At 52.3% G+C, this 140,520-nt stretch overlaps 2 protein-coding genes, 1 long non-coding RNA gene and 1 pseudogene across 4 annotated transcripts in view; 2 read left to right on the forward strand and 2 right to left on the reverse strand.

The window, feature by feature from the left end:
* The window catches only part of PSD4 (pleckstrin and Sec7 domain containing 4), a 23,246-nt gene extending 5,492 nt beyond the window's left edge, over positions 1 to 17,754 (forward strand). Inside the window, exons 2-18 of one of the 2 annotated variants that reach the window (XM_054509727.2) lie at positions 1,749 to 2,777; positions 4,156 to 4,260; positions 4,574 to 4,652; positions 5,152 to 5,533; positions 8,279 to 8,455; positions 8,891 to 8,971; positions 9,116 to 9,228; positions 9,468 to 9,526; positions 9,696 to 9,785; positions 10,860 to 10,903; positions 11,298 to 11,458; positions 12,514 to 12,584; positions 12,703 to 12,869; positions 13,204 to 13,242; positions 13,394 to 13,538; positions 13,733 to 13,876; positions 15,455 to 17,754. In XM_054509727.2, the coding sequence (XP_054365702.1) occupies positions 1,869 to 2,777; positions 4,156 to 4,260; positions 4,574 to 4,652; positions 5,152 to 5,533; positions 8,279 to 8,455; positions 8,891 to 8,971; positions 9,116 to 9,228; positions 9,468 to 9,526; positions 9,696 to 9,785; positions 10,860 to 10,903; positions 11,298 to 11,458; positions 12,514 to 12,584; positions 12,703 to 12,869; positions 13,204 to 13,242; positions 13,394 to 13,538; positions 13,733 to 13,876; positions 15,455 to 15,712 (3,024 nt within the window). In that variant the 5' untranslated portion in view covers positions 1,749 to 1,868 and the 3' untranslated portion in view covers positions 15,713 to 17,754. Of the gene's footprint in view, positions 1 to 1,748; positions 2,778 to 4,155; positions 4,282 to 4,573; positions 4,653 to 5,151; positions 5,534 to 8,278; positions 8,456 to 8,890; positions 8,972 to 9,115; positions 9,229 to 9,467; positions 9,527 to 9,695; positions 9,786 to 10,859; positions 10,904 to 11,297; positions 11,459 to 12,513; positions 12,585 to 12,702; positions 12,870 to 13,203; positions 13,243 to 13,393; positions 13,539 to 13,732; positions 13,877 to 15,454 lie in introns of both variants that reach the window. The other variant, XM_045884571.3, reaches the window with a different exon arrangement.
* A 10,889-nt stretch (positions 17,755 to 28,643) lies between these two features.
* PAX8 (paired box 8) lies at positions 28,644 to 86,392 on the reverse strand. Its single transcript, XM_045884574.3, has 12 exons — positions 86,314 to 86,392; positions 85,862 to 85,969; positions 54,261 to 54,426; positions 51,924 to 52,121; positions 50,455 to 50,543; positions 50,059 to 50,184; positions 49,621 to 49,796; positions 45,415 to 45,538; positions 44,739 to 44,945; positions 37,765 to 37,866; positions 31,205 to 31,291; positions 28,644 to 29,869 (listed from the first exon to the last, which is right to left on the reverse strand). Exons 2-12 carry the CDS (start codon positions 85,884 to 85,886, stop codon positions 29,793 to 29,795), a joined length of 1,377 nt encoding a protein of 458 aa, XP_045740530.1. The 5' UTR covers positions 85,887 to 85,969; positions 86,314 to 86,392; the 3' UTR covers positions 28,644 to 29,792.
* LOC123851074 (uncharacterized) lies at positions 44,913 to 48,922 on the forward strand. Its single transcript, XR_006792477.3, has 4 exons — positions 44,913 to 44,979; positions 45,311 to 45,427; positions 47,518 to 47,671; positions 48,301 to 48,922. It is a non-coding gene; the product is annotated as an uncharacterized LOC123851074 (long non-coding RNA).
* Positions 86,393 to 99,480: 13,088 nt separating the features above from the next.
* Positions 99,481 to 99,586, reverse strand: LOC123852201 (small nucleolar RNA SNORA72; annotated as a pseudogene).
* Between the last annotated feature and the right edge of the window lie 40,934 nt (positions 99,587 to 140,520).

The following is a 140,520-nucleotide window of genomic DNA, read 5'->3' on the forward strand; positions in this document are numbered from 1 at the left end:
GCCCAAGTGGGTTGCGAGACTCACTCCCCCTTCCCCCTTGGAAATAGGACAATGGCAGCTCTCTTACGCAGAGAGGTCAGAAAGTAGAAAACGTTCCGCTGCTTTGGGGGAGGAAGGTATTCTGGGATTGCCCCTCGGGACAGCCGAGGACTTAGGGAGCAAAGCATATGCATCCTCAGCCTATAACTGGGGGCTGGGGTGTGGGGTGGAGACAGAGAACCGAGAAGGAGCAAAGGCCGAGCTAGGAGAACTATCTGAGAAGAGCCAAGGGCGAGACTAGGGCACACCGATTTGATTCAGAGCACCGAATACAAGATTAAAAATAAGGAACAGCCCCACCTTTGGGGAAAGTACGTTCTCCACCGTCACTGCAGGAACTTGGCGGCCCTGAAGGCTGGCCAGGGGCCTTCCCCAGGGACTGTGAGGCCCGAGTTCAGCAATGACAGATTCTTGCTCCAAGGGTGGACTGGGGGTGTTGGGACAGAGAGGGAAAAGTCCAGAAAGGGGTTCTGTTTCTGAGGGACTTTTAGGAAGAGGCCCTCAGGAGGAACAAGAAACTGAAATTCATGGTGGTCCTGTGTCATTTCTGCAGGCGCCCTCCTGAAAGAGGACACGGTGCCAAGCTATGTTTTCTAGGTGACCTTAAGCAATAGGTTTGGACAGTAGGCCCCCCACCTGACCCTGGTTTTGCAGCTCTGAGGGTTCCCATTTATCGAGAGTCTCATGGTAGGCCAATAAGTAGGCATCGGGGGGGGTCACAAGTTGGGAGCAGGTGTGTGTTGCTTTATACCTTTGTTCCCCCCAATAGTTGAATACAGCACACAAGCTCACACAAGACTTCAGGGTGGAAACACGTGAGTGAAGGAAGTGGGCCAAAGGCAAAACCAGAGAAGATGTGATGGAGTCAGGGGTGCATTCAGTGCTGGGGACCTCTGCTGGAAGGGGCCCATGCACTTAACCCTGAGCAGCCTGGGATCCACTACCCATCGGGGAACGGGTCGGGTCAGGAGTTGCATAGTGTCTGTGGGCTCAAAACAAGCCCTTGTTCTCAGGGCCACCCAGAGAGCCATGTGACTTGTCTGCATGCAGAGGATGGACACGTGCGCTCCTGGAAAATGCCCTTCAAGATTCCGCGGCTGCTTCCATGTGGTGCTGGTGCGGCCCACGAACTGGGCAGTGTGAGCAGGTGTGGTGCAGCCCCCATGGGCTCGGCCACTCCCTCTCCTCCCCGTGCTGCGGGGTAGGCCCAGGGGCAGGGGGTCCTGCCGTCGGGGGGCCCGGCTGAGTGTAGCTCAGCGAAGGATGAGGCCCCCCAGGGCTCCTCGCCTCCAGTCTGTATCTATCTGGCTCCCACGTACGTTGCTTGATGTGTGTTTTCGGCTCGCCACTGCTTTCGTGCCGTTCTGAGGAACGTCCACCTTCCGCTCCCGCCACCAGCCACTTCAGGGTCTCCTTTCTCCGTTCCAAATGCCCAAGAGAAAGATCCAGTGTGTCCCGTTTATCTTTTTCAGCGAGGCCACTCGGCCACCTTCAGCCAATAGATGGGTGTCTTTGGAGCGGGTGCTGCTGTGGTGTGAGTGGTTGGAGTTGTGGGGCGGACAGCTTCCATGGCGCCCCCCTCACCCCAGGCCGGGCTGTGGAGGGCCCGCGCCCCTCAGCCGGGGCGGAAGCCTGTCTGGTACGCAAGACGTGGGCCTCCAGGGGCTGGGCGCCCTTCGCTAACCCACATTTGCTTTGGGCACTTGCAGGGTAGGCGTGGATTCCCCGCTGCCCCCACCCTCCCCCGGGCCAGCGCTCCCCCGGTCCACACAATGGGACTGTGAAGGCAGACACTTCTGGGGGCGCCGGAGCAGCTTGCATCCTGGAGGATGGGTGACGACAGACTCTCTGAACACCCCAAGCCCGTGGAATTTCTCAACCTCCATTTGGGAGACAACCTGCAGCCGGGCCCAGGAGCACGCCTGAGGGAAACGTGCAGCCTTCCTGACCCTCCCGAACCTCGTGGGGAACAGACCTGGGCCTCTGAGCCTCCTGAGAGGCCAGATGCTCTCCCCTCTTCCCAGGGGGAGCCCAGGCCCAAAGCGGCGCCCCCCGGGTCACCCGGAAACAGCCATCCTCTGGGGAACCCGAGGCAGGGCCAGAGCACTTCCACCCAGGTGGTGTTCTGGGCAGGCATCCTGCAGGCCCAGATGTGTGTCCTGGACCTGGAGGAGGAGCTGGAGAAGACAGAGGGGCTCAGGGCTGAGCTGAGGTGCTGTCTCCCTGCGGCCCCCGTGGAGCTCCCCCCTTTCCCCTCGAGCCCCGCAGGCCCCCGGAGCTCAGGCCTCCACCCCAGCTCACCGGTGGAGGCGGCCCAGCGGGGAGACAGCAGTGGCCCTGAGGCGGAGAACCAGCGCTGTGTGTGGCCCAGGGAGGGAGGGACAGACTCCTCCCCGGAGTGGGGTGCTGAGGAGGAGAGTGTATTCTTCGACAATCCCCTCTTTTTGGAGAGCCCTCGCTCGGACACGAGTGCTTCTGGAGCTCGTTTTTCCTGGGGGCTCTCAGACTCCCATGAGCCCCAGTGTCCGCAGACCCTGGAGCCTCCACTCCCAGGAGGGGGAGAGCTGTGGGAACTGGCCAGCGAGCCGGGTTCAGGGGATGGCACAGCTGATCACAGCGGACGCACCACACCTTCATTCCCTGTGCCCACCTACAAACCTCACTCCTTCTCGTGGACTGTGGAGGATGGGGCCACCAAGGGGACCCCTGAAGCACCTCCTGACTCGGGGGAGAGTGAGGTAAGCCGAGCCCTGGGGACCAACCCACGGCGGTGCAGAGGGACATAGAAGGAAAGGCCTTTCTCTGTGGTCACCGGGCCCAGAACACTCTTTTTTTTTTTTTAAACATTTTATTTATTTATTTATTTATTTATTTATTTATTTATTTATTTATTTATCTTTTATTAAATATATTTATTTATTCATGAGAGACACACAGAGAGAGAGAGAGAAGCAGAGGGAGAGGCAGGCTCCCAAGGAGCAGGGAGCCTGATGCGGGACTCGATCCCAGGACCCTGGGATCATGACCTGAGCCGAAGGCAGACGCTTAACCGTCTGAGCCACCCAGGCGCCCCAGAACACTCTTTTTAGATGCTAGGGCCTTTTGGAATCCTGAAGTAGTGTGGCAGAAAAGCAGGCCCAGTGTGGCCTTCAGAATTACAGGACACTGTACAAATGCCATGATGTCAACAGAACGTGATGGCCAGTAAGTCCACAAATGTCTCCATTTCACCAGCTCCGGAGAGGCTGTGTCTGGACACATTTGGAGAACAAACAGCTCCTCCAATTGCAGTGTGTTCCAGGCCATTCTTCGACTCTACCCCTCCCACCTCCAGGACATTCCCAACCGTAACAGGGCAGCGTTCAGCCTGCAAGATGCCCTCTGCCCCAAGCAGGGAGATAGCTGTTTTAAGAGTCTGGTCTCTTGAGAGATTTCAGCATTTGGTTACTTTGAGTTCACCGTCTTTCATTCCCACCCAGGCACCTCCCTCCCCAGGGTCGATAGATCGGGTCGCGTGACAATGGCAGAGGTCCTTGATAGCAACTAGGACAAGCTCTGGGGATAAGTGGCAGGAGACCGTAGGGAGCACAGTTTTCCCAGGGAGCCCTCTGCTCAAGAGATAAGGAAACTCAAGATGGCAGAGCGGGGCTGTAACTTTCTAATCTCTCGGGTCCCAAAGAACAATGCAGAAGTGCCATTAACCAGACAGCTCTCCCACCTGACCCCAAGATCACAGGAGCTGCTAGGTACTGTTGGAGATCCCTGACCCGAAGGCTGGGGCGTCCAGTGCGGGGCGTTGTGGCTCTGTCCCGTGAGAGTGCATTCTCGCGACCTTGTTGCTCTAGGGCCCTTGGGGTCCTCAGAGGGAAGCCTGGGAGCCCCATCCTCAGCAGGTGGCATCTGCTCCCATCCCAGTGCCTGGGTGCTGTCACCCTCCCTATAATACAGCCTGTCCTTGGGCTGGTACTGCAGACCACAGAGGGAGGAGGACGGGGGCAGAGAAGACTAGAAGTCAGTGAGCATGGATGAGGGACTCTGGAGGCCTTGCAGGGTGCATTAAAGGCCCTAAGAACAGTTTCCCTCCGGTCAAACCTCTTGCCTCTCCTTCTCTCTCAGACTTCTCTGGCAGACAGTCTTGACCCTGCCCCACCTGCTGCATCCTGTGTGGACAAAGCATTGGCCTGGGAAACAGGACAAGTCGGATCTGATCCCAGCTCTGCCGTACGTCCTGTGCAACCTTGGGCAAGTTACTTACCCTCTCTCGGCCCCTCCTTCCCCGTCTGTATGGAGGAACGTGAGCCCTGGTGATTCTCGATTTTCGGAGCAGGCATCAGCACCCCTAGGATGCAGGTCTTCTCTCATCCAGGATTCCTCCTCTGAACTGAGGGCCCAGACTCGACTGGGGCCCTACTGTCTGGGTGGGAAGAGAGCAGGGAGGGAGGGACCCTGGATACTCAAAGTCATTCTCCCCCCCTCCCCCTCCCCCCTCTCGGTGCCTCCAGGGCTCATGGAAATCCTGTGCCTCTCTCAACAGGCCCTGCCCAGCCCAGAAGGCTGGCAGACAGAAGAGGGTCCTTCCTGGCCCCAGGTGCCTCTGATCTCCCAGGACCGAGGTGAGATCTGTTATGGGCTCTGGGAAGTTGGGTGTGGGAGGCTTTGGATCTGGGTGGGGACAAAGATCTCCTTGGATCCATAGATATCTTTAAGAAGTCCCATTGTATCGGGTTGAAACCAAAGCAGGGGTGAAATCCTGTTTCTCCTTCTGTGACTACATTCATACAATGGGTTTTAAAAATGCTCATTTCATAGAATTAATGAAGAAATGTGCCAAAGACCCAGCATTTCTGATGCCTGGGTCTTAGGGGTTTAGGAAGTCCTGAGCCCCAGGGTTGCCTGGAGACGGGAGTCCTGGGAGCCCTCTGCCTGCTGCCTCTGCATGTGGGAGGTCCCTGCCGCCGCCGCCTGCTGGAGGAGGGACAGAACGCGCTGCCCAGCTCCAGGGGGAGGAGCCCCAGGGAGGGAGCCTGTGGAGGTGGCAGCCCAGGCGGTTTTCCCCTTGGCCCTCAGGCTGCTGCTCGCCCCATGTCAGCTTCCCTCCATGCTCTTCCTCAGGTGACAGTGATGCTGAGTGTCCCCAGGAGTCTGCTCTGCGCATCTTGGCTCCTGGCCCCTGGGGGAGCCCAGCCTCATCGCCAGAACCTAGCAGCCCTGAGTCTGAGAACAGAGGCCCCGGCCCCAGGCCCAGCCCCGTGTCCTCCCGGGAAGGCAGCCCAAAGCCCCGGGGCCCCCACTGGGACAGCAGTCTTCCTGAGCGGACACTAGATGCTTCACGCCCTTCACTCTTGGAGACAGGTGGGGCAGAGCCACGTTTCCTGGAGAAAGAGGAGGCAGGAGAGGCCCCACAGCCAGGGGAGGAAGTAAGGAGTGAAGGCCCAGCCAGGACTCCAGAGGCTGGAGCCGTCCAGCCTGGTGCTCGCTTGACCTCTGCAGAAGGGTAAGTGTTCGACTAAGCAGCTCTCTGGCTTCTAATTGTGGATACATTTATGAATACCCTGGTCTGGATGGAGCATGAGAAATGCCCATTGGGATTTAACATACTAACATCTATTAAGCCAGGATTCTATGACTGGGTGTCAGCAGTTTTGAGCAATACTGGAGGGTTTGAAAGCACGCGAAACCCCAAAGCAGACAGACACATGGGGCAGGATTTGCGTGTGCTGAGGCAATGGACCAAGAGCCTGGACACCAGGAGAGGGGTGGGAGGTGTTCAGCGGACCTGACCAGGGCCATGTGCCCAGAACAACGGGAATCATGCTAGGCAGGGCGGGGAGTGGGAAGGTCAGAGCTTGTGATGTTGCTTGTCACATTGCTTTGACCTTGAGGAGGTGCCTGGGAGAAATCCATCAGTGAACCTTAGGCCAAGGGTATGGCTCAGATCTCAGGGGAAGCCAGAACCCCAAGGGGAAGTTTGACTGGAACCAAGGAAGTGGATCTTGGGGCCCATAGCAGGATCGATTAACCCCAGAACTGTGGTCAGAGGCAGGAATAGGACCACTGGGAAACCAACCTAGATGTCTGCCTGCCTCCGGAAACTGCAGGGGGCTGTCAGTGCCTGGGGCCTCCACCCAGGAAAGGGTTTTTTTTCTCTGGCTGGCCGAGGAGGGACATCCTGAAGAGGCTGGGAGGAACCAGTGATGGTTTGGGTTGCACTAACGTGAGGGTCGGCCCCCCCCCCCATGTCAGTGTCACTGGGTGATGGGGCCAGAACCTCAGGCAGTGTGTCTCTCTCATGCATCTGGAAAACTATACAACCTCTGGAGGTGTTGGGAGGCTTGGGAATCAGGGGAGTCTTTCAGGATCGGAGAAGAGAGGGCTCGTCATACCAAAACTAAAGTCAATTCAACCCAAAATAAAAGTAAGCAAATCCACCTGAAATGAGAACCATATGTTCATAGTAAGTAATGAAAAAAGGCTCGATTGGGGCTTTTCTTGCTATGATGCTAAATATTACATAAATAAATAAGTTTAATCTTATTTTCAGCACAATATTGGATTAATTTTCCTGGCCCTAGTTTGCTGGTCCAACGGGATGTTTCATTTGTGCTTGACTATCACAGTGAGGTCATGGAGGTTATTTTTATCATATTTTATTTTTTCATTTTATTTCATTTCATTGCAATTAATTAAGTTTTTATTTTTTATTTGTTTGAGGTGGGGGAGAGGCCGAGAGAGAGGGAGACAGAGAGAGAATCCCAAGCAGGCCCCACGGCTCAATTAATTTAAAAACAGCTTCATTGAGAAATAATTTGCATACCATACAGTTCACCCATTTAAAGTACACAGCCCCATGACAGTTTATATTTGCATTATTTTTTCCCCAGAAGTAACTCCCCATCTAGATATTATTTTAGTAACAACACTAGTCGACTAGGTCATTTCTGTAAAAGCATTTTAGAGCTTGCTCAGCTGATGATCAAATAGTTCTCTTCAGATGTGACGTGCGTGTCGTTATTTTTCTCCCTTCCAACTGTCCACCGGACCTAACTCCTTCGGTTCCTTGTTTGTCCCTGGCTTTTCTGCGATTCCTGGAATCTTCTGGCCTCACTGACACGGACTTCATGAAGCCCTGTGTTTTTGGGGGGTGAGATTTGTAGGTCACTTTTCAGTGGGGCTCCGTTAACGCTGGCCCCCCTGGGTGTGCAGGAGCCTCAGGGAGAAGTGAGCAGAGAAGACACGGCCCAGTCGGGGGCAGAGATGGGCGTCTGTGTTAGGAGAGGGGGGCTGTCGAGCGCAGCCTCATTTGATAAGTGGTCAGTCTATCCGTGAACATTTGCAGGTTCTGCTGATGTTGTTTACCTGTACATCTCCGTAACTGTGGTCACTGGGATCTGGAATATTCCGATAAGGAGGATCCCCCAGCCCCGGCTGTCGTGTTGCAGGGGAAATGGAAGAGTCCGGCAGAGACTGGGCTTGGTGACCTCCAAAGTTCCAAGCATCAGATGCTGAGTGTTCCCCGAGGGTGTCGGGGCGGCCTGGTCCCGTGTATGTTCATAATAAGAACAGGTCACCATGTGGGCCCCTGAGGTGCGGGCTTGCTTTCCCACAGGGCTGCCGGTGTGAGAGGGAAGAGGTCGGAAGCCATCTCTGACCACAACCCCAGCTGTCGCCATGCCTGAAGCCAGTCTGGCTTCTTGTTCTTCCCTCACCCTTGCACCTTCCTTGGCTCCAGCTCTAGGAGGGAAGCCTGGGGCCGGGGCTGGGAGGGGCAAGGGGGCAAGGAGGCATCAGGAGCAGGGCAGGACAGGTGAGGGAGACAAGTGGCTGGTGGGGGTCGGGGAGACGAATGCCATCCCTCCTGGGGTTGGATTCAATACCACTGGCATCTTCAAACGGCTGCACCTGCCACCTGAGGTGAACTGGGCCCAGAACGTCCTCGTGGTTTACCTGAGAAGGTGCTGGGTGCTAAGCTTGGCTCCAGCCCTTGCTGGCCTGTCAGGTACACCACCTCTCTGGATCCTCCCGGCGCCCAGGCCAGGCCAGGCCAGGTCAGGGACCAGTTTCCCCAGTGAGGCCCTGGTCCAGCTGCTCCCCCCCGCCCCCGGCACTCCAGCTCCCCTGCTGGGCTTTGGGTGTGGACTCTGAGCACCTCTTCCGTGACTGACCTGGAGGGACGCTTGACCCGGTACTCCCTCCTGTCCATCCCACGTGGTAGTCTGAGGACACTGTTGGACCTTTGCAGGCTTCCTGAGAGCCCCATGCCCCAAGCGCAGTCCCCGGAGGAAGGCCAAAGGCCACAGACTGGAGACAAGCTGGCTAATGGTGTCAGCACTGACAAGGTGGCCTGCAACTTGGCCTCTCGCCTCTATCACCTGGAGGGCTTCCGGAAGTCTGAAGTGGCTGCCTACCTGCAGAAGAAGTAAGGGGCTTTGAGCCTGAGCACGGCTGGAGGTTGCGTCAGCAGAGGGAGAGTGGTCAACGGACTCCATCCACTGGCCGCCCCACTGCTGACCTTCACCCCATCGTTCCCGTCCTGATCCGTCCCCCCCGTCCCCTTGCGGCGCCTTGCCTCTTCCTCTTAGTCCCACTTGTCACCCCTTCTCCACACTCTTGAGCCCTGCCTAGAGCCACCAGACCTGGCCACCTTGTCTCCCCCACCCAACTCCACGTGTCCTCCCCACTCAGCAGTAGACGGGTGCCCGTGGCAGACCAGACCTGGGCCGCCCCCTTACCCTCTCACCCTCTGGGGATGTGCGCAGGCCCTGGGGCCCCTAGGCATCCGCGGCCCCAGCCCAGACCCCTATCCCCCCACCCCCGCCCCCATGCGGGCTTCATTCCTATTTCCTTTCCGCAGCAATGACTTCAGTAGGGCCGTGGCTGAGGAGTATTTGTCTTTCTTCCAGTTTGGAGGCCAGAGCCTGGATAGAGCCCTCCGGTAAGGCCTCCAGGCCCTCTCTGGGGAGGAGGGATGGCTGGGAGGTGCTACCCCGGTGAGGCCAGACTCTGATCGGCCCCCAGCTCTGGAGCCTGCTGGCTGCCGCAGCCTGGGCTCTGGCCTGGACTCTGGCCCTCCTTCCAGGGACTTCCTCCAGGCCCTGGTGCTCAGCGGGGAGACTCAGGAGCGGGAGCGAATCCTCTACCAGTTCTCCAAACGCTTCCATTACTGCAATCCCGGGGCCTTCTCCTCCGCAGGTAGGGAGGCGTGGGTCCCGAGGGCAGGGCAGGGCATGCTGGGGTGCCTGGGAGAAGGATGGCATGGGAGTGTCCCCCGGGTCTGCTCAGGCGTCCACTGAGTAGCAGCCCGTGGGAGCGTGTTCGGGGGCTGTGGAGAACCAGAAGCACCTAGGGTCACCCTGCCCCGCGTGGGCAGTGGAAAGGCAGGAGTCGTGGTTGTAACGAGCTTCCTCTGTACTCCCCTCCCTCCGGGGCAGATTCCGTTCACACCTTGACCTGTGCCGTCATGCTCCTCAACACGGACCTGCACGGACAGGTGAGGGGCGGGGGAGCTCGAGGCCAGCGGCCTGGGATAGGGTCATGGAAGGGCTCCAGGGGAGGTAGGTCTGGAGGACTGGAGAAGGTTCCAGAGTGGCCGACAGGGGGGTTATTCTCTGCGGGTGGGGAGTGTGTGCCCGCTGCCCTACCTCTCACAATGGCCACAGAACATTGGGAAGAGCATGAGCTACCAGGAATTCATAACCAACCTGAACGGCCTGCGGGACGGCGGGAACTTCCCAAAGGAGCTGCTGAAGGTAAGGAACAGGGGGCTGCCCCCTGGGTTCGTGATGCCAGGGCTCCCTCTGTAGCTCCTTGTCCCCCGGGGGCGGGGGGGTGGGTGATGCTCAGCCTGGGCCTGGCTCTGCTGCCATGCCCTTGGGAGGCCACAGCCCGTTTATGGAAGGTACTAGAGTGTGCGTCCTCGCCAGCAGCAGCACCTTGGAACTTGTTGGCTTGTGTGAATTCGTAGGCCCCCTGCCTTGGACCTACTGAATTAGAATCTCTGGGGCTGGGACCCCCTAAAATGTTCTCTGAAGTTTCCAGGTGATTCTGAGGCATGGGGAATCTGAGATACACTGGGGTTTTGGGTTCTCGGAACGAACAAAGGGCAAGGTTTTAAGTGGCAGTAAGTCTGAGACTTAGGAGCTGGATATTCTAGGGTTTGAATTCTCGTCTTGGGCAGCTTGCTCGAGTTCGTCCTGGGGTAGCGCCCACTTTACAGTGTGGTGCCCACAATGAAATAAAGGTCGTCGGGGGCCTAGCACGGCGCAGGGCACACAGAGTTTCACATGCAATGATGCACTGGTTCTTTTGTCTGTGTGGTGAACATTTCTGGAACTGTCGCTGTGTGCCCGGCACCCTGCGAGGCATTGCCAGGACTACGAAGGCAAGCGAGATGCACAGCCATGAATACCCTTTGTTAGGTCACTTTCTCATTCCTTCACCATCCATTTGTTGCCCCTGTTTGTCAGCTGTCCCTGCTCTCAGATCCGTCTGGGCAGGATGGTACTGGATGATTCATTTCCTTTCCGGGAGAACTAGCTCAGGCCTCCCTAAACTCAGGTAGGGACTAGGATTGCTTTGCTCATCCTGTCTGCAGCGTCGGGCACGGTGCCTGGCATGTGGTGAGTGCTCCGTAAACGGTCGCATGCACGCACGCACGCACGGGCACATGGATGCACGCGTGAGCTGCTTCCTGCTCGAGGAGGAAGGACAGCTGTGCTGGGGGTGGAAGAGGCAGACCGCAGCTTGCCCCTGTCCTACCTCTGCCGGGCAGAGTCTGGGCCCCACGGGCCGAGGCTCCCTGCCCACTGTGTCTTCTGCTCTAGGCCCTCTACTGGTCTATCCGAAGTGAGAAGCTTGAATGGGCCGTGTAAGTGAGAGTCCCCCCCCTTCCCTCCACTCCCCGCTCCCCTCCCCTGTCTCTGGGCCTGTCCTCCCTCCACCCGCCCACCTGAGAGTTGGAGGAGCCCGGGGGAGGCGGGGGGGCCTGGACAGTGCTCCCCTCTGAGTGAGGTGCAGCCAGAGGCCGGGCCCTGGGTGAGTCTCCAAGAGGGTAGAGGGGTCCAGGTAACACCTGGAGAAGCCAGGGGCCATGGGGGATAGGGATGACAGGAATGATTGGGCTGGCTTTGAAGGACTCCTTTGGGGGGTCCTGGGGTACGGCTCCCCAGTGAGAGAGAGAGGGTGGGGGGTGCTGAGGCCGTGGGCACCTCCTGGTGGCCTTTGCCCAGTCAGTACCCCCAGCCTGATTCTCTGATGTCCAGGGATGAAGAAGACGCAGGCAGAGCAGAGAAGGCCCAGGTGTCTTCCCACACCGGCAAGATGAGCAGCCCCTTCCTCCAGCTGGCCCAGAACCCCACAGCGCCCACCTACAAGCAGGGCATCCTGGCTCGGAAGATGCATCACGATGCGGATGGCAAGAAGAGTGAGTGCCTGCTGCCCTGCTGTGTGGAGAGCTTGTGTCTGCCGCCGAACCCACATGTGTGTGCGTGCGGGCGTGCAGAGTGGCTTGGCACAGGGCCACGGGCTGACGTGTGGGCCGGCGTGCAGAAAGATGGCACGGGTCAAGGACAGGCAGCCTGTGTTCCTTCCTTGATGGTGACCATGTGCTGGGTGCCGGCTAGGACGCCAGGGGGCGGGGGTGCAGAGACAAGACAGACCTAGGTACTCCCTGCCCCCCAGCCCCCCGTGGTAAGGGGGAGGTTAGATGAGCACATCAGTGTCTGGGATAAAAGGTGGACATGGCTGAGGGGTGTAGGGAGGGTGAGATCAAGTATGGGGGTGTGGAGGAGGGCTAGGTTTTGGTTTGGTTTGTGGGGGTGAGATGTGGCGGACAGGGATGGGTGAGGCTTCTGGGAAATGATGGTATCTGAGCTGAACCTTGGAGGACAAGAGGCCAGAGGGCATTCCCCTCAGACAAAGGAGCAGGCAGAGTCTGCTGGGAACAGGGTGTGACAGAATGGCAGGAGGTGCGTTTGGCCTCACTCTGCAGACAGGTGGAGACTTTAGAGCAGGGCAGCGACAGGACCAGAGCAGTAATGGGATCTTGGATGGATAGGACAGGGTGCGGTGACTGGCCAGGGAACTAGCATTGGGCCGCAAGAAGCCACAGGGCTTGAGCAAGGGTGGGAGGTGACTCTAGGGAAGCCAGCCTTCTTCTGCAAGAGGACCTAAGCCCTGTGCCTCTCTGGATGGGACCAGAAAGACGTCTGATGAATTCATATCCTACTCTGGTCAGGGCCATGCCTCATCGATCCTCTGCCCTCACATCTGCTTTTGTTGTTGTTTGTGGGGTCCGAGCATGACTGCCTGGGTGTGAGGCGTGGCACCTGCTTGTTCCTGATTGTTTTGTGGTGTTGGTATGTCGCTGAGTGTTTACGTGCACCTGGGGAGGGACTGAGTTGGCGGGGAGAGGGGACCATGTGTGTCTGAGTCTGATTGGGGTACCAGCACCTCCTGTGTGTTCTGCTCCTGGGGCAGCGCCATGGGGCAAGCGCGGCTGGAAGATGTTCCACACCTTGCTTCGAGGGATGGTCCTCTACTTCCTGAAGGTAGGAAGGGGGTGCACAGCCCTGACAGGCAGGGTGGGGAACAGGGAAAGGCCCAGAATGGTTCGGACGGTGGGCCCCTGTGATCACCTCTTTTCTGAGACCCTGTGCCCCATGGCAGGGAGAGGACCACTGCCCCCCTGCAGGGGAGAGTTTGGTGGGACAGATGGTGGACGAGCCCGTGGGGGTGCACCACTCGCTGGCCACGCCGGCCACCCATTACACCAAGAAGCCGCACGTCTTCCAGCTGCGGACTGCCGACTGGCGCCTCTATCTCTTCCAGGCTCCGTAAGTCCCCAGGGGGACGGACCAGCAGCAAGGCCCTGGCTCTCTTGTCCCTGGTCCCTTGCTCACCACTCTCTGATGGCTGCTGGCCGGGGCCCTGGTGGGAGCAGGAGAATGCTGCGGCTGGCAGGGGTCCTAGGGGTCCTGCACCTGCTCCCCTGACCCCACCCACTTTGCCACTGCAGCGCCTCTTCCCTGGTCGAGCCTCCCGCCGCCCCCCCCCCATCAACCCTCCTACTTCCGAAGCTAGGATTCCAGGAAGCCTCTAGCAATTGATTTTTTTTTCTTTCTTTTTTTTTTTTTTTTGCCTTTGATCTAAAATCTGTTGCCTTCCTAGATTTTCCTCTTTGACGGATGATGATAACCACCGGCAGAGGTCAACCACCTCGACTGGTGGCCAGGCTTCTGGCTTTTTGAGGCGCTGGGTCCTGAGAGTCTGGAAGGCTGTGCAGACCACAGGGGGCTGGGGGGAGAGAGGCAGGGCCGACTCTGTCACCTTGGGGTCTGACGGCCTCCTCTGCCCTCAGCACTGCGAAGGAGATGAGTTCCTGGATCGCGCGCATCAACCTGGCGGCCGCCACGCACTCGGCACCGCCCTTCCCGGCCGCGGTGGGCTCCCAGCGCAGATTCGTCCGGCCCATCCTGCCTGTGGGCCCGGCCCAGAGCTCCCTGGTAAGGGGAAGGCGACTGCCCGGGCCCCGGGGACGAGGTGGGAGATGGCTGCGCACCTGGCCTAGGAACCGGGAGGGGGGTGCGGTGCTCACCTGGGCCTGGGAACCAAGGGAGGATGTGTGGGCTGCGCACCTGGGGCCGGGAACGGAGGGGGGTGCAGTGGGACAGCTTCCCCCTCCGCCTCCCGCTCCCAGGAGGAGCAGCATCGATCCCACGAGAACTGCCTGGACGCTGCCTCCGACGACCTGCTGGATCTGCAGAGGAACTTACCGGAGCGGCGGGGCCGGAGCCGCGAGCTGGAGGACTACCGCTTGAGGAAGGAGTACCTGGAGTATGAGGTCAGGCTCCTGAGTCTCCGCCCTCCCTGCTCTCTCCCGCCCCCTCGGCCGGGCCCTCTGCCGCCCTCTCGTGGCCGCACCCGGCCTTGCAGCCTTCGTTCCCGGGGCCGCTCAGGGCTGCGGGAGGCCCCGTGTGCGCTCTCGCGTGCAGGGGCTTGCACAAAGTGTGCGTGTCCGTGAGCACTCAGACCCCTTCACTTCTTGTCCTGGGGGTACCTAGAAGCTGCTTGTCTGGAAACACTCACAGGGGACGTTTTATCACTTTCACCTAAGAGTATACTGTATTTGGCTTTACCTAAATTGAAAGGAAAACGGTATTTTAGTTGAATTATTTCCCCTAATACCTACCTAGTACTAATAGGCAGTATTTATGGAGCTTGTCTTACTTGCCTGTATTATCTTGTTTAGTTGTCTAACAGCTCTGGGGTAGGGACCGTTATCCTCACTTTACAGATGAGCAAACAGGCAAGGAGAGATTAAAACAGCTTGTCCAAACCTGATGAATTCATATCCTACTCCGGTCAGGGCCGTGCCTCATTTATAATCCTAACTGAGGACCTTTTTAGCCCTCTGATCGATGCCGCACTGTTTTATCCCCTGACCCCCCAGCTGACCCCCTACCCCCTTTCACCTTACACCTCTGGTCAGTGCACGCGTTCTGGGACCCGAAGCAGGAGGGGTAGGTGAGGGGCAGTATGAGAACAGAGGGGGTCAGAGCCATCCAGAGGTGGAGACCAGAGAAGGGAACGTCCGTGTCATCCCCGGCTGTGTTTGCGGGGCCTCGTGCTGCCCCCTCCCTGCCTTTGTGGTCCATCCCTTGGCTTGTTAGGTGCATCCTCAGCCGTCGGTACACTGCTTCGCAGGGGCCCTGGGGTGACAGGACCCGCTCTGCCTGCAGAATTCTAGCCTCTCCCTGCCCATGAGCAGCTGCGACCTGTAGCAAGCCCCTGCCCCTCCCTAGACCTCATTCCCCTCCTTATAAAGTGGAGACAATGATTCCTGGGCCACCCAGCCACCCAGGGCTGGGATGAGGCTCTGGTGGAGTGGAGGATGAGCATGCACTTAATACACTGGGACCCGTATCCGAAGGCTGCTAGTTACGGAGGCTTTCGGAGCGTTAAACAGATGAAGGTAGTTAGCATCCCGCTCTCCAGATGCCGATTGTTAAAATGCGATTCAGACTCAATTAGGCTTCAGTACAGATGTGAGCTGTTTGTGTGCCGCGCCGCACAGATCAGGCCTAGTGGGTTATGGATATTTTAGTGTCTCGGGGATGTAACATGTTCTGGAGACGTTAGTTACAGCACTACAGGGTGGTGGCTGTTAGAACAGGGCTGGGCTGGTTATAATACTGTCCAGATAACTGCAGGGTTTGGGCACGGATGTGGCTCCTGTGTCCTGCAAAGTCTGCTTGCTCAGGCTCGGTGCGGACGTTGGCTGTTGGTCCAGCCCTCTTTCTGCAGAAATCTTTACCACCAGGGCTGTGTACATGTGGGAGCAGTCTGCCCCTCATGATTCCGGCCTCCTCCCGCCCTGGAGCTGAGGTGGCACTAAGGTGGTGGGGCCCATGTGTTGCAGAAAACCCGCTACGAGACCTACGTGCAGCTGCTGGTGGCCCGTCTGCACTGCCCCTCGGATGACCTGGACCTGTGGGAAGAGCAGCTGGGGAGGGAAGCCGGAGGCACTCAGGAGCCCAAGCCCAGCCTGAAGAAGTCCCACTCCAGCCCATCCCTGCACCAGGAAGAGGCCCCCACCACGGCCAAGGTGAAGCGCAACATCTCGGAGCGCAGAACTTACCGGAAGATCATACCCAAGAGGAACCGCAATCAGCTCTGAGGCTGGCACCACCACAAGGACTCTGGCCCCGTGTTCGGGGGGGACCTGAGAGACCCCATGGAGGAGCCTTGTTTCAGGGTCCGTGTTGGGGCATGAGGCCCTCCCCTTGCCCGCTGAAGGACAGGCCCTGTTTCTCTGCAGTCCTCACTGGAGCTCTCCTAATACTGCTGTGCCCACCCCCACGGCAGCCCCAGCTGCCCCAGTCCCTGCTCACTCCCAAGGGAGGACAGAGGTCAAGGGATTGGCTGCACTCCCATGTCACCCTCCCCCCTTCCACAGTCCAGAGTGGCCACATTCTTGGGCCTGGGGGCAGCTCAGCGCTTATTTGAGAATCAGAGCACCCGCGGGCCCTGAGCTTCCAGAAGGGAGGCTGGGGCAATGGAAGCCTCTGGGCAGTCAAGCCGGGGAGCCACAGCCCTGAGGATGGTCTTGCTCTGGGAGTCAGGTGACCTGCGGTGGGAGGTCCTGGGAGACCCCAGCCAGCCTCAGGTGACTGGGAGAGCAGGGTGGCTCGGCCCCGCCCCCTGACAGGTAGGCCTTCAGTGGGGCTTCGAGGACAAACTCGGTGAGGCTGACTCTGGGGCCCTGGGCCTTTGTGTCCTTTCTCCCTACAATCATCCACACACCCGGGGCAGATGAGAGAGGCCCCACCTCACACATCCAGTTGCTAATCATCAGAGCAGAGCCCTTGGTGGTCAGTGAGGGCCAGAAGGGGTTGGGGCCTCCAGAGCTCCATGCAGAGCCCTGGAAACAAGGGGCCTTTGTTTCCCCAGAGCAGGGAAGGAGGTCCTCCGGGTTCAGACCCCTGGGAGAGGCCGAGAGGCAAGAGGCCGTGATACATCCCCTGGGGTCTCTCTTGGAAGGAGCTGGTCTGAGAGCTGGGAGGGCCAGGTAGAAGGCTGACTCCCTCCCACACACCCCATCCCATAAAGTTGCATTCCCAAGGAGGGGCACCAGGCCACCTTCCAGACCCCTCTTTCTCCCCGCCAGCTCTCAGGGGGCTTTGCTGCCTTTCCTGGGCAGTCCCCTTGTGCTGCCCTCTGGCTGCCTCCCAGCTGGGCTCTGGGGGAGGTTCCGGACACTCAGGGACCTCAGGCTCTGCCTGTGGGAAGGAGGCTGGGTTGGCGAAGCAGCCACCATTGTCTCTGTTCAGCCAAGTGTGCGAGCAGGCTGCCCGCCAAGAGGGCCTCTGCTGCCTGTCTGCGGCCTGCTGGCTGGCGCACTGCTCTCCCGCCTTCCTGCCGGGGCCCCTCTCCTCCCATCTGTGCTGGAAACCAGCCCTGGGGTCTGGAACGCCACCAAGTGGGGCTGGCCCTTGGGGACCACAAGGGGTGTCTGGCCAGGGCTCAGGGCCGGGCCGGGTACCAAGTGGGTGCACAATACATGCAGGCCAGTGAAGAAGGAGGTGTGCACGAATGTGTCAGGAAGGGAGGGTCAGGCAGATGTGCACAGCTGGAGCCACCTGCAGGGGGCCAGGCTGGGTCTCCCTTCGCCCGGGCGCGTCTGTGCCTATGCGGGTCTGTGTGCCTGTATACGGGTGTGTGCGTGTGTGTGTGTGTGCACGTGTGTGGAGCACTGCGCTTGCAGGCTGTCAGAGCCTTGGGGGGCCTCAATCATTTGTTCATCCACTCATTTGTTCATTCATTCATTTCACAAATAATATTGACCACTTTTTATGGGCCAGGACGAGGGCATTCCAGAATGACTGAAACACGTCTCTGGCCCCCCGGTGGTAGCAGTCCTGGTCTCTGGTTCCTTGCTGTCACATAGAGGTGCACTTCATCTTGCGGGGGAGGCCTGCTGAAGACACATTCCCACCCTCTGCTCAAGGATTCGGATTCAGTAGATCTGGGTCAGGGGCACGGATATATATTTTTAAAGCAGCTTGGGTCACTGATGTGCAGTTAATAGGTGAGAACTAGCAACAAGTAGATGTGACTTGTCCCAGGACCGACACAAGCTTGGCCTTGAGTGGGTTATTTGACCTCACTGAACATGTACCCATATTCCTAAAACCAGAATAAAAGGTGAAGGTTTGTCTGCATTTGTGCACGTGCGTGGCACTTCGATGCTGCTTTGCTCGTGTGGAATGGCACCTGTCTTTCACCTGGGCACCTGAAGCCTCCCGAGAGATCCGGGCTTCAGGGCGCCACCACCTGGCACAGCTCGCAGACTGCGTGGTTAGGCTGCAGTTCTGACGTGTGACCGCTGGGGGGCGGGCTTGTATCTTTCAAGTTTGTGGGGCCCGGGTGTCCAGCTGCAGAGCTCCGCTCCCTGAAGAAGAGGAAGTTAAGTCTGTTTGTCCCCAACCATCAGCAGAACCAGGACCTTCCACTTCCCTAAACCCAGGTCAGGCCTCCCACCTTCTGGAGAAGTCAGCCTTGCAAACGGTTCTGACTCTTGACATCTTCCTGCAGATGGACAGGAAAAAGGTTTTCCGGAGCCATATGTGGGCAGCCTAGAGTTCCCCAAAGAATTGTCCCCACAAAAGTGAAAAGTGAGTGAGCTCCCAGTCCCAGTCCTGAGGTGTGGGGCAGATCTGACCCACAGGCCTCTGTCTGACCTTGTGTCCACCCTCGCTTCCTTTCCCATCTGGGAAGTGGGTTGGGGCATCTCTGCAGACATGGGACAGGCACTGTAAGGCTGGCTGAAGTTTGTCTTTGGTTCCTTCATTCCTTTCTAGGGGGGCTCAGCCTCCAGGGCCCTGGGCCCGCCATGACCCAGGTGATACCCCAAATGTAACCTCTTCCTGGTCTCCCGGCATCTCCGTTTTGTGTGGCTTTCTGCTGATAACATTCATTTGTTGGTTGTTTGCCAGGCGCCAGAAAAGAGTAAAAGGCCGCTGAGGCCCAGGGCTTGGGTCCTTTCCTTTTGGGGGTCAGAGTCCAATGGCGACAACAGGTGGGCTGTATTGGAAGGAGCTGGGCTGCAGGGCTGGGGTGGGGGTGGGCAAGGGAAACGCGGCAGTAAGGTGGAGGGGCAGGTCACACAGGACCTCGCCTGCCACCGAGTGGGCTGTACCAGCCGGAGAGGCACAGGCTCGTGGCTTGGGAGGCAGCCAGCCTGGGAGTCTTGCTTTAAGAAATGACTTGAGTGAATAAGGCCAATAGGTAGAGTCAGAATAAGGCCTGGAGACCCTCTGTACTACCTGTGCAACTGTTCTGTAAGTCTAAAATAAAAAAATGAAAACGGGGGGAAAAGCCAATGGCCTGGAAACTTAGGACAACCTGGCAATCCCCCTTCCGGCCCTTCTCCCTCCCTTACCGCCCCCCCACGCGCATGCCGGCACATATTCGCACATACTTATGGCTTTCCTGAATGCCACACTCCCCGCCGGGGCTCCTCCCCACTGCCCCTCTGCCAGCTTTCCTGGCTGTCTCTGTCCCCTTGCCGTCTAACCATGGCTCGCACTTTCACCTGTCCCTTCCTCCTCCCTTCACTAGAAGAAGAGGTGTTCACTGCATTCCTGGGACTGACCTCCTCCCCGAGACCACACACCACCCCTGCTTCTCCTGCCTACCATGACCGCTCTGCCTTGGCGGTCCCATCTGAGTCTTTGGGCCTATTTTCTACCCCCTTCCTTATCCCTTGCAAACAACTTCCAGTATATCACCCTCGCGAGGAAAAAGGAACAGAAAAACCTGCATTTGACTCTTCACATGTTGTGGCTGAGACCCACAGATGTGTGGTCTTTGCCAGCTGTTTCTCTCCCGTTCACACCTGGCTCCCGTTCACACCTTGCAAACTGGCTTCTGCTCTACCCTTCCCTGAAATGGGGACACACCAGAAGGGCCACTGATGACCCTTAATCCTCAAATCCAATGTCTTCTCAGCCTTCATGCCCCTCACCTCTCAGTGACCTTTGACCCAGAGACCTGCCTGGCCCTGCACAAGGCCCAGCGCGATCTGGTCTCAGCAGCCGGGACCGGGAGTCGGACTGCCTGGTATCGAGTCCCAGCAGTCCCTTTTCTAGCTGACTGCAGGCCAGTTACCTAGCCTCTTGTACTTCGGTTTGCTTCTTTATCAAATGGGGATAATAATGCTATTTACCTCACAGGGTCTTTGTGAAGAATAAGTAAAATTATGCACGTAAACATCTCAGAACAATGCCTGGCACCAAAGGAAAGCCTAGCAAGTTAGCTATTAGTTCACGGCCTTGCTGGCCTTACCACATGCACGCTACCCTCCTTGGGGCCCAGCTTAGGTTCTGCGAATGCAACCAAGGCCTTGGCTTTCCTTCTTCCTGGAAGGTGCAAGTAACAAATCTGAACTCAAAAAGGCTTTAGCAAAAAAAATGGGGGGGGGGGCCATTTCATCGCTCCCATAATGGGACAGTCTATATCCAGGTCAGGTAAGGCTTGAACTAGGGCTCTGCACTGTGCTTACCCCCTTCTGTTCTTCTGGGCTCCATCTCCCAGGCTAGGAGGCAGGAGCAGCCCTCATGGTCCCAAGATGGCCCCCGTAGCTACCAAATCGCCCTCTTCTGGGTGCCAGTCTAGCCCATAGAGACCATCTGCTTCTTTCCAGGAATAGAGTCTCTCTGAGCTGCCCACTTTGAGCCATGTGCCCCGCTTTGAGCCAACCACTAGGGTCAGGGGCTTAGGGTAGTCAGAGTCCACCTTCTGAGATGGGGGTGGTGGTGGGACAATATCACGCAAAAGATGGGGACTGGGACCAGCTGCGGAGAAATTCTGAGTCCTACTAGTACCAGGAAGGGGAGGAAACCAACTGTATCTGGATGCTGCCTCCTCCAGGAAGCCTTCCTTGAGCCCTGCTCCCCCAGTTAAGTCTGTAACTTTCTACATCCCTTGCTTCCCCTGCTCTCCCCTCATTCACTTCCCTCTTCTTTCTGTCTCTGCTCCCAGTAGAACGTACGCTTCCCAAGGGTAGGAGCTGGGCAAGTTGGTTTCCATCGCTCAGGGCCCCACACCTGCAGTCTAAAAGTGTAACTCTCAAAACCATATCCCCCCTGGGCTTCTGGCCTCCATGTTCTCCTGGTTCTTCCCCCTTCTTACATGTTCTCTTTCTGTCTTTCCTCTGCTTGCTCCTCCTACCCCTGAACTCAGCCTTCCCCCCAGGTGCGGCTCTTGGAGGCCTTCAGGATAGCTTCTGGGAAAGCCTCCTGATGTAAATAAACCTCCAGCTCTGGTCTCCGTGCTGGATTTCAGTCCCGGAGTTCTAACTGGGCAGGACGTGGCCCTCAATAATCTTCCTGGAGGGGGTAAGTTTCTGCACAGATGTTACTTACTACACGTAAGACTGGATTTAGTGTCGTCCCCCTAAACCTGTCCCCTTCTGACTCCCCTGTTTCTATGAATGATTCTCTGATGGTTCTGTGACAGTGGATTTGAGAGGCAACACACGAGGATTATGAGGATATTTGAGCCAAATGGGCCTTTGCCTCACCTTTGGTGTCAGGCGGAAGCTTCTGGTTTTCTGACGTCTTTGTCTCCGTTGGTGTGACACGGCCAGGGTCTGGAGGAGGTACATGGACAGAAAAGCGATGACTCTCTCCGTCCGGTAAGGCACCGTGAAGCCCTTCCACCTGGCCACCAGCCCGAGGCTCAAGGCCTATCTACAGCTCAACGGCGGCCACTCAGGACCACTCACTGTATTGTCTGTGATCCTCATGCTTCAGTTCTTATTTGTATTTTCCTAATTTATTGCATGCATTTCCTGTGAGCTGTCTCAAATCCTCTCTGGAACAAGGTGGGGAATACATTAATATTTAAAATAAAATAAACAAAATGTCAGTGTGTGTGTGTCTTAGGTTGGAAATTCCTTAAGGGCAGGGACCATGTCTGTTTATAAGCACCTGGCACAGTGTCACACTGAAGCTTAACAAATGAATTTTGATGAAGAGGGAGAAAGAAGCTGCCTGCAGGAAGATACAGAGACTTAGACTTCACCCTCCAGCTACCCCTCAGCCAAAGCCCCTTTGGCAAGGGGTGCCCTTCCTCACTCTGTTCCTGACCTTCCAGGTTCCCTCCTGTCATCCCTGCCCTGTGCGCGCTCCTCATAAGGAACCCTGTCCTCACCCAGACCCTGCTGTCTTACAGATGCTCCCCTTCCTCACACAAACGCAGCCCCAGACGCGCCTCACTCAGGGCCTCACCCCGAAACACCCAGCCCCCCTTCACCCTCTGCCCCAGCCCCACAGGCTCAGCCAAGGCTGGGCAGCCTCGCATGGTGCTAGGGACCGCCACCGGCTGAGCGGGTGGAGGTGCTGTCCCCACTCGTGCCTTGGCCCCGTGGGGGCCTCCAGCCAGGCGGGGACGTGGCGGAGGGAGGGAGAGGGTACGCTACTTCAAAACTCCAGATGCAGCAGTTAAGAAGAGGACAGAGGCAATGATCCTTCAAATTGCCACATCTGTATAATCTGCCTTTTATTTTCTGCTTCATGAAGTTTTATTTCCTATTATTTATTCACCTCCCCGCCCTCCCCTCCCCCGCCTCCGCTCCTCCTTAGCAGGCGACATGCTCAGATGGGCCCTGAGCCTTGGCCTGGGTCTCAGCCCACCCCCACCCAACCCCCACCCTGGGCCGGCTGCTGAGAGAAGGCACCTGCTCCCCCTTCTAGGACGCCCCCCCCATCACTGTGCTACAGCCCCTGTGGGCCCCTGCCTCCGCCCTCCAAGTGGGGCTTGGCTGCAATGTGCTTGGGGGGAAGGGATCGGGGAGGTGAGGCCTGTCCCCCAAGGCTGCTATCACTGTCACCACCACTTAGCAGGAGCTTATGGGAAAGAAGAACCCAAGGACCCAGAACTCACAGCTGGTGGAGTCTCTGTCCCCATGTACCCTCTCCCCGCTCTCCTGTGTCCATCTCCCACCCTCCACACCTCTCCCTCCTCCCTTGCCCTCTGCTCCTCCTGGGCCCCAGCCTGCTGAGCTGGGGAGGGGCAGGTATTGAGATGGGACGAAGGGGGACCAGCCAAGCCCGCCCAGGGAGGGGCACCTGCCCAGCTGGTTTAGGCCCTGAGCCCCCTCTTCCCCTTCCCTCCCTGGCCCCGTGGCAGGAACAAAGAAGCAGCTCAAAGAAAAATCCAGGGCTTCAGGTCCCAGGCTCCCGGCTAGGCTAGTGGCAGGCTGGAGTGGAGTGAGAGGGTGTTTGGGAAAGGTGGCTTACATTTGCCTTCCCCTCACGTAGCACCCTCCTTCTCCCTCCTGGGAACACAAGCACAGGAAAACAGCCCTTTTCTGGGGATTGAGGTCTGGCTTTTAGGCTTTTATGGGGGTTTAGGGTTTGCGGTTTGTGTTCCTGGTGGCTGCTTCGTGAAGACAGGGATGCCACAGAAAGGCCTGGGAGGGACAGGAAGGGTTTCGCAAATGTTATCTGAAACCTGAAAGCGCTTTACATCACCTCTCTCAAGGCCTTCATCACTTTCCCACCTTGTATTGTAGTGACTTTCATCAAAGTCTCATTTCTAAGTTCGGAGGGATCTGGGGGTGGGGGTGGTGGATGGTGGTGTTCTCTGCTCGGTGCCTGTCATGAGTCTGGCACGCATAGTAGGTGGTTCGTGAGAGACCCCCAGATGAACATGTCAGTGAGTGTGAGGGCTCAGGAGATTTTTCCTGCCCCCGCCTCTATTAACTGTGGCACCTTAGCCTCCCTCTGGTTTATGCCCCAGTCCTGGAACCCTTTGGAAGCCTGGCTTAGCTCCACCAGCAGACGCAGGGCCCTAGCGCCCTGTGTGAGTGGGGCACCAGAAGCCACTCCACCCCATCCCAACAGAGACCTGATTCCAAATATGGCAATATGGTGTTTCCTTTGGTGTTCGATGGAAAATTACCTGGGGAATTGGGGGAAAAGAGGCTTCATACCTGAACCAGTCAGATGAGGCTGGGAATGCCTTTCACTGACCCAGGCAACTACTGAATCACAATGTTAGGGCTGGACATCATGGCCCATGCCATGCATTTTACAGATGAGGAAACTGGAGTCCCCTGGGGTCTCCAGTGGGGAGGTGATGAGGCGGGGTCAGAGGCCCACACCCCAGCTCCGGGCTCCTTAACTACATCACTGGCCCCTCTCTCTAGGGGAGGCGTGGGAGAAACAAAGGTGATAACCCGGGGCCGGGTTCTGATTACAAGAACCAGCAGGTTCCGGTACTCCTCAAATTCAGTCCTCAGAGCCGCGGCGGGCAGAGCAGCCCCCTCTCCCTGCCACCAACAGCTAATTTCACCAGCCTCATCCCCCTCCTTCTTTCTTAAGCTTTTCTCTTTCTCTTCCCTTCTTCCTTTGGTGGGGAAATGAGTTTCCACTTAGTCCATTCAGACCAAGCTCACCCTTTCGTGGGAGATTTGTGGATTTGTATCCTGCTGCGGTGAAGTCCCCTGGGGGCCGGTAGAGAGATGGATCGGGCCCAAGGAACCTTCTGGCCACACTCCCTGGGCTGGGCCCCCCGGGGTGCTCTCATCTCCCCAGGGGGGTATATGTGGGGGAGCCCATGTGGCCGGGAAGTGGGGGGGCGCTTCTGGGAGACAGGGGCAGGCCTGGAGAGAAGGCGGGATGGTGGTGGGAAGATGAGAGGGCCTGAATGTGAGCTCCGGGGCCATGCTCGGGGCAAGGCCGCAGGGGCTGTATGCCTGGGGGCCGTGAGTTAAGCTTGCTACCAGTACCCCCTCCCCAAAGCAAACAAACACAACCCAGACAACCAAGATTTATTTGCGAGGGGACCGGGCTCCCGTCGGAGGCCCGCTCCTGGGGTGGGCGGCAGGCTGTGGGCGCGGTTGTGCGTGCGGTGGGCGCGGCTCCCCGGCCGGGGGGAGGGGGCCTGGGCTGCGGAGGGGAAGGAGGAGGAGGTAGTAGGGGGTCTCGGAGGGGGTGGGGACCCGAGGCGCGGTGGGGCGGGGGAGGGTGTTGGCTTCATGCTGGTACCGCTTTGATTTATCCCTAATGAGTTCTCGGCACATGGCTGCTCCCGGCTCACTCCAGGGGCCGGCGCGGCCTCCCGCGGGCCCCAGCCCGCCCCGACTCCGCACAGCCGCCGCTCGCTCAGAAAAGAGCCAATTTCCACGCTGCACAGTCCGCTTCACTCAAGGGGAAATCACATTTCCCTGGGAGAGCCGCAGGCTGCGCTCCGCTCCACAACCTGGCCAGCTGCCACGGGGCGCGGACCGAGGGGCTGCGCCCGGCCTCCCTCCCCCCTCGGCCAGAGCCCCGCTTCCCGCCGCCGCCCCGAGCCCCGAGTCCGGCCCCCCAATCCCCGGGCGGCCTCTGCGGCTTCGCAAGAGTAGGGAGACAGGGTGCCGTCCGGGGCGGGGCGGGGGGGGGGGGGATGCGGGCCAGCAGGGGGCCCACCTTGCCCGCGGCCTCCCGCGTCCCCGGGCCTGGGACGCTGCAGGTGGGGTTGAAGGTGGGGTGCGCCTGCGTGAGCGAGCAGACAGCAGCGGGCACGCGCACCTGCCCTCAGGAGATGGGGCCTCTGTGCCTGCGTCCCCGAGTCCCCCGAAGGCGAGAGGAACAGAGGAAGGTAATGAGAAGAACAAGGAGCCAAAAGATTAGGAGATGGAGAGAGGAGGAAAGCGTCCTGGCATTTGTGGAGCAGGACGCAGGACCTCTGAGGCCTTCCGGAGAATTCACCTGCTCTCTCCCACGTCCACACCCCTGCAGACGCCAACGGGGCGGGGGGCTGGGGGGTGGGGGTGGGTGTGGGGGGTTGGGCAAAGGGATAATTCAATCAGACCCCGCGGAGGAGGGACTGGAATAGAAACTAAGAGAGAAGTGTCAGGACAAAGAGGTGAGAGAGGTTGAAGGACGGGGTTTTTGCCACAAGAATCATGGCCATGGTCACTCAGCTGGCTCACTCCCTCTGGAGGGTGACCCATAAGCTGGGGCAGAGGAACAGTGAGATCCCCTACAGACAGAAATGCTTTGTGACCCTAAAGGTAGGAGAACGGCTGCCAAGGATGGCCTGAGGAGCAACTCAGGGCCAGGGGCAGAGGGGAACCGGGATCACCCCGGCCCTGCACTCCTTCTCCACCTGTAGCCTGACATCTGGGCCTTCCATCCTGGACTGTTGGCCCCATCATGGCAGTGCCCTAGGTGGTCACGGGACTTCTGTTCTTCCCCACAAAGTCACAGCTGCCTGAGGTCTCTGCAGAGGCCCGGCCCCGTCTGGGTATCCAGGCCTTGGATTAGGATGCAGAGATGGCCTTAGATGAGGGGTTGGGCTGTGGTCCCTGCTCCTCTGAATGACCTTGAAAAAGTCAAGTAATCTTTTGCTCTCAGTTTCTCCAGTGCAAAATGGAGCCAATGTTCAGAATCAGAGACAAAATCAATGCGGATGAGCTTTATAAACAGAAACTAAGCCTACGTGAACGGTTAGTACATCTTCTGAGGATGAGGAAGATGAAGGGGGGCATTTAAGTAGGGAGCGAAGGGGGCTGGGCAAGGAGCCCCAATCCCCAAATGCTTCCCTCTGCCCCCGAAGCTCAGTCCCACTGACGAGGGGCACTGAGGTCTCTAGGCCCCTCCTCCTGCACCCACCCCGAAGGACAAGGACATCAGGAATCGCCTAATGAGGACCTAGGTGGGTACACACTGGAAGAGTTGTGTGCATTTGGGGAAGGAAGCAGGAGGATGGGGAGGGCAGGCAGGAGAGGGGCAACCCTAGCGAGTGCCTCGACTTCACTGGTCCCCTATTTCCCATCTGTAGACTATGGCCATGAAGTCCTCTTGCCTGAGCTTGTTGCCAGGGTGGAGTGCATGCCCCATGGAAAATACACTCTCTTTAGTAACAACTCATGGCAAGAATATTGGAGAAGGGGTGGGGTGTGGAACCAGCCTGGGGCTGGCCTTAGAGGCAGGACTCCCAGCTGCCCCTGTCCCCACCCCTGCTGTCTAAGCGGTAGGGGCCCAAGGGTCACACCAGCTCTAGCCCACCTTAGAAAGATGGGCTCTATTCCACCTGGTGGCCCAGCTCCACCTGGTCTGAGCTGCTCTGTCTCCTAGCAGGAACCCTTTCGGCTGCCTGCAGGGGCTGCCTGGTCTGCTCAGACCTCTGTGAGCTCCTGGCACCCTGGACTGGCCTGGCCATGCTAGGAGGGGTGAGGGGCAGGTCACTGAAGGGGATGAGTGAAGATGAGGGAGCAGGGGCAGGGAGAGCTGCCTGGAAAGCCGAGGAGGCCTCCGCACACGGGCTCTGACCAGTTGCTAAGCAGGGTGGGCGAGGCTGGGCCCTCTATGCCTTGGGAATGCTCAGGCCCAGGCTTCATCCCCAGTTCTCCTCCCCACACACTCTACTCCCACAGGCCTTCACAGAAACCTTGCTACATGGTAAGCCAACCCCTATGTCCCCCCCCCATCCTCCTCATACTCCTTTACCAAGCCCTGCCTGTGCTGCCCCAACTTCTCTCAACAGCGTCCCCAATGCTGGGGCACCTCAAATCATTGCTTTCCCCCAATACATAGATGACTGTATTTTCCAAAGGGGGACCATGGTTTGACCATGGATTGAATGTCTGGATAGGTACCGGCCAGGACACACTGCCCTTGGCCCACACCACACACTCACCAACACCTTCTTTAGGCAGAGTGCCCTGCACTGCTCAGCTCACCTCAGAGAAAGGAAGGAGAGTTCTGAACCAGGGTCACCCCCGGCAAAAGCACAGCCCAAGTCCCTTTGCCATTTGGGATTTGGAGAAGGCCTGCCAGGGGCACCAAGTGTTCCAGAAAGGGTTTTGGCTGCAAATGCAAAATCGCTCTGCAGGTTCCTTGGGGCACCATGCATCTCAAAGTGATCTTGGATGAGGGGGTTCCTTGTTCCTCAGAACCAGGTGGGAGGCTCTTTTAGGGCACTCAGGGACCCAGAGGTTCGAGATGATGAGGAGCCTCAGATATGAAGGGATTCAGTCCTGCTGCCATGCTTGTAGCTAGAGGGAAGTGCTGTTACTGGAAAATGAGCCTCGACTCGGTCCCCTCAGAAGAGATGAGACCGGTTTTCTCTGTGGGACGATCCCATGGCTCTATTCTCACGCCATCCTTGGTGAGCATCCCTGGCCTCTCTTTAGGGAGAACCAGGGGGGTAAGAGCCCTACGTCTCCTCCTTAGACCTCCTAGTCTTGGAGTCCCTGGTAGGTGAGGAAGTCTCTTCCTCCGACTCAAACTCAGTTGTCTGCCCTGCTGTCAGCATTCACCTGGGCACCTTGCCCCCCCTTGTTCCAGCTGCACCCCATACGGAGAGGGCACCCACAGGCCAACCACCCTGGTGGGGGCAGAGCCCTTGCGGCCACCATTTTATGTTGACCCTTGTTCTCCAACTTTTCTTAGACAGGGATCGTCTGAAGTCCCCACAGCCTCCCTCAGCCTTTCCTGGCCCTGCACACCCAGGGCCTCCCCACTGCTCAGTCTTTCCAAGAGGATTTGATTGAACCCACCACTTCCCACCTTGGGCAAGTTATTTCATTTTGTCTGAGCCTCAGTTTCCTCAAACTGTCAAATGGGGCTAATCCCAACTTATTTACGTGAGGCCCTTCGCATGGAGCCTGGCACACAGCATTGCCGGGAGAACATCTTCTCCCCCCATCCCCTCCCGCTACAGGGAGCACGGGAGCCGTTATGCGGGCTCCAGTATATCGTGTTCCCAGAACCTTCACCAATCCTCCCTGCTGAGTCTCTGGCTTCCTGTGAATAACAAGAGCAACTACTTGGGAGTCTACGATTGGCCCGGCACCGGGCCATGTGCTCATTTTATCCTGCGTTCACTCACAGTGGAAATCAAAGCTGAGGATAAGTGGCTGCCCGGCGTGAAACATCTAGCAACAGAGAGAGAGGGAGAACGCGCAGTCAGGACTCCCGGGCATCAGACGGTCCTTCAACTCCCACCCCCCGCCCCCAGAATGAGCTCATGGTCCACAGGGCTCTGAGGTTCTCTGGAGAAAGCCCAGACCCAGGCTGCTTCCTTCCCCAGCCAACCCCAAAGCCTGAGACGAAGAGTAATAGTTTATTGAGTTATGTGGTAATGGTGGCTTGTCTTTAAAAAAAAAAAAAGAAAAGCATCAAGGAGAGAAGCCCAACATGGCAGGGAGACAATTCACTGAGAGGCCAAAGTCTGGGGGTGGAAAGAGGGAAGCTTGACCCAAAGAGAGCTCCATTTACAGTATTTACAGTCAGGCTTTGGGGGGTAAGGGCTGCGGGGGGCCGGAGAGGGCACCTCCATGCTGGCTCCAGGGGGTCACCACGGGGCCTCTTGAGTTGCTGTGGGCCGGGGCTGCAGGCGGCGTACCTGGCATGGCAGGGGCTGTCGGGGGAGGGAAGCGGGTCCCCAGCAATTCTGCCTTGCTCTGCCCCGGGCAGGGCTGCAGCTCACTCCCCAGGAGCCGCGGGATCGGGGTGGGGGGGGGGTGTGGAGGGGCCCTTGGGAATGTCTGTCTCCAGCTGGAATGGGCTGGTCTGGCTGCGAGGGAATGATCCACTGGAGGAGAACCTGGGGTGTGCTCACACATTCTCAGCAGCAGGCAACAGGAAGGCCCCGGGGACCATCAGGTGGAGCTTCCGGCTCCGACTCGACCCAGCCCTCAGCCCTGGCCAAGAGGGAGGTGCAGAAATGCCAAGCACACTGAGTGGAGAAGGTGGACAGCCGGAGCCTGCTGGGGGGCAGGCAGGAGGTGACTCTCAGCGGGGCGGCGAGGGAGCGCCTGGGCGCCCGGCTGCGGTGTGGGGGCCGGACAGAAGTGCGCACAGCCCGCGCCTGCGAGAGCATGTTGATGGTGGAGCCACGGGGGCCTCTGTGTGGCCCGAAGCCCATCGTGGGCCCATGCGCCATCCCTCTCGAGCTCCTCGGCTGCTCCCTCTTCTCTCCGTATTTCTCCTCCAATTGTGTCTCTTTTGGAACGGGACAGTTCTCTCTCCCTGGGACTCCTGCCCCTCATTAAGGAGTCTTAGAGGACAGTTTGGCCTTCTCCAAAGTCATCCTGTCTTTCATGGTTCATTAAATCAACCACACAGGGAGTGCGCCGCAATGCTGGACTTGTGGTTATTTTTCATGTAATAAATAAAGATTCCTTTGTGTGACTCTCTGGGGCCTGTCCCAGGCCGAGTCCTTCTGGTGCTCAGTTGCTCCCACTGTCCCCATAGCAACTACAGATGGTCAAAGGCCGTGGCGGTGGTGGGTGGCGCACTTGGCCTTGATGTGGAACTGTAATAATATGGGGAACCTGGACATGTTAAAAGAAAAAAAATAACAAAAACACTGCTGGTCAAAAAGGGGAAATTGCACCATAGCCTCTCCTGCATCTGCTAACCTTGAAGACAACACAAGTTAATCATCTACCCCTCCGGCCTATCTGATCATCAAAGATTAACTCCTCTCTGGCCCTATTTCCTCCTTCTCTGGCCTCACCTTTGGGTTTCTGGCCAGAATGAGAACTATGGCTCCTTGCCCCTGCTCCCATGATTGCTTTGACCTTCAACACCCTCGTTTCAGGGAGAGGGCAATTGAAAGCAGTTACATCTGGAACCCTGAAGAACCAAGCACACTAGGGGATCCCTAGGGCCTTCCCCAACCTTACCCAAACAGCGCGAGGTCAGAGAATCTTCCTCTTAAGGCCCAGAAGGACTAGAATCCTGACTGGCCAAGGGGAATGTGCATTTGAGGGCCTCCATGGGGAGGCTCTGTCCACCTGCAGGATGGGCAGCCCAGGCGAGCTTGCAGGGAGGTGCCCTGCCCCTGGCCCAGCTCGGCACACTCATCCTTTCTGGTGAAGTTGAACAGAAAGGTGGCTTGGAGTTGAACCCATCTGGCAAAGACAGCCCCGGTGAGCCACCCTCCCGGTCATTGTTGGAATGCCAGGAGGTAATGGGGGGGGGGGGGGGGCTTAGGAAATGGATGGTCTTGCCAGGCCTGTGATGGTGCCCACGGGGTGGGCCACACTTGCTTCACCGCTCCTCTTGGGCTCAGGTTTGCTCTGAGCCTCTCAAGGTCATCGCTCAGGGAGACTCTCGTGGACTTCCTCAAGTTCCCCATTTATGGGGCTTGGTTTCCTAAAAAGCTTCTCTACCCAGCCCATGGCCCAGGGCAAGAGAGGGGTGAAGAGTAGCCTGTAGCTCACTCTCTGGACCTCCCCCCTGAAGGGTGTCCACATCTCAAGCCAAATACTGGGAACGTGAGCAAAGGATCCCCATGTAAGGGTTTTGGTGCCAAGTAATGAGCCCCAGTGCGCCGCTGGGATGGTTAATTTGCACGACAGGATGGCCTCGTTTGCCCAAGGCCTGAGCCCCAAATCTTACACAAAACAGATTTCCGACACATGGCCTCAGGCAGTAGGAGGGAGAAGGACTCAGAGAAGTCTCCCGGCTTGTGTGCTCTCCCTGCGAACATCCAGGGGCTCAGCCTTCCCTCCCCGTGCTTGGCCCGCCCAGAACACCTGTCTCCCCAAGCCCTCCGTCTAACCTGGGCCTCCCGGCTGCCTTTCCGGCGGACTTTTGGCCCAGCCTTGTACCCCAACCCTGCCCCACGCAGCAGAGGGCCTGGGTGGCCCCAGGGGACTTACTCAGCAAGCCAGAGTTGGGGAAGCGCCAGGCCTCGCCGTAGGAGGAGTAGGGGGTGTGGCCGTAGGCACTGCCGGAGTACTCGCTTCCTGTTGGGGGCACACAGGTGAGAGGCCTGTGAGGTGGACACACCAAGGTAGGCCTGGGGGTGGGGGAGAAGGGTCTGCAGGGCTGGCGCTGGGTGAGCTCTGGGGCACAGGGGGAGCCAGGGAGAGCCGGGGCAGGGACAAGGTGAGCTCAGAGGCCCCGCAACCCACCCTTTGGGGGCCCCTCAGTCTGCATCATTTCGGACAGGGCCCTTTATTGCCAGGTACCTGAGGCACTGCCCTGACGAGCTCAGTCCTCCCAGCTACCCCAGGAGGGAGATGGTATTATAAGGCCCACTTTGCAGGTAAGGAAGCTAAGGCTTGGAGATCTGCAGAAGCTCATGTGGCCAAAGGGTTGGGTGGTGTTTGGAAGGTGTGCTGTGATTCCAGGGCCCAGGTTCTAGCCACTTTTCCCGCGGCCCGGACCTTCGACAGAAGGCCGTTCCAGGAGGGGCCGAAGCGAGTGAGAGGGGTCAGAAACAGCCATAGAAAGAATCAGGTTGTATAGGCTTTTTAGCATCCCTAGGTCTGAGTTTGTGAGGGACGGGGGTGAGGCGGTGGCAGGGAGGGGAGGGGGTGCTGAGTGAGGATTAGGGGAAGGAGCAGAGGGAGGAGCCCTGCAGGGCACCAACCTCTTTGGGGAATCTGTCCTGGGACTTGCTCTGAGGATGTCCGCGTCCCATATTCCAAGTCTGCCACTTGAAGCAAACTCAGTGCATGAATCGAAACAAAGTAAATCAGATCACTTCCTTCAGTGAGGGGATTCTTAGCTTTACCAAAGGAATGGTTTACCAAAGAAATCACATAAGGATTCCCCTAAACAAGAGCAACAAACCCAAGGAGCCCACTCCGTTACCGTTGGTACTGGGTACTCGGTACTCGGCAGGGAGCTTAAAGTCTGCAAAACACTTTTCCACACCCTCAGCCCTTTTATCCTCGAGAGCATCCTATGACGCACCCATTAATACCGCCAATTTATAGGAGAGGAAGTTGGAGTGCAGCGGGATTAAGCAGTTTGCCTCAAATCACAGCGTTGCTAAACGGCAGAGCAGAACTTGACCTTAGGGCTCTTAACTCTGAATTCCAGATAATCCCTTTATGTGTTTTGGAGCCGATTCCCTCTACAAAGCCAGGTCCCTGCCGACCGGGCCATCGCCCCTATGTCCGTGCTGCCTTTCAAAACCTCGTCTGCTGTTGGGAGCTAAGCGCCTTCTGTGGCTCCCGGTCTCTTTGACAGACTCTGGAAGGGAAACTTGAAACTGCCTGGCTCTCGAGCTGGCCTGCCTGGAGTCAAATCTGTGCTCCCCACTCCCCAGCTGTGTACCCTTGGACCAGTCACTTCACCTCTTGGAGCCTTGATTTCCTCATCTGTAAAATGGGGTGAATTACTGTCCCTATCTCATGGGGTTTAGGGAGGATTAAATTAGATAATATCCATTGAATGGTGAGTCCCACACTTGCTATATAAGACACACTCAGGAAATGCTAGCTTTTATTATTTTCCCATTAAGCAGGTGTTAGAATAAAGTTCAACAGAGGATCACCAATGAAGAAACTGCTCCCCAGCGAGGGAAAGACATTTACCCCAGGTCCCGTGTTCAGTTAGAGCCTGCGCTAGAACCATGGCCCCTTCGCTCCTATTCCAGGGCTCTTCCTTGTATCCCACAATGCTAAATGTTCCCCACTTACTGCTGGTGTACCCCAGAACTGCCTGGTTTCAGAGCACCCTAGGGGGAAGCCAGGGCCCCCGTGCCTTTCCTTCCACCCGGTGCCAAACACCGCTGGCTCCGAAGCATGAGGAAGAGAGGTGGAAAGTACACAATGCCTCCTCCCTCGTTTTGTCACTTATTCATGCATTTCACCCACTCACACACTTACTCACTTATTGAACACACATTCACCAAGTACCTACGTGCTTCAGACACACGGAAGTTGGCGCAGGGCTTGGGGCTCAGGAGGTGGCACACCCTGGCTGGGCGCAGCATCTCCCCACCACCAGATCTGTCCACCTGCCCGCAGCCGCGTGGATAAAACATCCCTGCACCCACAAAAGGCCAACCCATCCTCTTTGCTCTGCATCCCACCCCACTCACCTCTCCAAGGTCTTGGCCCCTACAGTCTATCCCTTCTTTTTCCATCTCTCCCTTCCTAATTTACCACTCCCTCCAGCCAGCAAACATGTTCTGCCATCTTCTCTTTTCCAAATCGTTTTTCTGCCCCACCTCCAGCTACCAGCCCCTTTCTGTGCTTCCTGGTCTCTGCCCTCACCTCCTCATTCCCATCCAATCGGGCCAGTGCAGAGCCCCTGAAATCCCACAACTTCCACCCTGATCATTCCAATGGTCACTTCTATGCCCACTCCCACCCCCCTCCCCCAACCTCCTAGCCGACTGTGATTCAGGTCATCGCTCCTTCTAATGTCTTTGGGTTTCGTGATGCCTTTGCTGCCGGATCCACTGTCCTCTCCCACTCACTCTCTTTGCTGGTTTCTTCTCTGCTGGAGCTCTAAATGCCCAAGGCTTGGTTTGTGAGCCTTCTGTGACTTTCCATCCACATTCTCTTCCTAGATCTTGTCTAATCCCTTGGTATTAAATACCAGCTCAGTACAATGGCTGAAATTTATGCCCTAGCCAGAATTCTTTCCTGACTTCAGACATATATCATGTGCCTACTGACTTATTAAACTGGGTATTTGGAGGTGTCTCAATCCTCTTATGGCCAATAGAACTCTTGATTTCCACCCGCCACATGCTCTACCTCTCCTGGTCTCCCACATTTTTACTTGCGACCACCACCAGTCATGCATTTTCCCAAGCCCCAAGCCTAGGAGTCATCCTCGTAGCCTCTGTTTTGGAAGCCCTACAGCCAAATCACCAGTAAGTATTGTTGGCTGTACCACTAACATATCCTCAGTGTCTCTTTTCTCCTCCCTCACTTCCAACCCCCCAGCTCAAGCCACCGTCATGTCTTTTTTTTTGTTGTTTTTTTAAGATTTTATTTAATTATTTGAGAGAGCACAAGCCCGGGCAGAGGGAGAGGGAGAGGGAGAAGCAGCTTCCCTGCTGAGCAGGGAGCCCGATGTGGGACTCGATCCCAGGACCCTGGGATCATGATCTGAGCTGAAGGCAGATGCTTAACCGACTGAGCCACCCAGGTGCCCCCACCGTCATGTCTTGAATGAATTATTGTAATGGTCCCTCCCCTAATTGGTCTTTGTGTTTCCGCTTTTGACTATCTACTATCTGTTTTCCCAGCAGCCTGAGTAGTCTTAAAATTTGACCCAGCCACTCCCCAAATCCCCTCATTTTGTAGTGCTTTCTCCATTCACTTGTTGTTCTTAGATATACTCACCCCCTTTTTATCTGTGATCATGCTAAACTAGTTCCTGCCTTGGGGCCTTTGCACTTGCTGTTCTTTTTGGCTGGGGATGGTCTGCTCCAGTTTATCACTTGGCTGACCACTTTGAACACCTTCTCAGAGAGGTCTCCCCTCTTCACCAATCTAAAGTAGTTATCTCTTCTCCCTGTGGCTCTTTATGACATCATTCTACTTTATTATCTTCACGGCACTTATCACTATCTGAAATTATCTTGTTTGTTCATTCGTTTACTTGTTTACTGTACTTTCTTCTCCACCATTAGGTTGTAAGCTCCATGAATAGAGGGACCTGCCTTATTTACTGCTATATCCCCCAGCATCCTATACCATAGATATTCAACCAGTATTTGTTAAGTGAAAAAGTGGTGAATGAATGGAAGGATGCAAGAATGGTTGAAAGGCTGGAAATGGAGGATGGAGGATGGGAAGATGGATAGATGAAGGGATGGATGTATGGAAGGATATATGGATGGATGGATGGATGGATGGATGGATGGATGGATGGATGGATAGATGGGTGGGTGGATGGGTGGATAGAAGGACGGATAGGTCAACGAAAAGATGGATGTAAGAAAGGATGGATAGATGAATGGATAGAAGGAACGACGGATGGAAGGAAAGAAGAATGGAAAGATGGATGATAGAAGGATGGATGAATGGGTAAGAAGGTGCATGGATGAATGGATAATGAGTATAAAGATACATGGGTGGAAAGCTTAGTAGATGGATGGACGGATCCATCTATCTGGAGTTGCCAGTTCAGCTCTAGAACTGGTGTGAGGGTCATCAACTCTGTTAATGAGGCAGGAACAACAATAACAACAACCACGAGAAGGCAAAACAGAAGATGAGTGGATAAGAGAAGTCTGTCCTGGTCCTGTTCTTGTGTCGCTTTCTTATAGTTTGTGTTGTTATTTCTGGTATTGTGGGAGGCAGTGCAGTGTAGTAAAAAGAGCCCTAGATTTGAAATCAGAAGACCTGTGTTTGAACAACTCAGCCACGTAGTATGGCTCATTAAGACCCTGAGCACACTAAGCTTGTTTCCTTATCTATATTAAACTAGAATAATACCAGCCTTCTAGTCCTATGGTGAAGATTAAACAAGAAAGTTGTATCTATGAATGACCAGGCACACCCAAGTGCACAATAGATGATCTTTGCTTTCCTCCCACAAACGACCGAAGAATGTCACTGGCATGCCTTTGCATTAAGCAAGTGTTCTGCACCTACCACACAGTAGGTGCCCAGCGAAGGTTTATTAATTTTAATGGAAGGAATCTCCGCTCAGCCCACTGGAAGATTGTGGCTACTGGTAAGGGACAAATCATATTGTATGGAAAAAAAATTCCTTAAGAATTCATTTGTACCATAGAGTTCCTAGGACCCAGATGATGCATTTAAATAGTATTGCATTTTCTGAAAACTGGTTTACATATAACTTATCGGGGGAGCCCGTGCACCGTGCAAGGCAAGGCCCACCCCTTTTGTAATTCACTGGTAGTTGATGCTGTGCTTGTGCTATTTTTTTGGTTTGTTTTCCACCACACTCACTCAGGATGAGATCTTTCTGGAAACACCTGGGGGCCTTTGATGAGAGGCCCAAACCTTCCAGCTACCTCCCAGGTCAGACTCCAGGCCCAAGGACCCCCTTGCCCTGGGCTTGGTCCCGGGGGAATGATTCATAATTAAGAGAAAAAAGCCCTGTGCTTTCTGTTTCCTCCTCCTCCTCTGAGCAGGCGGCCAGGGAAGGTGGAGAGGTTGGAAGGGGGATGGGGGGAGCCGACTGGAGCCTGGGATTTTGATTGAGAGGCCCCATTATCCACACTCTTAAAAAAATAACTGAATCTTTTCCTTTTTTATCTTGACCAATCTCATTTCACGCTCCAGAAGAGGAAGGGAGGGAAGGAGGGCGTCCAGGGCCAGGAGGGAGAGAGGAGTCGGTATTCTGTATTTTCAACGCTGCATTAAGCACATCGCCACGGTAACCAGGCAGCAACAAGTGCTAGCTCAGCAGGTTCCCAGGGAGTGCAGATCCTCCTTCCCTCCCTCCTGTCTCCCTCCTCCCTCCCCTCCCTCTGCCCAGGAGAGACCAGCCCACCTGCCTCAGCAAGGGGGGGGGGGGGCGGGCAGAGTGGGTGGCTGTTGAAGAATAACCCTGGCCAGGGAGGGAGGGAAGCAGGCCTGGGTGGATGCGCTGAGTCTCTGGGGTCAGAGCCACTGAGGCTGGCATGGGACTCCCAGATGCCCTGATTCAGAGCCCGTTCTGGAAGCTCCGGGTCCTAGGGCCTCTTGGGGCAGTAGAAATGGCTCAATTCTGCCCTCTCCACCCTTGGGTCCTTCCTCTATGGTTCTTGAAAGAGTGAGTGCGTCTCGCCCAAAGAAACTCCCCTTGTTCTCCTCCCTTGCCTAGACCTTGACATCCTGGGTCACTGCTGGGCAATGATCACACCGGTAGATAAAGAAACCCAAAGGACTGGAAGATAGGAATCCAGGACAGTCCCAGTGATGGTGGAGAAATCCTCCCAGCTCGTCTCCCTGTAGTACCTTTGGAGTCCCTAGAACGTGAGTCCCACCCGCGCAGGGTTGAGTGAGGTTGGGGTATAAAAGAAGGTATATGTCAACCATCTTCATCACCATCATCACCAACCCCATTCCTCCTCAGATTTTGTAGAAAGGGCATACAGGTTCATCAGAGGGAAGTGACTGGGAGACCATGGGTGGCTCAAGCACCAGGTTGGTGTTTAGCTCACAGGTTCTGCGGACCCCTAGAGCACTCTCCATCAAAGCTGACTGAGTCAATGGAAGAAGTGGCAGAGCTTGGATTTGAACACTGGTCTGTCTCAGCCCTGCCCATTTCATCACGGGGAGTCTGGGAGCATGTGGGAAGAAGGAGGCTGAGCGGGGGGAGAGTTAAGGAGCCGGGGCTGCAGTGACATCTTGGCTCGAGGCATTTACAAGATGTGCCCTTCGGTGGCTCCTTTGATGCCCTTTGGGAAGTCTGTGCAGGGGACACACCCTACCTCTGGTCCCCTTTTGCTCCACGTTTGGCCAACACTTCCTGGTTGTAGGACTCCCCTCCTGCCCAGCCCCCTCCTTACCTGCCACCATGCCTGCGATGGCAGAAGAGGCATAGCTGCCCTGCCCGCTGGTGGGGATGTGGGGCGGGTATCCGGGCAGCGTGGGTCCCACCATCTCTCTCCCTGGAAAAATACAGCAAGCAATTGCTAGTTAGGCCATGGGGGGCTCCTGCACTTCCTGTTTTGCTTCCCTGAGGCTCAGCGGGTCTTTTCCTCATGCCATGGCCCCTGTCTCCAAAGCCATTCTCCAAACCCAAGTCCCCCTCATCCCTCCTCTGAGTTCAAGCTCCCCCCTTGGTCCGGCCTTGCGCAGGACGCAGGCTCTACCATGCAGGGAGCACTGGCTAGTGCAGTCCCGTATTGTGGCCCGTCCTCCAGTGATTTCACTTGCTTGCCTCTTAATTCACCCATAAAAATGTCATGGTCTTGGAGGGAGGTGGGGGCTAGGTCTTCTGGGGTCTTTGTTATCCCCCCAGCGTCCAGCACAGCAGGGGGGGTGCCGCTACCCTAAGTAATACACTAGAGGCCACTGGACTTGGACCTCATGCTCTTTTAGCCCCAGCTCTGAGGATCAAGAACGAGGCCCTACAAGGATGGCACAGGTGTGGCCTTTGGGCCACTACCATTGACTACCCTTCTTTGGACCTGCAGCAGACATTGCTAATCAATCACTGTACTGTTTTCCAGTGGGCCAGAGAGGGTGTTACTACTTCTCAACCCGGCCTTCCACGTGGGTACAACCTATCAGAGCTGTAAAGGACACAAAACCTATGGGCGATCCCTGACCTAGAAAGGAGATGTGAGCTGAGAGATATTTAGTGTTTATAAGTGAATATGAACCACACATCTGTCAACCCCATTCCTGAGGGAAAAAACAAAACAAATCGGGGCGCCTGGGTGGCTCAGTCGGTTAAGCGTCTGCCTTCGGTTCAGGTCATGATCCCAGGGTCCTGGGATTGAGCCCCGCATCGGGCTCCCTGCTCAGCGGGGAGCCTGCTTCTCCCTCTCCCATTCCCCCTGCTTGTGTTCCTGTTCTCGCCGTCTCTCTCTGTCATATAAATAAAATCTTTAAAAAAAAAAAAACAAAACAAATCAAAACAAAACACATTTTCTGCAAAACAGACACCCATCTCTCTCTTAATAATTTGAGGGTAATGCCTTTGCCTCGGTGGCACTGAGGTAGCTCTGGAGAGACCTGATTTCCCCGGCCCCACCTCTTCCTTACACCTGGAAGTCGAGCCTTCCCATTTTGGAGGCCCCATCTGACTGGGTGAGTTTCTTCCACAGCCGCCATGTCCTGCAGGCCCAGATCAGACTCTCCCTCACCCAAGGATTCTTGGCAATACATCCTGGTTTGCCCACCTCGGTCCAGGTTATGACCACCGTCCCAGCATATTTATTAATAATGTCCATTTCACTCTCAAATGCCCCAGTGTGAACAATGAATTATTTGGTCATCCCAGTTCTTGGTGATGTTTACAGGGTTTCTCAACTTCAGCACTATTGACATTTGGGCCCAGGTAATTCTTTGTGTGGGGGCCATCCCGTGCCCTGCAGGACATTCAGCAGCATCCCTGGTATCTACTCACTAGATGTCACAACAGTTCCCACCCAGTGTGACAACCCTAAATATCTCCAAATATTGCCATATGTCCCCAGGGGGTAAAATCACCCTGGGTTGAGAACCACTATGTTTGCTTATGACCATTTCCCCCCAAATACCTCTGCCTCTTCCACCCTGGGGACAGCTTCCTCTCCTAGGACTTACATGGACTCCCTGTGAGCCTGTCAATCAACCTGCCAAGATCATCCTCTCTACATCCCTGCTTGTCCAACTTTTCTCCCTGAGGTCCCCCTGCCCAGGTCCCCCATGCCTCAAACTCTTCAGGGGGTGGCCAGGAATGATGAGAGGGAAGGTACGGCCCATGGAACCTTATAAGTTGTCAATACGTATTGGAGTGACTAATTCTTATCTCGATTTCTAGAGATTCCCTGAAGACAATTTGTGCATTCAGTAAAGATTTATTGAGTAAGTATGATGTCCTAGGCACTTTTCTGAGACCTAGGGATACAGCAGTGGGTAAGAATGCTAAATTAGCAAGGCCAGCCATTAAATCAAGATGGGGCATGAGTTGGGATGAGTATGTGGAACCAAGCCTAGGGGGTAGCAAACAAGACCAGGCCTTCTGGGCTTCTGCCCTTTCTCTGGAGGGAAGGGTCTAGGAACCAGAGGACCTCAGCCCTTAGTCTGCTTCTACAGCTAATTTTCTAAGTGCCCTTAGATCAGCCACCTATGTGCCCAAGCTTGTTTCTTCATGTGCAAAATGGGAGAAAAATAGTAGGAGTAGCCTTATGCAACTTATTACTACTGCTATGGTGTTACCAGCATAATTCAGAGCCAGGGTTTCATGCTACAGGTGGACATTGATCAGTGCAATGAACACCTTCTATAAATTGTTACATGTCATGGGAACCATTATAGAATAAATCCTATTTGAATGAGCCATCAGTGTTCATTATTTAAAACTATGTGAATGTTTTCATAAAAATAAACACCACCTCTTAATTTGTTTGACTTCTGGTACAATGTGCAGCTATGTTTGGTGCTGGACCAAACAGGGTGGAATCTACCAGAATTCTACAGGTGGGTTCAGTTCACTTGACTCAGGGTCCGAACAAATGAGGAATTGGAAACCCAGATGAGGCAAGGAAATTTTAGTATATTTAGAAGTAGAGGGAGGAATATGCAGGAGATAGACCAAGGTAAAATCTGATCTTTCTTCAAAGAAGAGTGCAATACAATCAGCTATCAGACTCAGCCCCCTCGGCCCTCAGATGAAGCACCTGGCCATGTACTGGAGCTTATGAGAGCAAGGGGTGACAGAAGCCTATGAGGGGCAGCAGGGGAACAAAGGGTGGACAGCTGCATGCATAGGAGAGTGATGGAAGAGACTGGTGGCTAATTCAGGCCCGAAGCTTTCTCTCTTTCCTCTTTCTGCTTCCTCTGAGAGAGAGAGAGAGAGAAGAGAGCTCTAGATCCAAGCCAAGCTGTGGCTGAGTGACAAACTATTTAATTGCTCTGAATCACATCTTCCTGTCTGTCTCACGAAGAGCTAGGTTAAATTAGAGATTGCAAATTAGGTTCAGCTTACCACTTAATTCTTTCATAGGGGCTCCTGGTACACTGTGTGGAGCAGGATTCTGAGGCTGCATCTGGGTCTACCATGACTGGGGCTGGAGGTGAGGAGGTTAAGTCTTGGCTCTCAGGCCACCTCTTTGCTGGTGCTGGCCTAGGTACTCTCCAGGGCTCCTGTGGGCCCACATTCCCCTTTCTCCCACTCCCATCTATCCCTTTCCATCACCTGACCCTACTGCTTCTTGAGCTCTGCAGCTCAGTGGCCGAGCACCGGGGCACGTGCTCCCCTGATGCCACAGTTTAATTTAGTCACAGTTGCCCTGTCGGACCCCATCCCATGGAACTAGCCCCTAGATTGCTCTTAGAAATAAATTCATCAGCCTCATTCCCTTAAATTCTGAGATTTTAATCTTCATCTCTCCTTGGTCATCAAGTTTTCTCCCAGGGAGGCAGAGGTTTCTGAATCAAACGCCAGAGCACACCCCAAAGGTTTCCATGAAACTTGGCCCTCCTGGAAAGCCTAGGAAGACTTTCTACAGGATGGCTCTCACCCAGGCTGTGGCACCTTAAACTCCCCTGTCAATCCCTCAAAACTCTGCTTCGGTTCCTTAAATAAGTGGTTTCTTCCAAAAAGCCGAGAACCTTGCAGCCTTCTCAGAAATGAAACCACAGAAGCCATGAGGCAGATGCGCTCCAACGTGGCCTAACCGTGACCTTTAACTGACTTACTTATTTTTAAGGCTCTTCATCATGAGTTTCTTTGATTTGTAACTCCTCAGCACTCAAATATACTTCCAACATGGCCCTATTTTTCAGAAGGTGATGTAGACACAGATCCATGTTGGCTGGCTTTGAAGGGGTTCTATAAGAAAACACGAGCACCCCAGAAATATTGATAAATGTTCTAAATATTGGTAGCATTCCTCGGAGGAACTCAGAAGGTAGAGGTGATGTCAGACAATTTTATTTGCCCACTTTGATGCCTGCCCTCTATGTGACCTCTTTTCAATTCCTTATCTTGTTCTGATAGCAAAGAAAATTTATAGCAATCCAGAAATCTCTTTGGCAGGACTAAATATAATTTCGCACAAAAGAATGGAGGCGGGTAACGGACTCTTTGATGATAAAACCAAACTCAGAGCTTTCTGATCAGCTGAGCTGGAATCAGCCCCAGAACAGCCAGGACAGGGACGGCCTCAATATCACTTACAAGTGTGCTGGGACCCAGACTGGGGCATCTGAAGGGAAACAGCAGGAATATTAGGGGCAATCCTATTGTTCCCCAAACTCTGATGCTTCATTTTTGGCTGATTAGGGAGAAGCTGAGACCCAGAAGGACAGTCACCCTGGAAATTGCATTATCAGAGCCCCTGGGCAAGGAGAGGAAGTGACCCCAGGGGGAGATGGTGATGCAGCAGGGAGGGTCTTAGGAAGCCACTCAGAGGAGGCGAGCCAGGAGGGCCAAGCTGAATCTGGAATGAAAACTCACCTGGTCCTGCCTCCTTCTCTTGTCTGCAGCACTACCTCAGAATAATTTAGTCTTAGCTACCTTCTCTCTCTTCCAAGTTCACCCCTTCCTCCCTTGGATCGATTTCTAGCCCCCTAGACTCTTGAGATCCTTCCTCCCAACCTTCCTTCTCCCTGGATCTCCTCCCAGCCCGCTCACCATGGCTCAGCCACATGGTAGGCATTTAGGTCCGTTCTTGACCAGAGGCTGCAGGTGGATAGTCTTCAAGGAGCTCCAGGTCTACACCCTGGGCTCTGCATGGACACCAGCCATCGGGTACCTTGTGCTGGAGCCACAGAGCTGGCGCAGCTCTGTGACCTGCAGCCCTGACTTGCTTCCTGCTCTTGGCAACCTGCCTGGACCCAGTCCCTCCAAGTCTGGGCATCTCTTGCTTTTCTCAGAGCCCCGGCCTCAGGTGCCCCATCTTCGGCCCCTGGGCTGGGCCTTGCAGCCCCCCACTGGCTTTCACAGGGGCCACACTCTGCATCCTGGCATGTGTTGCAGCTTCCTTACCCTATGAGGGTAAGTATAACCTCATACCACTATCCAAGACCGCTTGCCACGGCCATCTGCCCTTCCCTCTCCACTCCACAGGGCCTGCCAAGTCTCTGGGCAACTCACACAGTAACCGAAGTACTGCTCCCCATCATCACAAGCTTTGCCCACACCTCACCCCTTGCCTGCCTTATTGTAGCCCTCCTGGTCGGGGCCTGCCATTCACACCAAGCAGGCAGCCTCACCCAGTGATTGGGCCTCTCCACCCCGAAGTGGATTTGAATCCCTTTACTCCCTGGCTCCCCTCCTCCTCCTCCCCGCCCCCCCCCCCCCCCCCCCGCCCCATCCCATTTTCTCTGGCTGACATCATTCCACTCAGCTCGCAGATTTTTCTCCTTTAATCACTTTGGTCAAAACAAATGACCCATCTCTGCTGACTTCACCCGCTTTTGAAATTTTGAACTCTGAGTCAACATTAGCTTCCTTGCTCCACACCCCGAAAAACACTGCCTCTCTGCCCACACGCTGGACTTCCTTTGTTAACCCTTTACCTCTGTGCCCACCTCTTCCAAGAGGACCTCCCACATTAGATGTGGGGATGCACAGAGAATAAAAATCCCAGGTGCCTGCCAGTCAGAAAATGTAGAGTCAGTTATAAGACAGGGTCTGTGAACTTGAATAAGACAACCCTGCGGTCCCTCTGAGCAGGTAGAGGTCTTGTTCTTCTGGTTTGGTGGTTTTCAAGTCCAAGGGCTTTTAGGGGGCAGAGTCCCTACTTCAAACAGAGTAGCTCTTCATTTGTCTGGTCTGGATACCTGGCTTCTATAAAAGCTGTCATTTCAAGAGAGTGTTTTGAGGCCCAGCAAGTTGAAAACCACTGGTCCAGAAGGGCTGGCTCACTTCTGGCTTCCTCCATGGGTTTTAGTTCAATGCCTTGGGCCCACATCTAAAATAGTCCCATTTCTGAAGAAGCCCGTCAGGTATCTGAAGACGATTATGGGTCTCTGCTCCCTTTGCTCACTCCACTTCAGGCCTTCTGCCCAAGCCAGACACCCTGACTCTTTCGGCTGCTGCCCAGGTCCTGGCTGGATGGGCTGATGTCCTTCTGCCAGGGAGACCTAGTTTGATTTGTAACTCGGGGTGCACGCAGGCTGAGCCCTCACTCTGCCAGACACCACATGCCTATTCAGGGACCTTGACCAGGCCCTTCTCCTTCCCGGGGCTGTTTCCCATCAGTATAAGGGGAGATTTGCTCTAGATGCTCCTGAGTGCTTCCAGCTTTAAATGTTTTGAGGCCAAGGAGGTTCCTGATGGGAGGTCCCCTTGTTCTCCCATCTCTCCAGTTGGTGAGTTACTCTGCTTCACTGTTTTCCAAGGGTGACCCTGTTAAGCTGGGTACAAGGAGAGCTACACTATGGAGACCCAATGGGGATGGACCCTGTTTTCTTTAGAAATTTGATCCAGAATTTGGCTACAAAAGCCAATGACTTTTTGCCTTCCAAAGTTCTTTTTTATTTCTCACCCAGACCAAGGGCTCACTGCTTTATACTGCCCAGCTCCTGACCTCAAGGTCCCTGCTGGTCCATGGGGCTTTGGGGCAAGGTTCCAGAAATCAGCCAGGCACCCCTCTTCCTGGCATCCCCACAGTGCCTGCCCCTCCCACGGCCTGACTTTGCCCGCACGGAGCACCACATCTCCGCACGTCCAAAAGTTGCAGGAAGATTGAGGGAATAGAGTGATGGTGGAGAGGACTGAGGGCCAGAGAGGGGGCTGGTCCCCAAAGCAGGGGGCTGGTGGCCGGCCCTGAGGACCCCCTCCCGCCCCCCGCGAGAGCTGCCCGGGACCTCCCTGTCGTACCTGAGAGGAGCGCCTGGCCCGTGAACTGCCCGTACACGGAGGCAGCATGGGGAAAGGCATTGAAGGGCGGGACCGAGGCACCGGCTGGGACCCCGGAGCCGACTTGCTGCAGATCCAAAAAGGCGGAGCTAGATAAAGAGGAAGGGGTGGAGCTAGAACTGGACACCTCGGGGGTTTCCTGCTTTATGGCGAAGGGTGAATGAGGATCTGCCGGAGGGAGGGAGACAACAAGGAGAGAGGGGTGTGAGATGATGGGGTGGGCACATGCACGAACCCAGCCATGAGATGTGGGGGGGGGGGTGCGGGCGGGGCGCTGGGGCAGGCGGCTCCTCTCTGAGTCTGGGGGCGGCGGAAGGGGCTGCGCGGGGTCCTCAGGGTGAGTGGGGGGTGGGAGAGAAGCTCTGCCTCCCTGCTGTGCCTCTGCGCGTGCGGAAGGACAGTGTGTGGCCCCTCCCCTCCCCCGCGGCGGTGGGGGAGCGAGGAGGCGCCGAGAAGGCCCTGGGCTACTACAAGGCGGGACCCTCTGGACCTACCTGGAGGCCCAACCGGCCCAGCCCACCTCTCCTCTGCAGGCCCCGGGCCCTAGCGCCCTCCTCCTCAGGGCCAGCCACGCCCTGCCTTCCAGCCCCTCTGTGCAGCTGGGGCCACGCGGCCCAGGACATTTCGGGCATCGTACCTGCCACCACTGGGTAGGTCTGGTGAGTCGAGAGGTTGCGCCCCAAGGGTGTGTTGGAAGGGGTCAGGGTGGCCTTGCCGTCGTCCAGGGCGGCGCTGTTGAGCAAGGGCAGCGGGTAGAGGCCCTGGGGAACAAAGAGAAGTCAGCGCACAGAGGCCCCTGGCAGCAGGCCTCACTAGGGACCCTGAGACCTAATCTCCGCAGAAATGCTCCCTTCTTCACTGTCCCCTTCTTTCCACTCATGCTGGACTCCACTTAGTCTGTTTAATGGGTTCTTATGTTTCTTATTCTCCGACTCCACTCGCAGCCCCATCCCTGGCTCACAGCTTCCCCTTCTGCAGCCCTGGGATTCGAAGCTGGCTGGTGGCCTGAGGGCTTGGCTGCTTGGCTGCCTCCTTCCTTGTCTCCCCTGCCGCCTCCTTCCTTGTCTCCCTGCACGGTCTGGACCCGCAGGACGGGGGCCGGAGCAGTCTGCCTGTGGCGCGGTTCTAAGTGCTTCAATCGATTCATTAGTTTATTCCTCTCCAGATCGGAAGCACAGCCACAGGGAGGCCACGAAACCCGGCATGTTCCCCTATGGGGCAGAGCCAGGATTGAAACCCAAGGGGTCCGGCTGTCATGTCCATGCTCCCAAATGCTGCGCTAAACTGGATGACGTCATGACCATGTCTGTTTGCAAAGAGCTCACATGAGAGCTTTGCCCATGTTACCCTGTCCACTGACCCCCAACAGCCCTGTGACGTGGGCAAGCGATGTTGTGTGTGTTTTATATGTGGAGAGCCTGAAGCCCAGAGAGGCAAGTCCCCAGGCAAGAATGACACAGGTACTAAACCACCCCAGGTGCTCTTTCCTTCAGGGAAGCGGCAGACGTGCCCCGCCCCTCCCTGCACCGGAACAGGGGGCTGTCTTCTTTCTCTCCTCTATATCCAAGTCAATATAAATTCGCTGCTTCCGCTGGAAAGTGATCCTTGGGGTTAATTTTGTTAAGGAAAAAAAAAACTCGATCAAGTACCTGCGGCGTTTTCTTTCTCCCTTTGTTCAGTTACGGGCAAGCGTGCACTACCCCTCCCCATGACTCCCTCCCTCGAGGGGACAAGACAGCACACGCAAGCACACACCTGTCCCCCACGAGTGCATCACACACGTCACAAATACACTCTGTGTGCAACAGTAAAATCAAGGAATGCTCCGCGGTTACATAACAGCTCCACTAAAGGCAGTCACTTCCAAGGATTTCCGTGGAGCCAGGTTCTCCAAGGGACCCGGGCGCTTTCTGGTTGCCTGCCAGGCACTTTTGGAAGCTGCAGGCAATTCTAGAGGCCACCAGGGCGTCATTATCGTGTAGCCGAGATTACTGACTAATGGTGCTCTGGTTCCATGCATTCCGAGGGGGGCTTGCTTTAAGGCGGGGTGGAGCTGCTTAGAGCCAGGCTTAATGAAATTGAGCAAAATACCTAATTTCTAGAGAGTGTAAGAAAAGTTTAAAATGCCTTATGGATGTGTTGATTTGATAACAAATACCTACTCAAAATCCCATAGCTTTCCCAAATCCAGATAATTCAGTGGGGAAAAAAAAAAAAAATCCCCCAATCCTCCCAAAGTCCCCAGTCATCCCAGTGATGGCTGGATTTCTTCCCGGGATTGAATTTGAATTGGGGTGCAGAGTGGCATAATGCTCTAGCACGAGGGCCAGTTTGAGGCTTGGGTCTGCAGTGATCAGCCACGTAGCTGTGGGCTCCTCGACCCCTCTGAGCCATGACTTTCTCATCTTTATAACAGGGAGAATAGAATCTGCATCACCAGGCTGATGTAAGGATTACATGAGATTTTTTTATACATACATTCAGTGCTTAGCACAGAATGCCCAACACGTTGCTCTAATAGGTATTATTATTTGTGAATTCTGTGAAGAGTCATAAGCTGCAAAATTCTCAGTCTGTGTCATAATATTCACATTCTGCTGATCTGTTCTTGTTGCACTTGTAAAATAGAGGACAAAGAACCTCACTGTGACTCCTAGCTATGCCTGGTGGTGAAATAGCAAGCAGGAGTGAGGCCACATGGCGTTTCCGTTGAATGCTTTCCCCCTTGTTGATCTTACAGGAAAGATGATTGTGCCGTCCCCCGATCCTGAGGTGGGGTGTGCGGACCTGTGCTTCTCTCTCTCGGCTCCCCAGGCCAGAGGGCCTTCTTGGGCCCAGGCAAGAGCAAACAGTGTCCTTCGACGGCACAGTCCGAGTCACCAAGGCCAGGAAAGGTAGGCGCTCAGACCCAAGGAGCCCTCAGCACAGGCTGGATGCTCCCTGCCCCTCACCACCCAGCCAGGTGAATGAATGAGCAAGTAGAAGACTGACTGCGGGAGGAATGAATCATGGATGGACACTGCTGAGCCTCTCTGTTTCTCCAGCCTTGGAGTAAGAACTGACATAGAAGCATCGTATCTAAAAACAGGGTGCCAGTGGGCCAGTCTGAATGAAACCAGGGCCTGCAGACCTGAGCTCCACAACCGTTCGCTCCCCCAGGCTCTGTCTACCTTCCCTGGCCCTGGGTTATCGAAACACAAATGCAAAGACTGGTCTCCATGGTCCCCGAGGTCCCTGTGGCTCTAAGACTCTCTAAGACCACGGTTCCCATGCGCGTGGGCCAGCTTGGTGCTGGTCTCGGTCTCCCTGTCATCAGGCAGGGCCCGCTGGGGGCTCAGCCATGGAGCCAGAAGATGGCCCTGGGACCCAGCGGGTGCTCAGCACCTCAGCAGCAGGGTTTCTGCAGGATGGCAGGGGCTTGCACACAGAGTGGCTCCCTGTGAGCGAGCCCATAGCTGCGGCCCCACTTCCCTCCGGGAGCCATGTGCTGCCTCTCAGATGAGCACCCGGGTCCTCTCCCCAGGTCTGCTGACGGCCAGCTTTCTCTGCACCCCCTCGTGGTGGCCGCGGCCCAGGCTGATAAAATCGCTGACGCAGATTGCCTGCCCAGCTGCGGAGCTGGCGTGGGCCCAGCAGCCCAGACGGTGCCTGGCGACAGTTCAGCTGCTTACTGGCATCGTCCACTTTGTCCTGCTCAGACTTTCAAGGCGTAAGGCTTGCCTCACTCCTGGATCAAACGACAGCGTGAGCAAAGTGGGGTAAGCAGAGCCACCCTAAGGGAATTCCTCAGCTGGAATGGGGGGTGGAAGCCACGGCTACTAGGGACAGATGCGTGTGAACGGAGGGAACAACGGTCCTGGAAGTTCTGTCAGAGTTGTGGAGTCTCTGCTGGGCTCGGTGAGGGGAGACCAGTGACATCTCTGTTAGCTTTTCCCAGAAGCTGACCCACTGTAAACCATTTCACCTATCCTGAGCACTAGAAATAAAAACTCCCCTGTAACTTGCAAGTTATTGTTCTGGATTTCTCAGCTCACTCACCAATACACCTTTACTGAGTATCTATTCTAAGAGGGGCACCTTGTTGGTGCCAGAGATTTAAAAAAAAAAAAAAATGCTTCAAGATGCTGCCCTGCCTTATGAAACCCACTGCCTACACCCCTGCCCACTGGACAATTAGAGTACGCCGTGAGAAGTTACTGGAGTGGCGTGTTGGACGGGCAGAAGCACAGACGAGGGAGAGATGAAGCATGTCTGAGGGGCAGGGCATGATTCATGGGTAAGTGATGCTTGAGCTGAGTCAGAATGGCCAAGTGGTACTTTTCCAGGCAGAAAGGTGGAGGGCAAGGTGCTCTGCGGGGCGGGCATGCAGCGTGCCAGTGCAGAGGGCTGTGAACGAGCAGGACATGCTCGCGAGCGTGAGTAATGCAGATCAGTGGTGTGCAGGTGTGAGCGGCCAGAGGTAGGCTGGAGGTGCTGGTCGAGGTCATGGTGTAAGGCTTTGAGCAGCCACTTCAGAGCTGTGGGACCTGACGCTGCGGTCTGGGAAAGCCCCAGAGGACAGAGGGATGGCACGGCCTGGGTGTGGTGTTCTTCCAGAAAGGGCGGAGCTCAGAGGCTAAGGGTGACGGAAGGCAAGAGGGCTGGGGAGAGGAGGAAGGTGCCCACATCTGGTAAAAGAAAGTCTGTGTCAACTTGGAGCTGCATGCAGCATGCACCCTGAGCCCACTGGCACAGCTTCTAGTTGCTTTGGTGGCAAGACTGCGGGCTGACTAGGAGTTTTCCAGAGACGGTGCTTTGCTGGGCCCCTGCCCACCACTGCTCCAGGGCTCACCTGGCTGCTCACCTGCTCGCCTTTGGTGTGGCTCGGGGAGGCGTAGGCCTCCGGGTAGTGCTGCCTCTCGAATGGGCACTCGAGCGGCTCAAGGTGGTGCTGGCTGAAGGCGTCCGTGCGCAGGTGCTTGCGGGGCCCGCTGCTGCTGCCCTGGGAGTCGATGCTCAGCCGGCAGCTGTCCTGGTCACCTGGCATCCCCAGGCGGGGAGAAAGCTTTCAGGGGACCCAGCTACCCCTGCCCCAGGCCAGAGTGGAGGGGCAGACTCGGGCTGCAGAGGGGACGGGAAGGATCCGGCTCCGGGCCGGGCGACTGTGGCCAGCTTAGGGCAGGCCATGTGCTGTAGGTGGGAGTCGCCGGCACCTGCAAAGTCCGGAGCCCCCAGTCCCCTGGAGCCTGAGCAGACTGCCCTCCTGCACCCCCAACCTGCCCTCTGGTTCCCCAACACTCACTGTCGTCCATTTTCCTCTTGCTGTCGCTGCCAGGCTGAGCGATCCCCAGGAGCCCGTTGATGGAGTAGGTGGAGCCCAGAGAGTCTGACTGGGGTGACTCTGGGGGCGTTACGGCTGAGCTGGGGACTGCGGTGGGATGAGAGGGAGAGGGTCAGCATGTGCAGGGGACACCCCTCAGAGCCCACTGGCAGGAGGGTATCTTGGAGTCGAGGCTGCCTGAAGTGTCGCCACCCCTAAGTATGTCAGTGCATCTTTCCTGGGACCCAGCGAGGCTTTGTCCCTGCAGAAGGGCTCAGTGCACGCCGGGGGTGTGTCTGTGTGGGCGTGTGTGTGACTACGGGTTTGCAGGTGGGTGTGCGTGTGCGACGTTGAGCCTGCCAGCACATCAGCACTCACTCAGCGTATGTCCTGGGCTCAGGGACTTGGTGGCCACGCAGCTGTCCATGGGGAGGTTGAACGGTTGCTGCACTTTGGTCCGGATGATTCTGTAAGGGAGATGAGAAGGGCTATTAGAGAGAAGAGGAGGAAATAGGACTCATGCGGCCCCGGATCCTGTGCCTTTTTGAGAGCTCACTTGGGTGTCTTAGAGGCACCTCGAGTACAACCTGTCTAAAATCAAACCCCTGACCTCACTCCTCACACCTGGTCCTTCCCAGTGTTCTGTTTCGTGATCAGTTCCACTGGTCACTCAAGGTGGAAATATAGGTGGAGCTTTACATCTGCCTCCCCCCCCCCCATCAAAGCCATCATGAGGTTCTGTGGGTTTGACCTTGTAAACCTCTCCAGCATCGACTCCTCTCTGCATGTCACTGTCAGCAACATAATGCAAGCCACCACCAGCTCTCTCCACACCCCCCCCACCCGGGATCACTCACTGGCCCACCCCTATCTGCTCTTGACCCTTTCTAATCTATTCTCCCTATTGTAACCAGAGTGGACTTTTTGAAATGCAAGTCAGCCTCCTGCTTACAGTCTGCCAAGTTTCCTTTAGGTCACAGGCAAGAATATGTGAGATGGCCACCAGCCTCTAAAAGGCAGTTTTTGCCGACATTTCCACCTCACCTACCTCGTGCTCCCCTTCTATCTGCTGGCTTTCTTTCAGCTTCTTGTCTAAGATCTGTGAGCCACAGGGCCTTTGCATATGCTGTCTCCAAGCTCCTTTGGCTCCCCTTTTCACCTAGTTAACTCTTATCATTGTTTCTTACTCAGGGACATCTTTTCATTCCTTCCTAAACCAAGCACCCTATGCTAACTCACATACCTCATGTTCCTCTCCTTAGGAGGACTTAGAGCTGCATTTTTACAATTATGTGTGTAGGCACTTGATTAGTACTTGATTAGTGTCTATCTTCTCACTAGACTATAAGCTCCACAAGGACAAGGATTGTGTGTTCCCAGGGCCTAGCACATTATGAGTGAATTACGTATATAGGAATGAATGAGTGAGTAAATGATTGATTGAGGCTGTGAGTGAATAATTCAAAGACCAAACAATTGAGTGAATGCTTGAATGAGGGCCAGGTTAGGGGTCGTGTGGCCCAGGAAAGGGTCACTTCGAGTTTCTTTTATTGAATGAAAGAGGATATAGCGTGTGAGGAAGGAAACTGGCGAAGTACAACCCGGGTGGGGTGGGGTGGGGTGGGGTGGGGTGGGGGCGGGAGTGTCGCAGAGCAGTGGGGAGGTGTGATACCTGCCCCACGGCACCTGGGGTGCTTCCTGCTTAATTCTTCAGCAGGAGGCCCCTCCCTAGGTTCTGTTCCACCCAAGCCAGGCCCTTCTTTGGGTCTCCGTCACGGTTCCCCCAAAGCCCAGGTGCCCTGCTCCCTGCGCCCCCCCCCCCCCCCCGGCTGCTGAGTCCCTCTCACCTGTTGATGGAGCTGACGCTGGGCACAGTGTCATTGTCACAGACACCCTCCGCCAGGAGCCGGTCTCGGATCTCCCAGGCGAACATGGTGGGGTTCTGCCGCTTATAGTCTCCGATCTTCTCCACCACCTTGGGGGTGGCCACCTTGGGCTTAGAGCCCCCTATCACTCCAGGCCGGATGCTGCCGGTCTCGTAGTACCTACTCCAATAGAGAACCCCAAAGAATTACCCAATAAGCAGGTGGGGTCTTCGGGCCGGGACTTAGCCAGAGACTCTTGTTCCTCTCTAAGGCTTCAGGGGGTAAAATGCACCCCCAGGGCTGGCCTCAGACACTTGACGTTCTCGGCACTGTCTGTTTCCCTTGCATGGGTACGTTTACGCTGCTGCCAAACCAGAGCCCTCTGCTAAAGACTTCACCCTGGACACCTGGCTTCTCTCTCTTTCCCTCCTGCCAGTCTCCTGCATCTGACCTCCTGCCAGAGGCACCTTCGGCACACGAGCGATTTCCCTTCTTAGAAAGGTTTTGCTGCGCATGCTCCGTGCGTACATATAGGTTCACAGTGGTGGGTTTCTCTACGCCGCTTTCCGGGGTTAAAGCTTGACTCACCGTTCTTGGCCATCCTGGCTTTACCCCTCCCCAGGAAGCTAGTTTGGATGGTTGGGCCCTCTGCTCTGTCTTACTGGTTCACCTTTGCTCCCCTACCTTCTCCCCCAGCCACCACCTCCCAGCTGGCCACTGGTTTTCTACCAGATTACATGGTTCAGGTGGAAGCTATTCTTCCTGGACTCTGGAATGCTAGCCTGGCCTGGATCCCTGGCCACGTCTGACCCCTTAAGCCAAGCCTGCTGTCCCAAGCTGTCCACTTTTCCTCTCCCCCGAGCCCCCAGCCAGCTGCTTTGGTAGATCCGTGACTTACGTCAGGATAGCTTTCCCCTCTTTGTGGTGGAAACTCTCTGGTCTCCTGTACCACAGAATAAAGTCTGGTTCTTTAAAACTCTGCTTGTCTGGGCGCCTGGGTGGCTCAGTTGGTTGGGCGACTGCCTTCGGCTCGGGTCATGATCCTGGAGTCCCGGGATGGAGTCCCGCATCGGGCTCCCTGCTCGGCGGGGGGTCTGCTTCCCCCTCTGCCCTCTTCCCTCTCGTGCTCTCTGTCTCTCATTCTCTCTCTCTCTCAAATAAATAAATAAAATCTTAAAAAAAAAAAAAAAAACTCTGCTTGTCTGTCATAGCCATCCCGGGCTCAGCTCTCGGGGACACTGCAGCCCATCTTGGGAGCCTCTCTCCTGACCCAAACCAGGGAGTGCCCTTGCCATTGGCAACTTTAGTCAGGAAGCCAGGACTCTCCGCAGTTCAGCTACAGTCAGGTCCCTTTGCCTCTTTAAACCAGAACTCCTGCTGAATCCACCTGTGAGCTGGGTGAGGGAGACAGGTGCACTGAGCCGATGCCAAGCCCCCAGTCCCCCAGGGCAGGGGCATTTGGAGAGTGGCTCTCCAGACTGTGCTGTGTCAGCCCAGACGCAGGGCTTTGCTGCTCCTGGTCCTTCCTGAACCTTTGGGTCAGTGGTCTTCAACTCTGGCTACAGAAAATTGGAATCCCTTGAAGAAGCCTTAACACTATACAAAAACTTGGGCCCGTTCTCCTAAAGTTCTGCTTTAGTGGGTGTGGGCTGGGGCCTAGACATAATTTTTTTTTTTAATTAAGTTTCCCTAAGTGACTCTAATGTGCAGCCAGGGTGATGAACCACTGCTCTGGAGTGAGTGTTCATGACTGGTACATGGTCATCTCCTAAAAATCACAGCACCCAGGCCTGGCTCCCGGAGGGGATGCTGTGATTTATATGTAGGTCTGGACCAGGCCTTAAGGATCTACATCTCATCAAGGAGCCCTGGTGCTTCTGTGGCAGGTGCTCTGGGAATTAATTTTGAGAAGCACACTCAGACATCCCTCATGTGGGGGGTTAGACTGCAGGAGCCACCTCTGATCTTGTGTCTCCTTCCTAGTGGCTCCATTTCCCTCGGTCTCAGCCAGGGTGGAGGTGGGGTGCTTTGGGGAAGATTCTTCTGCTTTAGGAGTAGAGAAGCCCCTAAAAATGAGAGATGGGGCAAAGGAGAAAAGCGAGAGGGAGAAATGAAAGGAAGGAGAATTGGACAAAGAAGGAAGCAATGACAGGAAAATAACAGAAGAGCAGTGGGCGGGGAGGCCCGGAAGCACCACGGGGGGACAGAAGCTGGACATCTGAAAGACCGAGTGCCCCGGGGGCAGGGGCGTGGCTGCCAGGTGGTCTGCTCCAGGCAAGCCCTGCAGGGAAGGTGGCACGTGGTGAATTTCGTGCTTACCTGCCAAGGATCTTGCTGACACAGCCATGGCTGACTCGGAGCTGGCGGGAGATGTCACAGGGCCGCACGCCCTGGTGGGCCAGGTCCACGATGCGTTGACGCACCACTTCAGGCAGGGGTCTGCCGTTCACAAAGGCCCCTCCCAGCTGGTTCAGCCCTCCGTGGCCTAAGAAGACAGTAGTCCCAGGAACAGCTATCAGGGCCGGGCAGGGCAGGGGGGTAGGAATTAGCCCTTGAGTGTGGGTGCGGTGTGCATGCGTGACAGTGTGCGTGTGAACTCTCACCATCGTGCCCTCTGGTGCTCCTGCTGATGGACCGCCTCGTCTCCCCCATTGCAGAGGGAGGCTAGCTCCCGTTGGGGAGGGTCACATATGATGTGGGAGGGACACATTGCAATCTGGGGACCGCTTGGGCCTGCTCAGTCTCCTCTCAGACCTTCAGCCCTTCACTCTGAATAACAACTAACTCCCCACCTTCTTCCCTCCCTCCAAAAAGTACATAAAGAGTTGGAGGTGCAGGGTCTTCCTACTCTGATGCTGAGCTGTGTGATGCTGGTGAATGTCCCCTCTCCTCTCTGGCTCTCCTTTTCTTATCTATAGAACGAGGGCATAGACTAAACCACGGTCTTTACGTTTGTCTTTGTCTTTCTTCTTAACACAGAGCCAGATTTTATCAGCACAAGTGCTTTGAGAAACACAAACACAAACAAACAAAAGCAGAGCTTCTGTGGTTGAGCTGAGGCAGATTGGGCCCAGGCCTTGTCTGTGGGCTCCCAGCCCTAGTGATCCCATGGCTTCTCTCTCTAACAGGCCAGAGCACTACGAGGGCGGGCAGGGATCTCCCCGGCACGCGTTCGCAGAGGTTCCAGGGACATGACATGGCGGGCTGCAAGCTGTTGTGCAGAACACGGACGTGCCGTGGATGTGTGTGCATGTTCCTTAGCTGCCTTGCTGCCTTGCCCTCTGCCCCCTGGCCCCAGCCTGTGTTTCATTCTGAGCCCATCTACCTAGTCAAGCATGTATGTACTGAGTGCCTACATGTGCCAGGCAATCTACCAGGTCCTGCAGGTGCCCAGGTGAATAAGGCGGGTGTGATTTCTGTTCTTGTCTCATGGGGTTTACTAAAGTGAGGGCCCAGACCAACAAACAGCCAATCACCTGACCACGTGACCACTGCTGGGGCCAGGGCCAAGTAGGGGGTTATGGGGACCACTGGTGGGGACCAAGCCCAGGCTTAGGGACTCTAGAAGGGTTCCTGGAGAAGTTTACACTTTGACTGAAGGTAAAGAGGTGTTCACCAAGGGAAGGAGGGAAGGGAGAAAACTGTTCCAGGCAGTGGGAACAGCATGTGCGAAGGCTTAGAGGCAAGAAGGTGCTTGCCCGTTAGATTTACCAACCTTCTCAAATCTTGCAAATCTGGTGACCCAGGCTGGGCTCATTCTGGGGCTAAGATCGCCCTGTTGTTGATGAAGAGACTGGGGCTTGGAGGGTGTGAGTGACCTGCTTTCCATGACTTATGTGACTCAGCCTGTATGAGGCGCTGCCAGGCTCTGGCCAAGGATTAAGGCTTCCATCAGTGCTTCTTGGGTTGAGCCCTGTTCTATGGCAAGAACCAACCCTGGAACCCTGGCCCTGCAGCCTGTGCTGAAGGTGCCATGATCTGGGCATGAAGGACATCTTTTCATACGAGGGCGTGATTTGGTGATCTGGCTGGGATGGTAGAGCTCGAGGGGTAAGAGTCAGGGGGAGGGGGTAGGCGAGGAGGAAGAGCCAGCCCCGAGCCTTCCGTGTGAGCCCGTTAAGGACTCTTTATGGCCGAGGGTGGGAAGTGCCTCTGCTGAGCACACAGTGCCCATTACTGCCCACAGACTTAGCACATTCAGAACTGCCTTGCCATGTCTCCTCGGGGGCCCAAGCTGGCTTCGGCAGAACAGTCAATTTCTCTTAAAAGAAAAAAAGAGGCTGTAAGTCTCTGGCCTGGGCACTAAGTCAGGAGGAACAAGCCTGCTGGCCAAATACCCAGCAGGAGGGACACAGTGATCCATCTCCGTGGTGGAGGCAATTGGGTGAGCTTGGACACAATTTCCACTGTCCCATACAGCTTGTCCCAGCGAGTGCTTTTCCACAAGGGCTGGGAGGACATCCCAGATGGCTCACTTCTGAGCCCCTTCCACTGGCTTCTCACGGCCACAGGCCATCCTTGGAGAATGGCTTAGCCATTTGACCCTCACTCCATCCTCGTGGTCTTTTGGCTCTTTGGGTCCAGACACTGAACACAAGGGGGCGCCAGACAGCCACCCAAACGCAGACAAGACCTTGAGACCCGCCAGCTTTGTCCCCATTTTCCAGAACTTAGGCTGCCACCTCAACCACCAAGCCTCAGGTGTTTGTGCTAGGACCTCTATATCTGGAAGCAAGGTTTCCTACAGGTGGAGTTCTTCACCCCTAGAAAGGTAGCAGGTTTAAAAAACCAAGCACCATTTTGGGGGTGACCTGAATTGGGTATTGTGTCTTAAAAAAAAAAACCAACCCTGTCTGTCTCTCTATTGAAAAAGCTATGTGGGCTATTGTCCAAAATCTTCCTGAAGGACTGATCAGGATCCTTAGAGACCCAAGCCCTCAGGAACCCTCCTTGAAACCTTATTTATTAGATCATCCAGCATCAGTGTGAAGGGAAAGGGGTACTCATACCTCTGGCCCTTACACTATAAATTATCTAGTGCTTTATTTTATTTTACTGACTTTGAATGACTTTGTGTTGCTATACAAAGAGCATTGGGCCAGATTCCTGCATTGACTCTGCCTGTTTTAATTTTATCATTTGAGAAAGTGTTTTTTTTTTTTCCCAGCCTTACTGTTCCCATCCATTGAATGGGACTTCTTGCTGTGTCTGCTGCTGACCTATAACAACTGCTATAAAAAGATGGGGAAACGAGGATGTAGGAGTGTTTGGTTTGCTGAAAATCTTGATTTCATGCAAAATTCTTCTAATTTTTAATATTTACATGGTTGAATGTTATGACCCCAAGCTTGGCCTTAGGACTGGAACAGTGGTTCTCAAACTTGAGCATGCATCGGAATCACTTGGGGGGCTTGTTATATCATAGGCTGATGAGCCCAATGCCCTGAGTGTCTGAATCAGCAGGTCTGGGATGGAACCAAGAATTTGTTTCTAGGAAGTTCCCAGGTGCCGCTTGTCTGGGGCCACATGGCGCAAACTACTGTTTTAGGCTGGACGATGGCTGGTAAAGAAAATCAAGAGAGAAACTAAATACTTGTACCCTTACCACCTCGGCCCCGCCAGTTTTAAAGAATAATAATTCATACTGTTTGTATATCATAGTTTTCATTTCTTCATGTATGAAGTGCCTACCACGAGGGTGCAAAGCACTGAGGAAACCATCTTGAAAAGGACAAGAAACTGGCCCTCAAGGAACTTACAATCTTCGGGGGATCCAATTACATATATTGGGAATCACCATGCTAAGGGAGAAGTTTCTTGAGAGAGGTTAAGTTCAGGTGCTAGGGGAGCCCATAAGTGGTCAGTTGGAGGTTGCAGGGAGGGATGACTAGGAGGTAAGCAGGGGAAGAAGTTTCCACAGGAAAATAAATCCATGCACAAGGTCTTGGTGCTCTCAAGATATTGGAAGACACTTACTGTGGTGTAGGACAGACAGGTAGCAGAGTCTGGAAAGAGCCTGCTGGCTGAAGATGGCGATGGCCCCTATGGTTTGAGGTTTTGAGCTGAGTCCCTGTAATGGAAGGACTTTTGTCCTTCCTGTGTCCGGTGTGGGGGAGTGGACTCCTTTGGGTGAGTCACCACCAAATGCCCAGAGGTGGGTGCAGCCTTCCTTCCTGCACCGGGAAGGGCTGGGCCGCCCACTGTGCTGACCACCTTTCCATGCAGCTGTGGACGGGGTGGGCTTTGAGGTCGGAAGCCAGGAATGAGTGGGAGCCCCTGGTTGGGCTAGGGGGAAGGTGTGAACCAGAAAGAGGTTTGAAGCTTCCTAAGCAAAGGCCCTTTGCATGGTCTGGAGCATCGTGGGTGGGGAGCTGTGGGTATGGAAGAGGAAGACAAGCCTGTCTGGCTGGACACGAGCAGGTTCTGAGTGTGAAGGCCCTCAGACAAAGGGATGCCAACTTTCCCAGGGCCGGAGAGGACTATTCTACAGTGAGGGGTCTGGAAGCCTGCAAAGCCCCAGCTGAACAGAGATGTGTACTATGGAGAAGTGACCATGTAGGGAGGAATTAGGGCTTTCTTTGGTCATTTCTTCACCCCTTATAGAGCTCTGAGGAGTGGGAATGGTAGAAGGAAAAGGGAGGCTCATCGCACAAAACTCCTGTTACAGGCACCAATCCCACACCCTTGAGGCACAAGGAGGGTTTTCCCGGGCCCCCATAGTCCTCTGTACGAGTCTCCATCATGGCACTGATTACATTAATCAGTCTCTTTGTTTATTCTCTTTAAGGGCAGAGGCCCTGTCTTTGCCTACCTGGCACCTGTCACAAAAGTCTAATTAATGCTTCCATATATACATGTGACAGAAAAACGCTTTCCAAATGTGAGGGCCCGGTGTGCAGCCACTGTGCAGACTCCCCACGGTGGGATCCCTAAGGGGCCGACTCCAGTACGTTCCTCTTTCTTCCTGTCTCGTTCCTCACGCCTCTGCCCAGTCCAGGGTGACACACTGGTTCAATGGGTTGTTCTGGGAAAATTTCCCCGTAACTACCTGGGGGTTTTTGCTTTAGCTCCAAAGGGTGGCAAGGTGGCAGGACTATCATGGGAGGGGCGGTGGCTGCCTTGAGGTGTCCCTTAGATCACCAAGGGGGTGCCTACTCCCTTTGCACAAAGGAATGGCCTTGCCGTGAAGCAGGCTCTGATGTACTTAGCCTGGTGACGTTGTCACCCCTCCACCGCTCCCCCCGGCCACCCCGCTCGCTTGCTCGCAGGCAGGTGGTCTCCCACTGTAACCTCCCAGCTGCTCCCCTTGGCCCGGTGCCTTTCTGGAATAAAGGCCAGGGTCTCTGCCTCATACCACTCCTAGAGAAAATGTTCCAGGACCACGGAAACCTAGCGTTCCAACCTCTCGTCCCACCTCCCACCGCGAGCGTGCACACCGGATTGCGCCGGCATCCATGACTATGGGTCACCCAGGCACCCAGGCCTTGCTGAAGCACAGAAGGGGCGGGCGCGCGGAGAAGCAACATTCCGCATCTGCCTTCAGCCCTACCTGCTGCATGGCCTTGGTACCGGGGCCTTGCCCCTCTCCTCCCCGGGCTAACTGGAGCCGAGAGACAGTAGCTGGCTAAAGCTGTGGCTTATGCCTCTCCTTCATTTCGCATTGACCCCATCACCCTTCTACCTGTTCTGGAACGCTACTCCATAAATTATCCTCATATTTCTTTTATGTTATTTACCTCTCCCTTTCTACGAGGTCTTTCCCCTGGGCCTACGAACACAATGAAATTCATCTATGCTGCCTCCCCACCCCTGCCCCCTCCCCCCAATATTCTCCCCTTGACTGTGAACTTTTTTCTTACTATTGTTTTAGACCAGATTTCTCAAGAAGTAGTCATACTTGCTGTTCCCATTTCTTTTCATTTCCTTCCTGGCTGCTCATTGGTTACCCTGCCACCCCTCGGGCTGAGCATGTACTCAGACACTCAGTACTGGGTAGAAGGGGAGTGGTTGTGGGTGTGACGTTCTCCTCCTTGAGGACGTTTCTGTGACAATGTTGTCTCCTGGTTCCTCATACCTTCAGACCTGCTTTTGTTTCTCTTTACTGGGGTTCTCCTCCCTCCTTGGTTCAATTAGATGGGTCTATTTTTCAGGCTTTTCTTAAACCCCAGTGCTGCGCCCACTCTAGACGGTCGTCTCTGGCGATCACCCCCACTCCCACTGTTTTCCCTACGACCCATGCACTGATGGCCCTGTGGGCATCCCCGGGATCTCCAGCCCAGAGCTGTCCCCCTACGTTTATGTTCAGTTTCCTATTGGAAATCTCCCGTTGGGTGACGAGGAGTCTCCTTGCTAGTGCTGTCTTGGTTGGGAACATCACGAGCTGCCGCACAAGCAGAGAACCTGCCCTTTGGCATCACCTCGTGCCACCTTGCACCACACCACCCTGCACCCTCATTGGCCTTCTGCATGACTTCAGAGCTAGTAGCGCGTCCTTCTCCCTTGGGGCTTTTGCACATGCTGTTCCCTCTGCCTGAACTCTTGTCTTCCCCTCTTATCTAGTTAACTCCTACCCGTCCTGTATAGCTTAGCGCAAAGTCACTTGGGCTGGGCGGCTTTGCTTTATCCTACTGAGAAGGTTAGGGCCTGTGTTTAGACAATCTCGACCAATGTCCCTTACCTTTCCTGCCTGGCGTTCATTCAAATTTTAATTTTACATTCATTTGCATGATTATACACACACAGGAGAGGCGACTATCTCGCCCACCAGATTGAAAGCTTCGTGATGGGGGTAGGACCATGTCTGTTTTGTTCATTATTAAATTGGATTAGGCATTCAATTAATATATGCCCCGTGAATTAACTAAGGGCCTTCAGCTTCTTCCATTCTCCCCATAGGGAGGACTCCCCAAACCATGGCATTTTTACCTCCTAAATATTTACCTAACCAGTACCTTCCTAGCCATCCTAGCGTTCACACATCCATGTATTCGTGTATCCATTCAATGTATATGTGCTGAGTACCCACCACATGCCAAGCACTTTACTGGAACTGATCATACAGAATTGATGCCTGACCTCATGGAGCCTCCAGGCTAGAAATGGGTAGATATTTACAAAGTAAACACACAAATAATTGTGTAAGTATTGCTTGGATGGTGCTGAGAAGGACACAGTAGGGTACAGTATTAAAGAATAATGGGGGGAAGGTGAGAGATAGAATTACTTCCAGGTGACCCAAGAAAATCTGGGACAAAGGTGAGTAGGAGTTAATTAGTCATGTGGACTCACTGGTCCCTGCACTCAACGTGCACATGTGACTTTTTGCTTGGGAGCAGCGCATCCAAAACCCAAGTCTGACCGTGTCCCTCGTGAAGAAGCCTGCTGGGGCACAGCCCCATCTCCTGCCTGGTGAGGTCTAAGCTACTAAACCTGGAGGAGAGGGTCCACATGAGCTGAGCCTGGCCTACCTTTCCAGCCTCCATCCCTACCTGTCTGAGCCTTATTTCCGAGGACCCAGCAATGCGGAATTGCTTGCTGGTCTTTTGCAGCAACTGAATCCTCGCCTGTCGCCTTGTCTGTGCCGCCCTCCATGCCTGCAGCGGCCTTTCCTAACTGGCTCCGCGTCGCTCTGTACTCATGCCTTGAGTCACTTCAGGAAGCTACCTCCTGCAAGAAACCTTCCCTGCCCTTCCTGCCTGCTGTCTCTCGTCCTTTCTTTTAAACATGCCAGGGCACAGTGTCTACCATTACATGCAGCAGAGAATGTGTCTCTTTATACGGTCTGTGCCCTGCTGCATCGACTGTGGGCCCTTTGAGGGATGACGTGGCTTTTTTTTTTTTAATCTGTAAAGCCCTAATATGCTGGTATAATGCTTGGTGCACGGTAGGTACCCAATAAATGTTGTTTTTTTTTTTTTTTTAAGATTTTATTTATTTATTTGACAGAGAGAGACACAGTGAGAGAAGGAACACAAGCAGGGGGAGTGGGAGAGGGAGAAGCAGGCCTCCCGCTGAGCAGGGAGCCCGATGCGGGACTCGATCCCAGGACCCTGGGATCATGACCTGAGCTGAAGGCAGTCGCCTAATCAACTGAGCCACCCAGGCGCCCCCAATAAATATTTGCTAAGTATTGGGAAAAAAGGCAGGAAGGAGGGAAGGAAAGAAGGAACAAAGGAAAGAGAGGGGAGGAAGGAAGGAAGGAAGGAAAGGAGAGAGGGGAGGGGAGGGGAGGGAAGGGAGAGAGAGAGGGAGGAAGGAAAGTAAACAGGCCCAAAACAAGCCTAATGAAGCCCACACATTCTTTGCCCTTTGCAGAATTGTGTCTTCCAAAGTGACATTCTCTTAGACATGAGCTTTTTTAAAAGGGTCCAGGAAAAGAGCAGTTTGCCCTCCTCCAGGAGCCATGGGATGAGGCAGAGAGGCCTTCCTTTACATCCAACCTTTGACATCAGCATGAAATGTGTGAGCACTTGTCGTGAACTTACGGCCCGTTTGGTTCTGCAGGAGCTCTCTGTGGGAGCAGAGCTACTGTGTCATGTCACCCCCATGAGGAAACTGTCACCAAGGCGGGTCTGCCAATTCCGAGGTGAGAAGGCTTTTCCTTCTAACCCTGGCCTCAGAGGGCCTTATGGAGAAAGACGAGGGGTGACCTACACAGGTTGACCCCTACGGGCTTTACAGCTCCAGGGGGGAGACTTTAGTGTGCCTCGAGGGAAAGAGCCACAAGAGACAGCTTGAACTAGGGATGACCATGGTGTAGTGTTAAAAGCTACCCTTCCTGGGACTTGGACACCCCAGAGTCGGAAGCTCCCTTGAGAAGTTTCTGACTCGGGCCTGTTGCACAGGGCTGCCCTTTTATGTCTAACAGGATCCAGCTGGTCAAAAAGAAACTGGTTTCCCAGGTCTCGCTGCCAAGAAGCTCAGCATTGTGCTCTGTGTTCAAGGCTGAGGGCATGACCGAGCCAGTCCTGGAGTCCTGTTTCCTCAGACCTCCTCTGACATTAAGTAGCCTGTCAGTCCGAGTCCAGTCAGAAACCAGAAGCCCGTTCTTAGGTACTTCAGCAGAGGCGCTTCGGTGTAGGAACTCGCTTCTCTGGGTGCTGGAGGGCTGTAAGAGCACAAAGGAGCCCTGAGGGACCCCTGAGGTACCCCTGAGGTACCCCTGAGGTGGGAACTGCAGGAAGAAGCCACTGCTCCTAGCGGGGAGTTAAGGGAAGAGGCCTATTCCTGCCTGATCATTGTCTTGCTCTTATAAGGTCCTAGAATGCCCTAAGGAGCAGGAAATAATCCCAGCTCTGTCTTCCCCGCTCCTGGAGCCCCTGTCTAGGTGGTTCTTCATTGATTCCTGGGCTTGTCCTTGTTGATTTTTTCCTCCTGGTGTGTTGGGCTCTGTCCCTCTTGTGGAGCCTCTCTGCACTTTAATGCAGCCCAAGAGGTCTGCAGTTTGAGGCCATGAGGAGAGGCTCCAGCTCCCAACTTCTCACAACCTGAAGTTCTAGCAAATCTGTGGGTCCCCGGAGGCCCCTGGAACAATAGGGTAAGAAGTTTGGCTCCCTTGGAAGCTCTGCCTTCAATCGGCCCAGAGGGTGGGAGGGCTTAGCACTATTCTTTCCTCCTCAACAGGGAGAGAGGGCTGGGAGGGGCGGAGGGAGGGAGACAAAGGGTGGATAAAGAGGTTTCCTTTGGATTAGTCTCTAGCTGAGAAAGAACCACATTTGGCTGGTATCTTGCCAATGTTGGACTTAAAGAAGAGGAAAAAGGGGAAGGAGGAAAGGAGCGAGGGCTATTTTCAGGATTCATCCTCCTTCCCCCATGAGTCAAAGCATAGGAATACCGCTGAGAGCCAGCATGGCGGGAGGTACTGACTCCTGAGCTAGGTTGAACACTCTAAACGCATCTTTTCATTAGTCCTCCTGGCAGCCCTCTGAGGTAGGTAGCCCCTTGTCCCCATTTTACAGATGAGCAGATGAGAAGCAGAGGTCATGTGCAACTTGCCCAAGGCCGCACCATTCCAAAGGGGCAGAAGTGAGATGTGGGCTTAGGGCCTCCACGCACCGCTCAGGCCTGCGTCCTCGCCAGCATGGCCCCTGGCAGCAGGACGGTCGGCCCCTTCTTCAGAGCCACTGTGTCTTCCCCACGTCACCTACCAAACCCACTTTGGGGTCCTCCCCAGGTTTTCATTTTGTTGAGGCCTAATCTTGCCTTGTCTATGGTTTTCTTCAGGCAGAGGACTCACCAAATTCGGTTCTCTTTCGCCCCCCTCCCTTGCATGTTGGTTCATTCTCCTGCATTCTGTTCCCCTCCGTCGCTCCCCCCCAACTTTGTGCCAAGTCTGTCCCCGCTCCGGGGTTCCTTCCTCTGCCCTCTGTCCCTTGTCCCTTCCCCTTCCGATTGCCCCCCTTGTCTCCATTTCCAGCCCGCACTGACGGCCCCTGCGCCTCCATTCTCAGTCCTCCCAGCCCCTTCCCTGCTCCAGTCCCTGGGTCCTGTCCAAGATGGCAGAGCCCGCCTGGGGCCACCTCTCCCCTACCCCTTCACCCCCGGCGTTCCCTCCTCTCTGCCTCTGTGCGCCTTTGGCCGGCCCCCTCCCCACACCATCTTTATTGCCTGCATGACTGCTCAGGTTCTTTATCCCATCTTCCCCTCAAAGGCATTCGCAGCTCGGCTGTTATTCTTGTATTAGCATTGAACCCATTAAAGCTAATTTGTTTGCCCTAATCTCCATTTATTTTTCCCTAGTTGATATTAGATTTCCCTTTCTATTGCTCCAGCATGATTTTCTCTTTGTCTTCCTAATGGTCTACCCCCCTCTCTCTTCCTCTATTAATCTGGTTGGCTTCACTGTATGTTTCAAGGCCTTTCTCCGCCTCCCCCAGCCCTTAGATTAACCCTGTCACCTCTCTCCCAGGAAGGGCCCCAGTGCCTGGATTTCCAGGGAATGGAGCTGCTGTAAATGTCAACAGACCTCTAAGCTTCCCAAGAAAAGTCCCATTGGACGAGAGGCCCTGCCCTGTCCAGAAGCCAGTCTGGATGCCTGGGGAACTCAGGGGCTGGCGAGCTGGAGGCGAAGGGAGAACATGAGCTCTTCTGAGTCCTGAGGGGCCACCAAGCCCAAGGGTTCCCTAGCTAGATTCCCCTCTGGGGCTGCCTCAAAGATTTCTGGAGGCCTCTGCAAGCTTTCTCAGATCTATAAATGATACCGGTTGGCCCAACAATTGGATGGGCCACTTTCTCCCTGTGATTAAGTTTGGGCACCGTTCCCCCTCCTTCCTTGTTTCTCCAACTAGAGACACACTCCCTCCTCTTCCTGAAGAGGTGAAGCCTCCTCTCTGACGATGTGGCTTTGGAGTGGCTAATCTGCACCTCACACTCTGGCCTTTGTGTTCCCCAAAATAGAAGCCTCCCTGGGCCAGCTCCCAGGGAACTTTACTATCCCCTACCTCCTCCCCTCCCCGATTGCCCCTGTCCATGGCCCTCCATCTGAGTCTCATTATTAAGGCCTTTCTCAAGGGCGATGCTTTGCCTGCCTCCTAGATGCCTAGCTCCTTGAGGGCAGGTGTGGCGTATTATCTGGCCACATAAGCTTGCCTTGCGGGGAGACAGCCATGCTCCCGCCCTGGCTGCATGCTGGAATCACCTGGGACCTTTGAAAACTTTCTACCTCCAGTCAGTTCAACCAGAGTCTCTTGGCAGGGTGTCCCTGAATCTGTATTTTTTAAAAGTTCCTCTGCTGATCGCCCAGAGTTTATGTCCACTCAGTAGATGGTCAATAAATATTTATTGAAAGCATTAATTAATTGATTAAACATCAACTTCTGGTCAGAGGCTGCAGTGGATCTTTCCAGTGCTGGCTCTAGGTTTCCTAGAGGTCATTCTTCTCGGCTCTTTCCCACTGAGCTTAGATACCTCCAGACTCCTGACACGGCATGGCGGGGGGGCGGGGGGAAGGGGGGGCGGGGGGGGCTGCTGTGGGAGAAAGGGCTGGGCCTCTGTCTCTGGGGGAACAGAGGTGTGCAAGGTGGCGGCAATGCCAACACCCCCTGGACACGTATTAGAAGCCCAGTGGCCCCACAAATCACTGTGCTACACCTGTCACCACCTTCCCTGGGGTCAGAGGCCTGTGGATATTAATGCTATTTTTTAAAATATGGGTCTATATTAAAGCAATCTTCAGTTCGTTAGATTTCAATTCAATGAGCACCCCCTCTATGTCTAATAATATTCCAGCCTGGGTGTGTGTGGGGAGATGGTTTAGGAGTAGAAGACACAGTTCTTGCCCTTGAGAAACTTACAAGTTAATAAACCCTAACACATTATAGAACCTTAATATTTTAAAATCCATTCACATGCACTACCTCCTTCAATTCTTTTGATGAGCCTGTGGAATACCTATGGTGGTGGTGGGGGTGTGTGTGCATGTGTGTGTGTGTGTGTGTGTTGACGATAAGGGTGGGTGATCAATAATTCACGTCCTGATGACATATGTTGTGGAACATTCTGCTAGGTTCTATAGCTCAAAGTTATAATGTTATAAATGTGGGTTTTGTGGACATTGATTTAAAAATCACCCAGAGATGGGGAAGGGAGAGAGTGGGGAGGTAGCTAGAAGGGCCCCTGGAGGGAAAGGGAGAATGTGGCAGGAGAGGGAGGGGGAGGGGAGGGAAGCAGCCGTCAGCAGGTGGGGTGCCTGCAGTCCCTGAGAGGCCAGAGGCATGAGGGCATCCTGAATAGAAGTGAAATTATGTGACGAAGAGAAGAGGGAAATCTTGCCTCACCTGGAAGGTTGAACTCAATGACCTCTGAAGTTCTAACTGGGATTCTCTACTTCTGAGATCTTAACTGAGATAAGAGGTGACCGACTAGCTCAGCAGGGAGGTGGCTGGAAAGGGTGAGATTTGTGTTGAACTTGAGGCAGTTAGAAGGGTTGTGTGTCTGGGTGTGTCTGGATGAGTGCGTGTGCACGGGTCTGTGTGTGTGCGAGAGCACGGATGTAGTGAAACAGGTAGGAACAAATGAAGAGGAACCGCTCTTTTGAGCCTGACACACCGAGCAAGATCTGTGACAAAACTGCGTGTCTGTGGTTTCCACACCTGGCAACGGCCGGTTCCCCAGGACCCGGCACCGTAGCCGAGCGGATTACACGCTCTGAAAGCCACGCTTGCTGCTGCGTAAGGAGCCAGCGAGGCACAGATGGGGAGAGACTCAGCCTGCAGGTTATGGTTTCAGGGGAGGGAACAGGGGTGCTGAGACCCGGGTTCCACCCACTCTGTGACCTGGCTTGTTTGTGCCTCAGTTTCCTCATCTGGCCTGAAAGGAGCTGATGATCTTTACTGTCCTCCCAGTCCAATAGCTGCAACTCCAGGACGGCCCTCAGGTGCAGAGAGGGCTCTGTGGGAGGATCTTGGACAACTTTTCCACACAGCAGACTACCAGGGGGTGGCCGTGAGGCCACCTGTAGGAAGATGAGGGAAAGTGGCACACGTGGGCCTCCTGGGCTGCCATGTGACCTGTATGACAGTAGAGTGAGACAGTCTGGCTAACTGAGTATGGAGGTGGCCATGAGCAGTATCCTATTTAGTGCCAGAGTTGTGGGCCCTTCTAGAGGGTCCTTGGCCAGGAAGGGAGCGACCTGTCTAATATCACATACTCACTTCATGGCACCACCAAGACTCAACATTTTCTGACCTCAATCCCTGTTCATTCCACGTTCCAGGAGACCCTTTGGGACCTGAGCTCCATCTTGGCTAGGGCCATCTTAGTGGTCAGAGGAGGAAGAAAGGTGTGGGGATTGGGCAGAATGTGTTCTGAACCAAGGCACACCCTAAAAAGATTTCTGCTGCTCTTACCAGCTTGTTTGCTTGTCATTTTTATTTGCTTATGTGGTGAACCCAGCCTGGAGGCTCTGTTCTGTGGGCTCTGGGCTTGGGAAGCAGAGTCCCTTCTTCTGTGGGAGCACTGGGGCGGGCACAACAGGAAAGGCTCTAGAGAACCTGTGTTGGCTTCTCCTCTTCTTCTGTCAGTCCCAACAGAGGCTTCTACCCTTGGTGCCACTTGGACCTAAAGCAGCTAAGGGTCCATTCAGGGCTGAGTGGGGGACCGACCCAGACCAACAACCTGCAACACCCAGATTTTTATGTGTTCGGTTGTGTCCCCTCAAAACTCATATGTTGAAGTCCTAACCCACAGTACCTCAGAATGTGACCTTACTTGGAAATAGGGTCTTTGTAAATGATCAAGATGAAGTCATTAGGTTGGGCCCTAATCCAATGTGACTGTGTCCTTAAGAAAAGGGAAATTTGGACACATAGGGATGACACAGGGAGAATGCGATGCAAAGACTGCAGTTATGTTGCCACAAGCCAAGGAACACCAAAGATGGCCAGTAAACCACCGGAAGCTAGGGGAGGGGCATGGGAAACAGATTCCCCCTCAGAGCCCTCAGAAGGAACCAGCCATGCCAACATCTTGATCTCAGACGTCCAGCCTCCAGAGCTGTGAGACAATAACTTTCTGTTATTTCAGCCTTCTCCACCCGGGCCCAGTTTGTGGTGCTTTGTTAGGGCAGCCCCAGCAAGCTAATGCACAGATCAACAGGGTTCTAGCTCTGAAGTGGATCCAGCAGGCTTGGGAACACCCCCTTGGGCTAGTCTCCTGGGATATTTGGCTGCCCCTCCAAGTAACTTTCCAGTCTAAGGCAGGCTCAGTCAAACAGAGAGCACTTTCTAACATCTGATCCTCTCTATGTTTACCCACTTCTCTTGACATCACTATCATTCCTACTGAACCACCATCTTGGTCTCCAGTCCTGATCCTTCTATCATGAGGCAAATTCTTCTGTAACGCAAGAATGTCAACACAGCAGCATAGCAAAGCCTTTGCGTAGGTGCCAATCACTCTTGCCCAGCCAGGCAGGGTTCCCCCCAAGTCAACCAGAACTTCCAGGCTTCTCCTCCTTTCAAGAACTTTCTGGATTCAGTCTAAAGGTTGGTTATGGATTCACTTAACATCTGCAGAGCAAATGGCAGGTAAGTGATTCTTAAATTTAATTAAATTCAACAAATATCAACTGGGCTTTCGTTGTACCAGGGACGAGTTTTCATAACTCTGTGAGAGCAGTGGGGCTAGCATGTTGAGCCCATTTTCTAGATAGCTTGGAAGGCTAACTGGCCTGTGCACAGCCAGTTAAGAGCAGACCTGAGACTGCATGTGAGTTGGATCCACTCTTGCCCACAGCCAGAGGGGAAATCTGAGAGGCAGGATGCTTCTGTACAGGAAGAATGGCTGTCTCCCCAGCAAGCTGTCATGAGAGTCTCCACCTGTAAGAGACCTCTGGTTTGGCCTTGCTGGGCTGACTCTAGATCTGTGGTTCTCAAAAGCTGATCCACAGCAGAATCACTGTGCACTTGTGATGGGTACAGACTCCAGGGCCCTAGATCTGTTCACAGAGCCCTGGAAGCTTCTGATGCTGGAGCGAAGACCACACTTGAGAAACACTTGTATAAAGCAAATTTAAAAATGGTTATTTCATTTAGCAAATATTTATTAAGCATCTAGCATGTAACTACGATGTGCCAGATGAGTTTGAAGAATTCAGTTCCCAACCTAAAGAATCTTGGAAGCATTGGTTCTCACAGATAGCCCTAAATCTGGCCATCCACCCTGCCCAGCTGATGCCCAACAACCACGAGGAAGGACCCCTGTTGGGTAAGTCTTGTCCAGGCTTGCCAACGTTTGCTACTCCCAGTGGTTACTCCTGCCCAACCTCAACACCCCGCATCTGGGCCTAGGCCAACAAGGTGCCTCAGGACTGGGGAGGTGTCCCAGTGGGGAAGCTCAGGCCTCAGGGGCTGTATCAGGTTTCCCAAAAAGGCTACAATTCCTTATCTCTTCAGTCGCATAGTGCCCCCTTATTATAAAGAAAATCGGGCAGTGATTATAACAATGTCATGTGGAAGGACCAAGTGGGCTTCATGTGGGAAAGACTTTATTCGCAAAGCTCAAATAGACAAGTTAGGTCAACTAGCAAAACAATAAAACATGCTATTGGAGAATTATGTCAGAACTCCCATCACAGGCACCTGTGGAACCCTCATTTCATATAGGATTTTATGTCCGAGTGCTGGGGATGTAGAGAGAACGAAGAGTTCTCACTCTTGCCTAGCTCAGAGGCGAGTGCAGCAGAGAGTCAGACGGGACGGTCACTAAGGCTGAGAGGAGCAGAAAGGGCCTGATTAGGGAAGTGGAACTTGGGCAGAACTTTGTCTAAAGGGTGGGAGTAGGGGCACCTGGGTGGCTCAGTCGTTAAGCATCTGCCTTCGGCTCAGGTCATGATCCCAGGGTCCTGGGATCGAGCCCCGCATCGGGCTCCCTGCTCCGCGGGAAGCCTGCTTCTCCCTCTCCCACTCCCCCTGCTTGTGTTCCTTCTCTCGCTGTGTCTCTCTCTGTCAAAATAAATAAATAAAATCTTAAAAATAAATAAATAAATAAAGGGTGGGAGTAGCGATGATGTTCCCGGCAGCTGCCATCGCACGGGCAAAGGTGCAGAGGTGGGACTGTACACAGTGTGTTTTGGAAACAGAGACCAGTTGGCTGGAACATGGGTTTGCATCTGGAAGTGGTGGGAAACAGCGTCAGGGAGGTGGGATAGAATGTTCTCGAATTGTACACCAGCGGTTTGCCCACAAATGCCTGTTAATGATTGGATTAAAAGGAAGTGCAAACGGGACTCTAAGATGATTTTGGAAAATCACCAGGCTAGGATTCTCTGGAACAGGGCTGGGAAAAGAGAGAATTCAGAATATTTTAATAATGTGAATCATCACAGATTACTGCCAAGTTGTTCCCCTTCATAAAAATACCACAAAGCTCAAAGAGGATAAAATAGGTATGTGGTTCTAGCAAGAGAGCTGAAGGGAATATGAAAATCAACGACAAGGGAAGTGAGGATGGAAGTTTTCATGCACTGTGAGTGAAACACTCCCAAACATGTACGCTGAGTGCACTTGACCCAGGCTTCCTGATGGCAGGGTTGGTATTGGTGCCTCAGCCTGGCCTCTCTGGTCAAAGCCCCTTGTTGTTTGTCTGAATCCCACCTGACGTTCCATTGCTGCACCCTTAGCCCAGAGCTGACTCTGGTCCCTGAGCTGCACACACTCCTAGGACTCCACATCCCTGCTCCCCCTGGTCCCCCCTAGAGTCCCCTGCCGGAATCTTGCCCCTGCCTCAGGGTAGGCTTCCACCCCTGCCCCCCCATCATAGCCCCGCACCCCTCCCTCTCCCACTAGCTCAGCATTTTGTGTCTATCTGGACTGACCCTTTCCTTTCTCTCTTCACTTGTGACTAAAAGTCCAATTTGTTTCCATTATCTCTAGAATGTCAGCGTGTCTCCGGAGTTCTGCAACCCCAAAGTCTAGCTCCACGCCTGCCATGCTGAAGGGTTCTGTAGATGTTTACTTATTAAACTGAATGTTAGAGTACGAATGTCCTTTGAAACAATTCGGAGTTAGAGCTCAAGGCTTATGTGGCCAGGCATGACTGGGTGAGAGGGTGAGAGTATGTCCTAGGACCTTGGAGTAACTAAGCATGGGGTGGGGGTGGGTATGGTCGGAGACCAGCACAGGGCACTGTCGGGCAAGTTCAAGCGTGCGGGGAGTCAGAGAGAGAGAGCAGAGGGACCCCAGATACTTCTTGAGAAGCTAGAGGACCCAAGCACAGGGACCCGGCGGAACACCCACTTAGGAGAGAAATAGGCCAGAAAGAGAGGAGACAGGTCTGTCTCAGGGCAGTAGAGGGCTGGGAACAGAAGCATCTCTGGATAGCAGACCAAGTGGTCTGTGCTCCTGAGGAGAAAAATAAATGATGATTTCTATGGCTGGTGTCATGGGCTAAATGTTGGTGTCCCCCCAAATTCATATGTTGAAGCCCTAATCCCCAGTGTGATGGTATTTGGAAGGGGAGCTTTTGGGAGGTAATTAGGGTTAGATGAGGTCATGAGGGTGGGCCCGCATGATGGGGACAGTGCTTATAATCAGAGTTTATAATAACGCTTATTCTTATAAGAAGAGACACCAGATCTTTCTCTCCCTAGGCACATGCACCAAGGAAGGGCCACATGAGGACACAGCATGAAGGCCCCGTCTACAAGCCAGGAAGGGCACCCTCACCAGACTAGACCACGCTGGTGCTCTGATCTCAGACTCAGCCTCCAGGACAGTGAGGAATCAATGTCTGTTGTTTAAGCCACTCAGTGTCACTCAGTGTGTGACACTGTATGTGTTTTTTTGAAAAAGATTTTATTTGAAAGGGGCAAGGGGAGGGGAGAGAGACTAGCTGACTCCAAACTGAGTGCACAGCCCAATGCAGGGCTCGATCCACAACGCTGAGATCATGAACTGAGCCAAAATCAAGAGTCAGAAGCTTAACCGACTGAGCCCCCCCAGGTACCTCTGGCGTTGTGTTTTAACAGCCTGAGCTAAGACAGGTGGCTGGGACAGAAAGGGTACAGGGGACAGGATCTTTGGAGGAAATCTCAAGGAGAGGTGTCTTGGCCCTAAGTAAGCTCCAATAGCAGCCAAGAGTGAGACAGGGGAGCAACTTATTCAAGTTGTGTGGGAGAGTGTCCTTACTCTGCCACAATCACCGGGTCCCTTAAATGACCGACACACGCATGCTAGGTACCACGTGCCTGGAAAGCAGGGAGCTTTTGGAGAAAGTAAAGGTGAGAGAGGTGGGGGCTCAGGGACGGGGCCCCCTCCTGGATGGTGGCAATGCAAATTCTCTGTGACAGAAATGTTCCAGTGCCTTCTGATGCAGGCATGCGCATCTCATCATTTCACAGAATTGGGGTGCTACACCTGCCAGGTGGACATCAGGCAACTCCAGCCTCATATCAACACTAGCCATTCTACTTTTTTTAAAGATTGTATTTATTTCTTTGACAGAGAGAGAGAGAGAGAGACAGCGAGAGAGGGAACACAAGCAGGGGGAGTGGAGGAGGGAGAAGCAGGCTTCCCGCTGAGCAGGGAGCCCGATGCGGGGCTCGATCCCAGGACCCTGGGATCATGACCTGAGCCGAAGGCAGACGCCTAACGACTGAGCCACCCAGGCGCCCCAACACTAGCTATTCTGACACTTGTCAGGAGAACGGGCACCTGGAAGGCCACACACACTTCCACCAAGAACGCGACCAAACAGCAAGCTCCACATAGCGAAAAGTATAACGTGCTGCTAAATGGATCCGAGATCCTAAGGAATATACGAGGTAGTGGCCATTAAATAGAAAAAAAAAAATTACACCTTGAACTTGAAGGTGGTTTGTCCACAAATGCACTTTCTCCTGCCACTATTGCTCGGTTTCATTATATCAATGAGCATCTCTGTCTGCTCCGCAGGGAAACATTGTTTGAGAATCACTGATTTATGAAGGTTATACAAATATTTGTTGATCAAATGTACAAAGCATTCATGATGACACCGTACTGTTTGTAATAATCCGTTCTGCAGGTGCTGCAGCAAGCCTTGTGCATCCGTGAGATTGGGGTGCACACTCACGTGGCCCCTGAACCTTTTCGTGATCAGGGGCATGTGTGCTCATAAGGCTGCAGGCTGAGGACCAAGGGGCTCAGGGGGCAGAGCTGCCGGGGAATTCTGAGCAGGGGTGAAAGATGAGACAGGATATTCTCGTGGTCTGAGCAGAGGAAGAAGGCCACCGTGACAGCCCTCAGCCACCTGCCTTCAGTGTTGCCATCCTCAAGGGACCAAGAGGCCAGATTCTAGAATAAGCAGGTCCTGCGGCTGTTGCTTGCCTGCTTTGGTAACACTGTCCTCGTTCGGGAAGAGCCACTATGAACCCTGGAGACAGAGCATTGCTAGTGGCTCTGACACTGGCCTAACAAGTGGCCCATGTGAATGACTGTCTTTTGGTCTCATTTGAAACCAAGGTCTCTGCAGGGCCCGCATGACACCTCTGTCCTGTAACTTCAGTGGGGCCCCAGGGAGGAGGGCATGGCTGGACACGGGAGTTCCTCAGCTCAGACCTCAAACCGTGGGTTGCCAGAACGGGGAGGTCACAGGCTAGTGACCTCATGCTTCAACTGATCCGAGCTGACCCACAACACAGAGCAGATTCCCCGGATACCTTGGACCTCACTTTGTCTACCACGTCTGTTACTGGTGCTTCTCAGCAATGTGGACTCGACTGGGACTCAGCAATGATGCCTGGGGTTTTGCTGGCTGTATCTCTTGGGGTCTCCGAGAGCAGGGGCTTCTTTGGCCTTCCTTTTTATCACCCACAGACCTAGGACAGAGCTCTGCACACACATGTACTTTGTAAAGCTCCTTCCTAGTGTTTATACGTTTATACGTGAGACAATAAGTATTGTACATAGGTGTGTGAGCATATGTCCCCCACATGTATATGGGTGTGGGCGTTAATGGTTATGTGGGTGCGTGCACCACATACAGAGGACTAGGGCAGGGTACAGAATTTAAGGGGGCACTCACTCTCAGGGCCAGCCTTACCCTTGCATGAGCCTGAGAGTGAGCACTTCCTGAAATTTTGTCCTCCCGGCACCTCGCCCTAGTCCCAACCCTGGCTGGGTGTATGTGTGAGTGTGTATATGTGTGGCTCTGTACGTTTGTGTGTAGGGAAGTGTGTGTGTTGTGTATATGTGTGGGTTTATGTGGGCATTTGTGTGTCCGTGTGTGTCGGTGCCTCTCCCCGAGCTTTAGCAGTCCCTGTCAGCAGGTGTGGGAAGCCCCTCTTCCCGGTTCCCTGGGTCAGTGCTCACTTAGGAGAGGCCGCAGCCAGCACTCCCCGGACTTGGGTCCGCCCTCCGTCTGCCCCAGCACACTCTGAAGGCAGCCCGGTGTCACCGAGCGAGCCCTGATTATAAGCACGGAGGCTCTGCTGTGCCACGAGGCCCCTGAGGTCCGGAGCAAGGCACGCCCCTGAGTCTCAGTGTCCTTGTCAGGAAAATGTGGCAACAGGGCTTCACCTGGTAACCCCTGCTGGCCTTGACCAACTCTGGGTCCAGGAAGATATTTGTGTAACAAAACCCTGGGGAGCTCCTATGTGAGGCCCACAGCTTCGCAGGTGTTCAGGTAAGCCCAGATCTAGAAGAGCAAGAGCCACAGAGAGAAATTTCCTTTAAAAAGTGGGCTGCAGGGTGCCTGGGTGGCTCAGTTGGTTAAGCGACTGCCTTTGGCTCAGGTCATGATCCTGGAGTCCCGGGATCGAGTCCCACATAGGGCTCCCTGCTCAGCGGGGAGTCTACTTCTCCCTCTGACTCTCCCCCGTCTCATGCTCTCTCTATCTCATTCTCTTTCTCAAATAAATAAATAAAATCTTTAAAAAGTAAAAAATAGAATAAAAAATAAAATAAAAAGTGGGCTGCAAAACATGCCATAAAAAGAAAGTGCTAGGGGGCCCTGGGGAGCTGGAGAGGCGGGAAGGCTTTCGGGGGAAGTGGCATCTGAGCTGGGCTGGTAGAGGATAGCTGGGGGTGGGGGGAGCCCCCAACTAAGTGCTTCACAAGCCTGAGGTCAGCCAGTCCTTCCAGCAGCCTGCCGAGGCAGGACCCGTGTGTCTACTTTTCTGTGGGTGTAAGTGGCTGAACGCAAACTCAAGACCCCCAACGCCAGCCCCTTTGACACTCCCTTTTGTTCTCCAGCAAAGGGAAAGATAGGCCCCCTGGCCTCAAGACGGGCACCATCTACATGGGGTGGATTGGCAAACACACACCAAATTGTCTGCAAACAATAGAAGGCTGTGCACAATCACGTCCTCGCTGTGGTATGGACAGTGACTTCCAGGGAGGTGGGGACAGAGAGCAGTGTGGGCAGGGGCACGATGCGCTCCTGGCCTCAGATCTCCCGGGGAGATGGATACCTTCCAGCCCACAGGACCCAGCCAGCCAGGGACGCAACTGTGAGGAAGCAATCGGGACAGCAACCGTGTCACTGCCAGCAGGACTCTTGAGAGCAGGTCTCACCTGCGAAAGGGTGAGCCCTGCGGTCTGGGCCGGCCTGTCACAGTTAGGGGCCCCTGTCCAGACAGCTCTGTGGCCAGCAGGAGAGGGGACGCTTGCGGGGGCATGGGGATCTTCCTGGTGTGGGGCACTGTCATGTCATCACAGAATATGGGGACTGGAAAGATCTGCTCCTTGTCACACCGTCAAGGAGACAGGGGGCCCAGAAGGGAAATCCTATAAAGTCTGCACATCTCTGAAGGTGTGGGGGATATGCGTCAGAAGTGTTCGGCAAGCGTTTCGATTTCGCAGATGTGGGCGCATCTCCATGGCATTTGAACCTACAGAGCAGCGACATCTTGCCGCGAGCCAGCTAGCCACCGCACTCCGGAGTCCGGTGTAGACCCCCATGGAGCTGGCTGAGCCTACACAGGCTCACATGCTGCTTCTCTGGAGCCAGTGTTCCAAGGACCAGCTAGACTCACGAAGGCCAGATGAGCTTTTTCTGTCGGCGGCAACGACGTGGTTGGGCTGGGGTGGCTGCTGGAGATAAATGACCTCTGGTGTTCCCACTGCCTGGGTTGTTAGTTTTCAGTCCTTGACCCGCCACTGGATTGTTTGGTCTGATTATTTCCCTTCCTGGTGCTGTGGGTCTGTCCCCTTGACAGGGAATCACAAGACTCCAGTGGCCCGCCCCGAGAAGGTGCCGCTCACCCCTGTCATACCTTGACCATCCGGGGCAGTGAATGTCATTATCGCTGGCATGGTGCCCTGCACATGGCGGGCGGCCCACCACAAGGGCTTGTTATGTTGAATTAAACCACTGACCCTCAGGTTTCAGCTGGCTCCCAGCTTGACTCCAGTACCTCTCCTGCCCTAACAGTCTCCCTCCCATCCTCATTCCTCTCCATTCCCACCTCCAAGTCACAGCCAGATTCTGCCCGAGGACCTGTCAAGAGGTTGCCCCATTCCTGCCACCTCCATTTTGACAGCACTCGAGAATGATCTCGGGGTTAGAGGAGAAGACCAAAGCGGAGCTGGAGTCAGTGATACGGTGCTCAGCTAATTTTAAATGTCAACCAGGCTTTGCCGTCATGACAAAGCTGGATTATTATTATACAAAGTAGGAAAATATAAAGATGGGGGCAGGGTGGAGGGTGGGAGAGAGAGAGAATAGTGAATTTTTTTTAAAGATTTCATTTACTTATTTGACAGAGAGAGAGAGAGAGAGACAGAAAGAGAGCGCACACAAGCAGGGGGAGCAGCAGGCAGAGGGAGAAGCAGGCTCCCCGTGAAGCAGGGAGCTTGATGCGGGGGACTCGATCCCAGGACCCTGGGATCATGACCTGAGCCGAAGGCAGACGCTTAATGACAGAGCCACCCAGGCGCCCCAGATCAGTGAATTAAAAAAAAAAATAAACGTATGGTTTCATGTCGATTAAGAACAAGTACCGAGACATGTCTTCGTGTGGTCCTCTCTTACTACACACCCAGCAGAACTACACATCCACTTCTCTGCACCTGTCCTCTAAGACCCTAAATTTTACTAAAGCCCTAGAATGTTCTGGATTCCAACATAAAGTCCGTGCATAGCCCATTCTAGTGTTTCCCCTATGACTGGGTTTTCTGGTAAAATGAAATAAGGAATCATAATAATGGCCACGGGGGTCTGAGCCAGCCCTTCTCACATGTCCTTTAATTTAATCCAACACTCCTAGGCAGTAGGCTTGTTCTTTTGCCCACTTGGAATACCTAAAAGATCTGTCCTAAATTTTAAGTGGAACAAAGTTTCAATGCTGGGTTGCAAGTTTCACAGGAAATGCTAAGACAATGTAACATTTGGGCATCTGCCCTGGAGAATTTTTGGAGACTCTCTTCCCTGGTGACCAGTGTATGGAAGAGGACAAAAAAAATTCTTGAGTAGCTGCTATGTGCCAGGTGGGGATACTGGTCATACTTTCAGTACTTTCTAGAAGCCCTGCAACATCTTCGTATTTTATACACGTGAGGAAATTCAAGCCCAGAGAGACAACTGACTTGCCTAAAGTCACACAGGGAGAAACCAGCAAGGTCAGCAAAGGCAAAGCCTCCACGGCATAGCCCCTCCTGCTGCCTGTGGGGATGGGGAGGCTCCCATGGCCCTGGCTTCCCAGTGACTGCAAAATCCGTAGCCCTCCTGACACCTCCTGGCCTTGGAGTTTATTCTAGGAATAATAGTTCTGCTGTCCTCCTAGAGAAGGACCCTGGGTGTGCAAACATGCAGTTCACATGATGACAGCAGATTAAGCTCTTTCTTAGATGCGTCACCCAACCAGCTCCCCGACCTCTCTGCTGTGCTGGTCTGACAGCGACAATATGTCCCAGTGGACTAATTAGCACTAACTACTCAGGTCACTCCAAGGCCACTTAGGAGAACAAGTGCAAAAGAAAAACTGATGAGCATTGTGGCTGAAGACAAGAGAAGAAAGACAAGACTTAAAAGAAGGCAGAGAAAAAAAAAAATTTTTTTTTTTCTTTCTCAGTCTCTCTGCTTAAAACTACAAATGGGTTTTCATCAGAGAAATGCAACCAGCTCAGGAGCTGGGCAACTACTCTCACAGCGAAGAGTGCAAACGTTAAAATTAAACCCCTTACCAGCTAACGTTACAAGTTGAACCACTCAGGTGGCTCTGAAGGAGCAGACGATTTGGTTTTGAACTCCTAAGTGAGAGGGACCCCCCGGAAGTAGCAGAAGGAATAAACCTAAACTCAGGGAAATGAGATCCGGCACCTTAAGTGGCTGCCCATGGACTAGGCACCGGCAATGTCCCCTGACTTCGTGGACTGCTCTTCCCAGTAACTCTGAAACTTCCATCACACCCACTAATTCATTAGTCTCTGAAGTGGACCCAGGTAGGCAGGCCAGGTGTGGTTTGGAGATGCCAAGGGACTAAGTTCCTTGCTGGCCTATGATAAACTAAGGTACCAGAGGATAGCTGTCCCTCTTTTTTGGTGCAGGTGGAAACATGGCAGCCTTGGGGGCATGCATTAAAAGAAAGCCCCCTCTCTGCCTTTCCCAGTGGATGATCATCTCCTTCCTCATAGCGACCTCCAGGAGGGACATCCTGATAGGTACCACTTCTCCCATTGTGCAGATGGGAAGACCGAGAACTGCACTGCAAAGGGGTCTATTCTAATGAGTGGGAGAGTTAGGGACCCTGGTGAGGAGAACAAGCTGACAGACTGAAGGCCCTGCCTGTCACTGTCACAGGCTCTTATGTCCTCTCAAGGGTTCTGGTCCGAATTCCCAGCAGAGTTGTGTGTGAACCAGCCAATGCTACAGGGAGTTTGGATGAGGGACTCTGGGAAGAGGGGCAGGTGGAGGAAAGGGGGGTTGGAGTCAGATCAGCCTCTCTTCTGCAAAAATGTCAAAAACAATACCTGCCTGGTAGAGTTCTGGGAATTAAATTAGAGGATATGTGCCCTCTCCTGTGGAATACCATACTAGTAAGAGCCCGTGGAGATACTGAGACAGCTTCCATGTACTGAGGGCTCACTAAGTGCCAGGGTGTGCTGAGTTCTTCATGTGTCACTCCTCTTTCTTAACTATTAAAGCGGCAATGCCAGAGGTAGAGCAAGCTGCTTAGCAAGACTTGGCATCTTATATGGCATTCAGGACTAGGGAAGGATTCTGAGGCATGAACACAGAAACAGAACCCACCTATCCCTGGGGGAACTCCTGAACCTCCCTCCCCTTTGATCTTGGACATGCCTCAGTAAGGAGATGCTGGTTTCTGCCCAGCCCCATTCCTGGGGAAGGAGCCCCAGTCAGGGTAAAGCCTAGACTCAGTGACATGAATTGTGGGTTTCAAATAGAAAACTTCCTGGGAAGATTTTTCTGGCCCATGGCCCGTGTAAGAGACATTTGCTCACCGTGTTCCCACCTGGTCAAGGGAGAGATCTAGGGGAGCTTTCAAAAAACCCAAAGAGGCTTGTCAACCTTAACTCTGCACCTAAGGAAATAGTTATGACCCTCAGAGATCCACTTAAAAAGTGTGCCCTGACCACAGATAAATAAGGAAGAGTGGATGCCTCTGCCCACCCACCCCTACCCGGAGATTCCATCACTGAGTCACTGATCACCAACTGAATGAACTGGGATTGGCCTGGGATAGTGGAGCTTTCAGGAACCAGGAGACCCCTGGATGGCTGTTCTCTACTCCTTCCCCCAGAGAGAAACATCTAGCCCCTCCGCAGGTGTGGTCACTGCACATACTTCCTCGGCAGAATGTCTTCCAGCTCTTTCTCCAAAAGAACCCGGGCTATAAAGTGTTCCAGTCTGAACCCAAAAAAGAATCACTCTCCCAAAGAACTCTAAGTATGGGAGTGCATTCTCCTCTCTCTATAGGATGTTTTACATCCCCGCATCCTATCTCCGAAGGGAGTGGGGGTTGGTGGGGGCCAGTGACTCAGCCATTTCCCAAATTTCAACTAAAACAAAAGCCAATTGCAGTCTTGAATAAGGGTGCATTCTCCTGTCCTCTCCTTTTAAAATCATCTTTTTTTTTTTTCCTTAAAAGAAATTGTTTCTTTTATCTTTTGGCTCCTTGTGTCCTCAGAACCCCAGAGCTCAAAGCTTTCTCAGCGCAACTGAGAACTCGGCACCTCTTGGACTGATAAATAGAGCAGCTTTAAAATGCTTAGAACTGAAGACAGACCAACTGTGGCGAGAGAAAGTAAACACATCCATGCACCAGTCAACCCTAGCAAGCTCCTCGCTGAGATTACAAACTGCAGTTCCTGCCTGAGCTGGCAAGGACGTAGGAGCAGGCTGCGGAGGGTGGGGGCACAGAGCCACAAAGCAGGCTCCCCTGCCTCAGTTAGTCGTGCCCCAGAGGAGAAGGTCACCTGGGAGTCTGCTCAGGACCAGGTTTGGATGTTTCTAAGCCTAACAGACCCTGCCAATGTGTTTCCCATTGGTTTCACACTTGGAAATGTCCCAAGAGAAGAGGGGACCAGCTTCATTCTGATTTAAAAGGACTCATCTCCCTCACCCCACGTTTTTTGTGTACAGGTGAAATTCACCAGTGAGAAAATTGGGATTTTTTTCAAAAAATAGAATATGATCACTACCTAATTTGATAGGAATATTTGAGGAACTTTTCCTATGAAATAAATACTTTAAATATCCCCCCTGAAACACACACACACAAATTGTTTTTATGAGAACCAATTAATAAATGCTAATTCATTCAGGCATATCTCTACTAAATTACTGTTTCATTTAATTGCAGGGGAATTTTCCATTACTAAACTCTCCCTTGCTGATTTTTTTTGCATTATTTATATATTTTTTCAGTTTCATTAATAGTGAGATTGGTATGTGATATTATCTGCTGTTTGTACGTCTTAAATTTCTTTTTTTATTTAAAATGTTTCCTCATTCTTGCAGCTCCACGTAATCTGGGAGAAACATCATTAAAAGCAGACAAGATTTTAGACATAAATGAAAAGGCACTGGCTGAAATTAACCTGGCAGGAGCGCATCGTGTCTGGTTGTGCTTCTCTCATTTCAGGCGTGCATGAGTGTGTGCAAATACGTGTCTCCACTTTGGGTTTGTGTGGAAATGTTTTCCTGTCAGTGAGTCACAAGTTTATCTGTGGAAAGATGGTGGGTATACAGCTAGGAATGAAGATCAGGGGCTTTAATAATAAAAATAAACAACACTCAAATCTCTTTACAAGCCCCCAGAGCACAATGTGTATTTTCTTGCTTCCTTTTTATGGATACCAAATCAAGACTTTGATATCTAGATACCCAACAGCCAGAACAGCTGGCTCCTGAAAATCCTGCCTCTTTTCATGCATAGAAAAGCGGGGAGTTGCCAGTGGTGTTTAGGGGTTGCCTAGGGGCTGTGGTAGAGATCTGTGTTCAAAACGATGTGTTTTGAAGTAGAATTCCCATTTTCTTATATTGAATGACAAAGGTCCTGTGCACCTGGCTACCTTCGCTTCCGCAATAAGTTCTTTCATTTTTATTCTCTCCAGCCACCTTCTCCCTCTCTCTCTCTCTCTCTCCTCCCCCTCCCCCATTGCCGCCTTTCAGGGTCTTTCTTTTGCTCTTTATTCTGTCCCTTCTTTCTCTTTCACAGTAACATATTCTGGAGGATGTGAATGATTAAACTGTTTACTCCGAGGTTTAAGTACGAGAAAGCATGTCACCAAAGTAAAGTTTCACCTTCATACCCAACTCTATCAATAATTACAGAACAGGGATGATGATTAGTAAATCTTTCTTAAAATTAGCTCTTACAAAAATGATGCCATTTATTCCGAGCATACTGAGTTCTATTGATTTTACTTTTCACAAAAATTAATTACAAAGCATAGTAACCTCCAAAATGAAGTCAGCATATAAAGGGGTTGTGAGTAGATCCAGGGAAAAATATATACCCAGTAAACATGTACCCCATTAAAACTAGAGATTTGAAGTCATAAATAGAAACTTTGACATATTATTATATTAGTGGAGGATCTCCTTTGAATAAAAATATCACAATAATTAAAATTTCATGAGACTGATTTTTTGTTTTGTTTTCCTTCATCTCCTTTGTCCTCTTCAACAAAATTAGGCAGTCTTTTTGGGTACAGACTGATAAAATTAATTAACTTTCCTTCCACCCCAAAAAAGTCCCAAATAAATGCTTCCAATAGACATCAAAAAAGTGTCAATTAGAAATAATTACTTCTTATCAATCAGTGGAGCAATTAAAGTGACAAAGCTTGAAAAGATACTTATCTTAAAACTAATTCACAAGGTAGCTAAATTATCTCCTAATTAACTTGCATTGAGGAGGGTGGGAGGATGGACCATCTTGAAACAAAGATGAATTGAGGAACCCCAATACCTCTTTATGTTCCTTGAGTCTGTTTCCCATCCGGAGACCTTGTTTTCAACCCAGGCAAGAAACCTGGGAAGAAAATAGATCCTTCCCAAATGCATTTGGTCCCCTTTACTCCTTTCTTAAACCAAGAGGAGGCAATAGGGCTTTGCATCTCAGACCTAGGAAGTTAGAGGCATGTTCCTCCTTGATCTTCAGTCTTATTTGACCACTTGAATAACCTATTTTCAGTAGCTGGGGAAGAGGGTTGCCTCAAGTTATGGCACATAACTTTTAATGACAATCTACTTGCTTTTACTAAACTCTCTTCCTCACTGATAGAGTATTATTTTCATTTTAATATTTATGTGGCATTTATCTTTAAGCATTAAAAAAAAATAGTATTTGCTTTAAAGGATCTTTGTTCCCTGATGCTACAAAATTCCAGTACCTTACTGACCAGAGCAATCAGAATAATTCCCTACGCGCTCTCCACAGCCCTTCAGAATAAAGCTTGTAGGGAAAAAAATAAATAAATAAGACCTCTCCTCAAAGCAAGATCAGCCGAGAGTGAGCCAGCCCAGGGTGAGCTGCAGCGGCTGGCCGGGTGGGCAGAGGCCGCGCCGGAAACTTTTCTCCGGCTTCTTGGGGTTTTGGAAACGGTGCGCCCGGCCTCGGTCCCGCGAAAAGCCTCGTGGCCGCCTGAGCGCCCCGGGAATTTTGTTCCAGAGAAAACTTAAATGGAAGCTTTCCAGGCAAGGGCGAACTCAGGAATGGAAGTGCCTGGGGAAAAGAGGGAAGCTGCTAAAACCTGAGAGAAATGGGCTTATAAAAACCGGAGTCAGCTTATGAATTTATCTTTACATGTAATCACCGGTGTTAAGTAAACTGATTAGAAAGAAGGAGGTCTCTGGCTCAGGTTTTCGTAAGGGAATTTAGAAAAGACATGGGGATAGCCTTGAAATGTTTGAGCTGTGTTTTAGGCAGTTTTCTTCTGTTTTATTAGCATTAAATTAAACGAAAGGAGAAAGGTTCATTTTCCCTCCTTGCAGCTTTATTTCTTTATTTGTTTTGGGGGAAGATTTAGAAGTAGCCCCTCTGCCTTCCTTAAACGGAAAAATAACCTCTGTCCTGGCCCTGCCAGGGAGTGGACGGCTCTCTCCCCAAACCCAAGGGCAATTTACATCTGAGCCAGTGGGGAATTGGCCTCTCCTCTTCTGGGCCTGTTGCTGATTAAAAATAAAGTAAAAATAAATGGTGCCTTTTTTTTTTCTTTCCTTCTTTTATCCCTATTTATTCTAATGAGTGCTTCTAGAATGAAAATAAGTAGCGAAAACAAAATCAAGCCAACCCAAGGGGCTGTGACCTCATCTTATTTCTAGCAACAACAGAGGAAAAGGGGTCTGGTGCCCCACGGTAAATTCGAGGTCCCAGGGCACCCACTCCTACCATCGCCTGAAAGGTCAGGGGAAGGTCGGGCTGCGGGCGGCGGGGGCGGGGGGAGATGGAATCGAAACCGAGCGGAATTGGCCGGGACCAGGCCGGCGTTAGATGGGGCACTAAGCGCTGAGCGCTCGGCCTCGGAGACCGTCCCGATCCCGAGGCACGGGCGACGTCGGTATTGTATCCCGGTTTGGCTAATGACTGCGGGGCTAAAACCTGGTCCCGGCCTCGGAAAGTGGTCAAGGCGCGCGCGCGGCGCCGGAGCGCGGCGGGGTAAGGGGAGCCGGGCAGGTCCGCTCGGTTCCCTGGCTCGTCGAACCCGCCGCCCCCGGAAAGGGCCGCGAGGTCTCTACTCCGCGCGCCGAAAGCTGCCCTGCTCCCGCAGAGGCGGCGGGGACCGCTCGGGCCGCGCTCTCCTAGGGGGACGGGGTGGGGAGGCAGCGTACTGCTGACTCCGTCTCCCACCCTAGAGGAAGCCAGAATGAGCAACCTTCCGGCGCCTCGCGGGGTTCCCCGCACCCCTCGTTGTGGAGCCTCGGCCCCCGGACTCGGGGCTGCGCTGCGAAGCTCGTACTCGTGGCGCTCTCGGCTAAATAGAGATCTCAACCGCGCGCCGCGCCCGATCCGACCCTGCTTATTATAACAAATGTCCCGTTTGCCGTGCGGGACTTCATATTCGCCGAGAATTCATCTGAAATATTGATTTCCTCTCACTTCGCCGGCCCAAATCGATAGCGTTGCGCCCTGGCCCCATAAATCGCCTTCCCCGCGGCCCGCCCGGCTCCATCCATCACCGCGGGCCGGGCCGCGCCTCTGCCCTATGTCCACACTTGCTGCGCGCCGGGGCGGCCGTGCCCACCGCGCCTACCGTGCCCACCGCGCCCGCCGGCCCCGACCCTGGGGCTCGGTCTCCGTAACACTTTCCCCCTCAACACCCCCCCATCCCCACCCCCCACACACAACCCCGGCCTGGGCCAGGAGGCGGGGAAGAGCAGGCGCCGCGGCCAGGGACCCCCGAGCGCTTTGGAAGGCCCTGGGCCGGGTCACCGCTGGGGAGGGAGGTTCGGCCCCGCGGGCCGCCCAGTGCTCGCAGGCCGGACGCCCCGCGCTCGGCTCCCCGCCTGCCCCAGGCTCGGCAAGGAGGAGTCCGAGAGCAGCCGAGTGCACTCAGAGGCCCCCCAGGCCCGGACCACGGGCTTCTTTCCCGCCGCCTTGAGGGGTGCGCGGGGCTCACGGTCCCGCCGGGGCAGCCAGGGGCAAGAGCTGCGCGCACCCGGGCACAAGGGCTTAGAGGTCGGGGGCGGCCCAGGGCCTGAGAGGTACAGGATGTCCTCCCTCATGGGACATGCAAGACGGGGGTGGGGCGCGAGGGACACCCCTCTGACCGGCACGGAGAGCTCCTCACCTCCGTGTGGTCCGCAGAAACCAAGGCCTGGGGAGGGCGGCTCGCCGGGCCGAGGGGGACCTCGGGGCCTGAGAACGGCGAGATGGCCGCAGCGGAGAGCTAGGCCAGCGGCGCCCCCAGCTGCGTCCCCGCGCAGGTGGGTCCCACGAGCCCGAGCGTCAGCTCCCCAGCCCCACCGGCCCGAGCGCACGCACGAACGCACGGCGACGCGGGGGCTCCGGGGCCTCGGCAACGCCGCGTCCTTACCGGATCTGATGGAGTTGTGAGGCATCGCCGGGGAGTCGCTCGCAGCCCGCCGAGGGCTCAGGGATTCCTCACGCAGGTCCCCGCCGCGCCAGCCGCCACGCCGCTGCCCTGCACAGACCCAGGGGAAGGGGCATGAGATTCGATGTCCCCTATCTTATGCCTTCCCCGGGCCCTATCCCTTAGGCTCTCATCACGTGGCAGGGGTCGGAGGATTTTTTAGGCGAAGGGTGGCCCACTTCGGCCTGGCTAACACACGTTTGCCCGAAGGATCCGGGATTAGGGGTCCTCTGAGGAAGCCCCAAACTCCAGCCCAGTGCCCTCTTCCCCTGTTGCCCCAGCCTTATCCAGTTTAACTTAGGACGGGAAAGGCTGCCTGGCTCCCTGGGCCCCTCTCCCTTCTCGAATCACCGCTGTTCCCCAGTCAGCTTTCAGCCAACCCCTGGGCAGCATACCTGGCCAGCCGGCCGCAGGCCCTCACTGCCCGGGTCAGCCCGCGAGGGTGCCCTGGGCCCTGCGTCTCTCCTCGTTCTGAAGTTTGTTCCCATCCACCCGGCATCACCGACCGGTTTTATCCCGCCAGGGCCCTGAGAGATGGGTCTGGAGAGACTCGCAGGCCTCGGATTGGCTGGCTGGGTGCAGGGGGGTGCGGGAAGGGGAGGATTTTGCAAGGGGGACATGGCTGAGTGGACTCAGGAGTTAGAAACATTCGCTGGAGCTTCTGTTTCCAGCGGAGAGAGGAGAGGGAGGCCTCTGAGCCCTACCTCAGCAGGCCTGGAAATATTGGAGGAGTGGGAGATGGAGGCCTCAGAGCCTGAGGATGAGGGTCTCTGGTTCCTCCTGGGGTCAATGACCACCAGAAGTGAGACACCCTGCATCCCTTCTCTCACCCCCTGCTCCCCTCTGGGAAAGCAGCTTTTTCTTTTATAAGAGGGAACTTTTGTTTTTAAGCCTGTTTCTTAAGGCAGAAGAAACCTGCAAATAGGGCTGGAGACAGGAAGGCCCCACCTTCTCACCACAGGTGTGGACTTCTTCCAAGGCAGAACCCTGAATAGCCCCAGAACCCAGAACCCAGAACCCATAGTCTCCAACTTACCCAGACAGGAGCCACATCCTCACACCATTAGATTAATGAAAATGGTCCCATAACCTTTTGGACAGGGCTTCTCCTCCTTCCAAACACACACAGCCACCAGCCAGTCCTCTTTCTTGCCCTTTGAGGATTTTGAACTTGGGAGAACAGCTCACAGGGCGGGCATTGAGGGTCTAGATCTCACTTTAGCATGGAAGGGTATCAGATGGGGACAGGACTGAGCTGACCTCTGGCCTAGTCTGGGGGAATCGGCAGCCTTGGGAGCTGGGGGTCCTGGGTGGGGAGAAGTAGGGGTGTCTTGGGTGGGAATGAGCTGCCTCCTCTTTGGTCACAGGTTTTTCTCTTCTGTCCGGGAGGCTGGGTCCAGGGAAGATTGTGTGTGCCAACAAACGTGTTGGAACACCTTACAGGCTGGGGTGGGGGTGGGGGGCAGGGACTGGATGCTCCCCAGTCTCAGACCAGATGGCCACACTCAGGAGCACAACTCCCTCGCCTGGAGGGACTGCTGCAGGATACAGAGGCCAGAGATGGCCGAGTGAGAGGGGGCGGTGAACGGGCAGAGGGAACAGGTTATTCAGGGGGATGTGCGTGTGTATGTACACGTGTGTGCGCCCGTGTGTGTAAAAACACTATTTTTCTTAATGGAAAAAAAAAAGTTTTATCTTTCAGGTTAATCCACTTCTTCCTCCCACCCAGACTTTCTCGATTTAGTAGAAATTAATCATTTTGTGAAAAGAAAGAGAAGAGAATATGCATATCCCTGAATGGATCCTCCACATTTGTAACAAGGGCTCTAAACAAAAACAATAGGGGCATTTAAAATAACAATTGTTATTTAAAATTGCTCTGTAGTTTCCAAATGTCCAGCTACTGTACTTCTCTGGAAAGACCCCCTGGAGAGAGAAGATCAAGGGTGTTGGGATGGAAGTGGACCTCAGTGCAGGTCTCATGGACACCACCATGGGCCAGCTGGCCACTCCGGTGCCCGCTCAGCCTCTGTAGGGGAACTGTGGGGAAGTAGAGGTGAAGGCAGACTGTCCACTCAGGCTCCCTCCCACCGAGGAGGCCATGCCCAGGTGAGTCCGACAAGCTCTGACCCAAACAGTTCTGCAAACCTCGAGGGTCTTCCCAAGTCAGGGGGCTGATAGGTACCAATCACCATGGAAACTCATGCATCCATTCTTGCCAGTGCTTTTCTCCCCCCCTCCCCAATTGACAAAACAAATCCAACCCCCCCTCCCTTTTCTGGCAAACATTCTCAAAGGACAGAAACAGCAACTAATCAAAACATTCTTGTCTCATTTGTGAGCTCATTTAAAAAAGTAATTTAAATATGAAAATGAAAAGTGCAAAAAGCCCATTCACACGTCATGAGAACACCCCTTTCCCAGACTACAGGTGACAGCAGGTGGCCAGGAGGAGACCCAGCACAGAAGTTCTAGAGCTAGCAAGCAGTAAGAATACAGTAAGCCCTGCTGAGGAGATAAACCCAGGCCTCGCAGTGCTTTCTAATTACAATCAGAAATCAGGCCTGGGTTCCTTACTGCTTCTTATTTCCCTGCCACCAAGGTCAAGAAAATGGTTATTTTTAAAATTTTATTTTTAAAGATTGTTATTTATTTGACACAGAGAGAGAGAGAGCACAAGCAGGGGGAGTGGCAGGCAGAGGGAGAGGGAGAAGCAGGCTCCCCACCGAGCAAGGAGCCTGACTTGGGGCTGGGTCCCAGGACGTGGGGATCATGACCTGAGCCAAAGGCATATGCCCCCAACTGAGCTACACAGGTGCCCCAAGAAAATAATTATTAATCAGCACCCCAACTCAAACTCTTTGACATCACTCTCCTCCTTTGCAAAATGAGAGTTTGAAATATATATTTAAATATTTAAGTTAAATATGTTAAAATATATTATGTCTATTTAAATAAGAAAATATATATTTGGAAAATTCATATCCGTGATTTTAGTTACGCATAAAAATCTTAAGCCTTCCTCTGATGTTACTTAATATTTCAAAATAAATTTAGCATCACGAATGAGAGACTCTTGGATCAATGGTACATTTAGAACACACTTTTAAAAACCAACACCTCCTTCTCCAGCTTTTCTTAGATTTGGTGCCTATAAGGTTTTCATGCTGAGATTATCAGCTGGCAACCTGTGGTTTAAACCCAGTTACAATTTTTTTGAGCTCAGTGTTTTTCCAAGAAAATGTAATTAATTGCTAATATGAAATTAGAGAAGAAAGAGTAACTCTGGCTTGCCTTTAAAAATTGGACAGATCTGGCCACAGATCTGAGTGTTTCTTTGTGGAAATAAATGTTCTTTCAGATTTAACATTCAAAGAGTTTGAAATACATGCCAGGTATAACTGCCTAACTCCCCTGAGTATTCTGCGATTTTTTTTTTTTTTTAAGTTGACCTGCTGAGCTTTCAAAAGATGATCTTTCTTTCCAGGACTCGGCCGACATCGGCAGAACTAGCGGTCAGGGTTTGCCAGGGATGAGACCGAGGGCATTCCCTAGATGTGGGATTTTCAGTGCTAAAACCAAGCTGCCCTAAGCACACCAGTTGGCCCTCATAGCTGACAGAACTGGGAAAGAGGGTGGTTTGGGGTTTTTATAAGCAGCTCAGAGTTTACAGGGCCTACTGGAGTGGCTGTTTAATTGCACAGGTGGAATCCTATCACCTCTGGCTCAGGCTCCTTGGCCCCTTGAACTCCAGGATGGGCCATGGGCCTTACTTCTTAATCCCAAGACAGGGAGGGAATCTGGGACCCCCTCTCCCACTTTGACATGAAGTCTCAGAAGTTCCTCTATGCAAACCAGCCAGAGGCCAGCCTTGGGGGAGGATCCCCGCCCCCCAAGCCCTCCTTGCTTACCTGCCATGCCCCCTTTCCCCACATGGGAAACAGTTCTGGGACTAAAGTGCATTTCCTGGGAAGAAACCAGCAGCTCTCTGTTAAGAGGTAGAAGGTGGGCGTTTCAGCCCTGGCTATGTGAAACAGGGCCATCTCCTTTCTCTGAGCCTCACTTGCTTATTCAGTGGGATGTGGGTGCAGGTGGGGAGTGAGGAGGGTACGACCGGCCTCATAGATTTGTTGCAGGATGAACAGAATTATGAATGTGGAAGCCCTTTGGAAACTACACCTCTGCACAAAAGTTAATTATTGTTAGGCAACAAAGACCAGGCAATACTTTCAAGAAGGGCGGAATTATAACTCCTCAAATTTTGCTGGAGAAGTCCATTCCTTTAATCCCCTCCCAAAAGCACCGAGAGTTTTTCAAACAGCCCTGTGACCCACAGGGTGATGGACAGGTGAGCTGTGGGACAGGAAAGCCCGTGTGCTGTGGGCGTGGGGTGGGCTGCCGTGGGGCCGGGGGTGTCTGTGAGGGGAACAATGTATGGTTTGACCCACCAAAGGAGGAGCAGAGCCAGTGGCAGAAGGGGAGGGCAAAGCTCCCAGCCTCGCCGACTTCCCCCCTTCACAGAGGGCAGAAGTGTTGAGGGCACCTGCAGGTTGTGCTCCACCTGCCCCCCTCCCAGCCGTGCCCAGTGGGGCTCTAGCCTCATGGGATCTCTACCCTGTGCCCACACCTCAGGAAATGGCTGACAGCCTGCCCGGAGGCCTCCTGGTGGCCCTGGCCATGCTGGAGAATCAATCATTAATGAGCCTCTGCTCCACCCCTCCCCCTCAGGCTGTCCAAACACAGGAATACAGAAATACAGGTCCTGGCGGGTGAGAGGAAAGGCCCGGTGTGCAAGGCAGTCTGGAAAAAGCCACCATCGGCACTGTTTGTCGGTTGGTTTTGAGTTGGAGATATGTCCTGGGCACGTGTATCTCAAGCTCTTTGCCTACCCTGCAGTCTTTTGGTGACTGCCCCCGGGGTGTCTGGAGGACCCCTGAGTAGGAAAGAGCTTCACTGGGGAAGCAGAGAGGAAGGTGACAGAAGGAAAGAACAGGAACAACATATACAGGCAGAGCATGTCAACTTTTTTCTAGTTTTAATAGCTTTTTTAAATTAATTAATTAATTAATTAAATTTTTTTTTAAGATTTTATTTATTTTTTTGATAGAGAGAGACACAGTGAAAGAGGGAACACAAGCAGGGGGAGTGGGAGAGGGAGAAGCAGGCTTCCCGCAGAGCAGGGAACCTGATGTGGGGCTCGATCCCAGGACCCTGGGATCATGACCTGAGCCGAAGGCAGACGCTTAACCGACTGAGCCACTCAGGCACCCCGCTTTTTTTTTTTTTTAAGTTACAAATAATTAGCAAGGCCCTTTTGTGGCCCATTTTACAGATGAGAATACTGAACCCCAGAGAAGGTAAGTAGCATATCTAAGGTTATCCAGCTGGTAGGTGGTTGACTCAATGACCAAAAAAACCACTAGCGATCCAGGCCCTGCCTTAAGTGTTGGAAATACTGGCCACCCCATCCTACTTCCTCCCACTCCCCAGCACCTACCCACCCTCCAGGCAGGAAGGAAGGTTCTGGAACCCAAAGAGTGGCCAGAGTGAGGTCAGACCTCCATGGCCAGAAAACTTTCCTGCCACAGGAAAGGAGGGCAGCTCACTTAGCAGGGATGCCCTCCCCTTGGCCAGGCCCTGGTCCAGCCCAGAGCAGCTGAAGTCAGGGCACAGGAATCTTCTCAGGCCAATGCCAGGGCACTGGAGTGGGCTGCCTTCTTGACCGCTGTTTCTGGGGAGGCGCCAAGGAAAAAACCCAGACCCAGGGCTCCTCATCAGACTCCAGGCCGGCTTTGTTCTCTGTGGCCTTGGAATGCCAGAGGTTCCTGCTGTTGATACAAACCACAGAACAGGGCATGGCCTCCCCTAACCCTTGGCAATGCCCAGGGCGCTGATGAAAAGACCAAGAGACTCTGCTGGTTGGGGAGCAGGGTCAGGGGAGAGATTGATGGATAAAGAAGATTCAGAAGATCTCATATGCCTTTAGCCCCCCAGCCTTCACTGCCTGGCCCGTGGAAGGCTCCCCGAATTCTGAGCAGAGCAATCCTGGGTGCTTTGCCACACTTTGGGTCTCGGCTAGACTCAAGACCTCTTGCATTCTGTTGTACAGCCCCTGACTTCCCTGCTTTTGGAGGGGGAGCCCTGAGGGTTTACAGCTTTGGACCCTGATTTTTGTATCTCTCTTCTAGTGCTCCAGCAATATGTCCATCCTTGCTGTTCTATGGCCCCCATAGGAGGGTAGACACACTATCGCCTTGAGGGAACGCGAAGCATAGGGTTTCTTTCTAATAACAAGCACCACTACTATTATTTACAAGATATCATTAAATGCTAGGGGCTATTGGGTGCCTTATACACACCCAGTGAAGCTGGGTTTTGAGGCAGCTGGGGCATAGAGGTTGCTCTGGGTCACCCCATTGCTGAGGAGCAGAGCCAGGATCTGAACTGAGGCTCATTTGAAACCTGAGCCAGCATTCTCTCCACTACCCCATGGGGTGTTTCAAGGGCATGGACAGCCATGTAGCTTCGAGAAGGCTGTTGGAACAAACTAGAAAACAAACTAGAAAATGAGTCTCATTTGTCAGTTTCAGGGACCACCCGTGGCCGATTGGGAAGAAGCTTGACCACTAGTAATGAGACCAAGGCTTCCTTGGCCCTCAGAGAGGCCAGGTAAATGAAAGAATAAAAAACAAAACAAAAGAAAGAAAAGGTTGGGGTCCACAATGCATTCTACCTCTCCCTCACGGAATTCCCACGCATTTGGCAAAGCGAAGACACCAAACTCATTTGTGGCAAGAATGAGTGAATCATCCACCCATACATTTTTCTTTTTCTTTTTTTTCAGCTTTCTTGAGGTATAATTCACAAATAAAATTGTAGGATATTTCAGGTGTACATCGTGGTGAATGTGTGTATACATTTTGCAAGGGTCCCCACTATCTAGTTAATGAACCCAGCCATGACCCCTCATGTTTCTCTCTCTCTCTCTCTTTTTTTTTTTCGGTGAGAACCTTTAACGTTCTATTCCCTTAGCAAATGTTAACAGTGTGTTCTCTAAGCAAGTGTTAACAATGACAGTCTCAATATTTTACGTTAGATCCTCAGACCTTAAACCTATGCAATTTTCTAAACTTTATTTATTTATTTTTCGCTTTTAAGCATATCATCTTTATGTAAGGTAGCATTTCCTTTTATTTGTCCTAAGCGCTTCTACTTTGAACCTTATAGAGTATGTGCCGCGGTCTTGCTGATTTCTGTTTATTTCGTCCCCATTCCCTGTCAGTTACAGACTTTGATCCTGTCTGCTCTGAGACTTTAGTTTTCCAAGTAGAATTACTTCCCTCAGGCTCACTCCAGCAGAGAGAGCCCAGAGTCCTGGGGAAGGATCTTTTCCCACTTGGATCCTGATACCGCCCTCCACAATGCAGAGAAAGTGTAGGAGTCATGATGGCAGGTCTGGGAGTTTGGCAGCCAAAGCTAGAAACCTGGCACATTCCTGTAAGGGCTGTGTGATTGGTGTCAATCACCCAATCAAACTTCTCTGAGCCCGAGTTTCCAAGTTTGAGAAGTGAGACAACTAACGGTACTTCTCTTTTATCATATTGTGGTGATTAAGTCAGACAAAGTGCTTAGAACTCAGCAGGTACTCAGAAAATGCTAGCCACAGTAAGGACGATAGAGACCATTGTCTCCAAGTATGGTGTCACTGCCACCATATTCAACACCAGAAGACACTGGAGGTTCCAAAGGTGGTCATGGAGTGAGGGGACAGGGGAGAAAGAGGACTGAACATTCTGGGTCCTAGGACAACTTGTCCCCCGGCATATGTGAGCTGTTTCCTTTCCCCCATCATCTGCAGATGTCCACTCACCCAGCACCCTGGCCCCTATTCTCTGAGTGGCCTCTGAGTGCCACACTCATGGATCAGAACCCGCTCCGTTGCCTGAAGGGCCTGCCAAGTTCTTCAGCCTGAGAACTCCCCTCCCAGAGAGTGTTCCTGGGGCTCTAGAGGGTGGCATCCACAATAGAAGACACCCGTTTCTGGGAGGTGTCCAGAGCTCTGACTCTCCAGACTCAACTTCAAGGTGGGTGATGTCTGACCTAATTGCCACTTTCTAATTCATTGAAAAGCCAGAGTCTTTGCGAATTTTCTTTATGTATTTATTTATTTATAGCTTATATGCATAATAAATCATAAATAATCCAAACAGTAATGACAGATGGCTCCCACCCTCCAGTCCTTAGCCAGAGGTAACCCTGTTATCTATTTGATGTTTGTCCTTCCAGAACTTTGCTATTCGTACCTTATGTCTGTTACGGTAGAAATTATGACCTTTGTTTTAGGAGCGTGTGTTTCAGCATACATAATAGCATACTGTATGTAAATCTTGCTCTGCAAGTTGCTTTTATTCACTTAGCCATGTCTTGAACATTTCTACATGTCAGGACATAGCTCTACCTTCTTCTTTTGAACTTCTCAATCACAGTCCAAAATATGGATTTAATGCAGTCTAAATAAGTGTCCCCCTTTCCATGTATTTTTACCTTCCACCTTTTTTCTTATCAAAATTGGTCTGCAACAAACTCGTTGTGCACGTGTGTGAATATTTTCCTGGAGAAATGGGAGATGAGAAATCAACCATGGGGGCACAGGGTGGGCACCTTTAAAATAGGCAGGACTAATTGGCTTCCCAGTAGTCTAGTCTGGCTTCTCTCTTCATTGCTCTTGAATATTCCTTCAAAGATGGAAGGTAAGCAGGTCAGGAAGAGTAAGAAGGGAGGTACCTGTGAGGTTTCCTAATCCAGGGTCATTGTCATCCTCTAGGCAGTGACCAAGGTGTACAAAAGTCAGGGTGGGCGTCCTGACTGGGGAATGCTCTTCATCCTGAGAACATTCCTGACTGCACAGAACTAATCGGGGAATGACGAGAGGGTACACTGCAACCCCCTGGGATCCCAAGGCCACCTTCACAGATCAGACTGGGTGACTGAATTCATTGTTATGGTCTTTCTTTCAGGATTTAAGAGAGAGCCGGCCCCTCATGCTTGAGACTCAGTCGCTCCATTCCAGAGCCTGAGGAGTTGTGAGCTCAAACTCAGAGAGACCTGGGTTTATGATGCAGCCCTGCCCTGAGCTTTGTGATCTTGGGAAAGTCAATCACTCTGATTCTCAGGTCCCTCATACTTAGTAAAAAAAAAATGCATATCATATTCACATCCTATGAGCAAGTTTCTGTGAAAGTGGTTTGCAAATTGTTAAGAAATGGAGAAATGTGAAGGATGATGAATATGAAGCAATCATGATGATGAATATAATGCCAGGGTTGCCTCACCGGAGAGCCTCTCTCTCTCCCTCCTTCTCTCTCTCCTTCCCTCCCTTTCCCTGAATTTAGTTGCACAGATGTTATCGAGCATCTACTAGGAGCTGGGCACTCTGCTAGGACCTGGGAACACAGTTCCCAGGTTGGAAGAGGCTGTGTTCCCATGATTCCCTGAGGGGTGATGGGAATATTGGGGCTGGAGAGAAGCAATGTTGTCATACTCAGCTCTTGACTCTCGATTTCATCCTTGGTCTGGTGGTGACAGGTTGCAGCCCTGCGAAGACCCGATTGAATATAAGTGCTATTCCTGTCTTTTCTTCCTACATCCTCTGAAGGGCTCAGAGCTTGGGTCCCCCAAAAGTTGTAATCACTGCAGGCAGATCTGGCTCTTCGCACCTCAAAACCTTCCAATGGCCAGGGGGAAGTTTCTGTCTGACGACAGATCAGACAAGAGAGGATGGAGATGTTGGTCCAGGACCCAGACTGTCATAGACCGGCTGACGGAGGGGATAGGGAGGAGGCATGTGCCTCAAATTGCCCCAGGGTTTTGGATTTCAAACCCCATCCCAACCTGGATACCAATAGCCCCCCTGCGGCTGAACCATAGACAGATGCTCAACGGGATGAAGGAGGAGGTAGAAAGGTATACAAGGTGTGTCTGCCTCTGCATAGGGCAGTAAAAAAAGAGCACAGGCTGACAGTCAGGAAGTTAGGGTGCCAGGCTTGGGACGGAGGCGGCAGGACCTTGGGGAGGTCACTCAGCTTCTCGGGCCTTCATGTCCCCTTCTCCATAAAGAAGAAGAATGCGGGAGCTGGAATGTGTACTGGCTCCCAAGTCATAGTGGAGAGGAGTATTTCCTAGAGTTGTGCCGCCAGCGAAAACCACTCACTGTGCCTACACCCAAGTGTTCTTGTTTTGAATACAAAGTGCTTAAGGATATCTTCCCTTTTAATCTCATTGGGTTGGCTCTTGGGAGCCATTGTGGGAGCAAGCACTTTGAAAATCCCTAGGTTGTAATAATACTGTAGCCTGATACACTATAGTGAATAAATGCTGTCATATCCACGATTTCATTTAATACGCTTGTCAGTTCATACGTCTATTACTATGCATTATTATGTATATCTACTATACAATAATGTAGAATACTACATATAATATATATCAAATAGATAATATATATCACTATATATAATAATACTGTATGTATATATATACTATTATATATAATATATATACATATATACACATATATATACATATATGTATATATGCATATGTGTGTGTGTGTATATACATATATAGATGCTGGCATGAGATTCTAATATGTTCCAATGCATATTCAGTGGCCCCCTCAGTCACTCAGAGAAAATGACACAATCCCCAAGTCCTCCTCCATCAGCGCATGCCACCCCGTCACTTCCTTCTTACATCTCCTTTCCTCTCCCCCTCTTTGATTCTGCTCCAGACACACTGGCTTCTTGGCCTTCCTCAGATATGCCAGGCTTGCTCTCACTCATTTAGCCCATGCTTGCCTCACCTCCAAGTCTTGGCCCAAACACCTTCTCACTGAATCCTTCTCCAGTCCTCCTTGTTGCAGCTTTCTCCCTGACTCTTTATTCCTGCTCCTCTGCTTTATTTCTCTCTGCCACTGGCATATTATATTTATCACTTATTTATTTGTTTGTCACCTGCTCCCCCCCCCCCACACACACCACCACCAGTAACAGATAAGTGGCATGAGCATGGCAGGGAATGCTCATCGGTTTTACTCACTTTTGTGTCCTCTGGGCCTAGAATAGTGCCTGGTACACAGGAGGGGCTCAGTAAACATTTGTGTTTGCATGAGTGTTTGATGAAATGAGTGTTAGCAACAAGGATAACAATGATTTTATTGTGACCAAGTGGTGCTAGGCACTGGACACACAGCAGCTAACAAGACAAACACTGGGCCAAAGTCTCAGCTGTGCATGCCCCTCATTGGTTCTTGGCAACTGGTGGTAGAAGCAGAAACTCAGTAGCCCTTAACTCTTTACCTGGGAAGTCTGCTCGCCCGTTCCTTCTTTGTTCCAGGCATCTGAGGATCCTCTGAGTAGCATCTAGGTGGAAGTTGGGCTCAGGCCCCGGCCAGGGTCAATGAGAGGTGTACAGGGAGTGGCCTCCCCTAGATCCCAAGGGCAGGGGGGGACAACCAGACCAACCTCCTCCTCTTTGGCATTCAGCCCTGCCACCAAGGGCTCCAAATCTCTGGGCAAAGGTCACACCACCTGCTGCCCAGGGGACATGTGACCAGAGCGCTGCTGAGTTGGAACAAGCCACACAATCAGGTCATTGTGCTAAACATGCAGGTCCCCTTGCCAAGACACACCCCATTCCATCACTGCCAGGCCTTTCTGGGGCCCTGATTTACAGGGGTCACAAACTGGGGAAGGTGTTGTCTCAAAGGTCTTAGGGGAGGAGGGTTATCTTTTGGGAGACCCATTTACTCTGGTCTGCTCCGAGAGCCAGGAAGAAGTAGATCAGCGAGAAGCAAGCAGTAAGCCCATCCTGGCTTTAGGCCCCACGAGGAATGACAGCCACTGGCAATATCATTACTGTTTGACTCTTGGTGACACTTTGGCTTTAACCATTGTCCTCCAACCCTTGCTTTGGGTGGTGAAGACTGCTGATCACTAACTTTGATATTTTAGAAATCCAAAGGTTTTCCTCCTATCATGACTGGGTCCAGGGATTCCCATGAAGCCCACTCTCGGAAGGAGATCTTCCTTCACAGAACCAGCAGGCCACTAGACAAGGATTTGGGGCTACTGAACTCTGGGTGAAACTGCCAGACTAAAAAACATGGTGGGTGGGGCGTTCTGGAGAGCCAGACCAAGCTGTCAGGGAGTACATCCCAGCTTCTCTGCTTTTAAGCTGAATGGCCTTGGGCAAGATACCTAACCTCTCTGTGACTTAATTTCCTCATCTATAAAATGGAGATGATAATGCTTGCCAGATATGATTGTAGATGATCTTAAACAAAATGAGGTCTGTAAAATATTGGCCTGCACCACAAGAATGTGTTTGTTACTGTCGCTGGAGGAATGAGGAGTCGAACAGGGCTTTGCACCCTCTGCGCACTCAGGCAAAGCTTACTGGTAGGTTTCACTCCACAGGCCATTCAGTGACTATAAGAGAGTCCCACCACCTTGGGTTGTTTATTTGTTTTTCCTTATAGGTGACCCTAAGGGAGATGGCACGATGCAGTAGCTTCCAGCTGGGTGGACACAGCAACCTTGATTTTAACAGTCTGGAGAATAAGGAATTTGCTTGTTACACTGCAAGATTCTTGAGCACCCGGCGTGTAGAGAGTAAAACAGAGGTGAATCTGCACTTGATCTTAGCCAAAAGCCTGAGAAGTGATAAGAGGTGAATTGGAGTCAGGGAGCTTGAGGTCCCAGGTACTCCTTATGGGTTCAGAGGTCCCAGTTCTGCTTTGCTCTAGTCCTCAGCATACCTTTCCATGATGAAAGAGGGAAAGACAATAAACAGCACTCACCCTTTGCCATGTTACTTGCGGGAAAGATATTGTTTTACAGGCTGGGGTCCAGGCACCTGAGGGACCCTTGCCCATAACCCTGGTTCTTGAGCCCCAGTAGGTGATTTTTGTGTTCCAAGTTTTATCTCTCCAGAGTCATTCTCCAGAGGAACATCCTCCCTTCCCCACCCGTACCCACTGACATATGAAGGAAGGTCTGGGCAAGGGAGGAGGAGCATTACAATTATTAGAAGTTAATTTTTTTGGCATATGTGTGTCCATTCTCCCACATCATTTGTTGAATAGACTCTCTTTTGCCCCCTTTGAACTGCTTTTGAACTTTTGTCAAAAATCCACTGGACATATTTGTATGACTCCATTTCTGATCTCCTAAGACCCATTAATCTATGTATCTCTCCATCTGCCAATACTATACTATCTTCGTTACTGTAACTTTATAGTAATTCTTAAAACTGAGTAATGTGAATCCTACAACTTTTTTCTTTATGCAAAATTATTTTGACTATTCAAGTTTTCTTTGCCTTCCCATAAAAATTCTTTTACTTTTACTTTTACGATTCATTTAATGGCAAGTGGTAATCATCAAACTGGTAATGGTTATCCTCAAGTTATTACACTAGCTGTGTTGTCATTTCTCAGGTTTGATCAGATAACAAAGGGTCAGACATTCCCTACAGAAGATGAATCATATGAATCAGAATCAGTTCATCACCAGCATTTATAAAACCAGACGTAGAAAAAGAACTAGGTCTGGGGACTCGTGCATGGGCTTAATATAGCGAATGTTTAGCCTGGGAGGAGCATTACAATTATTGAGCACCTACTTCTTCGTAAGCACCAACTAGGTGGTAGACGCTGTCCAAGGTGCTGCCTGTGTGCCATGTCCGCCATTCTGGGCGCTCTTACTCCTTTCTAAAGAAAAGGGCCCCGAGACCTTGAATTTTGGAGCTGGATAGTCTTGGAGGCTCTGCTTTACCACTTACTGGAGGGCCTTACCAAGTGACTTAGCCTCTTGCGGCCTCAGTCGCCTCCCCTGTGAGATGGGGATAATTAGAACACCTACATTTTGAGGGTTGTTGAAGATTAAATAAGTAAAGCACATGACACAGGGCTTGCTAAGCGCTTTGAAGTTCTTAGGGATCATGATGATAATAAAATAGCGCGGGCTTTGAAAGGCTCCCCCAGATGTTATCCTTGGCCTCAGTGCTACCTGAAATTCCCGGCTACGCAGCAGAGAGGTCCTGACGCTGGCAGTTCTGGGAGTCCAACTCTATTTCTCACTTGCCTAGTCCCTTGGGGCCATTTATTTCCTCCAGACAATTTTGATTCTGGGGTCTGAGAGTTAGGTCCCAGGGCGCTGGGCCAGCGGCGCAATGTCAGAGCTATCCCAAAGGACAGAAAGGCCCCTCTTCTCCTCCAGGCGCCCTCGTCTGCGCGGGGAGGAGGGTGGGGGCCCGGAGAAGGGGCCGCGACGAGGGCGAGCCCCGCGTGGGCCGACTCCCTCCCCGCCCGGCCGCGGCAGACTTGCTCTAGTTCCCTCCTCCCACCGGCTGGGTCTCCAGGTGCCTTCCTTTAATTAAAAGTCTTTAGCCTTCCGCGACACTGGCCCTCATTTGCATGGGAGCCCTCCCTTTATGCAGCCTCGGTATCAGAGAGAGCCAGGAGGTTAACGGAGCGTCCTCGCGCCGCGTCCCGGGACAGCCGGCTGGGCTGAGCCGAGCGCCCGGTCCCCGCCGCGGCCCCCGGGGACTCCGCGCGCCGCGGGGCGGGGAGCTGCCGGGTTTCCAGCCGCTCTGCCGCCCGGCCTGGCTCGCCTGGCTAGAAGCGGGCGGGAGCAGAGACGCCCGAGGCTTCCCGGAGCCGGCCGGGGCGTGGGCCAGCCTCCCGCCTCTGGGCATTTACAGCCCGCGCCCTCTGCGGTCCTGGCAGCCTGGGCGGGTTCCTCCGCGTCTCTGCAGCCTCCGGAGCGGGTCTGTACGCCTAGGAATCAGCGAGGAAGGCGGGTGTTTTCCAATCACCTGTGTGTGCCAGACGCTGGACTGAGTTCCTGGGGTGTTGCTGGGCAAGTCATGATTCCCGCCCCCAAGGAACCAAGAGCTGATCAGGGGGAAATTGTATTGGCGATTACGCAAAGAACTGTGGTATCCAGGCAGAAGGTGGTTAAAAACTGCAGGAAGGGGCCCTGGAGTTCAGAGGAAAGGAGGAAGTGAACTGCCAGTTAATGCCAGTGCCTTACCTACTGGGAGGAGGGGGAGGAGGAGGAAGAGAAAGAGGGGGAGGAGGAGAAGAAGAGGAGGAGGAGGTTCTGATGCTTAGAAAATCAGGCAAATTCACCAAGGTGATATAGATGGTTTAAGCCCAGGCCAGCCCTCCTCCTAGGCCCATCTTTTCCCACTCTGAAGGAAAGGAAGCATCCACCCTGCAGTGACCAAATTCCTTCCCTTCCAGGTGCTCATGCTGGAGTGCAGAAGATAAACACAGTCCTGGGAGACTCTAGGTCAAGGTCTTCGCTTCTGAGCCCGTAGTGGGCTCTACCTCATGGTTCTGGTTTCCTCAGCAGACCTGGAATTTTCTGTAGAACTTCCCCCAGTCTGTTCAGTGCCCCATCCACTGGAGTCCCTCCATCACCAGCAGCCCCAGTGTCTCAAGGTCAGGGAGATGAGAGCAGTCAACCCTTTTTACGTAGCAGGCCCAATTCTTAGAAATAAGGAAGAGGAGTTGCAGCGAGCGCCGCTCTGTCTTTGCTTCCATTTTTACTCCTCCTTTTCTCAGATTGATTCCAAAGACCTCCCTTCTTCCAAATTCTGTGAACTAGTTTAACTCCTCCTTTCTACAAGTCCCCTTTCCCCTTTTCATTTCCTTGGACTCAACAGACACCATGGGGTCCTGGAGTTACTGTGACTTTCTCCAGGCAGAGTGCCTGATGCAGACTAGACAACCAATAATGAATGGATGCGTATGCTCAGACTCCAACTCAGGCTTCCATGGTAAAGACAGAGGAGGCAAGAGACATGGACCAGCATGGGGAAGGGTTAGAGCCTCTCGTTCACTGGCTTGTTTCCCCACCATCCCATAGTCGTCTGGAGTGTAGACAGCAGGCTATCTTGCCATCAGCCCATCCTACAACACTCTGGAAGAAGGTAGGCGGCATTCCCACTCACTTTACTACGTGAAGCCTCTGGAACTGCGAGTCTGAAGGGACTCCTTTGCCTCCTGGAGCCAGCCCAGCCCAGCAGACAGTCAGCTGACAGTTCTCCAGGTCCAGGAGAGGGCAGGGTGAGCTCAGGACTTATTTTAGAGGTGAGTTTTCAAGGCATTTTCAGGAAGGCATTCCCCTTCCCTGCTAGTTGGTGGAGCACATGGTACAGAAGTCCTCCATTAGCATTTCTTGGCCATGCACCCCAGAGAGGGGTGAGCTCTCCCTTCACCCTTGCCATGGGTGCTCAGGCGGATTGGAGGAGGTGAGGAGGCTGCCATGAGCAGCAACGAACACCTCCAGAGCACTTTTCAAAAGCATTACCTCATATCATCCTGGCGAGCAATGGCTGACATTCTTGTTGATCTGCTTCATGGATGAGCAAAGTAAGACTCTGACAGGCTAAATCATATATCCAGGGTTGCCTAACTCCTGAGTATTGGCCAGGATATGGCCAGAGACTAGAGTGGTTAGGAAAGGCCATCTAGAAAGCAAGTGGGGCCTGGAAAGGACCCTCACCTTTCCAGGCTTGCCCAGGAAAGTGGAATCTTCTTGAACAGGACACTTGAAAGAACACCTTCCTTGAAATGGCCTCCAGTAGGTCTCTCCTCTAATTTGGACACTGCGACTGTCAAGATGTATTAAAACACAAACATTTTTGTTGAGAAGAGTGTGAAGTATGAATCCTAAGGCCCAACAGACACTAGCGAGCCCTGGGCCATTCGATTAGCTTGCTGTCACCCAGAAAGCAGAGAGCATGACCCTCAGGGGATGCCCCCACGACTTGAAAGAGTTGTGGGAGGATTGGAGATGAGGAGGGGAGGAAGACAAGGGTCTGAGCAGTGAGCCCTGTGGGCAGAAGCGTTAAAGGAGGGGTGCTGAGGGCTGGAAAAAAGGCCTCCCTGAGGCCGGATCCTGAGACTGCCTTGCTCACTGCCTTGCACAAATTTTGGTACTTGTGGGTTCTCAAGAAATATTGGAAGTAGTAAGTATTAAATGACTGTGCCCAGAAGAAATCCTTGAGGGAGAAGATATGGGAGCGGGAGAGGAGCCCGGCAGGCAGATCTTGTGCAGGTGGATTCTATTTTCAGATTGGATCCTTGTGAGAGAGGGCGTGGGGTGGGGTGCATATGCGCCAACGTGCGGGGAAACCCTCCTTTTCTTGGCTGCAGAAAAAGAGAGACATTTCCTAAAAGGTTTAAGAAAGTTTAATTGATTTTAATGCTGAATATGCAATTAGGCTTGGCCTGGGGGTGGGTTCTGTGGGACTGGGTGAGGGTGCTGGCTTGGTAGAATGTGGACAGTTCTTCACTGATGAGGTGAAAGGAAAGGTCTGGGTAGGTTTAGAGGCTCAAGGAAAGTTCATCCTGTAGGAGGGAGGCTTATCTCCACCTAGTGCAGACAAAATAGCATCAGCAGTGCCAACGGTCTTCCTGGATGATATATTCATTAAACTCTTTAGTTGCAAGTAAAGGCAACTAATTTGGATCAATTAGAGAGAATATTTTCACTGCCAAAGCAAGTAGAATTTCTTCTCCTTCCCGCTCTTCCCTCCCAACTCCTCTCTCCCTCTCTCTCTCTCCTCTTCTCCTCCCTCTCCTTCCCCCCCTCCTTCCTCCGCTTTTATCTCCCCTCCTCCTCCTCCCTTCTTCTCCTCCCCTCCCCCCTCCCTCCTTCTTCCTTCTAAATTGACTTCTTTGGGCTTTAAACCTGCCTCTAGCCCTAACATGGGGACTTGGTGAATTAACACATGAATTCATTCTTGGCATTTTAAATGCAACTGTGATCAAATCCCCAGAGGTGATCCTCCCAGCAGCTAGTATGGAGACATCTGGGATGCTCCTGAGTCCAGTAGATGCTTTATTCTGTTTGGGCTAGAATATTCCGGCTGAGAAAGGGGTTATCCTGGGCCACAGGTCACATGGCCTTTTCTGGAGACAAGCCAGGAAAAATGGTGGAGGCAGTGGGCAGTGGTTGAGGTTGGTGAGACTCACTTTTCTAAATTCTTTTTTTTTTTAAGATTTTATTTATTTATTTGAGAGAGAGAATGAGATAGAGAGAGAGCATGAGAGGGGGGAGGGTCAGAAGGAGAAGCAGACTCCCTGCTGAGCAGGGAGCCGGATGCGGGACTCCATCCCGGGACTCCAGGATCATGACCTGAGCCCAAGGCAGTCGCTTAACCAACTGAGCCACCCAGGCTCCTGAGACTCACTTTTCAGAGTCAAAGAGAAAGAGAGCGAAGGCTCATCAGGCATAGAGTCTTGGTCCCTGCATTCCATATCTCTGTGTGCATATACAGGGGTGTTCTTTCCATCCCCCACCTTGGAAGTCTTCAAAGGATTAGAGCTCAGAACCAGCACTGGTCAAAGTTCGCAAGTTTTGTTTGTTTCATTCCTAGCTCCTATTTCCTTTTGGGGAGTGGGATGGGGATACAGAACAGGTTGGGGGAGGGAGAGGGGCAGCAAACATGATGAGTCCCTGAGGGCTAAGGCAAAGGAAAAAACAAGTCCGCAAGAAGCTGTTCTGGGTCTGTGAAGGTCTGAGCACTTCAAATGTCGTTCTGGAATTCCCAGCTAGTGTCCTTGGTGGTTTCTTTCCATTGGCTAGCCTGCCTGTAAATCAGGTAGGTGCCACCAGGTGGAGAAGTGTCTGGATTACAGCCTCATGAGTGTGGGTAACTGAGAAGATAAAAGGGTTTAATCATCATTCTTAAAACTGTTCCTACACACACACACACACACCAAAATACTAATTATTGAGAAAGGACTCCTCCACCAGCAAGTATTGTAAATTTATGAAAGTTACTTAGTTATCACTAATCCTCTCCAGGACTTTGTTACTTTTTCTTGCAAAATGATTTCTAAGTCCCCTCTGAAATTCTAGGAGTCCATAATATAACATTTACAACAAGGCTTATTCTACTTACCTTTGATTTTTCCTAGCTTTTTAGGACTGTGGGATCTCACTCCCATTCCCCATCTCTTTCTTTCTTTTTTTTTCCCCTAAGTTTTATTTATTTATTTGAGAGAGAGATAGCAGAGGGAGGGGCAGAGTGAGAGGGAGAGGGAGAGAATCTCAAGCAGACTCGCTGCTGAGCTTGGAGCCTGATGTGGGGCTCCATCCCAGGGCCCTGAGTTCACGACCTGAGCTGAAACCAAACTGACTGAACTACCCAGGCGCCCCTTCATCTCTTTCTTTCTTTCTTTTTTTTTTTTTTTAATTTTATTTATTTATTTGAGAGAGAATGAGAGACAGAGAACATGAGAGGGAAGAGGGCAGAGGGAGAAGCAGACCCCCCGCTGAGCAGGGAGCCCGATGCGGGACTCGATCCCGGGACTCCAGGATCATGACCTGAGCCGAAGGCAGTTGCTTAACCAACTGAGCCACCCAGGCGCCCCCTCTTTTTTTTTTTTTTTTAAGATTTTATTTATTCATTTGACAGAGAGAGAGAGCACCCAGACCGGAGGAGTGGGAGAGGGAGAAGCAGTCTCCCCACCAAGCAGGGATCCCGATGCGGCGCTTGATCCCAGGACCCTAAGATCATGACCCAAGCTGAAGGCAGACGCTCAACCAGACTGAGCCAGCCAGGTGCCCCCCTTCATCTCTTTCTTCCTTATGGTTTCCTTCAGCTGTGTCTCTTTTAACATCAATAACCATTCCACATCAATTTCCTCAACCTCTGTCTGCTCTCTTTAAAAGATGCCTCTCTCTCTCCACTTATCCATTCTCCTCTTTTCTCTGGTGTATTAGACAAAAACTGTGTGCTTTCTTGGATTCCTTCAACTGCCTCCTTTCTCTCTCTTGTTTAGAGCACATTCCACCCTCTTCAAGACTTGATCATGCTGTGAGATTCGGCGTGTTGGTGGACAAAGGTTGAAGGAGACAATCCAGATGTTCAGGGGCGTTTGCTCGCTGTTGGGTAAGTCTTTATTGGTGGGAAACGAGACACTGGAGGAGGATGGTCCCATAAATTCTCCATCTCCCTTCAGTGGATACTTCTCTGAAGGTATGGTTTTCTTCTTGCAACTCTTGCAACCAGCATGCTAAGTGAACGTGTCTCGTGAGTGAGCTGTTGTGTGTCTTGCCAGCTTGTTGTCAAGTTTCCACCAGCACAGTCATCATTTCAGCACAGTGCTTCACACCTTCTCCTGCCTTGCTTCCATCTCTTCTGAACCCTCACTGTCCGGGCCTTGCACCTCTTCTCCAGGTAAAGTGTTAGCACTTCAATCCCTGCCTCAGGCTCTGCTTTCGATAGGATCAAGGCTGAGATAGTTGGCCTCAGAAGACAGCGTCCCCTTCCTTCTTAGGACGATTCTCTCACTCGGGTTCTCATTTCAAATCTCTTGCGGCCTCCTCTGTGCTTCAATAACGGTTCTTCAATTCTTTTTGAGATATAATCAACATATACATTTTGAGTTTTCTTTTTTTTAAAGATTTTTTTTATTTATTTGACAGAGAGAGGCACAGCGAGAGAGGGAACACAAGCAGGGGGAGTGGGAGAGGGAGAAACAGGCTTCCCACGGAGCGGGGAGCCCGATGCGGGGCTCGATCCCAGCACCCCGGGATCACGACCTGAGCCGAAGGCAGACGCTTAACGACTGAGCCACCCAGGTGCCCCCACATTTTGAGTTTTCTACTTCTTCCTCTTTATGGATTTCTTTCTCTTAGTCTCTGAACATATTCAAGTATTTCCATGAAAGATAAACATTCCCTTTACTAAAAGTGCTTAATTGCATCTCTTCATGAACAGATTTCTTTTAAAGTTGTATTTACTGCCTTTATTAGTTTCCTAGGACTGCTGTAACAATGTAGCACAAATTGGATGGCTTAAGGCAATAGAAAGGTACTTTCTAATGGTCCTGGAAGCTAGAACCCTGAAATCAAAGTGTCAGCAGGGTTATGCTTCCTCTGAAGCCTGGAGAGGATCCTGCTTTGCCTCTTTCAGGTTCCAGTAGCTCCAGGCGATCCTTGGCTTGTGGCAATGTCACTCCAGTGTCTGCCTTTATCTGCACGGGCCTGGGGCCCTCTGTGTTTCTGTGTCTTCACAGGGCATTCTCCCCTCTCTTGTAAGGACATCAGTCGTATCGGATTAAAGGCCCGTCCTAATGACCTCAACCGAATTACATCTACAAATACCCTATTTCCAAATAAGGGCACATTCGCCTGTGCCAAGGATTAGGATTTCAATATCTCGGGGCGGCGGGGGGGGGGGGGGGGAACCCATCTGAACCCATAACACTGCCTAAAGGTTCTTACTGCCAACACATTCCTTGGCTTCTTGTAATTAGGTTCCTTTCCGTACCTTGCTACTTGTAAACGTTCCCATAGAGGTCACCAGTGCCAAATTCAATGGCTTTTCTCAGTCCCTATCCTTATGGCGGCCCTGTAGTATTTGTCATGGTTACCTTTTCCCTCCTTCCTGAAGCCCTCCGCTAACCTGACTTCTGGGTCATTGTGCACATCTGGGGCTCCTTCTGTCTTCCATATTGTTCCGCATATGCCTTCTTCTCTGGCTCTTCCTTCTCGCCCCATCTCCGTTTCAAGATGTGTTTTCGTGTTGGGGCCTTGGTCATATTCTCGTCTTTCAACACACACTCTCCTCTGGCCTACTCCCAACCTTCATGCTTCAGTGCTCTCTTCTAAGTAGATAACAAATATATCTCTCTGGTCCAACTGCCTCCTGAGCTTAGGGCGAGCATCGCCACTTGGAAATCATGGAAGGCTTCAAAGGTAATATATCCCAAGCACAACAGATTGTCTTTACACACACACACACACACACACACACACACACCCTGATCAAAGAAACAACTTGTTTCTCTTCTTGGCTTCCCTATTGCCAGTAACACCACCACACCCTCCCATTCTTTGTTTTCAGGTATCCATGTCCATCTTGGTGAAATTGTTCTGAGACTTCCAGAAATACCGTGGCATTTCCAATGTGGACAGGCTCCCATAAGAGTGGGTGGGACCAGTCCAGTGAGATGTGCCTTTATTGTGAACCCAGCTTTAGACACAGACCGTGGAGGCCTGGGGAAGTCTGGTCTGTACCTGATTCTATAGGTTAAAACTCCCATGGCAACAATAGCAAAAGTAAATGTATCAGCCAACTTGGGAATACAGATAACTCTGGGCCTGGTTTCAGACCCAATGAGGCCCAGGGCCAGCCTCTCACTCATATGTTGTTGGTTTTGGAACTTATGACTTCCACATTAATTCTACATTTTTTCAGAGCCTCTGGTGGAGAGTCTCACACATAGCTAACTTCCCATAAATGTGGTTGAATGATGGAATTTGCCTGGGTGCTTATCTCAGCCATAAAACCCAACACACTTGCACTCAAGGATCTGTAAATAAGCAGTTGATGCTGCTTCTCTGCAACTCAGCTCCCCAGAACCTTCCTTCCCAGCATAGCCAGATAGCATAATAATGACCATGTTTAAGATTCAGGGCTGGAGTAGACTGTGGAGATGAACCTGCTCCAATTCCTTCATTCTGTGGATACTCTGAGGCACCGAGGGACTTCCCCAAGGCCCCCTGCGTGGTCCCCTTACATGCTGTCTGCATGATTTACTTTCTCCATAAGACAGGCCAAGGGGTCTTCTACTAGCTCACCTGCTTGCAGTCTGTTGGTGGGGGTGCAGTCCCCTGGCACATTTTCACCCTGCGACATCCACCCGCAGCACTATGGAAATGTTGCCTGGCAGGAAAGCATCTTGGGATAACTTAGGGATATTGTCCTGAGGTGGATCCTTGAGGTCTAGAGGGCTCAGCAGAGGGAGGAGGGAAGAGAAGGAGTGTTCAGAGGTTGTCATATATTGGGGAACATCAAGGGTGCCTCTCGGGTTCATATGTAGCCCGGATGTATGTTCTATTCTCAATCTGTTGGGACCTTATAGCCTCTTTCAATGAAGGAAGGCTTGCTGGGTAGCCGAAGACTGGGATCAGTCACATATTAACACCTCTTTAGAGGGAGCCTGTTACTGTGCCTAGTCTTTTTTATTTTTAATATTTTATTTATTTATCTGACCGAGATAGAGAGCACAAGCAGGGGGAGCAGCAGGCAGAGAGAGAGGGTGAGCAGGGAGCCCAATGTGGGGCCCAATCCCAGGACCCCAGATCATGACCTGAGCTGAAGGCAGATGCTTGTGACTGAGCCACCCACAGGCACCTGCCTTGTCTTAATGTAGTAGTTTATACACAGCAAGCTGCAGGTTTTATTTTACCTTACATTTAATTTAACTCATTTTATTCGTAAGTGTGTGTGTGTTGGGGGGTGCGGTGACGATGTGGTGGGAGCCCAGACATGTCCTGAGATCCAGGCTAGGTACAGGTTGCTGACAGCTCCAGGAGATGCTGCATGGTCTGGGCAGGCCTTTGGAATCTGGGCTCTTTGTTTACAGAGCCCATGAAGGGGTTCCGGGCCACAGGTGGGGTCCGGGCAAGCGGGAGGCAGGCCACAGGCATTGCAGAAGGCTGGGGACCCCCATCTCCCTGACATTCAGGTCTCCCATGTTACATGAAGTCTTCTCGGCCTCGGTGTCCTGTTCTCTGATACTCTGATACTTGCATACGGGCTCATTGGGCAATTGACACATAGGCTCTGGGGTCAGACAACAGGAGGAAATGGAGGTTTAGTGAGGAGTCACCCACACAAAGTCCCAGTAGGACTGTGGTTACAGCAAAGCCAGGACAAGCACTAGGCTCCCCGAGCCCACGTCTGCCCCGTGGCTGCCTTGTTGTTCCCCTTAGCCTGCTCCCCGTCTCCTTATCCCAGAGAGCAGTGCCCAGCAGCTGCTCAGGCTCTCCACTTCCTCCAGCTCTGTGCCGGAGGTAACGTAAGCAGTGAGTCTGCTCCATGCCAGGCACCTGCTGGGTACTAACTCATCTGATCCTCTTGTAGCCGTACGAGGTGGGCACTAGTTTCTTAATGATGCAGTTAAGGAGCCTTAATTCAGTGAGGTTGGAGAGTGTCCTCAAGTCACCCAGATACTTGCTGGCTGCTGGAGGACCGGAGGAGGGCCGGCCCGAGCACGCTGTCCCCCCTGCCCCCAGCCCCCGCCCCCTGCCGCCCTCCACAGCTCACCTCCAGCTGAGCTCTCCATGCCAGTCCCTCCACCCCGACCAGCTCACCTGGGCAGGCGGCGGAGACTGCATGGCTGGCGAGTGATACATGGCAAGCATCGCCTCCTGCCTGACAGGCAGAAGATAAACAGCTCCCCGTTAAATCTCACTTAATGCTGATATTTATAAATTTATTCAGCTTGTGTTTACTGAATCGAGAGAATGCCTAATAACATAACGTGCTTCATCTCACATGTTCCTACTAATGAGAATGCAAGTATTGCTTAATTTTTTTTTTTTAACATTTCATTTGCTTTCCACTCCCCCCGCCTCCTCTTGTTGTTGTTGGTTCAGATTTTAAGCTGTTGCCAAACTCTGGAAAGTTCGGGCTTCTTGGATGTGAGTGAGGAGAGGGGCAGAGTGGGCCTGGGTCTGTAGTTGGAGCGAGCCCTGTCCCCACCTGCAGTTGGCCCCACAACATCGATGTCCAGGGAGTCAGGGGGCCAAAAACAGGGAGCCACGGGGGGCGAATGGGCCTGCTGCAGTTCCAGGAGCTGTGTGCTTTGGGTCAGAGTTGAAGCTTCAGGATAGGGAAGTTAGGGCAGGGAGCAGGGGGATAGTGTCCTTGGCTTTAGAGAGACAAGGAGGATGGCCAGAATGACCAGAGGAAGATAGTCAACATCTGTGGGGCTGTAGTGCCGCTGTGTGTGAATGTGTGTGTAAGCGTGTGTGCGAGTGTGCATGTGTAAGACATATGTGTGTAAATGTGTGTAAGCATGTGTGAGTATGTGTAAGATGTGTGTGAGTGTGTATGTGTGAGCATGTGTGCGAGTGTGTATGTGTGTGTAAGCATTGTGTGGGTACGTGTAAGATGTGTGTGTGTAGGCATGTGTGTGAGCGTGTGTACGTGTGAGGTGCGTGTGCATGTGTGCAAGCGTGTGAGTGTGTACGTGTAAGGTATGTGTGCATGTGTAAGGTGTGTGTGTGTGTGTGAATGTGTGTGTATACGTATGAGCCTGTGTGAGTAGGAGAGAGGGAGAGAGGGAGACTCCACTTTTACTGCAGTTTGATCGGCTCACTATGGGTTTGTTAAGAGGAAGGCCCTCCCCTGGCTGTTTATGGCACTCAGGTGAGCTGTGCTGGCCGCCAGGGAGGATGCCCAGAGCAGGGCAGGAGAGGTGACAGAGATCAGCAAAGCTCAGGAGGGTGTTCAGAAATGCATTCTGGCAGAGGGCCCAGGGTAGGGAGAGCTGGGCTGGGCTGGGCTGGGCTTCCTTGGGGAGGGGCAGGTGGGAGAAAGGAGTGGGGCGGCAAGCTGCCAGGCCTGGGTGGCCTGGTAGCAGGGAGTGGAGAGGAGGGAGGACACCACGGAAAAGTCTGGAATCAGGGTGGGGTGTGCTGAGAGCTGGGGCTGGGGAGGAGGAAGGCGGAGACATGCTGCCCCGGGTGGGGGTGGGGCAGGCCTGGGAGGGGCAATGGCAGGTGCACAGGGACAAGGAGAGGGAGATGAGCTTCAGGGGAACAGAAACAAGATCTGGGATGAGGAAGTGGGGAAAAGAGATGGGTGCAGGCCTGCCTGGGATCCCTGGCCCCTGCCAATCCCCACTGGCGGCTGCTATCCGTTCTCTCCCAGCCCCATGTGGAATCCCCATGCCGTCCACACATGTTCCTTGCCGGTGTAGAGTTTTCCTTCTCCTTCTCTCTTCTAAGCCACCATCCCTATCATGGAACTGAAACATCATTTCTAGTTTGAAAAAATGTATCACCTTAAATATAAAAGCTGAGTAGAATAATTTATACTTTCCTGTCCAGACCCCCTACACATCCACACTTATAGATAACTGTAGACTTCTCTTATAATTCAGCTAATGGCCCCCTGCCCCATTCCTGTGCATTGGTTGGAGAAGAGGCTGTCAAGAAGGAGACCAGTGCTCTGGCCCTGACCCCTGTGACCTTGGACAAGCCACGGGCCTCTCTGAGCCTCATGACCTGAAGCTCCAGGCCTTCTGGTCCTATTCTGCGTGGCAAATTCTGGTCCGGGCATCACCTTCTGCTGGGCTGGCAGGGCAGGAGGCGGGCCTGGCTTGGCCTGTGGCAGCTCTGGGAGACTATTTTCTGCTTTTTTCTCATTTGAAAGGCAGGACAAGGCTGTCTTCCCCGAGGCCTGGCATCTTAGGGGGTCTCATGCCTTTGGGCATTATCCAGGAAGCTGGGACCACCACGGGAACCCATGGAACCTGGGGTGAAGACAGAAGCCCCAGCTAAATGCCAAAAACCATTTCTCCGAGGGCAGGGGGTAGATAACACACCAAGTTCCAGTTCTGCCATCACCCGGTTTGTTCCCCATCTAGAGTCCTGTCCCTTCTGTGTGTCAGTTTAAAAGTCGGTTGTCATCAGATGACCAAGAAAACCTTTCCAGCTCTATCTATGGCCTAATTCCACAGCTACCTGCCCAGGCAGCCCTAAGCCACAGTGTCCTCGCCTCTACTGCCCAGAGCGGTGGGCTAAGCCGAGCATGCTGGGGAGGGGGCAGCCCTACTTGCCAGGACCGGCACATTCTGCTCCATCTGGTTGGCTTCCCTGAGAGTTGGGGGACAGGCAGGTGGCATGAACATCAGAGGTCTTGGGTGGCAGACACCTATCTTTGGAGTGAGTGGAGAAGCCCCACGCCCAGCCCGTACCGCTTCCTTCTGCTGCCAGTGCCCCCAGTCCAGTCCTTTCCACATGCAACCTGTGTGCCTGTCTATGTGTACGCTCGTACCTCTGAGGCCCCTAAGGATGGTCAGCCATCCCAGGCTCCTCTCGGCTCTGCAGCAACAGCGGGAACTTCCTCCTGAACCCCCACCCCCAATGCCTCCCTCTGGGCCCAGCTCTGTTTGGGGTTCCTTCAGGAGGAGGGGGAGGGGGACAGGGGCTCATCCCTCTCTTTTGTGCTGTCTCTCCCTCCCACTTCCGCTCCCCTCCCTGCTCCGGCTGACCTTTCACCCCTCCCTTGGATGTCCCTCAAAGGCAGCTCCTGTGGTTAATAACTTCGGCTGGCAGCCCCACACAAAGCCAGGGCCGGAAACCATTGTCCCGGGGACAATGGCCGCGCAGCCCAATAATGAGGCGGCCACAGTGTTGTCTGACATCCTACGTTGCCCTGGCAAAGGAGGAGGGGCAGTGGGGTTCTCCATGCCCTCGCCTCCTGGAGTTGAATTATTCCCCTCGCACATGGTGGTTCCTCTTTCTGAGGAGACACCAGGCACCTGTACCCTCCAATCCGCCGCGTTTTCCTGTGATTGCATGCTGGGGACATGTCCCCCAGAGACACCCCTCCCCGCCAGTACACACCAACCCTGCTCTGGCTCCCAAGTCCCGAGTCAGAGCACCACGCAGTTTAGCAATGGGTTGGTTCTGGCAAATCGATCAGGGAGGGGAGATCTCAGCCTGCTGCCCGATGGGGAGCATGCGGTGCTCTGAAAAGAGTGTGCGCTCTGGAGCCAGCAGCTGTGGGTTCAAGGTTTTCCTCCTCCCATCCTAGCTGTGTGACCTTTGGGAAGCTGTTTAACCTCTCTGAGTCTCTGCTTATTCATTTGTAAGGGCAGGGATGGGATGGGAGCCAAGGGCCCTCAAAAGTCAGCTAAGAGGTGAGTATCTGTGATGTCCAGCAGTTGCCACCCCCTTGCTACTCTTGGGGGGCAAGAGGCGGGGCTCGGACACACCCCCGTTGTGGGAGTAGCCCTGCCTCAGTTACAATAGGACTTCTTTTTATGCAGGCCCCTGCCTTGTGTCCCCAACCAGATTGTCAGTTACTCAGAGACATAATGTGTCACATGTCGCTCCTGTCTCTTCCCCTTCGGCCCTCGGCGCAGTGCTGGGCACTCGGCGGGGGGGTCCCCGTGAAGCCACAAGAATTGATTGCTGATACTTGCAGAAGGCTCTCAAGTGCTTCTCAGCTCTCCTGCGCACTAGACTTACCTGGACAGGCCTACAAACTACCCAGGAATTTTGACCTAATTAGAGCGGTCTTTGGCATTGGGTGTGTGTGTGTGTGTGTGTGTGTGTGTGTATGGCAGGCGGGAGGATTAACATACAGGTACAGAAACACCGATTTGTATCCTCAGAGAACATGTCATCTCACATTTACGACTGAGCACATCTTTCTCAAGGGGGAGAGGTGGTCTATGTTGTAAGACATTCTGGAATGCAGTATTCTTTACTATGGCTTTACTGTAAGCAAAAACGGTTTAGAGCTAGGGATAGTTTTCTTTTTAAATCAACTTTATTGAGATATAATTTGACTCTACTAACATGCACCCATTGGAAGGGTATAGTTCACGAGTTTGACAAATAGGCCCATCTCTGTAACCACTGCCCCAGTCAAGATACAGAATAATCTGTCATCTCAGAAAGGTTCCTTGCCGACCTGAGATTTTAAAGCCTTCCCGGGTGATTCTGTGGCACAGCAGAGTGTGAGAACTGTGGAGGCCGGTGGAGGCCAGAACTGTGGAGGCCTTCTTACACTTCTACACACACAGCATCACCCGGGGGCCGGCTAAAGGCTGACTCAGTCCCAGGGTTGGGCCTGGGACTCTGCATTGCTAACACGCTCCGCCCACACTTTGAGACTCTGGTTCTAAGTCCCTTGTTTTGCAGATGAGGAGGGGCAGTGGGGCTCAGAAAATGCATGTGAGTGAGCTGCAAACCCTGGTTTTGAAGCTCCTGGCCTAGTGATAATCGTACCTCCTGGCCTCCGATCTTTCTCTTTTTTAGCTCAGCCCAAGCCCTGAATCCAAGACAAGAGGCCTGAGCGGGATGACATCTCCCTTCTCTTTCCCTCTGGGTGTAGTCTGTCCCTTCCTGTCCACTCCCACCTGCCCTGTACCCACTAGTGTCGTTCTCCTGGGAAAGACCTCCTTTGCTGCCTGCTTCTTCGGAATGAGCTGCCCGTTCCCGGCAACACCTACCTTTCCCGGTCCTTCCTCTTCCTTACTGTGCATCAATCCAACTTAATGAGCAAGTGTTTATTACATAATAATGGCACCGGGCCAGGCCTGATCATGCCCTTGAGGAGGAAGATTAAACCAGAAGCTATGATTAAATTAACCAAGAAGGCAATTGAATACCAGAATTATTCAACTCAGCGTTGAGAGGCCTTAGCGGGCCCCTGTATTTCACAGAGAATGTTTGGGGGAAGCCATCACGGCTAATCCCGGTGTGGCGGGGTAGGTAGACTAGACCTGGCAGGCGAGGAGGGATTTGAGAAGGACTCTGCAGTTAGTGTTGCAGAGACTGTGAGAAATCAAGGCAGGGCATCCTGACAGAGGGCAGGAAGGAGACACTCTGATCGAAACTGGGCCCCAATTCTCAAAGGACTGTGAAGAGATCCTGTGGAGTTGGCTGCCCACACAGCTGGAATAACCTCAGGCTGGGAGGTCAGTCATCACTGCCAGGACATGGGAGGGGACGGTTGGGTTCCCCTCTATCCAGGCCCCCTCTGAGCAAAGTGTGGTGGTTTCACCTCCCCCAGCACAAACGAGGTGTGTGTCCGGGGTGGCCTGAGGATTAGGTCCTGTAAGCACCGGGACCTGGAGATGTTTGGTCTGGGGCGCCTGGGGGCCATGCTTAAACATTAGCCAGGCTATAACATTGATGTCAGAAGTACTATGGAATTTGGAGAGAGGTAGGATTCAGTTCACCCTTTGGATGAGCTAGGTTCTAACACGCATCCCCCAAGATAGACTGCGCCACCTGAAGATGAAGGGATTCTCAGTCCCTGAATGTGGACAGCTGAGAATGGATGGGGACAGAGATGTCAGACTTCTAAGCTTCCCTGTCCCCTCCCTGAGAGCCCACCAGGGGAAGCCAATCATCCTCGTGGCCTGGAGTCCATCTTTGTGTCTGAGCGGCGGCCCCCATAGCAATTCCTCTGTGGCTATCTGGCTGAGACATACTTCTTTCTTCCCAGAGGAGAGGCAGCTATTTGCCTCCCAGTACATATCCACACCCAGAATTTAATGTTTACAGGCAAGAACACAGATGGCAGTATTGGTTTAGGAAAAAGGAAGGCAGTGGGGTTCCACCAGGTTGCCTCTGAGGGAACTTTAGCTATCTGAAAAAAATAGACTTGGAATTTAAATAAAAAGTCAGTGCTGCACGTGTAGAGATGAGGGTTAAAATAACAGAACGAGGCTTGTCTAGGAATATCAGGAGGCCCCAGACTGCTATGGATTGGATGTCTTGTAGGATTCTGGGGAGGATAAAATCTGAGTGGCATTTGGCCGTGACCAGCCCTGGGAGTGGGTTCAACCCTGCCCCGGCCAGCTGTGTGTCCTTGGGCATACCGTGGGTAAGTTTCCCCTTCTGCATGAGGGTGAGATTGTCATCAAAAGATTTATGCTTTCCCCCAGCTTAGATGCACTAGAATTCAGTGGTTTTAAGATTTCATTCAGCTTCCCAGGCCAGCAGTGGAAATCAGGGCCCCGCTGGACGGCCTCAGGCGAATGGTGGGGTCAGTGTCCAGTAGAGCCAGCCAGGGTTACACTGGGAGGGTCCAGAGGGAGAAGGGCAGAGGTGGATGATAAGGATGATTTGAGGTGGGAAAGAAAACAGTGGCTGTCCTCAGTCCCTTCAGTCAAGCAGTGCAGAAGCTGGCTTGCCTGCCAACTGTCTGCCAATCAGACTTAGAAGGTCCCCACAGGACCTCACAGGGGTGGCCTGGTCCATGTTGCACAAAGCAGGAACAACTGCTGGTTAATTATGCAGATGAGAGGTGAGGAGCGCAGCTGTCTTTAGAGAGGACTCATAAGAAGCTGGAACTTCTGCAGTCAGCTCCTGGCCAAATGTAGGGGACAGGCTTCTCAAGTCCCTGTGGAATGGCTCCCTAGGGTTGGTCCATCCCACACCATGCCTGACCCTTGCTCTCTGCTGGGAGGGAAGTGCTCGCTCCCTTGGCTGGCTCCATTGACCCGGAGGGAAGTGGCAGACAGTGTGAGCTCCAGAGCTTCGGTACTCCGCTCAGACTGTGTGGCTCATCTCTCCAGCTTAGTTAGATCCGTGCTCTGGAAAAACAGCCCAGACCTCAGCATGAATGCAATCTTAGGAGGCCATGAACAGCTGGAGAACCCTTCTGATCAGCAGACATGAAGGATGCCGGGATGCAGCCTTCAATATGACAAAGCCAGGATGCCAAATACCCCCTTCTCTCTCTGGGATCCCAAGGCAGTCTTCCCCACTGATCCACACTGGCCTCAGAATATGTCTTAACACTCCCATCAACGGCGTTGCCACATTTGATGAATCCTTGACCTTCTCTAGACTAGAAGCTTCATTCCAACACTAGATAATGCCTTTGGTTGACTTACAGGACCTCTTTCCTCTGGCAACTGCACAGAATCATCTATAAATACCACCTCTGCTGGTGGACAGGGGCTGGGCAGCTAATACAAAATACCCGATGGTCCCATTGTTACAATACCCACAGCAAGGTAAAGCCACAAATCGCTCTTTTGAAATTGATTACAAAAAGTTACCCACTATCACTTTTCTACTTAATTTCCTAAATGGGAAATTCAAAATCACATAGGCACTCATACAAGTTTCGTTGACAGTCAAGTAAATTGCATGTAGCAGGTACTTATCAAGCACTTTTGAGGGAATGGATGCATGAATGAATGACGAATGAATGAAATTAAAGCTCTTCTAGTTTTTGTTAACATCATCAATATTCTGTATTTTTTCCCGAACACTTTAGCATCCCTTTGGAAACCTTTGTCAAGGGGTAGCCATCTCTCTATAAGCTGCAGCATGCTGGTGATGAGCTCTTGCCAGAGAAACATTTTCCATCCCTGCAAGTCACCCACCCTCTTTCTCTGGGAAGCACATGTCTCTCCAAGAGGGGTTTTGCAAGAAGGCTGTGCCATACCCCGCCGAAGTAAGAGGACAGCTGCCCCACCTTCCTGTTGCCCCACATACCCTGGGCGGAATGTGTTGGTCATTAACTTTGTAAACTGACTTTCTGAACAACTGTGGTCTATTGAGTTTTGGTGTCTATTCACACAACTCTTTCCTGGTACATTTTCTTTCCCTTGTGTTTGCTTTGACTTATTGTAAGATCAGGGTGCAGCTCCTGAGATGTTCTGCAGGGCAAAACAATCGGGTGTGTTGTGAGGTGTGAGGGCAGTGAACCACCAGCCAGCACACGGGACGACCGCACAGATGCGTGCTCAGAGCTCAGAGCTCTGGGTGAGGGTTTGGCATTAGTGAGTCGCATTCATACGTCCACCCAAAGAGAGCCACCAGCGCCGGCTCATTGCTAACCATGGATTCCTGGGACTCTGGGTGGCTCTGGGTTTGCTGGCAGTCTTCTCCCTCTCTATCCTGCCATTCCTGGCTCCCGACTTGGGCAGGGAGGACATCATCTCCCCAGGGTGGAAGGGTAAGGGAGACAGGCTGGTAGTCATGAGGGTGTGGTGGAGTGGGAGGAACACTTTCTCTAGAAGGCACTAGACATCATAGGATCCATATGCCTGAGCTGGAAGCAGTACTATGGAGGGTCTAGTCCAATATCCTCACTTCAAAAAAGAGAAAACCAGACCCAGAGACAGAAGGGGCATGTGACATTAATAGAGCTCAGTTTTGAGAAAACCAGGACTGCCATCCAGGTCGCCTGACACCCAGTCCCCTGCTTGTCCCAGTGTCCCATGCTGCCCTAGGAAGGACAGCAAGCGTCAGCTGGAGGTCCCCTGAGAGCATCGCTGTCTCTTCGGAACCCCTGGAGTCTCGAGGTGGGCTGGACAAACCGTGAAGAGGACGAACTGGCCTTGGGTTTCTGGGCAAATGCCTTTTTATCATCCCATTTTTAAGGCTCTGTGTCCCGACAGAACTAGAAAATTTTGTATATTCAAAATAGTGTCAATATATTGATCATGTTATTTAATCCTCAAAAACAATTTTGGGGGCAGGGCTATTTTTTTTTTTTTCCAATTTATAGATGAGAAAACCGAGGCCCAAAGCTAGTGAGTAACTTGTCAAAGCCACACCAAGAGTAAATGGCTGGGTGGGTACCGGCACTTGGGGCCTTGAACTTCTCTCTTGGGCCGGCCTCTCGTGCCCTGTCAGTTACATGAGACCTCCTACACAGATGCTCACGGACAACTTCTCAGTGGGGGAAGGGAATAAGGGTTATGATCTGTTTTAAAACGGAAGACCTGATCTCTTTTGGACTTTCTGTGGCCTGAAGTGGACAGTCTGCTTCTTTCTGGGAGTTTTAGAGTTCAAGGACTGATGGGGGGGTTCATCTTATGTATTGAAAATAATAGAATTTTATTGTCATACTAACTTGGGTCTGAGGCCACTCCTGTCCCTTAAAAGCTGTGTGACCTGGGGAAAGTTACTTAGCCTCTCTGAGCCTCTATTTCTTCATATAGAGATGAGTGTGCGGGAAGTTTATCGTGGCATGCTTCTGGGCTCAGCGCCTGTGGAGGAAGGGAAGGAAGCAGGCGTGGGCAGAGGGAGAAGCCAAACTGTCACGTAGCAGGCAGAACTCTGAAGTTGGGACAGCCCTGCAGATTTATCCCGGGCTGGGGTGAGAAGGCCAGTCCTTTAAAGCCCCAGATTGACCACTCACTGGATTCAGGGCTTGACCTTGGGTGAGTTGGCTCTTTTCAGCCAAGCACAGTTCCAGGGAGGTCTGACAACTGGTAGCCGAGTCCTTCAGCCTTGAAGGGAGACCAGGGCAATACAGGACAGTATCCGCCACAGCCCTCTGTAGTGTGTTCTAGGATTAAATGAAACGTCTGGAATGCACACACGGTGCCAGAACCAGAACAGAGAAAGTGCCCGGCTGAATCTCGTCCTTCCCCTCCACCCCTCCTCACCCCACCTCTTGCTCCTGGTTCAGGAACCTTTCAGGTAAACCTGCAGGGGGCAGAATCCACAGACCCCACGGAGAGCTCTGAGGACCAGAGTGGAGAGACCTCCCTGGGGAGCCTGCTTCCACTCTAGCCGACTGGCTGTGTGGGAGCGGGAGGGTGTGCAGGGAGTGCCCGGATGTCTCTGCCAAGTAACCTGTAAGCTCCCCAGGATACGAAGCGTTCTCACTTCCCAAATAGTTCCTTTGCTTCGTGTTGTAGGTCACAATGGATATTTGTCACTCATTTGCTTCAAAACATGCCATAGAGCATATGTACTCAAGATAATGAAATTAATATATAGGGTAAGATAACCAACCATGGTTATTATAAGCTTCAAAGCGACCACACGTAGGTAAGAACCGCTCAAACTGGGGAGCTGACTCAGACAATTGTGAAGCATGAGCCACGTGGAAGAGATCATTCTAGCATGTGGAGGGGGGACTGAGGCTGACACAGTGATAGTCACGGCCACCTTGTGTCAGCTACGATATGCTTGATTTTCTTTCTTTTTTTTTTTTTAAGATTTTATTTATTTATTTGACAGAGAGACATAGCGAGAGAGGGAACACAAGCAGGGGGAGTGGGAGAGGGAGAAGCAGGCTTCCTGCTGAGCAGGGAGCCCGACGCGGGGTTCGATCCCAGGACCCCGGGATCATGACCTGAGCCGAAGGCAGTCGCTTAACCGACTGAGCCACCCAGGCGCTCGGATATGTTTGATTTCCTTTAATCCTGAGAACCCCGGTGGTGGGTGCTGTTCCTATCTACCTCATTCAGATTAGGATCCTGTGGCTCAGAGCGGGTGAGCACAGACGAAGCTGACCCAGCTCCTCAGTGGGAGAGCTGCCCCCCCCCCCCCATCCAGGAGTTGGCCTCGGGTCAGCACTTGCTCCGATGCCCTGCTCTTCAGAGAGAGGTTCCCTTTTTTGGGGGAAAAGAAGGGGCATCTGGGCATCCTGGGGGAAAAGGAAAAGTAAGATTGCAAAGGGGAAAAATGGCTTGCCAGCCCACAGAGGGGCTCTAGGGGATGGCGACCCTCTCCTAAAGTTGGGGTGCGGGATTGGGGGGCAGACGAGAAGTCTCAGACTCAGTCTTCAGTCTCAGGTAAGTTTAGGAGCTGAAATGAGTTTGTGAAGGAGGTTGTGGATCTTCTTCCCCGGAGACCCCCACAAATAGGCCACAGCAGCCGTCAGTGGCAATAATCAGTGGTTTGCTGCTCATCAGAAACCAGGGTGGGCTCAGAAACTATGGGCCAGGGTCAGCCCAGCTGTCCCACTTCCGGAAGGCCTGCTCTGCCAGACACAGGCTTAGGAAGGCCGGGGGTGGCTGGTTATGAATAGGCATCTTACGCTCCTTTATTCTTCTCAGGCAACTTTAGCGAGGGAATCTCCCCGGTGCATTTAAAATCGGACGCGGGTCATTTATATAACGTCTCCTACTGTATGCAGGCAGGTGTGGGCCTGCATGCTCGGGAAGGGGCTTCTCCTTTTCTGGCAGGGGGCTGTTGGAGTCTGTCTTCTCTGGTGTCCCGCTTACCTGGAATCTGTGACAGGGCTGGAAAGGTGTGTGCCACCCGAGCACCAGCCTCTTCTCAGCCCGTCCCGATTCTTCCACTAGGAGACGCCTGCTCTTTATTCTCACTTTTTCCTGACTTCTGGCTCCAGGCCCACGACTCTGCTCCTAGGTTATGGCCTGTTACCCCTCCGACGGGACCCTGGGTACGTAGGGCTCACCCTGGTTTTCCCTCTGTATGCATGCCAGACTTGCCACTTGGGGTTTGCCCACTCTGGATCCTGTGTCCAGCACGCCCTCGGATGAGGAATCCAGACGTGCACACATCAGCCACTGGACGGGGTTGGACGGGAGGTACAGGGGCTTAGAAGGAAGAAAGCTGCCGGCCATGCTTGGACCTCAGATACCTCATCTGGCCTCTGTCATTCAGCTTGACTCTCCTCATCTGCAAAGTGGCAACAGCCATTTCTACCTTTTTTTTTTAATTTAAACTCAATTAGCCAACATATAGTACATCATTAGTTTCAGATGTAGAGTTCAATAATTCATCAGTTGCGTATAACACCCAGGGCTCATCACATCACGTGCCCTCCTTAATGCCCGTCACCCAGTTACCCCATCCTCCCACCCACCTCCCCTCCAGCAACCCTCAGATTGTTTCCTGGATTCCAGAGTCTCTCATGGTCTGTCTCCCTCTCTGATTTCTTCCCATTCAGTTTTCCCTCCCTTCCCCTATGATCCTCTGAGCTGTTTCTTATGTTCCACATATGAGTGAGATCATATGATAACTGTCCTTCTCTGATTGACTTATTTCACTCAGCATAATACCCTCTAGTTCCATCCACGTCGATGTAAATGGTAAGTATTCATCCTTTCTGATGGCTGAGTAATAATATTCCATTGTGTATATATATATATACACCACATCTTCTTTATCCATTCATCTGTTGATGGACATCTCAGCTCTTTCCATAGTTTGGCTATTGTGGACATTGCTGCTATAAACACTGGGGTGCAGGTGCCCCTTCGGATCATTACATTTATATCTTTGGTGTAAATATCTAGTAGTGCAATTGCTGGGTCACAGGGTAGCTCTATTTTTAACTTCTTGAGGAACCTCCATACTGTTTTCCAGAGTGGCTGCACCAGCTTGCATTCCCACCAACAGTGTAGGAGGGTTCCCCTTTCTCCAAAACCTCTCCAACATCTATCGTTTCCTGACTTGTTAATTTTAGCCATTCTGCCTGGTGTGAGATGGTATCTCATTGTGGTTTTGATTGGTATTTCCCTGATGCCGAGTGATGCTGAGCATTTTTTCATGTGTCTGTTGGCCATTTGTAGGTCTTCTTTGGAGAAATGTCTGTTCATGTCTTCTGCCCATTTCTTGACTGGATTCTTTGTTCTTTGGGTGTTGAGTTTGATAACTTCTTTATAGATCTTGGATACTAGCCCTTTATCTGATATGTCATTTGCAAATATCTTCTCCCATTCCGTAGGTTGCCTTTTAGTTTTGCTGACTCTTTCCTTTGCTGTGCAGAAGCTTTTTATCTTGATGAAGTCCCAATCGCTCATTGTCATTTCTACCTTGTTATGGCACTGTTTACCAAGGGTGTGGCTCACGCTGTGGAGATCCTCAGTGGAAAATGGCTGCCATAGTCGCATTGCACTGTGATTTTTATGAAGCATACAACTGTATGCTCCCTTGAGAGCTGAATGATAAGGAGAGGTGGTGAGACAGGGAAAGCCAGCTGTCCCAGAGACAGGCAGACGTGTGGCCCAGGGATAGGGTTGGAAACAAGTTCTGGGACATATTACTACAGTTGCAGGCTTTGCATAAACCTCATCTGTCATGGAGTCCTGGGGCTTTGCTGCTGGGAGCTTGCTCCAGGTTGAATATTTGCGAGCCTCGTGTAGACCCCAGGCCAAAGACCTGACATTACCAGCACCCTTTTAAATTTGAGTAGTCTTACCTCTAACAAATTTTCTCCACAATTACCAGTTTGCTTCCAACTTCTCAGAAGGGAGGATGAAAGTGGCAAAGGAGCCCTGCAGTCTGAACCTTTTGCAGAGAAATAATCTAGAAATCCTCAGAATTCCCACATCAGCTGCTCCCAGTGTAGCTAAGATCCTGCACAGCCACAGTGAAATGAACCATCGTATCATATTGTTGCTGTGTTAGTAATTAAACAAAGCACCGAACAGTTGGATATACTGTGTTTGCATTCTCCCTGAATGTTGACCTCTTGAAGAAATAGAATCGACTGAGGGAAGCTGAAGGTGTAGACTTTTGTGGAGACCCTGGAGAAGGATGTGGGAATGTTCAAGGACTTTTGAGGTTGGAGGCACCGTTTCTTTATGACATCTAATTCCAGTCTCCTTCTCATTGATTCAGACGAATCACTTGAGCACTGCTCTTGCATTTATCAGTCACGATTAAGGTCAATTTTTGGCTCACAAATAAAATGACTACAGGGAGAAGGGGATAAGAGTGGGATGGATGATAAGGGAGAAAAGCAGATGTGAAAAGGAGGAAGGGAAGCACACAGATTTCTTTCAAGACCGAACAATAGCCGATTCCATAAATAAAACAATGATCGGAGCCGGGCATTAAGGGATGCCCTCGTGGGGAGACCGGTGGTGGGTGGTAGGCAGCTGGCAGAGGGAACGAAGTATTTATGAGGCCAGGATTTTATAATTTGAGATCATATATTCCTAAAGGTAAGAGTCATGTGCTGGGGAAAAGCATAGTGATGGAGGGAGTAAGCTATTCTTTTAATCACTATGATTAGTAGTAGCTGGGCATCATCCCATTTTGTATCAGTTGATTGATTAATTTTATTCCTTGACCCAACACATATTAATTGAGCTCTCACCATGTTCTAGGTCCTGGGGTACAGTGATGAGTATAAACAGTCTCACCTCTTGGGAGCTTATAGTCCAGTGGAGGAAATAAACACGAGTGAAATGATCACACTAATGCACGGAAATCTGCATCAGTGATAAATATGGTGAAACATGGTCTATCATGGAAGGATCTGACCCAGTGATTTCTGCAGTGAAACCTCTTAAGGAAATGATGCTTGAACCAAGATCCAAAGGACGACAGGAGCCAAGTGGGCTGAGAATTAAGAAAAAGTGAGCAAGGCAGAGTGGGTAGCAGGTGCAGAGGCCCAGAGGTGGGAGGGAGCCTGGTAGAGGTGAGGCTCCCCAGAAGGTCAGTGCTGCTGAAATGAGGTGGAGAGAGACTAGGGGGAGGGAAGGCCTTGGGAGGTGGGTCCCGTTCAAGACTAACAGATGAGTAAACTGACGCTCAGAGAGGATAAGTGGTTTGAACGGTATCACACAACTCAAAAGAACCAGTCCTCACAGCATGGGAGGTTTGTGGCCCATTAATGTTTTTCACATACTAGGTAGTCTGTTTAACGTGAGTACTTGGGGAAGACCATCTTTTTATCACTCATTGAACCACTAACAATATTATGTATTGCTAATCAAGCATCTAGAATATACATATAACACTGTTACAATGTCTTACACTAATATGAACATTAATTACATATGTACATCATAGCCAGTCATGACCTTGCTTAACTTCCAAACACATGTTTCTGGAATCCTTCTGGTTAGCGATACCACCATAGCAAAACCCAGAAGTCCTCTACTAGGTTGAAAGCACACCTACAGCAGCTTGAGCAGATTCTCACAGGCAACCGTCTGCATTGCTTCATAGGGTTGTATATTTATAGGTCATCGTCACTCTACATAACAGACATGTTCTAGGAAACTCATCTCTAAGTTGACGTTGGGCAACTCAGACCTACAGGTAACCTGAAGAATCCCTTATTCCAGAAATAAGCTTGATGCGTTTACACATTTGTATAACGGGTTTTCTTAAAGCAGGGCCTACCTGCAAGATTTGAGGGCTGACTTTTGAACATTGCAATAAGGCTTAGCTGCCTTCATGTGACAAGGTGGTAGGTGTATGGATTGTAGATCTACATGCATACATTTTCTTTCCTTAATCTGGTGGTTACCAAGAGGGTCACTCTCTAAAGTTATATATAAATGGAGTGACTTTGGCTCTCTGTACTAGGCTGGAAGGCTTCTTGGCAGAGATGACACAAGATGATGGAAGCTGGACGGCTGACCTTCAAGATGTCCTCCTGTCTAGTCACGTGCATCATCCATAATGAACTTCCCTCTCCCTGGCAGGATGTGCCTTGTGCTAAAATCCACCTCTTACTACAGGCTCCAGTGTCCTGCATTTGGTTTCTTGAGCTGCCTGCTCTCACCTGCACTGCTTCTGGACCCTGACCTCCATGACCTCTAAACTCCTTGTCTGTCCCCTGTGGTTTCTGTCTGGGCCCTTTGGCTCATCCCTCAAATGCTTCTCACAGCTTTCGAATTTGCTCTCGTTACCTTTTTGTCTTTCCTCTCAGGCAAGGCAAAGTCATTGATAATATACAACATAACTATTTCATCCTTTTTTGAGGGAGGGGGTCAAGGTAGACCTGGCCGGGCCGCTAACTGGGGTGGAGGTCTCCATTATAGTGAAACAGTTTTGGAAGCCAGCAGATCTGGGTTTGAATCCTGGCTCCACCAGTTACCTGTATATGACCTTGGCAAGTTAATTTCAACTCTCTGAGCCTCAGTTTCCTTAACTAAAAAATGGCAAGGAAAATCTTGATCTCGTAGGGTTGTAGTGAAGGTTTACTACACAGCAATCTAGCTAGGAGGTGGTAGCAATAAGGCTCATTTTATTAGGAACATGGTGGCACATAGTAGGAAAATCTTGAGGGTGAGTCTAGGAGATCAGAAGATTTCTGTCAAGTTCAAGGGGCAAGTGGAGAGACAGTCAGTCCCCAACTGTAAGAAGTAAGCAGATACTGAGCAGATGAAGCTGCTTGAGGAAGGCAGTTGTCAGATGAGGCTGGAGGGCAGACCCAGACCCTATTCGCTGACCACAGGTTGCCTGGCCCCTGGTCGCGATGGCTGTGGTCGTTTAAGTTTGCAGGAATAGACAGGAACATGCTCCTCTGACTGAGCAAGCCCTCTGGCTTCCTCTTCGGGTACCAATCCCTGTCCCAGAAGGCCTCCTCCCCTCCCTCTGATTAGTCTGTGTTCTTCCAGCCCTGAGCTTGTTTTATATGTCACTCTGTTTCTCCGTTAGCTGTTCTTATTTTCACCAAAATAACTTTGAGTCTACGTCACTTTGACCAATATGACTCTAGCAGTCACCACTCAGCTCTTTTCGTTTCTAAGACTGAGCGTCCACATGGCACGGTGGTATTGGTCTCAGCAGGTCCCAAGTTTCATGCTATAAAGCTGTGATGGTTTTATTGACCGATTAACATAGGTTAATGATGATTGTTTTTATGAAAGTTGGCGGGTCACCCTCTGGACAGCAGGTTGAGCAATGTCATCTGACTCTTAATCATAGATCATAAAATGTTAGAGCTGGAAGGGTCTCAGAAGTCATGTAGTCCAGCCCTCTCATTTAACGGAGGAAGGAGCTAAGGCCTGGAGAGGTTAAACTCTGGATGAAAAAAGCCAGCAGGATAGAGACAAAGAAGCACAAGGAAGGGCAGGCATTTCTTCTAGATGATTCGATACAGAGGCTCTGATCTCTTTCTTACAGCCAGGAATTTATGCCTTCCAGATGCCAGGCACAAGACGATGCTGGGATTGGATTTGTAAGGCCAATATATGAAGATATTTTAACAGCTAGATGACCTCTCAGATTTTGATGGACTCTGACATTCTCGGGTGTTATTTTGTATGAACGCATACCCTGTACACACAAGAATTTGCCTTTGTGCTTACATCCTTTCTCCCATGAAGGAGCTTCTTAAAAACAGAGCAGTGCTACTCATCTCTGTTTCTCCCGTAGTCTTGCATAATTATAGTACGCGCTCAGTAAAAGATCTGCTGAATGAGTGAATGGGTGAAAATGTCTTCAAAGTGTGAGACAAAGAATAGGGTCTTGACACAGAAGGCAGAGTGAGTTTTAGAGCAGACTAGACTCTCACATGGTTGGTAACCCTTGAGGAAAGACCAGAAGCATATGGAGTGAGAGAGGAGGAGTTAGTCTTGAATTGAAGTAATGCAAGCTATGGCCTATGATTTTTCTGGGAAAAGAAGAGAGTCTTTTCAAATCCCACTGAAGCTTCTTAGCTCAAGAAGAGAGTCTATAAAGACCAAAAATGGAACACGAGGCCACCTTGACAGGGAAAATGTTTCAGAAATGAGGATCAGGTGGGAGGAACCAATGGTCCAAGGCCGTGTAGCCAGCTTGAGGCAGCCCTGGCACTAGAATCCAAGACCTTTCCTGGGCTGGGCTGACCTCTGCATTCTGCGGCAAATTCCTCCTCTGCTAGGGAGAACCGATATGGGAACCTGAGGTCCGCTGCTTCTCAGAAAAAGGAAGAGAAATTCGAGAATACATGTCACCCTTCAGCAGATTCCATTTTTATTCCACCCCCCCACCCGCCTTCCGGGCGCAAAGTCCCGGATGTTCCAGCCATCCCTGCATGCCTGCCGTCTGGGGGCTGACTTGTCACCTGGAAGCGCCGCTTGCGTCTCAGCCAGAAGCCCCTAGCTGCTGACACTCCTGCTCTGTTTCAGCGACGTGCTGTTCCGAAAGGAGTGGCGGTGCTGATGGATTTCTTGTATCTTACTGGATCTGGCTCAAGGTTGTTGGTCTGAGCAATCTTAATCATCCAAACGAGTTTGCAGCTGTTACTTCCCATCAGAAACACATACTTAGTGCTATCCATAAAATGCTGGCTTCCACTCAGGGTGCTGAGGACACAGGGGCCCTGTCCCCAGGGTGACAACAGAAAATTAAATCTGCTCCCCAGGCCCCTTTGTTGGCACTTGGGAAGGAGAGGAGACCCATGTGGAGATGCAGAAGAGCGTCTGTGCGTTATTGATAGAGTTTCCACCTGGGAGCATTTCCGTACCCCTCCCTACCCTCGCTCCACTCCTTCCTTCCTCCTCCCTCTCTCCCCCACTTCCCTCTCCCTCCTGTCTTCTTTCTTCCTTTCTCTTGTTCCCCCCTCCTTTCTTTCCTTCAACAAGCATAAATTGAGTACCTACTAAGTACCAGGTATGAAGCTGGGGGTGGGGGGGATGTTGTGGGGGGAAGAATACAACAGTTGGCAGACCCTGGCCTCTCTACGGGAAGAACTGACACGGCCCCGTTGCAGACAGAGAGCAAAGTTGTGCGCAGATCTAACGGTCCACAACTCTCCCACACAGAACCCATAAAGTGTCACAAGGCGGGTCCACGCAGAGTGCCGTGTTTCCTTAGGAGAATGAGTTCAAACACATTTGGGGATCAGAGCAGCTCTGTTTTTGGGGGCATGGCATTTAAGCTGATCCTCGAAGTGGGTGCGTTGAAGGTGAGCAGAATGGAAGAGGATTTCTCCCTGGGTTCTCCACATCTGGAAATGGTCTTTTCCTTCTCTGCTGTCCACATCAGCTTTATCTCCTCCCTCCGAGGGTACCTGTGAAGCTCCAGTCAGCTCTGTGGGTGCCTTTCCTCTCCTCAATGAGGCCGGCCTGGCCGCCCCTTCCCCCTGGTGGCTTTCTGGGCCTGATTCTCTGAGAATCACAGAGAACTGGGGTCTCTGCCTCCAGGGGTTTAAGATACAATCAGACAGTGGTGTGGACTTCTATATTCAGGAAGGAGACAGATAGTATATTTTAAAAAACCGATTTAAAAATGTTAACCATATATATTATATCAACAGAGAGGGAAGTCCAATTTTTAAAAAGGAGATAAAAATACCTCATGCATATAGAGTTTCCAGAGAGGAACAGTGCCATTTGGGAGGATTTAGGAAGCAACCTTCCATCAGTCCACCAATCTTGGAGAGCTTCGTGGAGGAAGGTGGGCTTTAGCTTGGGCAGGAAGGCTGGGGTGGGAGGCTGACTAGGTGCATGGCACTCACTATGCTAGGGTTCCTTGAGGCAGAGACTGTGTGACAGAAGCTCCTGGGTCCTCGGCAGCCAGCATGAAACCTGGCACAGCCCGGTTGAGCCATGCACAAATTGTGTGGGAGACAGCAGAGGAAGCTAAGAGCTGGGCTGACTGACAGGGGCTGAGCAGGTGGGCTGGGACAGAGTGGGGCCTCGTGGGCACCTCGTGGGCTTTGAGCTGGAGGGTACTGCCAGTGGGAAGTCAGTCCTGGGCTGTGAGGAGTTCAATGCCCCATCAGGGCTTTGGGTGGGGATGATCCAAAGGATCAGCCCCAGGAGTCCAGGAGACTAGAAGTCACACTGATTGTAGCATCTCTATGATCTTGGACAGGTCACCTCACCTCTCCCACCTTGCTCACCATCCCATGATTTTATTTATTTATTTATTTTTAAAGATTTTATTTATTTATTTGTGAGAGAGAATGAGAGACAGAGAGCACGAGAGGGAGGAGGGTCAGAGGGAGAAGCAGACTCCCCGCTGAGCAGGGAGCCCGATGCGGGACTCGATCCAGGGACTCCAGGATCATGACCTGAGCCGAAGGCAGTCGCTTAACCGACTGAGCCACCCAGGCGCCCTCACCATCCCATGATTTTAAAGGGCTTCTGTGTTCCCCTCCTCCTCTTGTTGTCTGGCACCCTGGAAACCCAGGGTAGCTTTTCACCTTGGTCATGAGGCCAGACCAGAACTGAGTGGGCAGTCTGGAGGCTAGGAGGAGAGGCTATGGCCATCACTGAAGGGGGAGAGGATAAGGATACCAACAAGTTACTGACACTGGAACAATTGAGAAACACGCGAGAAGCTACTAAGTTTGGCAACTGATTTCTTGTTTAGGAGTCGAGACAAAAATAAGGGGGAAAGAACAAATGTAGCTATTTATGGAGCTTAATGTGGGGCTACTGCTATGTATACGTTATCTACCTTAGCAGATGGCTAGTGTTATTATTACTGTGCCATTTTATAGATGAAGAAGCGGAGGCTTAGAGAGGTAGAGTGCTTGTTCATGGTTAACAGTGCTAATACAAGGGAAAGCTAGAATTTGAAAATTTGGTTTTTTAACTTTGCCAGAGCTCATAGCTCTGCTTTATTCTGCCTCCCCTAAGGTGATTCACCCATGAGAGGCCTCCTCTGGGTTTTTAAATGGTGTCACGCCGTGGTTCTTCATGAAGGGAAGGCTGGGAGGCATCTGCAGTCCTTGGGGGGTCAGACCCTGGATCGATGATCACGTGCACATCAGGCCAGGAGAGCAGGGATGTGAAGAAAGAGAGCTGGGGACCTGCCCTCAGAAAAAGGCGGACAATAAGAGGAAGTGGAGAATTTGTAAAGTGCTTTCCAGCTTTTGCCTTAATTGATCCTCATGACAGCTCTGGGAGTTAGGCATGGATTTTTTTCAATCCCCATTTTCCAGCTGAAGAACCTGAGGCCTGGAGAGGTAAAAATAATTGCCCAGGGCCATATAGCTGGTACATGGCAGGAGAGCAAAATCAGGTTCTCTCTCCCTGGGCTCCGCTCCTTGTCGGGTTGGATATGGGATCCTGCAGTATGCCCGTCTTGCTAGAGGGTCAGAGGGCAGGGGAGCAGAGCAGGTAGAGGGTCCCGAGAGCTGAGGGGAGACAGGTCCAAGGCATGTGACCTCATCCTCAAAGCCACAGGCAGGGCAAGAGGCCTGGGGGGTGAAGGTCTGCCTGACGGGGGCACAGCCTAAGGCCCAGAGCTAGAGGGCAATGTCAATGGCACAGAGCCCAGAAACGGGCAAGCCACCCCAAGTCCAGAGGGGAAGGAGAAGGCAGCAGGGCAGGCCCTGCAGGCGCCTAGCCTGTTCCCTGCCTTGGGCTTCACGAGGCCCTAGAGCCGCATAGACTTTTGCGGAGTGATGCTGATAGTCAGGGTGCCCAGCCCTGGGCTGCAGGGGGAGGAACGAATACTCTGGATTTAAATCCCAGTCTTGCCACTTCCTGGCTGGGCGATTTTGTTGCCCTTTCTATAAAATAGAATAACAACAGCTTCTTTATAGTTGTAAAGCATGAGTGAGTGAATCCATATTCCTGACTTCAAATGAATTTCACTCATGTTATGAGTCTACTAGGTGCCAAGGCTGTGCTAGGCTGTGCTTGGGGATAGTTCTGTGCCCCACACGACCTGGGCCCCCACAAGTGCTACTTCCTTCCTTCAACCTGTAAGCAACAGAGTTGCGGGCTCCCTCCCAGCACCCAGGGAGGAGGAGGGAGTGAATGGGAGGAAAGCATAAACTCAATCTTATTCTGAGCCCACAGCCCTGCAGGAGCCAGAGGTCGGGAAGATGGACCTGGGGGTGGGGATGAAGTGGAGGGTGCACCTCGATGGGCCTTATCAGGCTGGCCTTGCACCAGAAGCTCAGAGAGCTTGACAATGATGATCTCAGTCGTGTTCCAAACTTCCTGGGGGAGACCAAAGGCAAAGCAGAAAGCACTGGAGTGTGCTTGTGTTGACAGATGAAGGATCGGAGGGCCTGGCTGGGGATCACAGGCTGCGGGGGTGGCCAGGCAGTGCACAGATTCTGAAGGCTCCTGCCCTGGGCGCCCAGGCCAAGTTCGCTGACCATAGACACTCAAGGGAAGCTCCTTTTCCTGATCAACAGTCTGCCCTGTGCGCTAGATGCTTTTCCATATGGGCTACCTTTTCCAATCTTTCCAGGTCTGGGCACAGGGATTATCATTCTCATTCTCTAGTTTAGGAAACCAAGGCACAGAGGAGTGCAGTGGCTTGCCTAAGGCCACACAGCTTCATCATAATAGTTGGTAGGCAGGTTCCCCCTCTCTGTCTCTGTAACAGGCAACACCAAACGCAGTGTCTGGAGACTTTCTCTCTAGGCTGGCAAACACAGTGGACCAAGATGACCCCACTTGACCTCCATCCTGCATCTGTTCGCCTGGAGTAGGTAGCAGGGACAGAGGTGGGGACAAGGAGGACAAGGTGTCAGACCACAGGTCCCCCAACAATTGAGGGTCCAGAAGGTGGCAGCTGAGGAGGGCATGGTGTGTCTCTGCCCACCATCCCCTTTCTGCTCTGCCTCTTGACCAGACACCTCTGTCTCCTCCTTCTATTAGCACCTTTGGATTCATTTTCTTCTCTCGTTTCCCTTCAGGTCTCTCTGCGTCCGGATTCATCCCTGGCTGTTTCATATTCCTCCCTCCCTCTCTCCCCGTGTCACCCGCCCCTCTCTCCCCTTCCTCACTCCTCCCTTTCTCATGCTCCCTCCTTTCTTTGTCTCTGCGATCTCCTTCCCTCCTTTTCCGCGGGTGGTTTCCTTCCCCAGCGCCCTCCCCGGCCCTCCCTCCCCGCCTGGGCCTCCATCTGCGCCCGCAGCCTCCCCGCCCGCGCGCCCCGCCCTGCCCGCTCGCAGCCTCTCCCCCTTCCCGCTCCGCTCTCGCTCTCGGTGATTTATTACTTGCCCTGCTGCTTCTGACAAACTATTTGTAGGAAAATGAGATTTGGTCCGCGCTGGATGGCTCCTCTGGGAGGCGGGCGTGGGGGTCGGGTGTCGGAGCCCCCGTGCGGCGCCCCCCCCACCGGAGCCCACGGCGCTTACGGAGCTCTTTAAGATAAATGAGCAAAATTAAGAGACTCACTGAGGGGAGAAAACACTGGATGGCGGCGAGCGACAGCGGATGGTACATGGTTTCCTCCCAGAAATTCATCCACGTGCGCCCCACTGGGGCCTCCCCCATCTGCCGCCGACCGCCGGGAACTCCGCCCCCAGGGAGAGGGCCTTCCAACCCCGGGGCGCCTTTCTTTCTGCCCCAGGACCCAGCGTGGCAGAGGGCAGGGACCTTTCTAGAGAGGCACAAGCAACAGATTGGGGGTGGAGCGGCAGGTCCCTCTGGAGGTGGCCGGGAAGGGGGGGAGGGGTGCAGAAGAGCTTGAGTAGGTGGGTGTCCCAGGGCAGTGGGACTGGCCGCGGTGGGTGGGTGCGCACGGATGGGGATGCAGCCCCAGGCCCCCTCGGAAGCCCAGGTCACTCCAGCCATCTCCTGAGCTCACAGCACCTCGAGGAGGTTCGCGTCCTGGTGACAGGCACCCCTCAGGAGGGGACAGGAGGCAGGGGAAGCTCTATGGCAGGGGTTTAACCCCGCGGGGAGTCTGGGTAGCAGGCTGTAAGCGCCCTGAGGGCAGGCGGTGGGTCTGCAGTGTCTCGGGGTGGGCGCACCACGGGCCCTCGGGAGCCCTTGTGCAGGGGGTGATGGAGGAACACAAATGTCTTGCAAGCTCAAGGCTCCATTTAGAACTTCAATGAGATGTGGATTGTGAAAAACCAGTTTTTCAGTCTATTTTCCCCCCTCTATTTTAAAAGCAATACATTTATTTTTTCTGTCAAACATTAAGAAAAAGTTTGCGCAAATGAGAAAATAAAAAGCACCTGTTATTCTATCGTTTGGTATTTGTCTTAATTTTCAATATATGCATATTTTAAAAAACATTTTTCTGACCTGTTTTTTTTTCCAGTCAACATTATATTGCGCATACTTTTTTATGATATTAAGTATTCTTCTAAGGTTTCATTTCTTTTTTTAAAGGTTTTATTTATTTTTGACAGAGAGAGAGAGAGCGTGAGCATGTGCAGGGGAGGGGGAGAGGGAGAAGCAGACTCGCTGCTGAGCAGGGAACCTGATTCTGGCTAGATTGCAGGACCCCAGGATCATGACCTGAGTTGAAGGCAGATGCTTCACCAACTGAGCCACCCAGGCGCCCCTTACTGTTTTGTTTTGTTTTATTTTATTTTATTTTATGAGAGAGAGAGAGAGCATGAGCAGGGAGGGGCAGAGGGAGAAGGAGAGAGAGAATCTTAAGCAGCCTCCATGCCCAGCCCAGATCCCCACCTCTGGGTTTGATCTCACTACCCTGAGATCATGATCTGAGCTGAATTCAAGAGTCAGGCGCTCAACTGAGCCACCAAGACACTCCTAAGATATAATTTTAAATGGATACTGCGTTTTATTGAATGTTTGTTTGTTCTGTGTATGATTGTTTTTTAACAAGGCACCTGTTTTTGTTTATTTTGATTATTTCTAAATTTTTGCTATTATAAAGATGTGCTAACCTTGTATTATCCAAATCATGCCATTTTTTTTTCATGTTAGTCCGCAATAAAAGCAGTGATTTCTGTTCCTTTGTAGCTTATTAAGAATAAGGTGTGACGTATTTTAAAAGTTGATACCTCCAGGGGCCTGGTCTGAGAGCCCAGCCTGGATCAGCCCTTCTAGAAACTTCATAGATTTTCAAAGACCACCTGACTATGCAAACTAAGGTGATCTGAGAAAGTTCTGGAAGCAAGAGAGGTAGATAAGGCATCAGCTTCTATAAGAACCCAAAAAGATACGGTATTTGAAGAAAAAAATTATTCAGCTTGAATGTTTATAAGACATTTTCAAATATTCAAAAATTATAATAACTATAATAATGGGCCAAGTTACCTCTTATCGATGTTAAGTGTGTTATATGATCATACTAATTTCAAGGTATACTAAAATGTAAAACTTGAAAATGGTGGGGGCCATCCTTAAAGTCTAGTATGAAAAGTGCCTACTAGCATATGAGTGAAGAAGGAAGGAGAGATTTAAGGTATAAATACGTTGGAGAAAAAAATTCAATATTTAAGGACCGCACACAGGTAATCCAAGTGACAGGACACTTTTGAGGTGGAGGTTCACCTCTCTCCCTTGAAAAACAAGGCTTTGCCCATCTGTGTGTCTGTTCGTCAGTCTGGAGGGTGTGGGTCTCAGGAAGGCTGCAAGATGACACAAAGCAATTTGATTACTTGCTGCTGGGTTCGTCTTGCCCTCAGCACCGTTACTATGAACAAATGAAAATGTTTGTGTGTCGTACTGAGATTTCTATGCCTTCCACTCAGTCTAGTTCTTGGGGCCTTTGAGGATACCTTACTTCACTTGTTATAAACTTCATGTCCTGAGCAGCTCTCTGAGGCAGCAACAGAAGAAGAGAGGCGTCCATGAACTATTTTCAATATTTGGAAAATATTTGGATTACCTACTAGAAAGTGTCTTGGGCTAATAAAATGTCAAGGGTTTTTTTTTGCTTTCAGTTAATTTATACCAACTTGATTCGGGGATACTTGCTATCTCAAACAGATTGCTCTGATGGACGTTTTCCTAGGACTTTGATTCATAAATGAGAGGGAGAGCCAACTGTTTAATAAACACAGTCTGTTTTTTTCTAATCACGTAGGAGTTCATGGCTGGATGGGTGGGAAGGAGGGTCTTTGACGGAATGAGCTCGGGAAGCAGTGTATAATGTCATCATAGGTCTCTACCGTCCGGCTGCCGTTGAGGCAAACCCTGCCCAAACTAGAGGGCTCTCTTGATCCTGAATTTGACACTATGGTGGCGATTTTCTAGGAAAATCCATCCAAATCTCCTTCTCCCTCAGATCACGAAGAAGAGAGATAACATACTGAGGGTGGGGTGGGCAGAAAGCATCTGTTGATGACTGGGGAAGAGGCATGAATATGACAAAAACGGGGATCTTGGCCAAAAAAGATGATTCATAGCTGATTCAATCTGGATGCCCCCCCCACTTTATTTTATTAGTAAGAAAAGATTCAGTGGGGGGCGTGGGGTGGAGAGAAAAGAAATTAAAGCACGGGGATCCCTTTAATATGGTCCAAGATTTACTCTGCATAATCCAGCCATATTTTTGATAAGAAATTCATGGCTCCTCTGTCCCCAGTAACAGAACGGTGATCTTTATGGGGCCGGTGTGAGGAAGCTGGCGGGCACGGCCCCCGTCACATTAAACTGTCTCAGTGAAGAGGCAATTTGTTTGATATTAAGAGTTATAAAAATATCAGCACAGAGTAGTTATGCCGGGGATATTGCACAAGCCCATCTGAATTTTAATGTAGTGTGAGCAATAAGCACCGCGTTCCTCATGCCCAAGCCACACTCCCTCTCCGCAAATATTTGAAGAGAAAAAAATAGAGGTTTTGCATGTCTTGCTCTTTCCCACTTATGCCTCATGCAAGCTCATTCCTCACCAGATGTGTAGGAGCTTTGGCGAGGGGGGGGGGGGGTCTGGGTGTCTGGGAGCCCAGAGCATCCTTGGCATTGTTAGAGAGAGAATTGGAAACGTGACCACATGGACGGGCTCCCTATCACCCCTGTTCGTGCCCCTCGCTCACTCACTCACTCACTCACATAGGCAGCCCTCCTGATGCTGCCCAGGACTCAGCCCCCTCTGCCAACCAGTGTCTCAGGACTTTCATCTCAAGTGTCCTTTTGTTTCTTAACCCATGGAATGTCATTTCCCAAGTATCTATACCTCCCCCAAATCCACCCTAAAATGCCCTTCTTATCTTCTTACCACACCCTGATCACACCCCATCCCTTTATCTCGCTTAGTGACCTATAGGTGCATACCCTGACCTCTGCTCTCCATCTCTTCCATCAGTTTTTCTCCTTATTTCCATGTACCGTCATTCCTCTTCCTTCACCTCCCAGTCACCTCTTCCCAGACTCTTCCCCCATAAATATCCATTCAACCTTACAGATAGATCTTCCTGAAATATGCTAACCAATTAATTTCACTTCCAGAGGGTGTCTACTCCATGTCAGGCATGGGGCTGGTAGTGGAAGGAGACACAAACATGAACTAGCCCAGGGGTCTCTGCCCTCCAGGGACTCATCGTGGTTGGGAGGGTGGGGGGGGGGCGTGCAAGTGGCCGAGGGTGGGAGACAAGCACTGTGGTCATCCTCACTCAGGGTGGAGTGACATAAGATCCCCAAGAGAGGTCCAAACAAAGGCAGCAAGAGCCCAAGGAGGAGTGATGTACTTGTCTGAGGGGCAATGAGAAATAGATCACGGAAGGGGTGGCTTCGAGAAGGGATGCAACTGACAGGTGGCAGTTGGAGGACTGGGAGGAGAAGAGTAGCTTGGTGGGAAAGATTCATGGGGGAATTTTTAAGAAATAGTGAGTCATCCAGTTTGGCTGAAGAGACTCAGAGAAGCTCAGGGATGTACCCAAGCTACTGAACTGTAGAGTCTGATCTCATGCCTGGGTTGTCTGATTTCCCAGTTCAGGACACTTTTCGTTACACCACAGCAGGAATTCTCCAAGTGTAGTCCGGGACCCCCAGGCCCCCTGAGGCCCTTGCAGGGGGTCTGTGAGGTCATTTGCCTTTGCATCTCTCATTTGCTCCTGAGTATACAGTGGGGTTTTCTATTTCATGTTTGGAAGCTCTGCATACCTCCAATGTGAGCCAACATTTTCCAAATAACCGATGCATGATGTCACAGATCACGCATGGGCAAAACATCCACTCAGGGTGCAAGGTAGATCAATGCATTTAAAGTAAGAGCGTACAAAACCTTCCCTGATAACGATTTTCATTCCACTGATACGATTTTCATTCCACAGTGCAACTCACATTTAAGAAGCTACCATTTGTTGGGGCACCTAGCTGGCTTGGCCGGTGGAGCGCACCACTCTTGATCTCAGGGCTGTGAGTTTGAACCCCACGTTGGGTGTAGAGACTACTTAAAAATAAAATCTTTAAAGGAAGAAAAAAAGAAACTACCATGGGTTGAACCGTGAGGTAATGTCAAAGAAGAGTACCCACAATGATCTGAAAAGGGGATTAATATACTTCTCCCTCTTCCAGCTACATCTTCGATTAAGGCCAAAGTTTGTCCTACAAAGCTCCGCCGAAACAACATATCACAACACTTTGAATGCAAAAGCAGGTATGGAATCCAGATGTTTTCTATTAAGCCAGCCATTAAGGAGATGTGCAAACGTATATAATAACGACACTCGGCTCAAAATATAGCTATTTTCCATAAAACACGTGATCTATATTAACACGAGTCATTTTATTATTGTTACTTTAAAATGAATTAATAAATATATGTTTTTAAAATGTCTTGCTATCGATATAAAATACAGCAAATATTGATACCTATAATCCACATAAATAAATGCTCTTGGGTGCTCAAAAATTTTTTAGAGTCTAAAAAGGTCCTGAGGTCAAAATTCTGAGACCTTGGGACTAGAGTATGTCTCTGAAACCTTGTCCGTTATGTTTGACTAGGTATGGCTCAGAAATAATGGGCCCACTGCTTGCCTCTACCTCCCTCTGTCTCTGCCTCTCTGTCTCTGTCTCTCTGTCTCTCTTGCTCTCATACCACCCCCGCCCCCCATTTACAGCAACCTTATCCTTGAACACCTACCCTCCTCCTGGAAGCTTCCTTCCTCTCCCTTCTATCCAACTTCTCTTTTATAGCACCTTCAACCCTAGCACCTCACTCCCTCACTTTCCACAGATTCCAGATTCAAACCACGTACATCCCTCCAGATGGCCTCCCTTTCTCCATCCGCTCTTATCTGCCTCACCTCAAACTCCCTTTCTAATCTCCCATAATTCTTTCACGGATAAGCTCCCTGTTGCTTCTAGCATTTATGAGGCCATGCATGCTCATCTTTGCTCACCAGCTTCTACTCAAAAAGTCTTTATTTGCCGCTACAATGAGACATGAGCTCGTCTGTACCCAGAATTGTGCTTCTTGTTTTCCAAGGCACTCGAGGCTCTTCCGGACCCTCCCAGCCCAGCCCTGGAGCCAACCTCATACAAGGGAGGAGGAAGTCATGGGTGCAATGGAAGGAGCTTGGCTTGGAGAGAGGCACCCCTGGGTCAGAGCCCAGCTTTGCCACACATTAACTAGCAAGGCAGCTTCGAGCAGATCGCTCCATCTCTCTGAACCGTAGACCCTTCCTGTATAAAGTGAGGATAATACTACGGACCCTACAGAGTTCTTATGGAAATTAAATCAGACTATGCTTATATGGCAGAGAGTAAGTGCTCATGAAGATTCACTGTTATCAGAGAGAAACATATGGCAATCAGTAAATGTGAGTTTCTACAAACTGGTTAATTATTGTCTTGATAAGTGTAAGTTAAGGTAAACGATAACCTAGATCATTAGTTCTCAGACTCCCACCTTCAGCAGAATCACTAGGGCAGCTTATTGAATATAGGGAGACCCCTAGAAATTCCTATGCAGTAGCTTATGGGTGTGGGGTTTGCCCACACATATTTTTAACTAACTCTGAAGCACACTACACACTGGCCCCGATAGTTCCTGAATTTTCCTGAATCTCACAATGTCCCATTATTTTATGAGATTTCCCAGTTCTCAAAAACCTGTCCAATTTGTACTTGACGATATTTAATATCACACATTTTCTTTTTTTTTAAAGGATTTTATTGATTTATTTGAGAGGGAGAGAGTGAGCGAGAGAGAGAGAGAGAGAGAGAGAGAGAACACAAGTTGCGGGGGGCAGAGGGAGAAGCAGACTCCCCACTGAGCTGGGAGCCTGACATGGTGCTCAATCCCGGGACCCAGGATCGTGACCCGAGCCATAGCCAGCCGCTTAACCTGCTGAGCCCCTCAGGCGCCCCAATATCACACATTTTCATATGTATCATACATACCCGGTGGCTGGCTTACAGTGTTTTGCCAAGATGTCACTAAGCTCCCCCCAACCCCTTTCCCTTTCAGCAGAGTGAGGAGTGCAGGGCAGCTGAGATAATTTGGGTCTGATGTAATGTCGAAGAACTTTTCTTTCTTTCCTTTTAAAGTGAGGATGGCCATACTTCATGAGGCTGCTGTGGGACTCATGCAAGCTAATGTGTGCAAGATACCATTCAAATGCTACTTTTAATTATTTGCTTTTGTGAAAAGCCCAGTTACACATCCAAGAAAAAAAAATAGTCTCTCATCTCCAAGGCTTCCCGTGTTTTGGGGCTAACTCCCCACCACTCTGGGGACAGGCTGGCTCAGGGTGGGCTGAGTGCACACCAGTGACCTTCTTCCTGCCCCGCACTCCCTCCCGTATCCAACGCCGACCAAACTGAGTGCTGTTCGTACTCAGCCTTCTCAAATGCGCTCGGTGCTTTGGAAGCCAATCATCTTGTTTTTCTTTTCTCCCTAGTTCATTCTTTGGACTTGCTTGATGTTCTTTGACCTGGAGGATTCCTTATGTAATCTGGATGCTCCTTCACCTCGCCTCCTGTGGGTACAATGAGGTCACAGCGATCTGTGTGC

This window comes from Mirounga angustirostris, unplaced genomic scaffold (genome assembly GCF_029215605.1).
Source record: "Mirounga angustirostris isolate CCGP_5_RB_7025 unplaced genomic scaffold, mMirAng1.0.hap1 SCAF_10, whole genome shotgun sequence".
In the NCBI taxonomy this organism is placed as follows: Eukaryota; Metazoa; Chordata; class Mammalia; order Carnivora; family Phocidae; genus Mirounga; species Mirounga angustirostris.

Bases quoted from the DNA above. Each gene is read 5' to 3' on its own strand.
- PAX8 (XM_045884574.3), bottom strand. From the start codon at position 85,886: ATGCCTCACAACTCCATCAGATCCG. The intron at 50,544-51,923 runs GTGAGAGGGACT...TCTCCCTTACAG, and splicing joins AGCGTCAGCTCCATCAACAG to AATCATCCGGACCAAAGTGC. The intron at 44,946-45,414 runs GTACGATGCCCG...TCCCTCCGGCAG, and splicing joins GACCTACCCAGTGGTGGCAG to ATCCTCATTCACCCTTCGCC.